Source organism: Alligator mississippiensis, chromosome 5 (assembly GCF_030867095.1).
Source record: "Alligator mississippiensis isolate rAllMis1 chromosome 5, rAllMis1, whole genome shotgun sequence".
NCBI lineage: Eukaryota > Metazoa > Chordata > Crocodylia > Alligatoridae > Alligator > Alligator mississippiensis.
This window is the reverse complement of record NC_081828.1, coordinates 8428442-8538718: the sequence shown is the minus strand read 5'-3', so window position 1 is coordinate 8538718 and position 110277 is coordinate 8428442. Positions and strand designations below refer to the sequence as shown.

Below are 110277 nucleotides of genomic sequence, written 5' to 3'. Positions count from 1 at the left end.
TGCAGTGTCATACCAAGGGTCTCCGGCATCCGGGGTCCAATGCTTACATTTGTACCCCCTCCCCCATCACAGAGCAAGGGGGGGGAATCCCTCAGTGGCCGATCATTGACAAGAAGGGGGTGAGGGGGGTCAGGTGGAACCAGAAACCAGAAGCGTTTCTCTGCGCTGGTGCAGCTGCTTCCAGTTTTGCGGCCAGTCAGCACCTCCCCATAGCCCTGTGCCCAGGGGCCGTGGCCCCCTACCACCCTCCCCCCCGTTGGTACACCACTGGTCATGTGCCCCAGCCCCCCAAACCATTGTGGCTGCTCTCCACTGAACTCTCTCCAATTTGTCCACATCCTTTCTATAGTGGAGGGCCCAAAACGGGACACAGTACTCCAGATGTGGCCTCAGTGCAGAATAGAGCGGAAGAATCACTTCCCTTGATCGCTGGCAACACTCCTACCAATGCAGCCCCGTATGCTGTCAGCCTTCTTGGAAACAAGGGCACACTGCTGACTCATATCCATCTTATTGTCCTCTGTAACCCCCAGGGTCCTTTTTTCTGCAGAGCTGCTGCTTAGCCACTCAGCCCCCAGGCTGTAGCGCTGCATGGGATTGCTCCATCCTAACTGCAGGACTTTGCACTTGTCCTTGTTGAACCTCATGAGGTTTCTTTTGGCCCAATCCCAATTTGCCTAGGTCACTCTGAAACCTAGCCCTACCCTTCAGTGTATCTACTACACCCCCCAGCTTGGTGTCATCCGCGAACTTGCTGAGGCTGCACTCCATCCCACCTTCCAGATTGTCAATGAAGATATTGAACAAAACCGGCCCCAGGACTGACTCCACTCGATACCGGCTGCCAGTTTGACATCAAGCCATTGATTGCTACCCATTGAGCCTGACAATCCAGCCAGCTTCCTATCCACCTTACAGTCTATCCATCCAACCCATACTTCCTCAGCTTGCTTACAAGTTTGCTGTGGGCGACAGTATCAAAATCCTTGCTAAAGTCAAGGTATATCACATCCACTGCTTTCCCTGCATCCACAGAGCCAGTTATCTCATCACAGAATCTATAAGATTCAGAATCTATCAGATCTATGAATCTATAAGAAGGCAATCAGACTGGTCAGGTATGACTTGCCCTTGGTGAATCCATGCTGACTGCTCCTAATCACCTCCTTCTCTTCCAAGTGCTTAGAAATGGATTCTTATAGGACCTGCTCCAGGATTTTTCTGCAGACTGAAGTGAGGCTGACTAGTCTGTACTTTCCTGGATCCTCCTTCTTCCCTTTCTTGAAGATGGGCACTATATTTGCCCTTTTCCAATTGTCCAGGACTCTCCCCGCTCAGCACGAGTTTTCAAAGATGATGGCCGGCAGCTCTGCAATCACATCAGCCAACTCCCTCAGCACCCTCGATGCATTGCATCTGGCCCCATGGACCTGTATACATCCAGCTTTTCTAGATACAGTAGTCCCTAACTTGTTCTTTCACCACTGAGGGCTGCTCACCTCCTCCCTGAACTGTGCAGCCCGGCGCAATAGTCTGGGATCTGACCCTGCCTGTGAAGACTGAGGTAAAAATGGTATTGAGCACTTCAGCCTTTTCCTCATCACCTGTCACTAGGTTGCCTCCCCCATTCAGTAAGAGACCCACGCTTTCCCTGACCTTCCCCTTGTTGCTAACATACTTGTAGAAACCCTTCCTGTTACCTTTCACGTCCCTTGCTTGCTGCAACTCCAGTTGCGTTTTGGCCTTCCTGATTTCATCCCTCCATATAGGAGCAATATTTTTACGCTTCTCCCAAGTTGTTTGTCCAAGCTTCCACCTCTTGTAAGCTTCCTTTTTGTGTTTAAACTCACCAAAGAGGTCTCTGCTAAGCCAAGCTGGTCCCTTGCCACATTTGCTAATCTTCTTACACATCAGGATGGTTTGTTCCCACGCCCTCAGTAAGGTTTCTTTAAACTACAACCAGCTGTCCTGGACTCCTTTCCCTTCAGACTGGCCTCCCAGGGGATCCTGCCCATCAGTTCCCTGAGGGAGTCAGAGCCTGTTTTTCTGAAGTCCAGGGTCCATACACTGCTGCTCTGCTTTCTTCCTTTTGTTCGGATCCTGAATTCAATCATCTCGTGGTCCCTGCTGCCCAACTTGCCAGCCACTTCTACATCCCCCACCAATGCTTCCCTATTTGTGAGCAGTAGGTGAAGAAGACCACGGCCCCTAGTTGGTCTCTCCAGCATTTGCACCAGGAAGCGGTCTCCCACACTTTCCAAAAACTTCCTAGATTGCCTGTGCACTGCTGTATGATATTACAGATATTTTAATTGTGAATGGGTATATATAGTTCAGTTGTTAAGAAAACAAAACCAAGCTTGTGGGCAAAATTCTTCAGTTTTATGCATGCACACTCCCAGAGACATCAATGAGGTTCTCTCTTTATGCCCCTGAGCACCATTTTTACAACGCAGTTGTGCAATGATAGACGCTCATAGTGTAAGGTCCCAGTTCAGGATATTATTTAAGCACATGCTTTAAGTCAAGTAAAAGTCAAGTAAGAGTGTATGTCCTGGCTTTTTGTGATTTTGGAGGGATAATTTATCATATAACCCGCAATAGCGGCACTGTTTTATCTTTACCATTTCAAAGTTGTTTTGAAATTCCTATTCTAATAACTAAGAAGCAGAAAAGAGAGTAAAAGAAAAAGAGAAAGGAGCAAAAGAAAATAACTGAAGAGGAAGACAAACAGGAAGAGGAGGCAGGAAAAAAGAAGCTTAAGAAGAAAAATACATTGGACTGTAATGGTACAAAATTACTGACACACGACTGTCTTAAATGTGGAAAGAAAACCACTTAACCTCAAGAATGTTCTATTAACTAAATATCTCCTGTATGTTGCAATTCTGAAATTAAGTGGCTGATGTAATGTAATGTAATCCACTGATTACATTAAGAATTAGTTTTAAATGAAGGCTGTTCTAGGAATTCAGCCTCTAGCCTTTTTTTGTTGTCAATACTCTCTAGTAACTAAAAACATGACAACTATGAAACTATAATTGAGCTGTTGGTGTTTTCAACAGGTGAATAATGCACTTCCTAGATTGATAACATAAACAGCATGCATAGGAAAAGGGAAGTACAAGAAAATCCTGATAAAAGCCTTTCAGCCTAGTTCTTTTGTAAACATGTAAGTTCTTAACGTATTTTGGTTCAATTTTCAGTACACATTACAATATGCGTTTGATTTATTCTGAAGGCTGCTGCTGTTCTGGCAGTGGTATAATTAATTTCTGTTTCTGTCAGAGTCACTAGGTAGTGCAAGTGGTGCCTAAACCTCTGACAGTTATTTTAGTTGAAGGTCATATTGAATAAATGTTTGTAGAGATTTTTCTGGTTCTGAATTGTTACTCTTGTTAAATGGGTTTCATTATGAAGGACTGCACTCCTGCATATTTTCAGATAAGTGTACACAATAAGTAATTGTTTTAATTTATGTCTGTATTTTTGTATACTACTTCCACAGTGCAAGGCTCACACAAAATATCTGATTAAAATGTACTTTCAGTCTTAAAGAAAAGGATGCATCCTGCTTTGCAGTGTTTGGGGTGTTATAGACTAGGGGTGGGCAAAATGTGGCCCAGGGGCCAGATGCGGCCCGCAAGGCCATTCTATCCAGCCTGCAGGGCCCCTAAAAAGTTTAGAAAATTAATATTTACCTGCTCCTGGCTGCCTGTCATGCGGCCCTTGATGGCTTGCCAAAACTGAGTAAGCGGCTCTCTGCCCAAAATAATTGCCCACCCGTGTTATAGACTGTAGTTTGCTGTGCTACTGGGTTTAAAAAGTGTCAGGACTTCCAAGAAAAGCTTTAGGCAGGCTTTAAAAATAAAAGAAGTTTTCTGTTAACTGTAGTCTTCCTAGTCCTGGTCTAGCATCCCACTTTGACCAGCCTCTTAGCAAAATTTCAGGCTCATATTTTTAATGATCAAAGTGCAAAACCAACTCTATTAACTCATTTTGTTTTGTAATGTTTGATACGTACGTCTTCAGAATGTTATAGAAACCTAGCCAGTGAAGACATTCAACTTCTGAAATATTCAGCCATGTCCTGGGGTACAACTGAGCTTTGGAGAGTGCTGATTGGAGGCATGTGCAAAGAGAGCTTAAAACCCACCTTTGTGCTTCCCTAATCCCACTATTGCTTTGTGCAAGTCTGGTCCCCAGGAGACATTTGAAAGCAGCTGCAGGGTTTTGATAGGGTGCAAATGGGCACAAGAAACCCAAAACACAACAAGGACTGGCAGAGCAGGAAGGCTGTGGACAAAATCCTTTCCTTTGGGCCTCTTCCCCTTTTTCTTGCTAAGCCAGCAGTATGAAAAGAGTGGCATCAGAATTTAGTGATACCAGGGAATAGATTTTATGCTGGGTAATCTTTCCTGGATTGGTTCAAACCAGTTTCAGGCTGCACTAAATGTCCTAGCCAGCTGCAAAGGAACAGTTCAATGCAGATGAATCACATCCGCTGTATCTAACTCTGAAAAATGTTGCCCTTGCATTAACCCAGTATACTCAGTAATGCTCTTTCACACAAGAGCAATGATGCAGCAGGTTGTTTCCTCAGATTTCACTGGCAGAATCCATGGAGGAGAATATTTCAGAACATTCAACATCTTTAGTAGGGTTAGATGAGGCGGTCAGTAGAACTGAGGACAAAAAACATTTAGCACATTGCAGAATTAGGCCATAATGCCAGAAAACTATGAGAAGGAGTCTCTTTCTTTCACATCTTTTGATGGTCATAATAATTTAGCTCTTGTGAAAGAGAGCCAAATTAGCAAAGTGCTATTCATACATCTTCTGTCATAGTGGTCATCTTATACAATTTCCTACCCAGATGCCTTTCTAAAATACATGCTGTAGTTCAGATGGCCATTATGAGTGGGAATGCCAAAATTAACATGTATTTCTGTAGCTTGTGTTATGTAAGAGGTCACACTAGCTGATCCTAATTGTTTCTTGTGGCCTTAAAATGTTAATGTTCACTTATAAAGCCTCCAGCTGCATAAAATATAGGCAGTTCATAAACCATTTCTCAAGATGTTTTATTAATGGGCAAAGATTGCTCATCAGCATTCATGACTGTTGATTTTGCCATCTAAAAGATGTATTATGATTCTCCTCCTCAGTTCCCAGGAAGGATTTCAGCATCTCAGCTATGTAAAATGTCATTGCCTCCCAGAAACAGAGTTGGTTCTTGGCTTTGTGAAGTTGTATGCGAAGATAACATCCTTCTCACCTGGAAGCATGTCTCCTAGCATCTCATCTCCACACACCTACAGTATACCCCTCACCCATCTTCTACCACTTTTTAGCTGTTATGGTTACCCCATTTGAGAACGGCCCTGATACCCACTCGCTATCTGGAAGGTTCAGAGATTGAGTCATAATACATCTTTCTAAGCAAAGGAAGACTAAGGCACACAGAATAGTTATTTTGCTGGTGAGAGGGGCTGTACATATATTACTTAGTTTTTTGAATGTTGTAATTGGGGCAGGTTTATGAAAACAGAAATTCTGACACTGATTTGGACTAGGTTCCCATCACCCTTATACTGAGTAGTTCTACTGATGTTAGATGCTTCTTAAGGGACACATGACTCAGTGTGATAAAATGCATGGTAATATTGCGTGGGAAAGAGTAATAAAGTTGCTGAAGAGCAATGATTACAGAATACTTGATCTTAACTATAATGTCATGAGTTAATTAATTAAACTGATTCTCTTTTACTCAAGTTCCTAATTTTGTCATTCATCTGTACTTAAGTATTTATAATAGTGTGTCTGTTGAGATGCTTTGTATTGGAGCAGAGCACGAAGGGGCTCACTTCCATAAAGCTGGTAAAGCTCATCACAAACAGGTAGGCAGGAGTCATGAGGAGTCAATACTTTTAAACGTGGCCTCTTGAATACTATGTAGTTTTAACAATGCTTTTCCTACAACCAGCAGGACCAGTCATACTAAACTACTAGGTGTAGCCTTGGAAAAAATAATGGGCTTCCTTTGTCTTCCTCCAAAATATAAACAAAGCTATCATAAAGTAAATTGAGCCTTGGTCTTTGCATAAACAAAACAATCAAGCTAAAGCTTAGCCATATGTAGTAATACTTGCTCGAAGACCCTTGACTATACTATTAAAGCCATTCCATAAATATGAGAGGTGTCTGAAAGAGGTTGGGGGTTTGGAAGCTAAATTCACGTTTGCATTAAGTCCCCTTTACCCTGTGTGTACATATGAAGTCAGGACAACTGTGCACTATCCACTAATAGCAGTAGAACAACGGGCATTTATTACACTAGCTGTACAACAAAGGAAATCTATTTATTATACAGAGAATTAATCTTGAATGAGAAAAGATACAGAATCAAACCATGATTAGATCTGCCTTCATGTAGTTTGTTGGCATTCTGACTCTGGCCACCTGCAGAGCCTGTAGTCTTTGGATCATCAATCAAGTCTCATGCTTCCCTTCCTGCAGCTTACTTCATAGCACACTGAAAAGATTACCGTGTTACTTGAACCTGAGGCTGCGCTGCCTTAGACTTTGTGTACACCTGAGCTGAGTCAGAAGAGGTAGAAAATGTTGCCAAACCAGAATGGTAGCATGTTTTTCCTACTTTGCACAGGTATAGATGACAGACTCTGCGCTGGGCTAAACACTGAGTAGAGATGAATTACTGGTTGGTGCTGCTAAGGAGGGAGAGACAGCAGGTAGTTCTAAATGACCTTTCAATCTCAGAAATTATTTTTGCTTTCATGCATGGGCGACTGGTGCCTCCTGAGTCAGGGGGGGCACTTGCCCCCCCCCCCCCCGACTGAACAGTCAGTGACTGGGGGGGAGGTGTCTCCCCATGGCCAATCCCACAGGCCAGGATCCTACTGTGGCCAATCCTGCTGACCGGGGGGAGGGTCCCCTCGTGTTGGCTGATCCTGCTGATCCGCAACTAGCAGCGATGCACCACTGGCATTTCTGGGGATGCTGCTGGCACTTCCGGGTCAGTGGGATCAGCCACAGGGGTACCATTTCTCCTGGCACACTTCCTGGCTGGTGCTCTCAGCGGGGGGCACCAGTGCTTTTGCCTGCTCCCCCCACCCAGGAACGCTGGCTGACAAGGGGTCAGCGCTGTCAGGGGGTTCATGTGCACTCCCATGCATCTTTTATGCGTTGCGTAAATTAGACCTGCTTCAGGATTGTTGAAGTTACGCCAGTGGCAGTGATCCCGTTGTGCTAGCAAAGCATTGGACAAAATCATGTGTTCCAGCCTCGCCCAAGCCATGCCTCAGGCTCTCTCTTTCCATCTGAGATACTCTGTGCCAGTTTTCTATCACTCAACGATTCCCTTTTGTTGGATGGAATTTATGGCTGTCCATTCAGGGCTGTTTTGGGCTGCTTTTTGCTGCACAAGTGAAAGAGCTGGACCAAGGACCAAGAATTAAAACCGAAGTGTAAATCATTAAAAAAATCAGGCCTCCCAACTCTTCCTTGAGGGGCTTCCAGACAAACACAAAACAGGCTCGGTATTGCAAGGTACAGCAGATGTGGATGTGTGTGGACTCTCTTGGTTCACTCTTCAGATGCTGATTTTTTAATAGCATTATTTTTTTAATCAAGGAAGGATAGAGAAATGACTTAGGGGGCTAGTAATTTATACTGTACTGTTAAGACTTTGTTCAAGTGGAATGGAGTACAAAAAGGTCAAGTATGAGGAAATATATTACAGGTAACCCTTGTCATTTGCTGGGGATATATTCTCGTATCCCCGTGAATGGCGAAATCTGTGAATAAGGCACCACGTTCATGAACGCTGTGGCCTCGGCAGCTGGGGAGGAGGGCCACGGCTCCGGCGGGAGCGCAGTGCCAGGAGCTTGGCGGCAGCAAGCATGGAGCTCCTGAAAGTGTATTTAAAACGCAGGTTTGGCATTCGTGAATATTTGAAGCGGTGAATGCCGAAGCCGTGAATATTGAGGGTTTCCTGTACTAGCTGACAGCGTTCAAAATTGTGAATAGTTGGTTACAACTACCCTGTTCACGTTCTGTATTCTTCCCTCTCTCAATAATGTCTTCTTTCTGCAGCTGTTCTGGCTGAAAGGCAAGTCAATAAAACCGACTTATCCTAGTCACAAGCTCTTAAAAAAAATACTTCAATTGCTACATTGCCACTTGTCCTGAAAGTGCATTTCAGATCTGTCATGCCGCTCAAGTACAGGATAATTAACCTGAAGCGATCCCATACAAACACCAGACTGGAAACCAGTAGTGTTCAAAAATACCATTAAATGACTCTGCGCTCTTTTAATTTCTGTTGCAAAAGTATTGCGGACGTGGGGCAAGCAGTCCGCGAAACACGAGCGAGGCAGAAGTGTCAGGGCCCAGTTCCTCTCTTTTAGACTAGGGGCAGACGTGACACATAAGTGAACTGAAACCGGTTTAAACCCGCAACAGAACAGACGTGCAGCACGCACAAACTGGTTTGAGATAAACCTGTTTGACCGTAGTATCAGACTTCACTGATTTAGGTCCAACCAGTTATGGGGTTCAGCAACCAATCCCCCATTGATACCGCTGTTCCCTACGGGAAAGTCGGTTCTGAGGTATGATGTTTGGACTTAAAACGCGGTTTCCAGGAACTGATGAGGGCGGCGGGTAAGGCAAGAGCACTCTGCCCAGGGGAAGGCGGTGCAAGCCCGGGGTGCGAGCAGCCCAATGAGGCCCCTGGAAGGAGGGCGCTAGAAACCAGCCCCGCGGCTCCGGGCGCGGCACGAGGACGGCGCAGCGCGAGCAGGGCCAGGAACGCGCGGGAACGGGACACGTGATGGAACGCGGGCGAGGCCGAGGACATCCGGGGGCGGGGCCAGGAAGCCGCCGAGGGCGGGGCTTGGGGCCGGGCCGGGAAGTCGTCGCGGGGCGGGATTTGGGGCGGGGCGGCCCGGCCGGGCGTGATGGAAACAGCATGGCCGCCCGCTTCTCCCTGACGCAGGTACCGGCCCCGCGCCCCTCTTGCCGCAGGCCCGGCCAGGCTCCCGCGCTCCCACAGCCCCGGGAAACACGCCTCGCTCGGGGCAGAGGTGGTCCCGGGCGCCAGCACCCTTCAGCCTCGGCCCCCGGGCTCGGGAAACGCCGCCATTCCCGCCCCCTGCCAAACTGCCGACCCCCAAGGGGCTCCTGCCCGCTCCCCTCATCTCCTTCAGCCCCGCTTCCCTCGCCGCAGGGCGGGTGAAGCCCCGGCCCCTCAGGGGGGCAAGGCTGAGCACCTTTGAAGCCTGGTCTGAAAAAGGATTGGTAAAGTAGATATCGCAGGAGAGAAACGCAAGGGGAGCGTTAGTTGTTGTCGAGAAGGGGGTTGCAAACGACATAAAAAGGGTCGTGACGCCCCGTTTCGAAATCCACGGTGCCTCCCCCCAGCCCCGACGCTCGAGGAGCCCTGGAGAAGGGCGGCGAGGATGCTCAGCAGCCATGGAGGGGCTTCCCTAGGAGGAGAAGCTAAAAAGGTCTGGCTTGTTCCCTTTAGAAAGGAGGCGTGTGGTCAGGGTTTAACGGCGAAAAAAAAGGACGTAGGGATTTTATTATTTGACCCCGTTTCTCTCTGGGTAGGAGAAAGAGGGGTCACAAAACTGAGACGAGTAGGCAGGAAACTTAAAACTAGCAAAAATCAGTTGTCTTTCACGCGGTGGATGGAAGTGTGTCGCTCCTTGGCTCCGGGTGTTGTGGAGGCTGACGGTGAAGCTGGGTCCAGAGAGGGATCCCACGCGTTCTTGGAGAAAAAGGGCATCGGTAGCTGTTGGGCTCGGGAGCGAGGCGCTCGGCCACTAAACTAGAGCGTCCTGGACTTTAAATGCTGGCGGCTGCAAGTGAGAGAGGAGCGGTGGGGGGGGGAAAACCCAGTCAGACCCTGTTCACTCTGCCTTTCAGCATCTGCTGCCTGTCTCTCTGACCCGTGAGACTTGGCAAGACGGACCTATAGGCTGACCAAGTAAAAGACAGCTCTTAAGTTCGAGGAACAAGCCTGTCTAGGTTTTTCTTTGCTCGTACGTGCCGTTGTGGGAGAGCTGCTCAGCTCAGTGCGGTCGCCCAGTGCGTGTCTCTTATAGAACAGCTTGTTTTTCTTTCCTAAAAGCAAAAGATAATGACAGCGGAGTTTGGATACTTGCAATTTATGTCCATTGAGAAGCTAAGAGACAGTGGCTTTAGGCTCTGGAGGTGTGCCGATACCAAGTAGAATTGCTCTCTCTCAATGATATTATAAGTGATAATTTGTGATATTTTTATGAATTCTTAAAATTTTTGTTATGTTTCAGTTGGTACAAATTGAGACAGAAGAGTTGTTGACAAAGTGAATTAAATATCTCAGATGTTAAAGAGGGGCTAATAAAAGAATAACCTGGTTTCTGGCATAGCTGAACTAAAAGGCCTTGTGCCTTCAGAGGAAAAAGGAGGAGAGTGTGTGCGCTGCATTATGAGATGCTGATTTTATACTGAGGAATTATGAGCACCTGTCCCTCAGTGCTGTTTCCCCCTTATGTCCCTCACCATTTTTGAATACTTACAGTCCCACATGTTTTTTTCCCTGCCATCAGCCTGGATGCCAAAGAGGTGATGGAGTGTTTCCTGCTAATTAGGCCTGGAAAGGCTCTCATATTTGCTCTGCCTGACCTGGAACTGGTCTGGCAAGGAGGCAGATGGGTCAGATGAAGGGAATGAATGGTCTTTTCAATAAATGGATAGCAAGTGCAGGCTGATTGGCCATCTGGACATCACTAAATGCTGTTTCTGGGCTTGGGAAACTAGCATGGGCTTCCTATATTGCTGTTCTGGGATGGTCAACAGTGGCAGCTGAACGTGCATATGGAAGCCAGCATTTCTCAAGCCATGTGCTGAGCTTGCTCTTGTCTTCCAGCGCTGACCCAACAGCTCTGCTGGTCCAAAAGTAGGTGGCAGTTGCACTGTGGCAGCTGATGACCCTACATTGTTACTGTTCTATGGGAAATCTGTTTGGCCCAGTCCAGATGTGCAGGCAGGTATGGTTTGTGGTGCTACAAATCTTTTTGCAGCACCACAAACTGCGTACCCAGCCCACTAAAACATGTTCCATGCTGCAAATTGGCACCGTGGGGGCAAAATTTGCTACTGGGAAATCCCAGTATCAAAAAAAAAAAAATTGCAAAAAAAGCAGCACGGTGGCTGCCACCGGAGTGTACTCTGGCAGATATGGAGCCTCGGTCCTCCCGGGAGACGCTCTGGCTGATTGTTAGAGTGTCGTCTCCTCTAGTTCCACCCTGGCTCCTCCAGGACACGGAGCCGGGAGGAGGCGTTTCCCTGAAGTGGGGCATTTTGCCCCGTACCAACATGAAATGACAAAAAGTAGTGGCACGTATTTGTGCTGCTACTTTTTTTTGCTGCTGCAAGAGCGTACCCCTGCATGTGGGGATGTGCCCCTTGAGGTGGGAGTCCATGGTTAGGGCTGTTATCATCCAAATGTGCAGAAGTATCATATGCATCCTCCTTGATGATGTGGAGGAAAAATACAGATCCTCACTTTGTGAGAGCCCTCTGATTGCAGCAAAGGGATAAGACACAGGACTCATTTGTATACACCCAGCCTCCAGGTAGGACCATAGAAAGTGGTGCTTTTCCATTGTGATGCAAGTCCTGTTAGATTACAGGGAATGGTTAACTGATATTAAAAACTGTGGGTCAGGAATGATGCCTGATGCACTCATTTGAACACATGGGTCTGTCCTAAAAGTTACGTCCAGGACTTTCCCTGACCACCACATCCAGGAAGCTTTGCCTATAGTCATAGGTGGATCTAGGATTTTAGAAAAGAGGGGTGCAGATGGTGTGGTGCATGGTAACATGTAACACAATACACACATTTATTTCTCCAGGTAAAAAGAAATTAGAAGCTTTACTAATATGCTAGGAGTCTAGGGCCATATTTCATAGATTTCATAGTCATTCGGGCTGGAAGGGACTCCAGAGGATCATTGAGTTCATCCCCTTGCCCCATGGGCAGGAAGTCAGCAGGGATCCTATGATCCCAGCAAGATAAGCATCCAAACGTGTCTTGAAGGTGTTCACAGTGGGCGCTCGAACTGCCTCTGGTGGCAGTCTATTCCAAACCTTGGGGGCTTGGACAGTAAAGAAGTTCTTCCTTATGTGTAGCTTGAATCGGTTGTGGCAGAGTTTGTGACCATTTGATCTTGTCATCCCTTGGGGTGCTCTGGTGAAGAGACGTTCCCCCAGATACTGGTGGTCACCCCTGATAAACTTATAGGTGGCCACCAGATCACCCCTGAGCCTGCACTTTTCTAGGTTGAAGAGTCCCATGGCTCTCAGCCTCCCATTGTAAGGTCTGTTTTCCTGACCTCTGATCATGCGCATGGCTCTCCTCTGGACTCCCTCAAGCTTCTCCACATCCTTTTTGAATTGCGGAGCCCAAAACTGGACGCAGTATTCCAGCTGCAGCCTCACCAAGGTCGAGTACAACGGGAGAATGACGTCCCGGGATTTGCTTGAGAAATATTTTTCAGTTTAAGATGGACGCAAAAGTCAATCTAACTTTATTGAAATGGGCATTATTTACTATGTGTAATTTGCCATGTTGTGTATTAAAAACTCAACAAACTAGGCAAAATGTACTCAAATTCTGTAGTCATTAGAGTTAAGCATGCATCTTTTTCCGATTTCATAAACCAAACATAAGCCTTCCAGAGCATCTTGATGGTGCGTCCAATGCTTCATTGCAAATTATTTCCACACCTGAGTTAATGTTTTTGGCTAGAGTTGAAAAAAGCCTGCAGGGCTGTGGACTAGGTGCTACATTACCAGGAGCAGACAACAGAATTGCAGAAGAAATAATTGCTTAACCTAGTGGAATTTTAAGACCTTTAAACAAGGAGAGATGGTTGTTAACACTTGTGGAATGAAGAGTTGAGAAGGAATCAGGCAGATTATAATGAGCCGTGAAATTAGTGGACTCCATCTCTGCTGCCTGAATAGAAATGCACTGCCACTGCCAGGAAACTTTTTTTAAACTTTGGGTGGAATAGGAGTCGAAAGGAGCACTACTGCACGCCCCTGGATTTGCCGCTGCCTATATTTTGGGAGATGCCTCTTACCCTTTGTTTCCCTGACTTGGGTAGCCATACACTGGAAGTCTGGACGGTAGCAAACAAACTCAATACCCAAGTGAGCAGGTGCTGAATGGCTATTGAATCTGCCTTTAGGAATCTGGAGGGGTATTGGGAATGTCTCACAACAAGGCTCGACCTTAGCAAGTCCAGCATCAGCACTATAGTTGCAGTCTGCTTTGTTCTGTATGGTGTTTGTGAGGGAGAATCCAGTATGGCAGCAGGTGGAGCGACTGCTGGCTGACAGCTGGGAGTAAAGGAGATAAGTAAAGCTCATAGAGTCCTCTCTCAGCCAGACAGTGCCATAAGAGAGTTGTTCTCTGTTGCATCATGACTCATGCCGGTATCTAGTTTTAAAGAGGCTTGGCAGGTAGGAAGTAGTGTGGCTGCGCATAGAAATGGCCATCAATTTTTTTGTCACTTGCAATGTATTTTTGTTTTCAGTAATCAAGATATCAGAAGCAACAACAACAGGTGCTTAAAATTGGTGACGGAGCAAACAAACCTGTAGGCAACCCACCAGAGAGAAAAATCCTTACAAACCACACCCAAAATCATTAACTTTGCGATAGGAAAGAGTGTCAAGTGTCACTTATCACACTGTCAAAGGCTAGTGTGACTGCCAGCCCTCTCCATGCTTGCTTTTCATTTGCTGCCATATGGTGGCATGATGGTGTTAATGTTGCTGGAGGAGGAAATGTAACTCCATTACAAATCTGAGGTTTTATCAGGTTGTGGTCCCTCTGTGTCTGGATGTTGACAAAACTCTAACATAAACCAGGCCTCTGCAAAAGGGTAACAAGACAAAATATATAACCCACCTGCTAGCTACATGAGCAAGGAATAGGGATCGGGGAGGATGAGAGAGACAGAGTTATTCAAGTATAGTCTAAAGTGTCGGTGTGTTATGATTTCCCCTCCAGTTGGATTAGATCATACTCCGACGTAACTAGGAAGTTGGGTGTTCCCAAATTGAGACTAGGGTACTCTCTAGTGGTTTGACAGCTGTAGTTTTTGGAAATATTTGTCATCCTTGGCATTAATAAACTGAAGCTACAGTATTCAAATAACATTTTCCAGGAGTAAAGTAATGGTTGCACGTTGGGGTTTTATTGTTTTGTAGAACAGAACATATTTCAGTTTGTATGTGTAACAGGCCTTGCAGAATTAAGGTAATTCAAAATAACAATAACATTCCTGCAAAGCGTATTCATGCCTTTCTATTGAAAATACTCTGAGTTTGGAGTGAAATGAAACTTTGGAATTAATTTTGGTTCTGTGTAAGTAGCTTATATGCACACTGGTGGCCTACCTATTTGTCATGCCTTTTAACCTTTGTTTTGGAGGAGCATGATCCAAAGTGCATTTCCTCGCTGTTCCTAGTATGTTTGTGGACTTGCACTAATGCTTTAGACAGCATTATAAACGCATCTATTGGGTGATTGGGATTCATGAGGGAATATCAGTTTTTTAAAGGTTATGCTTAGTTTTTGTTCTTTGTTACTAGATATATAAATAACGAGCTTAACAAAATGATCTTACCACTTTGTGATAAGACAGACTGTGTCTGAGAGTGAGGCCTGCCCTGATCTAGGTTTTCTTTATCTTAATTGTCCAAGTATGTAGAAGTGCAGCAATCTGTGGGGAGAGAGACCTTGTTCTTATTATATTACTCCATGTGCTGTTCAGTGGTGTACAAGATAAAATTGACTCATTCACAAACTCAGGTGTGCGTGTTTGCGTGCAAGATAGAGGTTTTTTTGACACGTAATTAAGCACTCTAGTTGCGCATTAGGACCACCCTGGGGTAGTGGCAGTGCTTGAACACTGGGCTGAATGGGTTCTGTGCCCTTTTCTATTGGCCTCTGCTGAAATGCGCGGGACTGAGCGGAGTGGGAAGAGCTGAGGCAACACTTCTGTTTAATACAAGACATCAGTTAGCACTAGTGACTTGGTTGGTTCCTGAACTACTGCTTTGGAGCTGAAGAACTCTATGCTGTTTCAAATGCCTAAATCTATTTTTCCTTCCATCCTCTTCTCTGATGCAACACTAACATCTTCCCTTTGTCACACACCCTCTCCTTCCTGCACCTGTCTCAAAACACCTCATTGTGACTTCCCTTTTGTTTGCTAGTTGTGTGTGTAGAGTGTAACTGTTGCATTCGGTGTAGAGCAGTGGTTTTCGATCTGTGGTCTGCAAGACACCTGGGGATCGCAGACTATGTCTAAGGGGTCCATGAAAGATGATTATGATCAGTCAAAAGTATGTGAATACTTACACTTACGATTCAAGGGGGTCTGTACCTCCATTCAAAGTTTGCAAAGGGGTCTGCACTTCCATTCAAATTTTTTTAGGGAGCCACAAATGAAAAAAACGTTGAAAACCACTGGTATAGAGGATGTTAGTTTCTGATTTTGCATATGTCTTCTTCTGTTGCTTTCAGGTAGGGAACCAAAATAAAGACATTAAAATATTAACTGTTCTTTTTTCATCCTGTCTAAGCACAAGTTGGGTTATATCAAATATGAAGATTAACTCTTTGGCATAAACTTTCCAAACTTGGTCATCATAAGGCTCATAAGGAAAGTAGGGGTGGAAGGGACCTCACAAGGTCATCTAACTAGTCCAGCTCTGCTGCTCAAGGCAGGATCATCCCTGACTAAACCACCCAGACCACGGTCACTGTGTCTGAATTTTGGAGTGAGAAACGTTAATGATCTTTGTAAACTGCTGAGTACACACTTGTTTAGATATAGGCCTCTTTTGTGTGTCTTGATATGGGCACTTTTAAACCACTAGGTGCTTCACTTAGACCAGATATAGGGCACTTAAAAGTGCTGCTCTGTGTATGTGAGAGTGAGAGCAAAGCTGACCATTTGTGGCAGCTGATTATTTGACCAGTAAAGTGCAAAAACATGAGAAAACTTGAAAATGTTACTTCTCAGAAAAATTCCAAAAGTTGTTAAATAGTCTTCATAACATGGAAGACTTGCTTGTCTTTTGGAAGGGTTTTGTGCTAAATATGAGAACTAGAAGAAAATGTGTAATGAATTTTTATATTCCATTTTAATCGCAAATTTCAGTGCTCATTTAAATATCATATTACTGCACCTGTAATTGTGTGCATACTTTGTCTGAGGATGAAGTTGAACATTCATGCTGATTTCTAACCTGGATAGCATTCTCACAATATTCCCTATACTGTTGGAAAAGATAATTTGAATATATATCAATGCCACTCATTGCTTAACTGTACAGTAACATTCGCCCATTATAAAAACTGACCAGTCTCTCTTTTTCTGCATGAATCCCAGACGGGTTTTTCACATCCTCAGTAAATCGGCACAATGACAAAATTTAGTTTTCTGTAAGACATTATGATTCTTGTGAATAAGGAGAATTGTGGGGGGTGTTTGTTCTTTTGTCAGTAAAACTGCTTTCCTTTCTGACATGGAAAAATGTAGGAAATATTTAAGTGTGTGTGGTGTGTTAATTCTGGTGGGTAGAATAATCACTGCCAGTAGATAGGAGCATGAGAACAAATGCTAAAGTAAGTTATTTAATCAGCCAAGGTAGAGTGGTATCTCCTTCAGCATTTAGCAAGGTGGAGGAACACTGCTCTTTAGTCCCTGAAAATAAAAATACAAAAAAATAGGGGTGCACCGATAAAGATTTTTTGGCTGATACTGATGGCCGATTATTTACCAGCCGCATTGGCCAGTACTGATCCAATAGCCGATATGCAGCCTGACAGCATGGCGAGCAGCGTCCAGCCAGTAAGTCTGTGGTGGGGGGAAAAAGGGTGTGGAGGAAGGAAGGGATGTGGGGGAGGCAGATTGAGGCCCCCCCCCATGGTGAGGGAGGGAGTAAGGTGGGGCAGGCACTTCCCAGCCAGGGCAGTGCATGGGACCCTGGGAGTGGGGCAGAGGTGTGGACAGCTCGTCTAGGAGGCGTGGCAAGCTTGGCTCCCTGCCACTGCGTGCACCCCGGGGGAGGCACGGGGGGCATGTGCCCCCTGGATTTGTGCACAGGGTGGAGGTGGGCTGCCCACTGCAGGCTCAGGGCTGGGGCCTTTTCCTGGCAGGAGGGCTGGGATGGGGCTGCACTCAGGGTGTTGGCAGCAGTGCTGGGAGGGGGGGCTACAGGGTGGGCTGCAGCCACCCCAAAATTTGCTGGGGCCCCTCCAGGGCCCCTCTCCAGGCGCTGCTGCCCGCCTGCCCTGAGCACAGCCTGGCGCAGTCCCCAGCCCTGAGTCATCAGTGGGCAGCCCACCCTTGCCCTGGTGCACAAATCGGGGGAGGGGGGCACATGCCCCCCAAACCTCCCTTGGGTGTGCATGCTGTGGTGGGGAGCCACCTCCACATGCCCCCGGGCAAGCCACCTGTGGCTCTGTCCCACTGCCAGTGGGGTCAAATTCACCACCCTGGCTGGGCAGTACCTGTCCCACTCCTTTCCTCACATGGAGGCCTCAATCTCCCCCTGCCCCCAACCTTCCTTCTCCTCCCCCCACCCTGCAACTTACCAGCCACATGCTGTTCTCCAAACTGGCAGGCTCCATTCCTGGCCCCATACATGCTGTGGCTGCACACATAGATTCATAGATGCTAGGGTCAGAAGGGACCTCAATAGATCATCAAGTCCGACCCCCTGCATAGGCAGGAAAGAGTGCTGGGTTGAGATGACCCCAGCTAGATGCTTATCTAACCTCCTCCTGAAGACGCCCAGGGTAGGGGAGAGCACCACCTCCCTTGGGAGCCCATTCCAGACCTTGGCCACTCGAACTGTGAAGAAGTTCTTCCTAATGTCCAATCTAAATCTGCTCTCTGCTAGCTTGTGGCCATTATTTCTTGTAACCCCTGGGGGCGCCTTGGTGAATAAAGCCTCACCAATTCCCTTCTGTGCCCCCGTGATGAACTTATAGGCAGCCACAAGGTCGCCTCTCCTCCTTCTCTTGCGGAGGCTGAAGAGGTCCACGTGCCCCAGTCTCTCCTCGTAGGGCTTGGCCTGCAAGCCCTTAACCATATGACTGGCCCTTCTCTGGACCCTCTCCAGATTATCCACATCCCTCTTGAAGTGTGGCGCCCAAAATTGAACGCAGTACTCCAACTGCAGTCTGACCAGCGCCCTATAGAGGGGAAGTATCACCTCCTTGGACCTATTCGTCATGCATCTGCTGATGCATGATAAAGTGCCATTGGGTTTTCTGATGGCTTCGTCACACTGCCGGCTCATGTTCATCTTGGAGTCCACTAGGACTCCAAGATCCCTTTCCGCTTCCGTGCCACCCAGCAGGTCATTCCTTAGGCAGTAAGTGTGCTGGACATTTTTCCTCCCTAGGTGCAGCACTTTGCATTTCTCCTTGTTGAATTGCATTCTGTTGTTTTCTGCCCATATGTCCAACCTGTCCAGGTCTGCTTGTAGTTGTTCCCTGCCCTCTGGCGTGTCTACTTCTCCCCACAGTTTTGTGTCATCCGCAAACTTGGACAGAGTACACTTCACTCCCTCGTCCAAGTCGCTGATGAAGACATTGAAGAGTATCAGTCCAAGGACTGAGCCCTGCGGGACCCCACTGCCCACACCCTTCCAGGTTGAAGCCGACCCATCCACTACGACTCTCTGGGTGCGACCCTCTAGCCAGTTCGCCACCCGCCGGACTGCTTAGTCATCCAAGTCACAGCCTCTTAACTTGTTCACCAGTATGGGGTGGGATACCATATCGAAGGCCTTCCTGAAGTCTAAGTAAACGACATCAACCCCTACTCCTGCGTCCAGGCGTTTTGTAACCTGGTCATAAAAAGAGACTAGATTAGTCAGGCATGATCTACCTGGTATGAACCTGTGCTGGTTTCCCCTCAGCATAATTTGCCCTGCCGGGCTCTCGCAAATGTGAGCCTTGATAATTTTTTCGAAGACTTTGCCTAGGATGGAGGTGAGACTGACTGGCCTATAGTTACCTGGGTCCTCCTTTCTCTCCTTGAAAATGGGGACCACATTGGCCCTTTTCCAGTCCTCCGGGACTTGGCCCGTGTGCCACGAGTGTTCAAATATTCCCGCCAGTGGCTGTGCAATGATGTCGGCCAGTGCCTTCAGTACCCTCGGATGGAGCTCATCCGGGCCTGCTGACTTAAAGGCATCCAGTTCTTCCAAGTGACTCTGCACCATCTCAGGGTTTACGCATGGCAGTCTGGTGCCTTGCTGCTGCCTCTCTACAACCCCAGTGAGAGACTTGTCGTGCCCCTCGCTTAGGAACACTGAGGCAAAGAACTCGTTGAGGAGCTCAGCCTTGTCCCCTCTATCTGTCACCAATTGCTTCTGCCCATTTAGTAGGGGTCCTATTCCACCGTGGGCCTTCCTTTTACTCCCTATATATCTAAAAAACAATTTTTTGTTATCCTTAACTTGGGATGCCATCCTCGGCTCCGTGGTAGCTTTGGCCCGTCTAACTGCCTCCCTACAAGTGCGAACAGAGGAGGTATACTCCTCTTCGGTAATCTCTCCCCGTTTCCACTTTTTATATGCTCCCCTTTTAGTCCACAGGCTACCCTGGATTTCTCTGGTCAGCCATGGAAGCCTCCTGGCCCCTTTCCCTCTTTTTCCTCGCTTCGGGATCATCTCCCTCTGCGCCCGAAGGATCGTTTCCTTAAGGCACAGCCACCCTTCCTGGGCTCCCATCTCTTCAAAACTCCTACTCTGCAGTGCGTCCTTGACTAATCACAGAGTGATTACGCGGTGTATTTTGATGACATTATCAATTACACTGGCCTTTGTTAACTTTCAGATGATGAAGAATGTCCATGCACAGCATAAAAAATCTTAACTATTTCAGTGAGTATACAGTTGAGCTGTTAGTGAAGTACAATAAAAGGGCGCGTGTTAAATGTGTGCATGTTCGCTCGGTGTTCTAGGGTATAGGACGTTTTGTTCAGAAGGAAGTTTTTATTTTGCTGTTGGGAAAACTCTCTGGCCTACAAGAGGAGTCCACTGGAAAACTTTATTTTAGAGTTTTGTAGATAGCATAATTATGGGAGAGATGAAAAGACCCCAACGAAAATGAGATCTTGGAAAATTTCAGTGAAACTCTGAGATGGATATTAGATTGGAGAGGAAAAAGTTCTGGAAAACAAATACTTTGTGCAGGGTTAAACACTTCAGGGGACGGGAGAGAAGAAAATGCCTTCCCCTGCTTATAGTTTATGATCCCTTGTTATTGCTATAGGGGTTAATTGGTGCAAAAAATCCATACAAATTTTTCTAATGTAGACAAAGCAGCAACTAGATAGGAGTTAATGAGACATCAGTGATAACCAGTCAGATTTTTTGTTGCGTGTGTTGGGTCATGGAGTAACTTGCGGTGCTTGCGTACTTTTAAATATTGCGGTTTTGCACTCAAGTGCTGAACCCGAACAATTATGACAAATTGAAAGAATTTATAGTGAAGAACTATAAGAGAAATTCAAATATTTAAAAAGTATGATCTTGGTAAAGGACCAGAGAACACTGTAAAAATATGTGAAGGACATAGAGGAATAAAAGGGGGCCCTGTTAGTTTTAACTGGATGATATTTGCCAGGGGAAACTAGGCTGAACATCAAGAACAACTTCCTGAAACTGAGATGTACTTGGCTGTGGAATAATGTAGGGGAAGCTGGGGGAAATATTTCCCTCAACTCTTTAACCAAGCAGCAAAACAATAAAAAAGAGAGAGAGAAGTTGCCTCAGTAGTCTCCCTGCCTCCCCATATTAGCTGTTTCGTTCTGGTTCTGTAAACCTGTGCAACGTTTGAAAAGAGACTGCCGCTAGAAATGTTGAAGCTTTGAAATACATTTTTGTAATTTTTGGCTAGTTATGGGTGATTTTCCTCCCCCGCCCCCGTTTATCTCTGTATTTAATTATATCAGTGAGCCCATCTTGATATACTGCTGTGCTTAAATGGTTCACTAGTGTATTGTGAACCAGAGTGGGCCAGAAGAAGGCAGACACTGAAAGGTTTAACAAAATAATAATAATAATGCATCTAGTCCCTTCCTTATATGTAATTATAGTGCACAGAAGAGCTTGGGTGGGGAAAGGATGGAGATGGTTTTACTATGAAGACTTGGGTCATTTCTGGAATATGCACTTTAAGAATGACATGGGCCTGACCACAATAGTATTTTATCTGTCACAGCTTCACACACACTGTCTATGATCTATCCTTCCATTCAGATGGATGGAAGAAACTAAAATATTAATGTTCTTGGATTGCTTTCTTCTCCCTTTCTAGGTGGATGATAGTCTTGCTCATTTACTTTGTTAACTAGGAGAAGCAGGAGCGGAGAAGACTGTTTGAAACAGCAGACAAAGTTCCTCGGGTGAATCTGATATCTTTTATTAGACCAACCCAAATAGTTGGAGAATAGTTATTAAGCAAGCTTTCGGGTTCAAAAACCCTTCGTCAGGCTAAGGAAGTTTCAGCAGTTGGTATGTGCTCTTCCTGGATGGAATGAGAAGTAAAGAAGCCAGCGGCTGGGCTGGTATGCATACAAGACAGGTAGTCAGTGAAAATGTAGATTGAGGAGTCAATGGGTAAGAGACAGGCGGGGCGGGGGGAGAGAGAGAGAAGGGGGATGAAAGTGGAGAGATACCTGGGGAGTCAGATGTCAGGCAGGTTATAATGTGTCATAAATCCAATGTCTATATTTAGTCCATGATTTTTTGTATCCAGGAGGTTGATGAAGTGGAGTTCATAGGCTCGTCTCTGGGAAGTGTTGTGTAAGTTTCCTTTTGTAATTTTGAAATAGCATAAATTTATGCCAGGACATAACAGTGGGAGTGAATGGAAGGGACAAAAACTTGCAAGGGATAACTGCAATCAAAAGGGGAGAAAGGAAGAGGCAGACATAAAGCTGATTTCTGTGTCTTGTGTTAGAATTGAAGAGCCCACACATTCTCCACTCAGTACTCGCTCTGGAGCAGGGGTGTCAAACTCGCCTTGCCCTGTGCTGGATCCAGACTCTGGGGCTCTCTGCAGTCAGATCTGGATGTGGTGGCAGGATGGGGTGAGCATTAGCACAGTGGGTAACATAGCCATCATTCAGCCCCTCTGCAGCGGGGTTCTGTGCCCCAGATTTCAGGAGTGAGCCCTGTCCCTGAATTCTCCATCCCTCTACGAGCCCCCAGGGCAAAATTACATGGCTGCCAGCTCATGGGCTGTGCATTTGACACCTCTGCTTTACAGGATAAATACTAGAACAGATTTTAATCTCCTGACATAATCTGTTTCTTTAAATGGAACTTGTAATTCTCTGTCTTAGTTTGTTGAACGCAGTGGAATGTAACCTCTGCGCACTTCCTCTTGCGCTGCAAACAACTCCACCGTTCCTATTTAGCAGCTGTGGTTGTTCTAGTAATGTGGAGACACACCGTGTTACCTGATGAAATTCCTAAGTGTCACTACGGAATTCATCGTATTCTTGTTACGCTGATGCAAGTCAAAACCTTGTCAGGTTATTTCCCCCGTGCTAATCTTCTTGCTCAGTGTTCTTTTTGTGGCAAAAACCATGAAGTTTCAATCTAGTAAATTAATTTAAATCTTCCAAACTACCAAGTTTCAGAGGAAATTCCATTTATTGCAGTGATACTAAAGTTACAATGAATATGAGTCCTCAAAATTGGATGTTTTTCTATTTTTATTTTTTAAAGAGTTTTTTTAAATTGGCTTATATAATGGGTGTTGAATGAAAAGATTGTTTTGCATTTGTAAAATGCTGTAGCTCCGGGATCTGAGTGTTGTGCATGTGTTTCCTGTCCAAGAGTTGCAATGATAAATTTGGCTGGAATAGAGGTTGGCTGAACAACTGGATGACATTAATCTGCCATTTAGATGATCTACAAAACAATGGTCCCTGTCTTGGGGGATGGGAGAGAACAGGGGTGACAAATTAAGATGAAGCCTCCAAGCACTTGCAATTTTATTATTTTGTTCTTCACGCTTGCCAGCCAGTTTTGTTCAGTTTTTTGTTTGCAACTTCAGTGTGGCTGCTTGACTGTCTGGGTTAGCGTATTTGTGGATTTGACACAAATGAGATGGTTGAGGGATATGTTTAGATTATTGTCAAACATTGAGTTGACTTGACACAAATACAGCACCTAGGCTTACATTTAGTCATTCTGACAGTCATGTGTTAAGTCTTAAAGCAGGCATCATTTCAAGTAGTTGCTGTATCAAACTAAAGATCCTTTGTCTGGGAAATGTTTTAATATGAACTACAGCTATTTAATATTCACTTACGTTTAACAGTAACCAGTCATTAGATATTTCTGTAAACATTTCTGAATCCCCTACTAGTGAGGGGTTGACCATTAGCGTCTGAACATTACTGCACAAATAGGCAAGTTCTCAGCAGGCCTGTGGAAATTAATAAAACGGTGTATAAAGTCTTTTGACATGGTGCCACTTTTTAGCAGATTAAGGAATAAAGAAAATTCCTAATAAATTAACATTTTAAAAACATTAAGTTTTAAAGAAAATTTACTGTAATACCCACCAATGTGCAATGTGTTTAATTCCTTCAGTCAGTTTAAATCTAATGAGGTAGCTGGGGAGAAACTTGGGGTGGTGTTTGAGTAAAAACTTGCTTTAATAAGCAACTGTTAAATTCAGTCCCAAAAGAATGGTCTGAATTCCAACCTTACTTCCCCTCCGCCCCTGAAATAGTGGGGCCCAGAACACAAAAATAATTCCCTCTTCATATTTTAAAGTTTGTCATTAAATAAGCATATTTTATAGGTGTTTTTCATAGTACTGATGTAATCATTACCTTCAGGGATGATCCTGCCTTGAGCAGGGGGCTGGACTAGAAGGCCTCCTGAGTTTCTTTCCAGCCCTGTTTTTCTACATTTCAGGGCAAAACCTTGTATTTATACAGAATTTTCATCAATCACTTATTTGTGTTGGTTTTGATTCCTGTTGTCACTCTTTGCAGTCTTATCTGTTGCAACTCTCTTTCCAAGAGTTGGGTCCACAACGTTTAAAGCTTCTAGCCTCAAATGTACAATCTGACTTTTACTAGGGGGAGCAAATAGTAAGGCTAGAACTCTTCAGGGCGATGAAATTAGTTTGTTTAACTTCAGTAGAGTCTAATTTGTATAGCATCTAACCATTAGGGGTGTGCAAAGCTTTGGGTGCTGATTTGATTTGGAGGAGATTCGGCCCGATTCAGCAGCCAAATCTCTGAATCCAAATCAAATCGTGAAACCAATAAAAAAGTCTGAATTAATTTGAAGCTCTCCAAATCATAGTTTCATAGTTTCAAATCAGTTTGGAGAGCTTCAGAGATTCAGTCAGGCCCTGCTCGCCGCTGCAGGGAGGTGGACCTGCACTCTGTGCCAGTAAGTAGGGGGTGAAGGAGGGCTAGAGGAGTGGGGAGGGGACCATGGGGGGTTCCCTGCCAGGCCCCATCCCCTGCCTATGCCCCCAGCCCTCCCGAGCACCCCTGACTCCCACCCGTTCTCCCAGCCCTGTCAATGGCTGCCCCGCCTGGCCCCAGTGTCCCTGCTCTTAAAAAAAAAAAAAAAAAAAAGCCCCCACACTCACCGGCTGCAGCTGTCGGGGGTCCTGGGGGTTTGTGGCAGAGCCCCCCACACAGCACAGGGTAGTGGGGGGCAGCAGGGACTGCCCCCCCACCTGGCAGCAGCTGGTGAGTGCGGAGCTTTTTTTAAAAAGAGCTGAGATGATGGGGCTGGGCGGGGCTGCCATTGACAGAGCTGGGAGAGCAGGGGTTGGGGATGGGGCCTGTTTGATTCGGAGGCCGATTCGTTATCGGCCAAATCTCTGAATCAGATTCAGCCGAATTGATTCGGGACAGCGATTCAAATCACTGCATCAAATCACTTGCCCATGAATCGGCCAAATCCAAAGCGAATACTAGCTGCTTCGCACAAGCTTACTAACCACGCAACCATCGTATGCTCTTTGGAGCATAGAGGGACGTTTAATCTCCTGGAAAATCTTCCAGTGAAAATACTGACAAATAAGATTAGTGTTAGTCCAATTAAAATGTCAAATGTGTTTAAGTGAAGATTACTTTAGTAACAGGACAGGAAGGGGACACCTGTATCATCTACTCCAGTCCCTTGCTCTAGTCAGTAGATGTGTCACGTTGCCTCTTTCAGAAACTCATCAAGCTCCATCTTAGGAATAGGGGTTTTTTTGCCTGCGTACTATTGTTTGAAGAGTGTCCTGGATCATCATTCCTCTGATCATTAGAAATATTTTTTATTGTCAGCCTCAGTGTGCTCATGGTCAATTTATACCTATCTGTTTTTCTTCCAACGTTGTCCTTTAGCTTAAAAAGTTCTTTATCTCCAACCTTAATATACTTGACACAGAGCAGTCATCCTCTGTCAGCCTTCATTATGCTAGGTAAAAACAAGTCGACTCTTCAAAAAATCTTCTCATAATACAAGGGTTTTTTGGTGCTGTTTAGCAGCCTGCTTTACTTCCTGAATGCCTAGATATTCTTGTTATCAATAAAGAGTTTTCAACATGAGTATATATGCTTCTTAATGCCTGCAACATGGGTGGAAGAAGGGGGTAGGATACAGTATTGGTAGAACAAGTTACGGTAAGGCAACCAGTTCTCTGAGACTGACCTTTAGCTGTTCAGTATTTTGCAAAGCTAGGTTGCTGAATCCCAGTTCTTATCTCTTACCTTTATTTGCCATATATTTTAAACTGTCATTAAATCAGCTTGGGGGTCCTCTTATAATAGTGAAAATTTTTTCCTTGCAGGCTTAATTTCTTATTCTCTGGAATGTACTCTTCTTTTCAAATTATTTTAGGGTTTTAAAAGGGATCTGTTTGCTGCACAAGTGCATATATTTTAGGGCCCTGGGACCCTGGAGGCAGGGGGCTCAAGCCTCCAGCTGCAGGAGGAGTTTGGGGGGGGGGAGGGGGGAACGGGACAGGAAGCTGCTGCAAGAAAAATGTCACTGCTATGAACTGAGTTAACCCTTTCTTGGTCCTGAAACCACTGCAGTTTTATATGCCAAGCAAGGATCCAACGCCCTGAATTCTGTGATGGCTGTGGGGCTGCGTAGGGGTTAACCTGGCTCTTGGTGGTCTTTACTGCCAGCTGTGCTTGTTATCTGGTAGCTGATTTTATTTGTGAAGGCTGAAGTAAAAAAGGAATGAAATATTTTGGTCTTTTCTGAATTATCTGTAACTAGGTTGCTTTCTGAGTTCTGCAAGGGGCTTATGGGTTCTGTGGTCTTCCTCTTACTTTTGACATACTTTTGACATACTTTGTTGCTCTTTAGGTCGCTTGCCTTTTGCATCTTCAGTTATACCTTGGCCTTAATTTTCTCCCTGTACACCTGTGTGATAAGCTTAAACTTCCCTTGTAATATGATCGAGTTTCCACTATTTGTAGTATTGCTTTTTGAGTTTCGGTGCATTGAAGAGATGCTTGTCAAGCCAGGCTGGACTCCTGCTGCACCTCCCATTCTACTCTTGCATTGGGATAGCTTGCTTCTACCCACTGGAGAGGGCGTCCTTAAAGTACAGCCAGCTCTCCTGGACTCCTTTTCCCTTCAGACTCGCCTTCCAGAGGATCCTGCCTCCCAGTTCCCTGAGTTTGTTAAAGTTTGCTTTTTTGAAATCCATTGTCTTTATTCTGATGCTTTTCTTCCTTCCCCCCCTTAGGGTCTTGAACGCTGTCATTTCATGGTTGCTGTCACACTAGTTACCTTCCACCTTCATGTTCTCAACCCATTGCTCCTTGTTTGTGAGCACTACATTGAGAAGAGCTTTCCCCTTTTCCCCTGTCCCCAGTTGGCCTCTCCATCACCTGCACCAAAAAGTTATCTCCATCACACTCCCAGAATTTGCAGGACTGCATGTTCACTACTGTGTTTCCTTCTCAGCAGATGTCCTGATAATTAAAGTGCCCCATGAGAGCCAAGTCCTGTGATTTGGAAACATCCGTCAGTTGTTTAAAGGAGACCTCCACCTCCCCCTGGTTTGGTGGCCTGACAATCCCCCCTGTGCTGCTCTCCTTCTCTGACCTTCACCCAAAGGTTTTCAACAGACCTACCTATTTTTTGAAAGACACTGGGTTTTTTTTACTGTGGTCAGGAAAAAAACTGTGGATTTTCTTTGTAAACAAGTAGGTTTGCAGTACAGGAATTCTTGACTCTCCCAGTCAGCAGTGATTTTTTTTTTTTTGTTTTGTTTTTTTTAAAGATTTTGCTGTCATACCCCAGGACATTTTTTGGTTTATTTGTTGGAGGTAGTTGGGATAAAACCTGGAATATTGCCAATATCCATCTTTGCATGCAAATTATAAGTTTCCTAAATCAGAAATTAGAAATCAATGTTATACTTTTACATAGTTTTTTGGATTCATATCCTTATTCATGTGTGTTTAGAGGCTTTCATGATTAGTCATATTTCTGTATCAAAGGGAATGGAAAGTGTTTTTGGCTTGTATTCAAAGGAAGTGGTGGTGGTTTTTTTCCCCTTCTTATCAGTGTGTTGAAGTGCTAGATTTAATTGTGGTCAGCACTCCCTGTTAGATGTAGCAAAGGTAGCCCAATATATTCTATTGATAATGCTTGAATTCCACCTTATCATGGTGTTCCCAAGTTGTATGGTTTAGGAAACAAACCCATCATCCAAAAAAAAGAAATCTACAATTTTACCTCTTTGATTAGGGTAGAAAGAAGGCAGTTCCCTAAAACCTGCAGCCCACGCCTTCCTGATTAGTCCCTCAGGCAAACATGTTTTGAACGAGTATTTGAATAAGTGAATTGAGGGCCTTCTATGAGAAGCTTTGTTATCTCTCGAAGTTTAAATGTGGCTTGAGTGCCTAAGCTCACCACTTTCATAAAGCTTTTGTTGCATATGGAAGCAAAGCTTTCTCAGGTATTAGGGACCCATGCTGAAAGAACCTAATCTTAATTGCACTTTGTCTGTAATGACACCAATTTAGTTAAATCTGAGTGTAGTAATTGCTTTTGATTTCTGGCAATTTCACAGATGAGGTTGCAAATTGAAAACAAGTCTTTGGAATGCTGGAACAGATGACAGGCTCAAATTTTGTAGTTAATTTTATTCTTGAATACTTTTTTTTTTTTCTTGGCAGAAGTGACTTTTAATGTTTTGTTATGTTTCATATCAAGCATTTAATTCTGGAAGAATAATTGAATTCAAATTGTGTTCATACTTTGGGCTTTTTATTACTCTAATTAATTTTAAGAGTCGTCTATCTTGACTTGTACCATGTAGTCAGCTAGCCTGTTGCTCATTGTGGCCACTACCAATTACTTCAGAGCAGGAAGCTAGAAGTCTCGTAAAGAACAGTTATGAAATATGGAAATTAATAATTCTGATCAGTTGGAGTCAATTTTATAGTTCTTATTATGTTGTCCCATCTAATATCATTATGAATGTTCTATAATATTACAGAATTGTGTAATCCTCATAGTCTTTTGCAAAAAAAATTTATAAAAAACTGCTATTATATTGCCTTACTATTTAAATTAATGCAACTTGATCATATGAGAAGTAAACTAGATGGATAATTATGCATTTTAGACATACTTTTTTTACCTTTCTTTCTTCACAGCTATCAAGTGCAAACCCTGTGTATGAGAAGTACTATCGACAGGTATGTATTTTCTGGCTTACCCATTTGCTTTACAATATCTAGAGCTCTGTTTAAAAAAAAACAAAACAATGAAAACCTTGTGCTCATGTGCGACTGCTGTTGGATGGTCACATTAAATGTGAAAGTAGAATATCCTTTTGTCACAGATGATAGAGTAGGGCCAGCAGTATATAACTTTATAGAATTGGCAGGACAGTTGCTTGTGCTTTTAAAATGCATTGTTAACAATGGTAAAGGCTTTGGACCAGGTTCACTCTCTCAAAAATTTAGAATCTGGCTGTTGGATGATTTCGTACTTATTTTGCCAGGGATCGAGATCACGCTAGGCCATGTAAGCATGATGCAGACATGGAAGACTATTACAAGGAACCTACATGATCTGCAGTTTCTGGGCTGGCTTTAAGGGTTGGGAGTAAACAGGAGAACACGTAGCAGTAAAGCTGTACCATTTTTTTCCCTTGATCTGGGCATTTCCTTGCCTATTGGCCTGAAATGAAGTGAATTACTAATTCTCTATCTCTGCTATTGGTTTAAAAAAATCAGGCTATTTTGTTGTGTTTTGATATATGGGTATATTGGATGCAAAGGAATGGATATAATTAACTTGGAGAATTCATAATTTCTTCTTTAATTATCCCAGCCGTTTCTTACTATACTTACCCCATAAGCATAGAAAGAGAGTGAATAAAAGTGCTGTACCTCACTGGAAAAACTGCTGGAGAGAGTGAAATCTTGATGCAGATCCATTGACAACCACTGAGTAGCTCATCTAGTGTATTCAGAATTTAACTTGATCTTTGACTTGGTGTCACTTCTTTATTATAACATGCACTGGAAATCATATTACCTTTTCTGGATTGGGCGGAGTCAAGTAGCAGCTGTTTTAGATCATACTTTACTTAGAGGGGTGCTGGGGCCAGTCTGCAGGCTGGATAGTACAGTGTTGCATGCAGTTTGCAGGCCCAGCTTGTGGACCAAATCCAGATGAGCCTCAGATCTAGCATGTGGGGCTGTTCTGGTGTGGGTGCCACATAGAGCCTCTGCTCCAGGTCTGGCCCTGCATGCTGTGTGAGGTACTCGCCAAGCAGGCTCTGTGTGCTGGGCCAGGGCTGGCACATCCTGCATGCAGTGCAAAAGGCCAGTTGGAGAAATGCAGGTAGCACCATGGTCTGGATGACAGAGCTATGTTGGATGGATGTAGCCTGCAAGCTGATTGTAACTTTTTAATTATTTTTTAAATTGATTTAATCTGTTCTGTTCGATGAATAATAGTGCATATTAGAGAGTGTTGTGACTATTGTCATGAAATAATATAAAAATATATGAAAATGAGAAGCCTTAAAATAAAATTCAAAATTAAAATTTTAAATTATGAAATAAGAATGTTTTTGTTTGGACACACTTTTGCAGGAATCTAATTTAATCTATATGATTTAAAAAAAATGGTTTTAATGAAATAGCTTTCTCTGATAAATAGCTTCCAGAGAAATGTTCTGATTAGCTTTAGTCTCGAGGTGACACGGGTAGAATGATTGTGACAAGGTATGTCACAGGGGGAGAAAAACAGCAATTTCAAGCTAGCTAAAGGTGGGAATAGATTAGGTTTAAAATATTTACCAGTTGTATAGCTGGAGTACTCCACGTGCTAGTGAATTAGTATGGGATTCTACATGGGATTCTAGTATGGGATGTCTGAGGGATGCTCCCTATTAAGAAGTTCAGTCTCCCATATATCTCCACTGCTGGGAGGTGGGAGAAGACTGATTTCTATAAAGCTGCCGTCTTTGGACCTTACTCAGGGTCTTAGAAACTCATTTTCGTATGTCCCCTGTTGTCTGATAGGTGTTTGATACATCTCCTATTTTTAATTCTTGATATTATTTGGAAGGGGAGAGGTGTGTCTCTCTTTGCTCCTCTCCTTACTCCCAAAAGGATGGATCTTCATTACTTACCTCTTTTTCTCCTTGCTCTATATCTTTGATCCAGTAAATTGGAGGGTAGGCCATTAAAGGAGAGAGATGGTTCACCTTAACTGCATTAGGATTGGCTCAGAAATGAACTTGAAAGAGATAAACTGACCAAAGTTTAGTTGGGATTGTAATACTTGCTCAGTTAAACTCCATTGAAAAACAAATACAGGGTGTGTCCACTTCAGTGTATGTACAGTAGTCGGTTAATTGGGAGACTCCCATATTATAGAGTTCACGAGGACAGAAGAGATTATGTGCACACTTGTGTTTACCAGATCAATACATCCTGATAATTTTACTGCCAAGCCCAAACAATAGTTCAGATAAAAAAAATCCCAGTATTGTTGGCTTCCTACTTTTTTACCCACTGATTTGAGACTTCACCTGCTTTCTGATTGAATCTTACTTTTGAAGTAGGACAAGTCTGTACTTCAGAAGAGACATGAACATCATAATTATTCTCTGTTCCCCATTCTTAAACTAGCGGTGTTTTGAATATCCTTTCACACAACTCTAATTTGGAGTCAGTGAATTATACAGAAGACGGGTGTAATAGGATCACTTCTCTTTTAGAGTAATTTGAACTTGAACTCTTAAAAATGACTATATAAAACTACTGCATGAAAAATGAAAGTACTATGTATGTTTTAGCTTTTTTTCTGGGCCTTTTTCTTTTTGATTGGTAATTGATTAGTAGTTGATTTTGACTTGTATAATTTTGATGGATAATTGTTCAGTTGTCTGTAGATTAACTGAAAGGAAAAGCCAAGGTATTTTTTCTGTTTGTTTATTTTTTTAATCCATTAAATCAGTGGAACGTGAAGTTAGTAGTATTTGAATTTGCTCCACTAATAACAGATGCCTGTTTATGATGGTGACTGAGGAGTTGCAGAGGGTGAAGTTGAAATTGTTAAAAATAGTCTCTGCTGACTCTGGATATTCCTGAAAGAATGAAAAACCTGATCCAACAAGCTTTTTCTGAATGGATGCTAAGCTCGCTAGTTGTAAATTAAAAACAGAGTCTATTGCATGTGTAACTGAGCTTAATTGAAGAGCCTTGACAGCATTGTTGCATCTAGCATAGGCACCTCTTTCATCAGGCCAACCCAATTTATTTAGAAATGTTGGGGGAAAGGCAGCCATAAACTCGCAAAAAGGCCATTCAGTAAAAGGTATAAGTGAAACTGCAGTTAAAGGAAGGCAATTAATTGTTGAGATTTGTTTGCTGCTTTATTTTTAAAGAATTGGTAAAAGAAGTAAATAAAGAAGTTATCTATATACCTTTACTACAATCAAAATGTACCTCCAGAAGTGGAACTACAACCTGATAGAGAGTACCTTCCAAATGTTGAATCTTGAGGGCACTTTATGCAAGCTTTTATCAAATGTATACAAATGTATACACTGAATATTTCAAATGGTCTATCATGTTGAACAGTGAAGGTTGTCCAGTTCCTTTTGGAAGCTAATCATATATTCTTGGCTTAAAAAATCTGGAAGATTATAGATGATGCTCCCCGTTGAAGGCAAAATACTTGGAGAAGTTATAGCATGCTAGCAATGGTTCCTAGCAAACTATCCTAGCATAGATTCATACTAGCCATTCTCAATCTATTCCAGAGAACGTCACAAATAATAATAATCTGCAACTACATAATAGTAAACCTCAAGTCATTTTAAATAACTGAATAAAAGAAGCCTTTGGGGGTTACTCAATGTGTTCTTGGCTCTAGAGTCTGGAGCTATCTTTTTATAACACTGGAGAAGCTTTGATTTGAAACATCAAGGTATGAATGCCACATGTGTTTCTGATTTCCCTTCAAGTTCATTTATTTGAATGTTGTTTGATTAGGCTGTTTCTCTTTGAAGAGTAGTAGAAGGGAAAAGGGTCCTGTCACTACATCTGTTTCCTCTGTTTAAATTCATAGGCATTAGGGCTGGAAGGGACCTCGGAAGATCATCGAGTCCAGCCCCCTGAATGAATTCTATCATAGCTGTCACATTCTGTAGGGTTTTTCAGGGCATTGCAGTCCATGGCAGGGAAAATAGTTGTGTTTTTAAATAAATAGTGACATGCTACTTTATCTATACAACACAACTTGTTTTTTTACAGAAGTGTCTATACTACCTGGTATACATCCAAATTTGAAGTCACACATCTGGAGGTTTCTAAATTTCTTCCAAACTAATGATCCCCTGAGGGATTTTGTTGCCTTGCAAAAGTGTGTGCACAGGAGAGCATTGTTTGTTCAATTGAGCCAACTTGATAATGCTTCCCTGAAAGTTACACTTCTTTCAATTCTCCCAGTACTTTTACCTATTCGAAGTACATTTTAGTTAGGTTTCAGATGAACAGTTGATCATTAATTTGGGGTTTTGAGGGTCCAAAGTTTGAGAACAAAAAAAGATGTTGATATTCTCAATTTGAATTTCTGTAGTCGCACATCTATAATTTGATTTGTCAGCCTTTGTTGCCCTTCACAGAAATTAAAGTAATTTCATCTGGAAGAATAAAAGCAACATACCATTTTGAGTTTATTCTTTCCAATATGAGAAATGGCTAAAATACTTTGCTGCTTCAGTCCTTCAGATGACATCCTGTCATAGGGACTTAAGATTTTGTTGTAGTGCTCACATAGTATTGTAATAGGGACCCTTTAGGTACCTTGGATGTGGTTTACAATCATCTACACATGTACATTGTTTAGAGCTGCTGTTATTAGTGTGCTGTTGAATATAGGTTTCTTTCTTTTTTTTTTTTTAATTTGACAGTTGCTCAACAGCCTTTATTTTTGGTTGTTGAGCATGTAATTACAGTGGGATTGGGCATGCTCAGTACCAGTTACTTTCATATTATAGATCAGGGGTTGTCAACCGGGCGGTATGCACACGCCCGGGGGTACGTGCGTGCAAGCAGGGATGGAGCGCACCATGCTCCATTCTGTGCTGCCATGCAGATGCTACCCGCTCAACTAGATGGAGGGGGCAGGGAAAGCTTGCATGCGGTGGCTGCTGCTGCTCCACATTCAGCTGTGCACCACCCTTCTTTCCACCCCCCTCCCCTCGGCTCCACATCCGGCTGCTGGGGGTACACCAATCCAAAAAGGTTGAAAACCCCTTTAGATAATTAATTTGATGTGGGAGTTGTTACTTCCTATCACATTTAAGATTGCAAGGGAGTGTCTGTAGTTGTGGATAAGCATTTTGCCTGTCTTACCACACATGTGGCAAGTTCAGTTACTAACTTGTAAACAGCCTTTGAAATATCACTAAATGCTTCTATAAATGATGAGATAAATGATTATCTTGGGACTTCAGAAAAGAGATACCAGCTGACCGGTATTTCAGACTCTAGAGCTACCCTAGTTGACTTCCAGTCAATAAGTGTGTTGCTTAGAATATTATTTGGAATCATCTTTTTAATAAAGGTCTGGTAGATGTGATAGAAAGCTAATTCAGAATTTTTTAATAATTATACATAAATGTTACTTGTACTGAGATAAGGCTGAAGATGTATGCTGAATATCTTAAATGTAGCTAAGATTTTATTTTAATTGGTTGACAATGTTTAATATGAATATAATACAGCTAAATGCATGTGTAAACAACTGGAATGGATGTGTTTTCACCATGGGGGAATATACTATTAAGGTATATGGTTTCTTGTACATCTTTGATAGCATTCAAGTAATAAAAAATTGGCATGAACAAATTATATGTTAGGCCCCTTGTTTTAACTTGGTTTGTTGTACACACACAGACGTAGTCCAATAAAAATATTAATGTTTAAATATTGTGGCATTCTACTGCGCGGTTTCTTCTAGTGTAAAATACTAGAGAAATATGTTAAAAAATGTAATCATCATTAATATAAGAATATAATCTTCTCTGGTAGCTTCTTACAGAGATGTATAGGAGCAATGCAGATAGCTAATCAGTGGTGAATCCTTTTCTACAGGTTGATACGGCTAACACTGGAAGAGTGTTGGCTTCTGATGCTGCGGTTTTCCTAAAAAAGTCTGGACTGACTGACTTGATACTTGGAAAGGTATTATTTACTTAATGGCAAATTTTGCTCCTTTTATTCTGCTGTCTTTCTTTTGTCATTGTCCTCTAAGAATTAAATTACTAGATAACAACCTGAGCGTATGACTTTCTGTTGCACCTTTCCTCGGAAGTGCTTTTAAAAATTCCTTTTTAATAGGGAGTGCACAAGATGTTGTGGGGAGAATAGATGTAACCTGAAACTCTTCAGAGTTATTCCTGTGTCAATTAGAGTAATTTCTTAAATGGTTTGAGGCAGATTTGTAGTTGTTGTGCCCTGGCATTGTCAGTCCATTCCCTTTTTATAGTGCTTTTAACTACTTAGGCTAGGGACAGAAATTATACATAAACTGGTATAAGCGATTGGAAACTGGTTCAAATCTGTAACACAATAGGGCTAAATACAGATAATCAAAAAGCATGAGGCTGAATTGATTCAGTCTTTGCAGGTTAGTCTAAACTGCCTAGATTGAAACAATAAGCAAATGAACACACATTCACTTTTGATTCAGGAAATGCAGCCACATGCCTGCATTGGTTCAAGCCAGGGGGCACTAGAGGACGCCTGCCAGCCACTGCCGAAGGGAAGGGAAGGGAGAAAGCCCTGCTAGAGCAGAGGGGTTGTGGCCAGGCCCCAGCCCCTGCTTGCGTGGGGGTGGGGTGCGCAGGAGAAGGTAGTGACATTGAATTTATAAAAGCTTGAACAAGAATAGTATTTTCTCTGAAAAACTATAAACTGAAGAGCTATAAATGCAGCCTGGGCTGTGCGTTTGCTTACTCTCCCTGCTGCCCCTGAGATCTCTGGGATTTGCAATCCACAGTGAGAGCAGCGGGACCGCTCTGAGCGACTCTGAGGGTTCTTCCTGCTTCCAGGCACCTCTGGGATTTGTAGTCCACAACCCCAGCCAACAGTAAGTTTTCAGCAGCGCAGGGAGCTCTGTCCTTGGGGGAAGCTGAGTTTAACCCCCCCTCCCTGGCTCCACACCCCAGCTGGGGTTTACCTGGGTGGGGCAGTGAGCCAGGCTTACTGCTTAAGCTAGGGAGCAGAGGGGCAGGGCCAGCCCTTCTCTCTGGAGCAGGCAGCCCAGCTCACCCAGGGATGAGAAGCATGCTGGGATGCCGGGGGACTCTGATTTAACTTAAACCAGGAAGGGGGCTGGGACAAAAATTTCATAAACCAGTTTGACCTAAATCAGTTAAGTCTGATACTGTGTTCAACCAGATTTATCTTAAATCAGTTTCAGCCATTTTGAAACTGGCTTATATGCACTGAACTTCTGTTCTGTTACACGTTTAAACCAGTTTTTCTGATCACTTAAACCAATTTTTGTGTAACCTCTATCCCTAGCCCAGAAGTTCAGTGCACATAAGCCACTTTCAAAATGGCTGAAATTGGTTTAAGATAAACCTGGATGGGCATGGTATCAGATGTAACTGATTTAGGTTAAATCAGTTTATTGAACTTCTGTTGCAGATGTGCCCCATGCTCAAGTTCACGCAGAGTCCCCCATCATCCCACGATGCTTGGCACCCCCCGTGAACCCTGCTTTGCGGGGTGGGCAGGCTAGCCATGGCCCAAGCAGTCTGCTCCAGCCAAGAGGGGAGGCGTGCTCTGTCTTCTCCCGGCTTCTGGCCTGGGCCACTTCAAGCATGGGGCTTTGTTTCCGGAATCAAAAGTGAATATCTGGTCACTTCCTTATCGGTTCAATCTATGCAGTTTAGACTAATCTGTGAAGATGGGATTGATTCAGTCTCAGGCTTTTTGAGTGTGTTTAGCCTTAAAGTGCAACACTGCCTGTTCATGGCCTAAGCCTCGTAATATTTTTTTGCATCTGATGAAGTGAGGTCTGGCTCGCAAAAACTTAGGCTTCTCTGATTCAGTTAATCTGTAAACGGCATCTCTACCCTGCCTAACTCCTTTTGCAGATATACAGCATTGCGTCGTCTGCTCTAGTAATAGCAGGACTGAGACTTGAGCCAGCAAGATTCTAAGCACTCCTGTAGGTCATTGAGAAGCGCAGAGTAATCTTGACCTCAAATATCCCATAGACATGTAGCCAATAAGTAACCAAGCCCATTGCTATAAATGGTAGGAAACTTTATTAATATGATGAGCAGATACTAAACATTTGCACACCTACCCTGTTTTTATATTTTTGGTAATAAATGTATGTGCTTTGTTTTGATTTTCTAGATAATTTTTGTGTAGCTACTTCAATTATAACATTACTCTGTATAAAATAACCCTAGTCTAATAAAAATTCAGTATAGTGTGTTTAGTGCCATAGTACATGAAGGAGATTAAGCAGTGCCCTTAAATCTAGTTTCTGTAGTATTGACAAACAAACTTATAATTAGCTTAACATACTATCATATGATACACTACATTAATTAAGCCATATTTGAATGACAGTATTTTTCTTATAATATACTGAATTTATAATACTAAATCCTGTTATGTATTTCTTTGTTTTTCTGATGGGATTCCTAACTTTGATTTTCTGCCTTGATCTTTCATGTTTGACAGCAGCAAAAGCAACTTAAGAATGAGTTCAGGTCTGGAGAAATATCTGGAGAAATAAGTAACAAAGTTCCTGGATCCCAAGCTAAATTTTAATTGTTAGAGTCTATAATAGCTGGCTTTAGGAGAACTTTCTATGACAATATCGTCATAGAAAGTTCTCCTAAAGCCAGCTTTTATAGACTCTAACAATTAAAATATTGTGAACTCTGTTCCTGTATTACTGAGATACCCAAAGGGCTCTTTAAACCTGCAACACTCATCTTGTGCACTGTTAAAATCAAAATGTAATGATATATTATTGGAATCTGTTTTCTCTGTGTCAGAGGATCAGAGATCATTGGGCCTGATTGACAGATTTTATAGAAAGTGCAAGTTGCTGAATGAGTATGAGTTAAAATATAAAGACCTGGGCCAGTTTCATCTGAACAGAAAAGAGAATTTGGCCCACTATCTGTCTTGCTTGCTTGGTGCTTGTTGGCAATTTGACAAATTATGTTACCTAATGGATTCAAATTGCATTGCCCGTCACATTTGTTTTTCAGTTTATGTAATGCTTAGTTATATAAAATAGTATTTAAATAATGGCAACAAAAATTATAATTGCTGGCATAAAAGGTTTGGGATTAAAATTCATACGAGGATTCCATTCCCTACACAAGTGGGACAAGGATTTGGAAAGTCACAGATTTTCAGACAATGTTATCTGATTCTTACTTTGAAATGCTTTCTGTCATTTTAATCTTAGATTTGGGATTTAGCTGATCAAGATGGCAAAGGTATCCTGAACAAACAGGTAAGAGCCTTAATTGTAAGGGAATTTATTTGATAGGTTAAAAAATGTATATATATGAAGCATAAGCAAGATTAACAAACAAATGAGGAAAAAAAATAAGAGTGGAATATTCTGTAGTTGTTTTTTTTCAATAAAAAACTGTTTCCAGTTTAAATGTCATCCACAATAAAAATAAAAAAAACCCCAAAACCCCCACAGGCAAATCAAAATTTGCCTATATTTTGTAAAATCCTGGTTTCTTCAGTTCCTTCCTAGACTGAATGCAACTTTACAGTATAATAAACTGAAAATTGTTGCTATATTTGGATTAATTTAAGAACCTTTTATGAGGCCCATTGACTTATTTCTGATCCATCTTGAAAAAAATATTTGCAGAACTATACATTTCAGTGGCTTTATTTTTCTATTTAAATTCCTGTCAGCTAATTTTTTCAAATTCCAGATCAGTAAGGTGTTCAGTGTTTGAAAAAGAGTCTTAATCATTGGATGTCATTATGTAGCCATTGCTAAGATTAGTCAGTCAGATGTGCAGTTTATCTTGCATTCCACCAAAATAGCCAAAACTCTGCTTTAAACCATTAAAAAAGGAAGCTGCCTAATCCCATGATGATGGCAATTCTTCCTTTTTCTAGCTACGAAATAATTCTAAAAATAACAAAGGGTATATTTAAATGCTTCCCAGTTTTTTTCCCCAAATAGGTGCTTGCTTATTTCTGATGCAGTCATATTTAGTTGTCTGCCATGAGAAGACAGTAAAGCTTTATGGTGACTTGAGAATGGGAAAACAAACATATACCCCTTTTTTCCCCTTCTTATGATATAAAATGATCTTAAATGTCCCAAAAATGATGGTGGGTTTTTTGTATTTTACAGTGGAAATAATTATTGATTTCCCCATCTTATCTGGAGAGCTCTAGCTTGAGAAGATGCAAAGCCCATTCCCTTTCATTTAAAGTGCAGAGACCACGTATGTGGGAGATCAAGAAATATCTGGAAAGATGACATTTGATTCAATGATAAGTCAAAGGCAAGCAGAAGAGAATTCTTCCTGTTTTACATGCCTGCAATACAGAGAAGCCAAAAAGTGGCATGCCATGTTTTTTTCCTTTGCAAGCCCTCTTTTTCTGAAGACTGCCTCCAAAATGCCCTTTTGTCATTTCACTGGATAAAAACAGAACTTTTTACTTGCTAGTCTGGTAAATATTTTGCTAGACATTTCAGTTTTTTAAGATTTACTAGAATTGCTGCTGCATAGTGCCTTAAATTATCAACTGGTGGTCATTACTTCTAATTTGCTGCTGTAAGTCATTTGAACATTGCTATGGCTTAATAAAGTGTATTAACATAACATATACTTTTAAAAAATAAATCTTTTGCATTAAAATAATAGCAGGTGTGTCAAGGCTAGAAGAACTGAAAGCTAATTTCAAGCTTTTTTCTGAACTTAAATTACTTTAGTATAATAAATCCTTTAAATGTTTTATTTTCCTCCATAGGAATTTTTTGTGGCTTTGCGACTTGTGGCCTGTGCACAGAATGGATTGGATGTTTCCCTGAGTAGTCTTAAATTGCCTGTTCCTCCACCTAGATTTGTAAGATTCTTTAAACAACATCAACTCATTAACTTAAGTAGTTTTACAAATGGGTAGTTTTAGTGTTTGCTATGAGCATCTTTACGGAGTAAATCTTAAAGTGATATTTAAAATAAATGAGAAGAAATGAAGGTGATGTGAAACTGAGTACGTTTTGTCTCATTCCACTAGAGGCTTGGGCTAAAATACTGGTTGGGTCACAAAAATATTTAGTCCTAATAATGTCTTTTGCATAGTTGATTTCCTTCTTAAACACAAAAAAAGCATACCCAAATTTTGGAATAGCTGTGAAGTTGTAGGCAAGGGTTAAATTTTGCTTAGAGGACTTCATGGGGAAGCTTCCATAGTACTCCTTTAAGCTGCATACAGCTGTGGTGCTATTTTTCCTTGATTTCCATTAGCATTCAATATCCCCCAGGTTACAGAGTGGCGTTCACACAACTTAAAACGCGCAGCGTGACAACCAGATTTTACTGTTTGTTGGTTTGCTTTCTTGGGGTTGTTGGAAATGAAAGTGACTGTAACAGTGTGTGTCCTTTGCTGGTAATTAAGCTGTAGCTATATTTAAGGTTTACTGAGAGTAGAACGAATATGCCGCTTTAAATTTCTTGCCCTCCATTATTGGATCTTTTATCGAGGCATAATTAACTAAATTGTGACTGTAGATATGGGCAACAAAATTGCTCAGATGAAAGGAAAGCTATCTTGCTGAGAAGTTTTTTACATCTAAGTTGGACGTATTTTTGTTCTGTTTTCCATTAGAGCGATACCAGCAGTCCATTGCTGATCAGTGGAACAGCATCAGCTGATGTCCCTTGGGCTGTCAAGGTAAGCTAAAAGGTGTCAAAGATTGGTATATGGTCTGGACACCATTTTATTTATTTATTAATTCTGTAAAAATAAATAGAAAATCTAAATTTGAACATATGTAATGGCTAGTATAGCTTATTTCAAATCCTCAAGTATGATATTACAGATACTGGATTGCCTTCTAAATATGATAATAGCCTTTTGTGTTAGTTGTATTGAGCCATTAAAATTATTCGAAACAAAGTTTTATTTGTGGACTTCATGAACCTCATGCGTCTTGGAATCTGGTTATATATTGCAAATGGGAAAGTTCTTGGTGGAAAACCTATTAGCAAGCTTTTCAATTTAATTGAAAATTGATACACCAAACAATTTTCAGTCTCTTCTGAGTTTTGTTTGGTTAACCTTTGCTGGGCTGTTGCATTTAATCTAGAAGTCACTGAGTGAATAAATATCTATTTTTAGTTACTATACAGGTTTATAAGAGACTATAACATTTTATAAAGAAGTCTAAGGTTACAAAATTAAATACTCCGAGCAGGAAATGGTGATACAATCTCTGTTAGTCCCTTTGGGGCCTATGCTTTACAATAGGGTGGAATAATATGATCAAGTAAGACTTCTGACTTGCATCCACTGATGCCATGTTTTTAAAAGCCTTGCTTAAAGCCAGTTTAAGTTATTTGAAAGCCTAGTTGATTCCCATAGATTTTGGATCAATCCTTATTTGAATTACTTGAGAGGAAATATTTAAAAACATATGAGATGGTAAATTCCTTGTGACAGGAGCTGTCATATAGCTTTTGAATATTCATTTTTAAAACACCGAGTCTGAAATATCTGCCATTTCTTAGGTTCTGTGCTTTAAGTATTTCCATTAGCAATATTTCTCTCTTTTCTATTCTCAGTTGGAAGACAAGGCCAAGTATGATGCTATTTTTGACAGTCTGAATCCTGTGAATGGATTGTTATCGGGTGAGAAGGTGAAACCTGTACTGCTAAACTCCAAACTACCAGTGGACATACTAGGAAGAGTAAGCCTATCTCTAACTAAATTTAGTAGGCTATTGGTGTGATTTATGCATTATTACTAACAATAATAGTACTAATTACAACTATGTTAATTTATTCAGAGTTAAGATTTTTTTGTTAACAGAAATGGCTTCTTAATAATACAGTTCAAAATGGCCACATTTTAGTTTTACTGAATAACATATATGTAAAATATAAGTTTGGTATCATGATCTTATTATTGTCAGTGTTGACTAGTTTTACTAAGAGGTTAGATTATAGATTTGTTTCGAATGGTTTGGATAGGGATGATCCTGCCTCAGGCAGGGAGTTAGACTTGATGACCCTAGAGGTCCCATCCAGCCCTACTTCTCTGGTTCTAGTGAATAAGCCAAAACTGGCAGTAATACATTTTGTTTCAAAGGTTATGTTTAAAGGTAATCTGTGAAATTAGCATATTCATCTCGCTTTTTAATATGTTGAATCTTTGTTTTTTTTATCTAATTTAACATTGACTTAGGTACTTTTCTGAAGAGAAAAGAGCAAGATAAATGTTCTATCTTGATGAAAACACATGTTGCTAATGAAAATAAAAATAGTTCCTTGAATGCATAGAGTCCAAGAAATAATAGAGCAGTGCGGGGAGGGGAGTGTTTTTTTGTTTTGTTTTGTTTTTTTAAATCCAAAACCAGAGGAGATTTTTGTTTTGTTTGTTTGATAGAGTGCATATGAAGGCAGAAGAATAACAATTTATGCAAATATCTATTTATTTTGGTTTTCTTGTAAGGTTTGGGAGCTAAGTGATATTGACCACGATGGAATGCTGGATCGAGATGAGTTTGCAGTTGTAAGTACATCGTTCCACTGAGTTTCAGAGTTCTGGCAAGCTGATAAAAGAAAAAAAATCTAAAAATGTGAAGCTCTGAACGTTGCTTTTGAACATAAATCTGTTTTGCTATCTTTACTGCTACTCAGTATCTTAGCACAGACTGTGGTATTCATATAAATTCCCTATTAGATTTCATAGCCTGTACTGTTTATTGTCTTTCATTGTTCCACCTGCGATAGGTAGTGTCTCCCAATTAAAAAAAAGTGGTTTTTTTTGTTGTTGCCAAAATGTGTTGTTAAAGTTTTTAATTATTTTGAGGCACTGAGTTATAGCCATGAATCTAAAGTACTTACAAATGAATTGAAATTTCTTTTTTCAGAAACAAGATCTTTCTTTTTATTATAGCATAACATAGCATCTGACAAACTACGTTGTTGTCTACAAAAGCTTGTGCCTCTGAACCAATTAGGCTATAAGGTGCCACCCAACCCTAAGCTGTACTTTATCATGTGAGACTGTTTTTTTAAGGGTTCTTCAAATATTCTTTTTTTGAAGGCCATCTTGTGCCTGTGGGGGTTTCAGCTAAGCTTCCCTTCTGGTAGAGACATTTTGAGCAAAATTTTTGTTGCCTCTTGTGGAAGGTGTTTTGTCTTGTAACAAATGGTTTTTCTTGTTTGCTTTCTTCTAGTTTTGTTGGCAAAAGTAATTTTATATACATCTTTATATGTATTATACCTGTCATCAAACACTCTTTAGAAGCTCTCATTAAACATTAGTGTTCTAACTTCTGTCACTGTAGGCTTTTACTTTTTGTAAAGAATGAAGTAACAAATTACTTGAAATAACAAAGTATGGTAGGATCCAGGAGCTTTTAATTTGCTAGTAACTGCAGAATAGGATAAAAAGCGAAGTATAAAAAAGCACCAAACCTTGACTCTGTGTTATTTGTTAGACATCTTTCCCTGTTATAGTGTCCATCTTTGGTTCAGTTCAAGATTTGAGTCTACCATATATAATGCATCATCTTAAGTTTGCATAGATCAAAAATGAGGTATAAAATGGAGCAGGCATTCAGTGGCTTTAATTTGAGGGTGAAAAAGAAACCAAACATATATGCATTTTTTCACTGATACTGTCAAGGGTTGTGTTCAGCAGTTTAGGAGAAAGGAATTATATAAGTAGGGTGGAGAGAAAATTACTTTTCAGTTAAAGCATATAGTTTTAGTGGTGTAAGTTAAAAATGTTGGTATGGTAAAACTCATCCCACCGTATAAAATAAGGTCAGTTTTCAGCAAAGAAAATTTAAATATCTAACTGGCCTTTAATTTGGGTGTCCAGAAGTTGTTTAAACTATTATTTCTGTTCAAATATGAGAGCTTTTTCCCACCTCATCAAATTAAAAAGGTTACTAGAAGAACTCTGCCTTTCCATCTCATTCAGTAGGTGCTGTTCAAACTCTCATGTACACTTTTAAGTATCAGTACTGAATCTTAAGGGGATAGATATAGGAGTACTTTTCTGGAAGGTAGAGGGGTACACAAAATACTGCTTTTTTTTATTGTTCCAGTGAATGCATCTGCGCTGTTGTATGCTTTAAATTAATCTAATGCCAGCACTTCAAATATTTAGTAATTCATGTTAATTTATAGACTTGGTTTTCCTTTTTAAGATGCCAAGATTTAAACCACAGTGATTAAATTACTTGAATAATAGAGTGAAAAGTACAACAACTAGGTGGAATTTTTCCTGGGGGACCAATAAATATGAAAAATTGTCAAAATATGTAGACTTGTCCTGAACTTTAAATGTTTGAACCGTTTCCTTTTATATGCACAGGTGCAAGTGGCAGTTGTGAGTCAGAAATCTCCAGAGAGGTTGTCCACCAACCAAACAAAACACAAACTAAAATTTAATTTTAAGAGGCATTAAGTGGAATTCAAAGGAGGATAGATGGTTAAATATGGCAGGTCAAAGAAAAGAAGATAAGCTGCATTTTGAGAGATCTTGGAGAAAATTACCTTTAAAGGGTGTTACCAAATCAGGGTTTCTTATCTGTTCTCAAATGCTTGTTTTCAGGAACAGAGGACAATTTAGGGCTTGAGATTTTTAGGAGAGAAGTGTGCTGTTTTGTCTTTGTGATACTGTCCCTGTACAGTTAAGTGGCAGAAGAAATCACGGCTGCACCCTCCTCCTCGATTAACGTTCTGAAGGAGTTTTGACTTGTGTTTTTAAATACACGTCCAGTAGAAATATTGAAAAAGAAGGTTATGCTTGATTATTTTTGTTGAGGTACTCATCTAGTAATGTCTAAGCCTAGGTACAGACATTAATGTGATAAGCGCACAGAAAACGCTCTACACTCATAATCAAATAGACATTTGTGGCACATAGAGCTTTAAAAATGGCGGACCCCACTGTTAGTTAACCCTGGATGGATATGGTATCAGACTGAAGTGCTTTAGGTTAGAGTGCTTTATCAAACATCTGTACCAGATCCCAGTGCTATACCAGATTGCACCGTGGCTGGTGCTCATCTCCGAGCAAGCACCAGCCCAGCCCTGCCATCAAGCTATCAAAGAGATGAAACAAAAAAGGCTCTGTCTCCTCTCTGCATGGCCGGAAGCTCCCCCGCGCCCCCCCCGCCCCGCCACTTGCTGTCTTAGGTCTTGGGGGAGGCTGGGCCTGCACAACAGAGGGGCTTCATTTTCCCCTGTCTGCCCTCTCCCAGTTCCTGGTGCAGCAAAAAGCCATGAGCAGCTCTGAGCTGCAGCCTTCAAAAAGCTGGAGTGGGCTGGCAGCTGGGGGAATGGAGACTCCTGTTGAGTGATCCTCCCGCCCCCTCCCAGACCCCAGCTTGCAAACTACAGGGGGTCTGTGTGGCAGGGGGCTCTGTTCCTCCACCTGCCTCAGTTCGCACTATGGTGAAAAGCTGGGCAGTTCTGAGTTGCAAGCCGAAGCCTAAGAGCTTTATTTATTAATGAATGTATCCTTGCAACATCACTGTGATGTAGAAGTGTGTGATTATTTCTGTTTCAGATATGAAAGCACAGGGATGGTGACTTGTCTCACAGATCACATGGGAAAACTGGGTTTAGCTGGAGTCTGGAGTCTTTGACCCAAACCAATATTTTAATCTTAAAACCACCTTTCCTCTCTTTTAAGTAAGTTGTTGCTACCTTGCATCACTTCTAAAACTGAGGAAAGAAATTAGCTGCTGAATAGCTTATCTGTCTGTGAAGTGATATAGGGACTATAAACATCTGCACAAGTTGTCAAGAGAGGAGAGACATAAAAGGCAAGGTCAAGAAGGCAGGAAAAACTGACAGAATTTTTTTGTGAAACACTAGCTACCTTAAACCTACACAGGTCATACACTTCTACTGCCTTTTGAAAAAATTATGACTTGTTATAAATGCCTTTAGGACTATATTAGGCCACTTATTGAGTCCATGCTGACAGCTATGCTTTGTTTTCACATTTAGGCCATGTTCTTGGTGTACTGCGCTTTGGAGAAGGAACCAGTGCCAATGTCCTTGCCCGCAGCTTTGGTGCCACCTTCTAAGAGAAAAATTGTCAGTATTCCAGGATCAATGCCATTCATTCCTCCTTCAGTATCTGCTAAAGAGTCTCATCAGTCCTTGCCATCTGTAGGCATGTTACCTGCCAAGGCACCCCTCACACAGGTATGGTTTTGGAAATGAATAAAGGAGAGAGAGAGATTTCATGCAGCTGGGTCTGACAGTTCAGACTACCTGGATCCAGTTGGTTTTCTTCCTGTCAGAGTGTTTGTAAAATTGGAGAGGCTGGTAGAGAGCAAGGTTGGGGTTAAGAAAAAATATTCCTTAATTCCAATATATGTACCTGAAGACTTAAACCAAGTAAGAATGATTAAAAATGTATGCTAAGACTATAGCTTTAAGATGCTTGTAGTAAAATTCCTTTCTTTGTAGCATCAGCCATACAAAAAGTCAAAATATTAACACTAAACGTTAAGAGAATGATATGTATTTTAAAAAAATAAACAACAAAATGATAGCCCAAGTATTCATCTATATAAAATTGAACTGCTTCACATTTGTGCAAGTATTGTGTATAAGTTTGGTTTGCAGATGAGTGAAAATGAAGTAGTCAGCAGAGACAACCACTAGAGATGAAGGTCAAGCATGTCCATTACAATGAGGAGCTGGGTCATGTCTTAAAATCCACCATTGAGAAACCACGGGAGGAAAACCACTGGGAAAAAGCCTTGTCAAGATTGTTAATTGCAGTTGCTTTTTGCAAAAAGTATCACAATCTGTAGAGGGTTTTTTGGATCGTATTTTCTTAAGATATTAAACACTTTCATATATAGAGATTTATATAGTGTATTTTGTTTTCCTTAGTGGGTTGTATCACCTGCAGACAAAATCAAATACGATGAGATTTTCCTGAAAACTGACAACGACATGGATGGCTTTGTCTCCGGTGTGGAAGCTAGAGAGATATTCTTAAAGACAGGACTGCCTTCTGCCTTACTTGCACATATCTGGTAAGGGGTTTTCCCCCTCTAACACCAGTTTTTTGTGGTTTTTTTTAAGTCTCTAAAATAGCGTTTGTGACAGGTGCAGTAATGACGTTCTTTGAAGTCTTTTGCTCGACCACAACCTTTTTCGTGAGTAGCAGCATTGTACTGCATTTACGCTTCCTTTGACCAACAGCTTGCCTGTATTTAGTGGTGAGAGTGGTCACTTCTGTGACAATTCACTCTTTGCCTGGGACCTACTTAAATCGCAGTTTTGTGATTTTTGGAGAAACTGCAAAGAATGATGACCTCCATAATGACCACGAAAAATGGCATCAGCTGCAAGTTTCCAGGAAATGGACCAAAAAACCAAATTACCTTAATAAAAATAAAATGCTGACTCCCCAGTGGGAGCCAGTGGTCCTTGGTGTTGCTGTGGCTTGGCCTCGTAGTCTGCCTGGAAGGGGAAAGCTCCAGCTGGCAGGGTGGCATGAAGGGCAGCCAGCAGTCAAGATAGTAACCACCCCCTTGTCCTTCCTTCTGCGGCCTCTCCACCAGTTGGTGCTGAGGGGTGAGGCTGCCATGAAATACCCACAGAATCAGCTCTGTGCACTGTAAATGAGCCATGAAAATTGCTTTCTCATGCCATGAGTTGGGTAGGTCTCTACTCTTTGACTTTGTTTCTTAGATGCTTTCAAAGCATCAGTTACAGAAGTAATGCATAGGAATTCCCACTGGATCAGATCTAAGGTCCGTTGAATCTGGAATTTAGTCTTCCACAATAGCTAGTATTACTAGATTCTTCAGAGGATGGTATAAGGACCGTGCAAGTAGGCAGCTGTAGAATAATCTGCTCCCAGTATTTGGTCTCTTCCTGGTCTCTGCTGGTCAGAGACTAGCTTAAGCTCTGAGGCATGAAGTTGAAAATGCTTTCCTGGTAAAACTTTTGTTACACTAGTTTATTATGATTCTGTGTATATATATATATATATATATATATATATATATATATATATATATATATATATATATTTTTTATCCCTATATAAAAGTCTTATTCCTTTCTTCTTTGTGCAAAGGTCCACAGAATGATTCTGCTGCCTGTTTGCAGCTTGGAGGCAGAGCCAGATGCCAGTCACTGACAGCCAGAGAACAACCTCTCTGTTAAGTTCTGTTCAATTTTCTCCTCTTGCACAGGGGCAGACAGATGCATCCGGCCAGCCTTTCTGCAGAACTTTTCTGAGGGGGAATTCCGTTCTCTTGCAAATGTTTAAGCTAACAGTTTGGCCCTCATCGTGTTTCAAGAGTTAACTTTGTCTTGGGGTCAGGGGAGAGGAGAGGAATTGTCTGCTCGTTTTTGCTGCCCTATGAAACGTGTGTACTGGCTGGCGGCCTTGCAGACTTCAGAGTGCAGCCTAGCAGATTACTATGGAAAAGATCTGGCTAAAGAGAAGACAGGCTGATCTGTCTAAGCACTCCCCAGGGAATTGCCTCCTTAGAAGAGGGAGGCCAGCAGGGCAGACTGATGTTAGCAAATGGAGCAGAAAAATGAATTTGAAAGATAAACATAAGATGGATGTTACTTCAGGCATGAGTGAGCTGACCACTTTGAGACTATGCTTAGGAGTCTGTAGCTGCCTGAAACAAATTACTTTGCTCACATGCCCTAGGCTGCAACTGTGGATCACTATGCCCTTATGTCCAGGTTTGATTACAGATTGTTGCATCTTGCATTTGTCTTTTCTTCCTAGCAGACGGCTATGGAATGAGGGACAGCAGCCTAGAAGGGGAACTACTGGCAGCCAGTAAGAGCATGTACATACAATACAAAGCAACACTGTACTTGCTCTGTCTGGAACCAGCAATTATATAATCCTGTTAGTGAAGGACTCTGCTAATCAACTTTGCTGCCAGGGTGGCTTGTTTCAGCTTAGCCATATAAACACGCCTTGAGAAGCCTCCTTCTCCACCACTTCTTTCTTTATATTCCAGCCTCCAGTTTTTCAGGCCTGCAGGTTCCCCAGGGTGTATCAGTTAAAACTTAACCAGGTATCACTGTTGAATATAGAAGTGGCTGCATCTAGGTTGTCAGAGATTTTGCATATTTAGCTGGGGCAGCTGAATAGTTTGCTGAAAAAAAGGACTTTCTGTTTATCTAGGCTCGTGGCAGGGAAGCACTTCATTTTGGCTCCATCCTTTGGGCATGAAAACTCTTTAGATAGCATCACACGATTAAAAACAAAATCTGAACCATCATCCAATGCTTGAAGTGCCTCTGCATGTGTTTGCAAATAAAAGTAAATGCTGGTGTTGCAAGTTTGGTCTCTTTCAACTTGGAAGTCATATGACATTTCTGTGGAAAGGGAAGGCAGAAAATCGTATTAAAGTGAGGATATGGGATTTTTGTCCAGTTAGAGTATCCAGTCAGTTCTATCTTAATGATGCAATGGGAAACTATGGAAGCTTGAAGCTATTCAAAGGTTTTAGTAGTCAGCTTGCATCCTGTCAGATAGAAAAAAATTCAGTATGCTTGGCAGGTTGAAGCACTTTGACAAATGCCAGAAGAAAATGACTCTACCAGTACTAAAAGAATACGTGCAGTGTCACAGTTTTCTTCTTGTCATAATTGTCCTCTTGTCTCAGAGCTGTCTGAGAGTTTCCATCTAGCTGCTATGGAGATAAATTCCTTTTTGTTGCCCTGTACTTTTAATTTGAGAGCAAAAGGGCTAGCTTTGATCAAGTGAAAACATTTAGATGTTATGTAGGGGGATTACCCTGAGGGTGTGCACAAGAGTTTGGGGAAAAAATTATCTCATTTCCCCATTTTGGCAACCCACAGAAAGACCACAATATGAAAGGCCTCTACTTCACTTTGCATGGCAAGCTAGTTATAACACTTCTATTTCTAGCCTCAAATTGGGGACAAGTAGAGCAGCTCCCTACCTGATACATCTAAATAAGTTCTTATTGGAAGTTTGTCTTCAAAGGGATTCTACTAAACAATCCTGATTATGTCTTTTTGATGTTGTAGATGGGTGACAGTAGTTTTCTTATCTGCTATTCGATTCTCACATGTCCTTACAGGATATCTTTAATGCAATGGTAACAATACTGACAGTCTTGAGAGGAAGAAATTTCCCAGGTAGCTCCCTGAGCAGTTTTTCTGATGAGGGATTTATGGAGACACAATTGAAACAAATATGTAGCATAGGAATGCCCTTGGAGTATTTTAAATTAAGGGCAAAAGTGGACACATGGTGCTGAAGAAGTCACCCTGAGTTCAGGTTGTGCATTACTGGGTTCAAGGTCTCCTCTCAGAACATGTTGCCAAATACAGAATTCCAGACTTCATATGTCTGATAGTTAGAAGTCTTCTGAGGTTGATCTAATCTAAATTTATCCAGTTCGATAAACTGTAGCCTGTTTGTAGCCATTTGATCTTGTGTTGTTTTTCAGTCTAAAGCTCTTCTTCTTCCCTAATATTCACACCACATAGGTGTTTTTTTTCAAGAGCATTCATATTGTTTTTCAGTCTCTATGTCAAGAGACAGAACAAGGTGCACTCCTTTAATCTTCTTTCATAAGAAAAGTTTTCTCCTGGTCATACAGCACAACACAGGAACCGTGAGTTGGTATTTACGGATTGAACTGATGGAGGGAGATGCTGTCATACTTCTTACACATCTAAAGTACTTTATCTCAGTAACTTCTGTCTTAACTCAGTGAGGTTTTGAAATTGGAAGCACTTACTGAGAGCTAGTATTGTACCTCTCCTTAAGACAAAATGGCCCTTTGCAAATTGTACGGAATTAATTTCCAAAGTAAACCCTGTAGACAAGAAGTCGTTTCCTGTCCTGGATGAAAAGATCCCAGGTTCAACATAAGAGAATGATTACAGAAGCTGGAAAGTTTTCAGAGTACGTTTTCTTGATAGAGTGTTTGAGATCCTGCTTTTGCTAAACAGAAACCATCCTTTAAAACATAGTGAGTACTTGATTTGCTCCCCACCTCCTTTTTATGTTCACCATTAAACTACGATCCTACTCTGAAGCCACACTGCAAGTAAGAGTCTCCTGGGGATGTCAGGATGAGAGAGAATAGGAAAATGATTCTGGCAGCTTACCTGAAAACCCCTTTTCTTCAGTAGCTGTAGTCCATGGATCTGGCTTATCCTGAAGCTAAATGATAACTTGAAGTCAAAATAGAAGTTAACCCCCAAAGTTGTGTGGTGTTATTTTCCATAATGGGGGATAAATGTATTCCAAAGCCCTCCGTCCTCTTCCCCAAGGACTGGTTGATACAGTTTTCGAATTGGGAAAGTTGGATGAAATTTTCTAGCCCTAAAGTTTTCTTAATTGGCCAGAACTTCAGGCACAGGGTATTCTATTGCTGTCAGTGACTGATACACCTCATTCTTTCCCAGAACAGACTGAAGACCCATTGGAAAAATCTGTGGATCTTTTCTATATAAAGAGAAAAGGTTTGGATGGAATTTCCTGTTGTTTTCTGAGCCTTAGGGTTTTCTTTTATGTGTGTTTCCTATCCTTGTTAAAAAAGATGATGTGCTCTGCGGTGCTGAGGATTCAGGAGTGGTTCTAATACATTTGAAGATAAACAGTAGTATATGAGTACCAGCAGTTGCCCTACTTTTCCATAATCTGCACATACAATCTTAGAACTAGATAGTTCTAAGAGAGATTGACTGAGATGTTACATTTAACATGCATATTATCTTTCTCTCTGTGTTTGTGTATAGGGCCCTTTGTGACACACATGACTGTGGAAAGCTTTCAAAGGAACAGTTTGCTTTGGCTTTCCATTTAATCAATCAGAAGTTAACAAAGGGCATTGATCCTCCTCAGGTTTTGACTCCAGAGATGATTCCTCCATCAGACAGGGTCAGCTTACAGAAGGTAAGAACCTCTTTGACGTTTGAACAGAAACCTCAAACATACTAAACTCATGAATTCAAATTGTGGGAGCAGGGGAGGGAACCTTTTAATGGTATACTAAAACATAGGTGTAGTACAAGGAAGAAAATGAGCTTAATTGCCAGGACAGGTGTATTAGTTGTCCTCTCCTCCCCCGAACTTTTACATGTGTAGAGAGAGAGGAGGAACTTGGTACATGCATTTTTAGTTATCATTTGTTACACAGCCAACCAAGCAGAGAGAGCTTACTATAGGGAAAGCATAATACCAGCTTTTTGAATGAATACACTTATTGCCGAGTGTCCAAGGGATTCCAGTACTAAATTTGCTTTCTTTTTCCCTTGGTGGGTAGACATTTTTTTTAGTGTCACTTCCACATTTCCCTCTTTCAAGAAGTTAAGATTGTTTTCTATTAAAATGAGACCTTTTCAACTCTGTAGTTACTTTTTAAAATTGGAGCGTTTTGATATTTTAAATATATTTTTTTTTATTCATAGCAATATTTAGTTGTCTAAAGTAGTTAGTAGAGCAGCAATCAAGTCTCAGCCAGATGGTCTCTGTTTAATACTTTTTATAGCTGTCTTGGACTATTACTAAACACCTTTTCTTGGTTGTGCTAAGCACTGACATAGCTGCACTATCTTCATAATAATAGAATGAGAAATTCTCACCTGAAAAATAAGAAACTCAAAATTTTGCATTACTTTTGAGTTTCTCTGATTGGCACCTAATTTACTTTTACATTTTGTTTTTAAAAGAAACTGTTTCGTTTGCAACTTTACTAATCTTTTTTGTATGTTTGCTTTCCTTTCTATGTCTCTTCTAGTTTCGACTGTTTTTTCCATTCTGCACCACTCTGCTTTACATCTTTATTATTCTGTCAGTTTCTTAACTCTGCTTTCTCAAGGTCAGAGATTCTTTGCTTTTCTAATATTTACTATCTGTTGATTTAATAATGAACATCTTTTAAATGTCTTTTAAGTAGTCTTTGAAATAGCACAGCACTTTGATATATTGCACTATGTTGCCATCTGAAACTACTGCTGTGCTTATTGCCTTTCATCTGGAAGAGTCCCAAGGCGCTTTTCAAGCATGAACTGACAAACTATATTTAGTTAACTCTGTGTAAAATGATTGTGTTCCATCCATCACAGAAATACGGGCATCTCTGGGGTGAACCTTGTTGGCTGTTAAACAGTACGCATTGACACTAGATAAGTTTAGCAGTTCACACATTGTAAATTATTGAAACTGCTAGAAAAATTGGGGTAGACAGGTTAATTACCCAAACTGACAGCTGATGATGTCACTGGTGCTCATATTGTGTGCTCTTATAGAAACATGGACCATGTACAAATCTATTGGTCATTACTGCAGTTGAAATCAGCATTATTTTGGCTGCTTTAGTTGTTAGTGCACCACACAGGGCATTTTCCCAGTATTCCTAAAATACTGAGATCAGTTGAATCTTCCAGGGACTATGTACGAAAGCAGAAAAAAGAGACTGAGATTGTTTGGAAGAGGGAAAGATAGAAGTTCCGAGTGTTTTGAACTTTATAAAATTCCACTTACTAGATTGCACTGAATTCTCAATGAGTTGAGGTCCTCCAAAGAGATGCCTTGTCAAAAAGAATATTTGGTGTAGACAATTCCTTTACCACCCTTTGGGCATCAGTAGGTGAAGGCTAAGGGTCAAGGACACTAATGGCATTGCCAACAGCTAATGAAAAGGGTTGGACATTGTCACTATTGTCACTTATGCAGTGAGAACCATTTGAATGCATTTTTTTTTTCTTTTGATCAACTTGGTCCTCATGATGACATTCTGTAGTAAAAAAGATTAGGCATAATAATATACCATGACTTGCTGGAGAAAGGAGCACGTTTGCCAATAATCATTCCTGTGATGCTGTTCTACCTTTTACTGACCTGCCTCACAGTTAAATTTATTGAATAATATTTTGTTCATTAGGGGAAGAGTGTAGGTGATATAAGAGATGAATAAATAGTCTTTCATATCAGAAGACTCATGTGAATCCCATCGTAAATGCAAACTGGTAGTATAATCTAAGACGCTGCAAATCTTAATCCATGGAAAACCAACACTGAATGAGTTTTTTTTCCATTGCAAGTCTACACTCAAGTCATGAGTTGCAGGGACCTTGTATGAAAGGATTGAGATGAATATCCACGTTTGGGCGAATGGACTTGGACAATGCCACCAGACGTATTTTGTATGGCTACTCTTACTAGCTTTGTATCTGTTCTTGATCAAAGCATCTTATTAATAGTTTAAGGGAAATGATTATCAAAGTTGTAGAAGGAGGCAACAGAGCTTACAGGGAACTTCTGTTCAAGACATACTAAAATTAACTCAAGGTTTACTAGACCGTGATTGTGTTCCTTTTGCTAGTCATCTACCTCAGGACTTCTGCAAAAACTAAAAGCACTCATTGGATGTAAAATTCTGCTTTACATAAGAGCAAGGAAATACAAAGTTCATGTTCCTGTTCCATCTGTGACTTGTCCAAAATTTGATCTGTTGTTCTCTGGCATTTCTCTTTGGTTTAACTGCATGCAACTGAAAGCATGGCTTAAAGCATCAATAATACGTCATGATACAAGCTTATCTGACCTTTAAAGGTGAGCAGAAATAACTTTTTAAAAAAAGTAATAGTGAAGCTAATAATTTTTTAAATCATTAATAGAAAATTAGCTTAATGTTATTAATGAAATAATGTTTCAAGTAAAGATGAGGTTCTTTGCATGACCAGGCCTCATGTTAGGGTGCTATAATTCCTTTGAAAGAGCTCGTGTTTCTCCTAGAAATTTGTCACAAACTCAGTTTTTGTTCTGGCAGACGATGGAGTTTAACTGTAATATTTATCTAGAATTTTACCTTTTTTATATTTAATTTTCTTCTTGTTTTTCAAACCTTTTCAAAAAATTGCTGTCTGCTTTTTTAGAGACATCAGTCAAAGTTTTAACTTCATTATCATGACAGCTTTTAACCAGACTTTCTATTCTGTTGCCCAGTAGGACAGGACACGGGTTTTTAGTTCATTGCTGATGCTCAAAATCTATTCATAGTTACTTAAAACTGAAGTGTTTTCTTGACAGTGCTCTTCTGTGATCAATCATGACACCATGATGGTAATATTCCTTGGCTTTCAGATGATTTAAAACATTTATACCATTTTAGAAGTGTTAAATCATAACTTTGTCACAACAAAATCCAAGTTCTGATAGATTCATAAATGTCGCTGTAGTAGACGAGGGGCTAAACTCTATAAAAACAAACTTGGAGTCAAGCATACTTTATTTTGATCTAGAACCCCATATTTAATCAGTTATCTTTTAATAATGTATAACATAAAATATAAGCTAAAGATTTATTTATTTTTTTTATCTTGCAGAGCACTCCGGGACCGAGTCCTGTGGCAGATTTTTCTGCAATTAAAGAGCTTGATACTTTAAACAATGAAATAGTTGACCTGCAGAGGTAGGTAAAGGAGAATTACCACAATTTTAATTACAGCCAAATGTTGTATTTAGTACTGCTTGAATACAATTTCATAGTTTTAAACCTTAAATATAATACAGTAAACTATTGATATGTGCTGTTGCACTTCTGTGAATTATGACTTTGATAACTATATTGATTTAGTTTTCTGTTGGTTTTGAACAATATTAGGTTCATTTAATATCAATAAAATCCCAAACACCATCCACTGCTCTGTAGAAGAGAGAAAGTAATCTTCCTTTTTCTTTGTGCTGTGTAGTAGAGAGCATAGTTTTCCCTGATAAAATCTGCTTAAATTACCCTCATATCAGTAGTACAGGTAAATTAGTACAATACCAGGGCACGGTAGTGCAAATGTTATTTAAGATGCTTATTAAAAAACAAAATCTTGCTCTTCACAAAAGGCTTGTGTACAGTTCTCTGTCTTTCTCTAAATCATTTTAATGAAGTTTAGAACAGAGGTTCCCAACCCCCGGGCTGCAAAAGGTTGGCTGCTGGGCCAGAAGTCCAGAAGTGACCGGCATGCTGCGGACCAGCAGCCAACCCTTTTTTATACTCAGTACTGAGTATAGAAAAGGGTTGGCCGCCGGTCTGGAGTATACTGGTCACTTCCAGCGTGCAGTATGCAGACCCGCTTAAATGGCAAATGAATTGTGGATTTTGCCAAGTAACTGCTTCCATTTCCATATGTAACAATGGATTCAAGAGGTTCCCAGTAACTCACAAAAGATGCTTTGAAGATGACACCAGTGAAGTAAATACTGCTACATTTCCCATCCCCTCCACACACACATCTTTTTATTAAAGAAGATATTAACTTCCATACACAGTCTTAGAGGCTGTTGAAGGTAAATGGGCCAGAGTAATAACTGAAAACTTGTTCTGGGGCTCAACTCTCTAGGCTAAATGGAGCAATAAAAGAAGGGATGTAAAGTGAGCCACTACTTAGGAGCACTGGGAATATATCAGCACAAGATGAGTACTAGCTCAGGAAAGGCTTTTTATTTGAACTTCTTAAGAAGATGAAAGGCTTCCATTTTTTTTATAGCACAGCTGTATAAAGCTTTTTAATGTAACTGAGTAAATATTAACCTTGTGCTGAAAAATTCTAGCTGCTAAATACATGGAGTCAAGATGGATACATGATTGTGAAATGTATAATCAAAGCAGAATAGATAAGCAATAGGATTTTAAAATGTTCCTTAAAATGTTTACTACCTGCATTTTACAATGTGTTTTTATCCTTTACTTAATGAGAAGTATATTGTACAACAGCTGAAAAGGTATAAATATTGCATGTTTCCATTTATTTGGCTGGATTTGCGTGGTGTTGTCTTGCCTCTTGAAAGATCTTTTTTTTTAAACTTATTGAGAACAGTGTAAAAGCTACTTGGCTTTCTTTGACTAGAAGAAAATAGTTTACAGGATGCCTACAGTTGATGATCTGAGTGAAGCTGGATCCTCTTTACCCATGAGCACCAGCACTTTGGCAGTGATTCTCAACCTCCTCACTTCTTTGAACGTGGCAGCATCCTTTGCTGAGAAGGCCACATCTTACCTTAATACAAGAAAGAACGTTGCTGTTCAGCCACACCATAGAGCAGTGGTTCTCAAGCAGAGTGCCATGAGACCCCCCACCTTCAGAAGTGCTGTGACAGGTGCTGTGTCACTGCAGCAGCTGGGTAAAAAGCTCCAGGGTACAGCACACATGTGCTCTCCTGCCACATTAGCATATTCTGATAACCCTACAGCAGGTAAGAGAGTTGGTTCATGCTGCAGCCTGTCCTAGTCTGCCTCTCCTTCCCTCCACACTCTTCCCAGATACAGAAATGTGCGGGACAGTTGGAACTGTCCCACAGTCCTCTTTCTGGCAGATGCCATGCAGGGTCAGACCAGGAAGGGCTGCAGCATTAGCTGGCCCTTCTGCCTGCTTTAAAGTCATCGAGATAGTCAAGTGCGCATGTATGCATAAGGCGCACGGGGCACTTTTATCTGACAGTGGCAGCACCTGCTTGAGAACCACGGAGGTAAGATGAGGCAGAACAACAGTGCTTCTCACCACTGGTTTTGTAGGATCAGTGCTTGGGAATGCCGCACCGATGTTCTGACAGCAAAAATCTTGTTCTCTGTGGCAAAGTGAACAAGCTGTCATTTAGTACAAGTCTATCATATTCTTTTTAAAGCACGCTTAGTGCTATTACACTTTTAAAACTCTATAAAACTTGTGTGAACCTTAATTAAACCTCCCCATTATGTTTTGGGGCTGAGAGAAGAAGCCAAAAGGGCTTAACACGCTGTTTCTTTTATATGAAAGCTGGGGGCAGAAAAATGAATGTGGGGGTAAGCATGAACGACGGATGCCCCTGGAGGCTGGGGGGGCACAGCAACTGCCTGCAGGCATCAGCAGTGGTGATGGTGGCGTGGCAGCAGCAGCAAGGGGGGAGCTTCCACAGGCAGCTGTGGTGGGGGCAGGCCAAGTGGGGAGCTCCCACAGGTGGCTGCAGCAGTGTCAGCAGTGGGGGGGCTGGGGTGGAGTGGTGAGTACTGAGTGGTGGTTGGCAGTGGCCAGTGACAATTGGCAACTGCCCGCGGGCACCGCCGGCAGTGTTGATGGCACTTCTCTCAGGGGGTGCATGTGTACCCACATGCACCTGTTACGCGTTGCCAGTGGGGGCAAGGATTTGTACAACAGCAGAGCTGTAGCAACTGTTAAGGTCAAAATATCTCAGTGAAACACAGCTGTGTATCCTGCAGACATTTGTATTCTTACTCTCCGTTCTCTATCATTAATAGTAAAACATTACAGGGAGCTCATCTTCCATTTCTACTGGTAGTATTTTATTAGTAGTAGTCTTGAAAATGGGGGTCTGTGAAAATCAAATTCACTGTGACCTCTGTAAGTACAGTACCTTTCCCGGCATTTGAACACTAGAGTTTCTAGAGCCTGACTCTCTGCTCAAGATATAACCATGATGCATGAAAGATAGAAGTATATACTGGCAACCCCCGCTTAGTACTCTTAATTGGTTCCCAAAAAACCGAGCGTCAAGCAAAGCAAGTGTTAAGCAAAACTGAAAGTATTTGACAACGCAGGATGGCGACCGCAATTGTTTTTAATGACCCAAGATGGCGTCCACGATTGTTATAGCAAAACTCTCCGAGTGCTATGTGAAATCAGGTATCAATTTAAAATGAGTGTTGTAGTGAAATAGCGCAAAGTGAAGCAGCGTTAAGTGGGGGTTGCCTGTATTTCTTCATTCTGTAGTTGGAAAGGAGCAGAATTACACAACCTTATATTATGGTAATGAATGCAATACTTTTTGTTCTCTCTGGAAGTAGGGAGAATACTAAATAGCTTTTGCACTGTTGTATCTGTAGAACTGGATGATTTGCAACCAAGAATATGAAGTAAATGGGTGCTCTAATCTTTCTGATGTTCTAGAAGACTGGAACAAAAAATAATTTTGCCAATATTTAGGGAGGTTCTGATAGTGAACAGTAGGGTGGGTCTACATTAATTCCCAGGAAAAATTGTGGGACTACTTATAAGTGACATAGTCATTAAAGAATTAGAAGAATTGGTGCCAGACAACATGGTTCTGTAGAAACAGATCGTGATACAGCTCTTTTTTTTAATGAGATTACAAGTTTGATAAAGATAATTGATGTTGTTTCCTATCTTGTGAGTTGTTCAGTCATTTATTGTAAGTTGTCCTGAACGTTGTTGGGGAGGATGCATGTAAAAACCTAATGCATAAATAAATAATTGTGTTAATATATTGTACTTGGAATTATCAGGCGTTTCAGTTAATCAGCATGTTATGCTGGTTTGAAAAGACCAAGTCTATACATCTAGGAGTATAGGACATATGTTAAAGATCAGATCCATGTATGTGTACCCTGACTTTGGATTACCAGTTGCATGTGAGCTTCTAACGTAATGCTATTGGTAAATTGATACATATGGGGATAGCAAAAGAAGTAGGAAGCTATTATTACCCTTGTATACTTCAGTGATGACTGTGTTTAATGGAATACCACTCCAATTTTGCTATCCATGCATCCAGTTGACGAAAAACTGGAAAAGGTTCATAAAAGAACTACAAGAATGAATTTAATGTCTTGAAAATATTCCTTCCTTGGGAGACTAAGGAGTTTCAGTCTAGATTATTGAAGAGAGCAGCTTGCTTGTGGTCTGCAAGTAGGTACATGGGGAAGAGATTTTTGGAAGTAGGTAGTTGTCTAATCTATCCAAAAAGACATGACAAGATCCTTTAGTTGAAGATAAAACCACACCCAGTCACATTAGAAACAGATGCTGATTTTTAGCAGTGAGAGTAATTCACTGTTGGAATAATGTGCATTGGAAAAAGATGGAATCTGATGTTTGTGCACTTGAAATGCATTTCATTTAGTTTAGTATGGTGATCTCATGATATGATTTTTGTAAATATGTTCAAGTAAACAAGATTTTCTTTATAACTAATTTTAAGAATTGGTAAAAAAAATTCTTATGTATACAAGGACAGAGTATTTCACATAGTACAGAGGTTTGAACTCCTGTTATTTTGTCCTATAAATCAGTTCTTTACTTGTGTTGAAATTTTTTTTTCTAAAACAGCTGAGTATATCTGAAAATTTCCAACCAAGAATTGTAAAAGCAATGGAGACATTCCTAATATCTAACAAGGAGGTCTCAAAATCTTCCTCCTCTTTGTTCTCCTCTTCTTCCTCACCCCTCCTTGGAGAATGAATCTCCGTACAACTTACCCTTCTGAGAGAAGCCAGCCCCTGCCCCTCTGGACCCAGAAACTATGTGTTGCTTGGGCTGGCCAGCCAAGTAGGGAGCAGAACACTCCCCTTTCTTAATCCCACATAGACTGTGTCCCCCTGCAGCACAGACTGAGCGGTCTATATCAGCCAATCAGGGCAGCCCTGTGCACTGTTGCTCTCTATCTCCAGGCAGACCGAGGGTATCTGCAGAGCACGTTTTAATGTGTGCAGAGGGACTCAGCATTCAAATGTCTGTTCAGGCACTTCCAGGTAAGTTTTTTTCTTTACCAGGAGAATAAACCCAAGAGAATTCTCCAAGTTATTTCAAGGTGTGTACACAGTCTTAGACAACTTAAGCTATGGTTGGCTGTTGCCGCCTTGTAGTCAGCACAGCGTTATGGTTGGCTGTGTTTATAGTCAGCTATGTACCTGAGCCAAGGTCACTAAAGAGATTCATGTGCCTAACTTCCATTTGAAATCAAGGGGTGTTTATACTTGTGTTCCCAGGGCTGGATGGGGTAGGGAAGTGTTTTAATTAGAGCGGCCCCTAATTAAAGCACCAGGAACATCACATGTATCAGCATCCCCAAGCTGAAAAACGGCAGCGGGGATACTTTAACTAAAGCTCATCAAATGAGCTTTAGTTAAAGTGCTCCCGCTGCCATTTTACAGCGTGGGGATGCTGATACACATGATGCTGGAGTCTGCTGGAGCACAGTAATTAACACGCTCCAGCAGGCGTGATTAATTACAGTACGTTGGAGCAGTCTTTCTGCATGTGTATAGATGCCTAATGAGTAGGGACCTGCCAAATACACAATTTCTGTGAAATCCATGAAATCATGCAATTGGCAGTCTGCTGTGAAAAATAGCTGGTTCCATGTGAAAAAGAACTGGCTATGTTCAAAAAGCTGGCAAAGAGCTGGCAAAAAGCTGTCTCCTAGAAGGGCAGGGGGAGCGGGGAAGGGAGCAAAGGGTGGGGGGGGGAAAGGCAGACTGCCTGTCTCCTGAAGCGGGGAGTGTGGGGGGAGGAAGAGAGAGACAGAGTCGGGGAAAAGTTCCTGTCTCTCTGTCTCCAGAAGCGGGAAGGAGGGGGGAGCAGGGAAAAGCCTGCCAAAAGTCCCCTTCTCCTGAGTTCGTTTACTCAGTAATCATTGCCCTCTGCTCCTTTAAGAGAGTGATAATTACTGAATTAACAAGCTAGGCAGCTCCAGCTGGGGCTGTTGATCAATGCCTGGGAGGGGTGGGACTTGCTGTGCCCCTCAGCCAATTAGAGGTACGGGGAAGGGGTCACTTCGCTCTAACTTCAGAATGGAGGGCCCGGCTGTATCACGGCCATGAAATTGGGGGCCCCAGCCATGTTATAGCCATGTAATTGGCTTCTGGGGTCCGCAAATTTGGTAGGTCCCTACTAACGAGATTTAAGCACCTATTTCAAGATATGCGAATAAGCCTCTCAAGATTCACAAGTGACAGTAGTATAGAGAGGATCTGTATGAAAGCCTACAGTTTCTTCTAGTCTTTCATATCTTAGCAGGTGGGGGTAAAGCAGACACTAGTTGACTAGTGTTACATTATTTTATTCTTTACTGTCCAAATAATAATGAAATGATCTAAGTATTTACTGTATTTGATGGGCTTCTGAAGGCTTGGGGTATTTTTTAGTCTGGCTTACTTCATAATACCAGTGAATATGTAATATGAAGAGTCCACAACTTAATTTAAGAACAATTAAGGTAGAAAAGGGTGATTCAGTAGAATTTGTGGGCTCTTCCATAAATTCCATTTACATTTTATGAAATATAAATAATGTCCTGAAATTATGAGTAGGCAACAAATATAAATTCCCTGAGTTATGGGAGAAAATGTGCCTTAACAGTGATGAGATTGATTTAAAGCTCCATGATGTCACTCTTCATTTAATTAATTATTAGCAAGCAGCCTCTAAGGTGCTCACTCAGCAGAATATAATAGGTTTTATTAATATTTAATTTTTCTCTTAGCTAAATCTTCAGTTCAGACATAACAGCAAATAGCATGTTAATTAAATGTTGTGAGAATTAACAATGCAAAATTTTAATATGCAGTCATCTTTAAAAAGTAAAAGGCTCACTTAGAAATGTTGACTTTTGTTTTCCTGATACACGACCTACGGTGAAACCAGTAGCATTAGTGATTCAACAGTATTGTTCAACTGGGATAATTGAAAAATGTTAGGCCAGAGCAGCTTTACTGAAGGAGCAGGAGCATTTTATACAGGCAACCCCTGCTTAACACAGTTTTGCTTAGCGCAATTTTGCTATAGTGCTTATTTTAAATACGTACCTCATTCCACTTAGCGCTCAGCGAGTTTTGCTATAGTGCTGAGAGGGTGGGCGGGCAGGGAGAAGCAGTGACGAGAAGCAGCGAGTGGGCACGTGGATGTGAGTATGGGGCCCATGCTGGTGCCCTGGGGCCAGGGCTGGCAGGGCCCCAGGGCAGGGCGGCATGAGTGTGGGGCCAGGGCTGGCACATAGTGCTGGAGCAGGTAGCCGGCCAGCGCACAGGCGGTGGCCGGGGGGGGATGACTGGCAGTGGTGGCCGTGACGATGAGAAGCATCGAGTGGGTATGAGCACAGGGTCCACATCAGGGCCAGGGCTGGCAGGGGCCAGGGCGGGATAGCAGGAGCATGGGGCCCAGGCTGGCACGTGGCTGAAGTGGAGGCAACGGCAGTGAGAAGCAGCGGTTACCAGTTATTTGTATGTACATTCAGTCCTATGGGGAAATGGGTTTTGCTTAGTGCCTTTCCACTTAACACTTGATTTTTCCAGAAGCAATTAACAACGCTAAGCAGGAGTTACCTGTATTTTTTTTATTATATAAGGATAAATAATAAAGAACTCTATTGATTATATCTCTGATATGAAAATGTTAAATTTCTATTAAAACACAGTCTTTGGGAAAATGTGATACCTTTTATTAGACTAACCAAATAGTTGGAAAAATTGTTCTTTGCAAGCTTTCGGGCACAAAAGCCCAAAAGCTTGCAAAGAACATTTTTTCCAACTATTTGGTTGGTCAAATAAAACATACCACATTTACCCAAAGAACATTGTGTGCCTATGTTCTTGGACCAACACGACTATAACCAACACCCCTGAAACTACTGTTAAGACTTTATTTTAAAAAGTCTGAAATACCACTTTTGAGTTCCAACTTGGGGGTGGGGAAGAACATTAGATCTATCAACACAACTTTTGTTTTAGCCTTGAAAGAATTGCATGTGTTCTGAATGTAACAGTGGTAAAAAAACACTAATTTATCTTTCTAGGAAATACTTTCACTTGTTCAGATTTAACAATAATAGCTTTGTTAAGCTTGGGATGTTTTCAAGCAGTCACAAAGACTGGGAGAATTGTTCTTTTAAAAATACTTGCATATACGTTTAAAAAGGAAACCTTTTGTTTTGCTTATTTTAACTACTAATACCAATAATAGCTAAGATTTCTTGGTGATAAAATGCTCAGTTGTCTGTAATTGCTATTTTTTTAAATTGGAATATATTTCTCTAACAGACTTGATCTGACGCAACAAAACTGTTAAGGGAATTGCTGCAAACATGCTGCTTAATGTATTTTGCTTTGACTCTAAATTTACCAGTAAATGTCCCTAAAATCTGTTTAATACGGATAAACCTGTCATCTGTAACTGTTTCCTCGTACAAGGAAATGTGTTCTGGTGCTAGCAACTTGTTCATGTTTGCAAGGGTTAAAGAATGGAAGCTGATGCAATCCCTCCCCCTTTTCCCAGCAGTTTTCATTAGACAATTGCTCCATAGCAACAGTGAGATCACTGAAGACAGTATTTCATTGATTTTTTTTTTTCCTCCTCTTCCATTTTTGAGCTATTCTTTTCACCTAAGCACACTTCAGTGAGAAGGCATTTTTTACACTGGGCATATATGTAGATTCCTTCTTTGGAAATAATTTAAGAGACGGAGTTGCCCTACAGTTTTTTTTCTAAATTTAATGTTTTGCTATGTATCTAAAAAGAGATACAGGATTAGGGGGCTGGATAACTGTACCTGCTGTAGCCGATGTTCTTAAGTATTCTTGCATTGTTTGCTGGTCTTCTAGGGAAAAGAATAACGTGGAACAGGACCTCAAGGAGAAAGAAGATGCCATCAAACAGAGGACAAATGAGGTCCAGGTAAATAGGCAATAAAATTACTGATTTTTTTTTTTTAATTTTTTTTATTACTTATTTTCATTTATGTGACATTGTAATTACACTTTTAAACAAAATCGCAGTTTAACACAAAAGAAGCAAAGGCATAAGTTACCTTTGAAAAATGTGCATATTTTTTGTGTGTGTGTATGGGACAAGGAAGCATCTGTATATGCATATATACATTTCTTGGCTATCTGCTGTTGGCTTGTATGGAGTACTGAGTGTACTGTGATGAAGCCAGTAAAAAAAAAAAAACAAAACAAATTAACTAGCTGTTTAACATTTGCATATAATTAGTGAATTTTTAAAATTCTGTGCAAATTACGACTTTAAAATTGCCAAAATAAATGGATTTGTAGTAGCCTGGTACCACTTCTCACCAAAGTAAATCGGCCCTCATGGGTAACGTAGTTTTACTTGAAATGTGTCACAATAGTGAATTTTAAAAATTGAAGTACACTTTTGAAAAGATTTAATTTATAAGGGCTCTTACAAACAGCCTATTAAATCAATCAATTCAAATTTTCTTCCTGTTTCATATGAATAAAAAAACCCCAAATCTGAATAGTTAAACATTCATGTTTAAGGTATTTATAGTCCAGGCAAGCCTTGTGTTAAATGCTGCAAAGCAATCTTTCAAATAAGTGGTAAGATACAAAGACAGCTTGAGTTGCTGCATTTAGAAATTAAAATCTTACTTCAGCATGACTCCTGATTGTCTAAATGGGATTAAGTATAAGTAATAGCTTACATTTATTTGGCAGAGTATGTAAAATGCATCAGTGTCCTGCTTGCAATTATGCTGAGAATTTTGTTCTTGGCTATTTTATGTCCCTCATTGCTGGATTGTAATTAATAGTACAACCTAGGTGAAAATAAGATGCTGGCATGTTGATGATAATGGGCATCCATCAATAGAAGTAAAACAATCGGAAAGAAGTTAGAGAGATCAAATATGTCCAAGCTGATAAATGTGGATATATTGGTGAATTGAGTCCTTTTTAATAATCTACTATAAACTTCCGTATGTGAAAGAAAAACTATCATGAATCATACCTGCCAAAGGATAATTTTATAATGTAGTCTGAAAGCCTATGGCTTATGCACATTTCTTTGAAGACAATTTTCTGCGGATCTATGCATGGAGGTAAATACAGCTAATTTTTTTTAATTGAATTCGTTTACAGCAAAAATAAAGTCTCAAAGTGCAGTCTTGGTATATGTGTATACAATGTTTGAGGGCAAGAGATGTAGCAAAACCAGGGAAGTCGTGCAAAACAGTCATGTTGGAAGCTGCTGTTCTAAGTCCTTAATCTTTTAAAGATCATTTAAACCGTCTGTCCCTTCAAGTTGAATGTAGATCTGTCAGTGTGACTGTGCTGGTCTGTATGATGGCTTATTCCTTGTTGCTTCTCTGGTCAGAATCAAAAATCATAGGTTACAAATGAAATGCAGTGAACATGTGATTTGTTTTATTTTATTTTATTTTTTGCTATAGATCTTCTTTTCATGCATCAGTAGTTTAAAGGTTTCTTTTTTTTTTGGTGACTTTCTTTTTTTGGTGACACTGGTTCTAGAGCTACGTGCGATAAAGTTGACATTCAGAATGTCACCAAATTCTCGTATTTTCTCTTTTTCATTCCCATGTTTGTACGCCTGAAGATACCTGTCTGTGACCATATCTTACCATTTTTGTGTACTGTTTTCTCATGGTCTCATGTAGTGACGTCACTGTCCAGAGTGTGAGACATCAGAATTATTCCCATGGCAACACATCATATGGTGAATAGGCTTAGTTTGATGTTGCTGAATGAATTTTTCAGAAGTTAGCAGAAATACTAGAATTTTGTATACATGTTTAAATAGTAAACAGCAATGATGAGATGGCATTTCAGAGAAAGTATGCAACTTCCTAATATTTCTAATTTAACAAAAAATGAAAAAAACACCCCTTTGCTATTGCAAAGAACTGCAGTCTCTAATAAATTGGAATATTTGATTGTTCTACACATAAGTCAGGAAATGTCTAAGGTGACCCTGCTGTTTAATTCTGAGGTTAGAGCAACATATCTACAAGTTCAGAATATCAGCCTCAAATGTGACATTTTTTCCTTGGAGGTAGAGAGTCTTAGACCTTAAACTCAGTGTTACTTAAAGTATTTTCTAAAATCAGTCCATTTTGAAGGCTGTGAAGTGGACCTGTTAGACGTAGCTGTAGCTGAGCTCCCTTCGTGGATGTTCACCAAGTTGTTGAGATCCAAACCTTGGATCTCGCTGGTCTTTGGCTCTCTGCCTCTAGACAATCCAGTGACCTTCTCATTCTGGGCTTCTAGGCAGGTTCATCTAATTTGTGCTGCACCTGTGTTGAAATAAGAAATTCTCTATATCAGCCCAGGTGCCTAGAGTCTAAGAGTAGTGCTGGCCCTCCCATGCCTTCCCACACCAAATTGCATGCTCTATTCTGAAGCTTTTTACCTCTGGGTTAACATTTTCCCCTTTTAGATTCTGATAGAGAAAGCAAGTGGTGCACAGACCTTACCAAGGAATCTCTGAAACAATCACACTTTTATCATGGACAAAGCATGACCGATGTACAGATCTGTGGGAAAATGCATGTATGTAAGAACCCCTTCCCCCCGTTCCCTTTCCAAAGAGAGGTAAGAGGGGTTTTGCTTCTGTCCTTCCAGCAGTCTAAAAGTATTCTGCCCCTTTTCTTCTGGCAAGTCTCACCTTATGAATCCAGTCTCCTGCCTTACTGGACAGTGCATCTCTTAACAAGAAATTAGGTTCTGAGTATTGCTTGATATTGCTGTCTCTCCCTTTCCTCCTGTTCCTTTCCATTCTGCAGCTGTCTGTGGTTTATTGTTAATATGACACTGATCCATACCTCAAGGCAATAGACTTTGGCTTGGTTGTGCCCCCCCTTGGACATGGTAGTTCTTGACACTGGTGAAATTTTGTTTGGTGTCATGATTGGGCTGTCAACCACCCTTGTCATCTGCAGAGGTGTAGACCCTCCAGGATCGAGTTGGCACTGGCCTCACATAGAGGAGATATGATGATAGTAAAGCGGACAGACTTATCAAAAATCTCCTACCTTCTTTACATTACCCAAATGTTTGAACTTTTGTCAAGATAGTTCTCATTGCATGTTTAAATAGAGTTAAAGTTTGCAAACAGCCTCTCCTCAGTAGTAGTTACTGCTTCTTTGCGGGTGTTGCTTTTTGAAGCTTGGATTTGAACGTATTGTATCAAAGCAGAGGCTTGGCAGAGACATTATGCATTGCATCCACCTTGACTTTTAGGAGTGATCAAGCCTTTGAAGACCATCAGGTTGGTCAGTTTGAATCTACTGAGCTCACCACTGTCCAGGGCATGCCTTTGTCATTCTGATTTGTATGGATTTTGACAGGCTTTTTCTGTCTTCCTACAGCTATTTAACTATAGAATCCAACATAGTCAGAGCCATAGGTGGGTCAAATAACTGCCCCTTATACTCCGGTTAGTACAATAGAAGAGCAAAAAGAGCAGCACATGCTTTTTTACTCTACTCTTGACATGGTTTTTTTATTCTTCCTTAAACTCCTTCCATCTGTCTCATTTTGCTTCTCCATCACCTTTTGGTTGAAAAGCATCACAACTTTCACCTATTTTCTCTTTTCACATTACTACCTTTGATCTTCCCCTTGCTTTTCTGCTGTTCTCCTTTACTTCCTGCTGTCATATCTGTATCTTGGTCTCCTCTGTTACCTCTCTGTAGTTTGCTTTGCTTGAAAACTGGTACTTTTAAGGACGAGTTAATCGTCACAGCACACTGTAGAACAGATAAATAGCAGTGTTGCCTTTTTTAACGTATGAGAGAACTTTATTTTGCCAAGAAGCTCCAATCTCTGTCAGGGGCCCTTTGCGCTTAATACCATGTAATCACACAGTAAGAGCTGGGTGCTGTCACCAAGTTTACTGTGTCGAGTCCTGCACTTGTATACACTTATGCATGTGTTTCATTATACTCACGAGATAAATACCTAAGTATTATAGAAAATTACTGGTTGAATGCAAGTCAACAGTGTGCTGCTGCTGCTGCAAAAACCAATATTATTGCTAGATGTAGTAATGTAAGTGGTGTGCCCAAAATAGGTAATTTACTCTTTGCTGGTGGTGGTAGTGGTTCTCCGTGGTAGTGGCATGCCTCAGTTGGAGTATGGCATCTAGTTTTAGGCACCACACTCCACATGGCAAAAGTTTAGAGGGAAGTTACACGAGTGATAAGTTTAAAAAACATGACCTATGAAGAAAGCTTGAACTGCATGAACTTGACAAGGAAACTAGGTAAGGTTGGAAATGCAGTAAGTCTTCCAGTGCATGAAGGGTTGTACAGGAAGGAGTACAGTGATCAATTATTCAAGTGGTCCATTGGGTGGAAGTAAAAAAGAAACAAACTTCATTCTCAATAAGGAAGATTTTAGGATAGATTTAAAAGAAAAAAGAAACCAAATGTTTGAAGGATGAAACATTATAAAAGGCCATCAAGGAATGTCCGCATGAAAATTAAATCAACCACACATCCAGGCCGGGGGTCTTACCACCATCTCTAAAATTTGCATATATATTATATACATTTAAAGGGGACTTTACAGAGAGTTAAAACAAATTCCCTGCCCTGTTTGGGTTGTTTTTTTTTGTTAAGATCACAGCTCACAATAAAGAGCTTGTCATCTTGCTAGTTAGAAAGGAAAGGGGGAATGGTGATTGCTTGAAGAGAGGCTGATGTGTGAATGAGGAGAAAGTATGTTGGGGGTGTAAAGCCTTGCATAGGAGAAAGCAATGAAAGCAGAAGATTGGAGCAAGCAGAGGGAGTGACCAGCATTGGTGAATAATGGCTCAGAGTTGAAGGCAGAGGTAAGACTATATGGCCCCATAAGAGAGGCTAATGATTTAGGAAGATGTAAGATTTAGGAAGCCAATTCAGAAAACTGGGGCAGGAAGGAATATGACTATGTATGGAAGAGATATCTTAAGTGATAGCTTCAAGAAACTTAAAAGGTAATTAGGCCAGGTAATGGTAGAAGACTCCAGTAATCAAGGTAAGAATTAGGACCAGTTTTAAACTAGATTAGAAGACAAAAAAATCTAGTCCACTCTTAAAATAATGTATTTAAAGAAATAGTCAGTGATGGAAAGAACACCTGTCTCGCCTTTTAAACAGACCATCTAATACAGACCTGGATGTTGAGAACCCATACAATATTTAATACAATATGAACTTGATGGTCCCCTTGATCTGAATCAGGTCACGAAAGCAGTCAACAATGATGGGCTCCATGGTATCCCTACAGAAACTTGCTAAAAAGGAAGTAATTGTCTCAAGCAGCAGATGTGTCCGGTCCTTCACATGTAGAAAGAAGGGACTGTTCCTCAAGACTGGAAAGATGCTTTGTTTCTCTGTCTGCAGGAAGAAAGGAAAGGGTTCTTATTGCAGCAATTTTTGTGGAATATCTCTTCTGTCCATTGGCAAAGTCTTGTCTAGTGTCGTCCTTACCCATCTAGCACTAGCTGATGATATCTTGCCTGAATCCCAGTCCAGAATTTGTTTAGGATATGATGCCACAAACATCTGTCTCATAGCAGGTCTAGAAAATGTACAGGGAGCAGCATTATGATCCCTTGAGAGTATTTATAGGTCTGAGTAATGTGTTTTGAGAGTGTAATGAGCAAGTCTTCATTGCATTTGGTACTTGAATGATTCAGGTATCCCCTTTCTGCCCCTTCCCAACTTTTTAATATAGCCAGATAGCATCAACAGGATGTATGACAGTGTAACACACCATGTCCTCAGTGCAGATCTTCATAATTCAAGCCAGGGTTAATCAGGGATGTGTTATTGCTCTTGCCCCGTTGCTGTTGCTGGCTTCTGCTGTATACCGTGCAGATAAAAAGTTCAAAAGTGGTTTCCCTGTTGACTACTGCCCAGGTGCTTTAACTCATACAGGCTCATGGCCAGAAACAAAGTGTTTTGTACAACCATTTGAGAACTCCAGAAAGAAAACTTAGATGCTTTCCCAACCACTTAACACAGTGGGGGAAACAAGGCTAGAGACTTTTGAGCATTTTGCCTATCATGTATGTGTTCTTTGCTGTTGCCAAAAAAACCCAATTCTACATGTTAGTAAACCGTTGTGAGCTTCTGGGCATCTGTGCAGTCATGTTGAATCTTGGTCTTCGCTTTGATCTCATGACATTTAAGTAAATCAAGAGATAATGCTCCTAACACTGCTTTACAAGTCTGAGGCCTGGACTATCTGCTGAAGGCACATTGAAGAACCTGAGTACTTCCCTCGGCATGAATTACGTACCATCTTGTGCGTCAACGGGAAACCATGGGTCAGCAAAGTAACAGTGCTTCAGAAAGCCAAGACAACTTGCATATATGCCATAATGGTTAAAGCCCAGATTTGCTGGGTAGGACAAGTGGCCTTCTCTGAACAAGACTGTCCAAGTGCTTTTTACATGGTCAGCCACTGAATGGCCTCCATGAGCAAAGTCACCAATACAAAGATAGTTTGAAAATTGCCTGGAAAAATTGCAGAATTTCTCTGGACAACTGCCAGGACACTTCTCCAAACAGACAACATGGCAGGCTGCAGTAAAATCTGGTGAGCTGACTTCTGAAAACATTACTATTAGAAAATGAAGCAATAGATGAGGAAGGCTAGAACAACTCGGCTGCAGATTTTCCTCCTAATCTTTCCTCATGTTATTACCAGTTTAGCCTGTTGTCATGTTTCTCAGGAATTGGACTACCCCATCTCCAGCAGACTTGGAGATAATAGCTGAGACAGCTTCATGCTTGTCCTGAGGGAGTGTCATGCCTGCTGTATTTGCTTTTCTTGTGTTTTCCTTTAAATTTTCCCCCCTACATTTTTTTTTCCCTGTTTTCTCTTTCATTTCTTCCCTTCCATGTATCTCTTCCAGTTGACTGCTCCTTTATTTTGCTTGCTTTCTTCTTTATGCTCTTAATGTTTGCAGCGTGGGGAAGCTGATATGCTTTCTGTCCTGATATATGCTTCCTGAGAGCTGGTTAACTTCCTGGTAAAGACCCAGGCCTTGATGGGATTTGAAAATAACGTTTTTACTCTGAGGAGACGGGGGCCTGACATACATGTGCATTATACACTTGAGAGAGAGAACATGCGATCTGTCAAGGGTTTTCAATAACCAGTGGCAGAAAGCTTGTCCATCTTGATGCTGAAGTCGCAAGGCAGTAGACATCTGTTGCTAGGAATACTTAGCACTGCGCTACTGTTCCAGAAAATATATCTGTTCCCTTTAGTAGAGGGCAAACTGTTACCAAAATAAAAGGTGTTTCAAATAGTGTCAAAATACACCATTTAATTTTCAATGCCTGCACCATACCCGTGTGAATCTGAGCACCATATGTGTAAGTCAGTAAACTAATGTTATATTCAGACCTGCAAATTGTCCATATGGAAGAGTTAATTTTTTTAAATATATTTTTTTTCCTTGATGTGACTTGCATAGGACTGGCAATATTAAGATGATTAAAAAGGAAAAAATGATATATGAATCAGTCTGTCCTCACTTTAGGAAAGAGGAGGGGAATTTTCTATTTTTAAATATCTTTCTTTGTCACATCGATTTAAGATATTTCAGTGCTTATTCTATTCAAAGCATCACTCATGCGTAACTGTTGACAGCAGCTAAGGGGAGAGATGGATACAAACTGTTAACAAGGCAGCTGTTGTGTCGGTATGATCCTGAAGCAATGCAAGTGTAGGGTGGCCATTCCAACTTTAACCCTGCTTCATTGAGAAAGCCAAGACAACTTACATGTATGCCATAATAGTTAAAGCCCAAATGTGCTGGGTAGGATGAGTGCTAGGCCTTCTCTGAACAAGACTAATCCAGGTGCTTATTACATGGTCAGCCATGGGATGGTCTCCATAAGCAAAGTAAGGATGGAGCTAGACTATTCTCAGTGGTGGCAGAACAAGGAGGAATGGTCTCAAGTTGCAGCAAGGGAAGTTTAGGCTAGATATTAGGAAGCATTTTCTCACTAGGAGGGTAGTAAAACACTGCAACAGGCTAGGGAGGTGGTGGAAGCTCCATCCTTGGAGGCATTCAAAACCCAGCTAGACAAAGCCTTGGATGGGATGATCTAGTTGGGGCTGATCCTGCTTTGAGGAGAAAGTTGGACTATATGTGACCTCCTGAGGTCCCTTCCAGCCCTACCTTTCTATGATTCAGGGCAGTTCTAACTCGGTTAGATCACCATGGTATCACATGAGCATAACAGGGAGATTGTAACAGATGATGTATGCTCTTTAGCAGCAGTAACTCCATTTCTTCTTTTTAGAATAGGTAAGTTGTGTGTGTGTGTGTGTGTGTGTGTGTGTGCGCGCGCGCGCTCTGGCTACTAGGCTTGTGTGAATAGGGAAATATTCGATTTGGATTCGGCTGATTTGGAGGATAGTGATTCGATTTGGATCACTATCCCAAACTGATTTGGCCGAATTGGCTTCGGAAGATTCAGCACTGATTCAGAGAGATGTGGTGATTTGGCCATAGACTATAATGGGGAATCACTGAAATACCTATAACTTTGTCATTTTTTGGCAGATTTGAATGAAAAAAGCAGGCATGGTAGCCCCTTCTGAGGGCATGAAGCCTGCCAAGTTTCAAGGAGAATAGGTGCCGGGGTTTCTGGGAAACGGCACCTCAAGCTTTTGAAAGCAAAACTCGTGACGTGACTGTGTGTGTCTGTTAAGGCAGAGTGGGATGAAAACAGCAGGGATGGTAGCCTGTAACGGGGCCTTCGAGGTGCTGATTAGATCTCTGCCCGCCCACCTGTTTCTGGGCCAGCCGCCCCTCTTTTGCTCAAGCAGAAACAGTTCATAAATGGGACAGAAAGACTGCAGACAGAGGTTTATATGCTGTTTCTATGTCCCTCCCCCAGAGCACTGTGATTGGAAGGGGACTCAGGGAAAGATCACAGTCACTGGCCAGCTATAGATGTCAGTCTCCGCCCCCCCCCCAAGCTCTCCCTCCAACTCTTCCCAGTTTCTGTTCCCCTGCAAGACTGCTATGCCATCTGAATCTCCAAATCTTTTTCCGAATTTTTTCTGAATTGATTTGGAGGTTTGTTTGTTTTGTCTTCTGATTCGATTCTGATTCGGCGATTCGGCCTCCAAATCGGGTCAAATCTTCTCTGAATTAAATCAGCGACCAAAGCTTCGCACGCCCCTACTGGCTACCTCTTCATTGATATTTAGGATTGTTTAAGTGTGTATGTCTTTGAGTATGACTTTCATGGTCAGTCTTAATGTATCAGTGTAGACTGTGTTTAAATGCTAACATTTATCATCAAATGCCTAATCAAAGGCATTTTTCCAGAGACATGTGACTAATTAAAACATTGGTTAGTGACCTGCCCATATCCACAATGAATTTCCTGAAAGGGAAGGACTACCATAGGAGAGGTCCAGCTCTGCGCTGGGATCAGGATTGTGCTGTTTGTGTTTTAAGAAGCCAGCTGGTTCTGAGGTCTTGCCATTGCAAAGTCGTCCCATTTCTAGCAGTTTGAATCTCTAAAGAGCACTGGCCAGAGAAAGCGGGAGGGGTGGAGAAGAGGAGCCTGGAAGGGCCCCGGAAGGAGCAGCTAATAATCCGAGAGGCTTCCTTCAGTCTGTATTATATGGCTGGGTTTCACCATTTCATAGATTCATAGATTTCTAGGGTCAGAAGGGACCTGGTAGATCATCGGGTCCGACCCCCTGCTCCAGGCAGGAAAAAGCGCTGGGGTTAAGTAACCCCAGCCAGATGCCTGTCTAATCTGTTCTTGAGGTAGGGGAAGGTACCAAGGTAGGGGAAGCACCACCTCCCTTGGAAGCCCATTCCATATTTTGGCAACCCTTACCATAAAGAATTTCTTTCTTATGTCCAATCTAAATCTATTCTCCTTCAGTTTGTGGCCGTTATTTCTGGTAACCCTGAGGGGCACCCTGGAAAACAGAGTATCCCCTATTCCCTGCTGAAACCCCCCCCTGATGAGTTTGTAAGCAGCCACAAGATTTCTTCTCAGCCTTCTTCTGCAGAGGCTGAAGAGATTCAGGTCCCTCAGTCTGTCTTCATAGGGTCTTACCTGCAGGCCCTCAACTATATGAGTAGCCCTCCTCTGAACCCTCTCAAGGTTATCCATATCCCTCTTGAAGGGTGGCACCCAGAACTGGACGCAGTACTCCATCTGCGGGCTCACCAATGCCACGTGGAGGGGAATTATCACTTCCCTAGACCTGCTTGTGATGCACCTGCTGATGCAAGAAAGAGTGCGGTAGCCTTGCTTATTACCTCGTCACACTGGCGACTCGTGGTTGTTCTTGCGTCAACCAGGACTCCGAGATCTCTTTCCACTGTTGTGGTGCTCAGAACGGTACCCCCCCAGTCTATAGGTGTATTGGAGAGTCTTTCTCCCCAGGTGCAGCACCTTGCATTTATCCTTGTTAAATTGAATCCTATTCTGATCCGCCCACTTTCCCAGTCTATCCAAATCCGCCTGAATTCGCACCCTGCCCTCCAGTATGTTTACTGTACCCCATAATTTAGTGTCATCAGTGAATTTGGACAAGGTGTTTTCAACACCTTCATCCAAATCACTGGTGAAAATATTAAACAGTACTGGTCCCAGGACAAAGCTTTGGGAGACACCACTGCCCACATCCCTCCACGGAGAAACGCCCCCCTTCCACCACTACTCTCTGGGTGCATCCCATAAGCCAGTTTTTCACCCACCTTACTGTGAGAAATCCATATCACAGCTACTCAGTTTGCTCTTAAGAATTGGGTGCAATGCCGTGTCAAAAGCCTTTTTAAAATCCAGATAAATAATGTCTACTTCCACTCCTGCATCTAAGCACTTCGTGACCTTGTCATAAAAAGAGACCAAGCTGGTTGCCCCTTACCATTGTGTTACCCGCTGGCCTCCTGCAAATGTGATCCTTTATGATTTTTTCTAAGGTCTTGCCGAGAATAGAGGTGAGGCTAACTGGCCTGTAATTACCCAGGTCCTCTTTTCTCCCCTTCTTGAAACTAGGGACCACGTTGGCCCTTCTCCAGTCTTCTGGGACTTGTCCCAACTGCCACAAGCACTCAGACAGCTGCAGTGTTTCATCAGTGCAAGGAGTGGAGGAAAGCTTTCAGCAGAGTCTGCGGCAAACAAAAGATTTGGCATTTGATGCTCTTTACTTATTGTTAGGGATCTACCTAAACCTTGATTTCCCTGAAACCCCAAAACTTAGGGTTGCCTCCAACATCCAGGGTTACCTGCAAAACCTGCAAAAAAGAAAAATAGTTAATAAAAATAAGTTTTTATTAAGTCTTCCGCTCCTGAGCGGGCCTTACAGCCCACCTGGGAGGGGAAGGTGCTGGCTGGCAGGACAGCAGGAAGTGGGCAGCAGGCAAAATGGTAGCTGCCCCTCCTTCCTCCCCTCTGGGGCCTCTCCGCCAATCAGCAGTGAGGGGCAGGGCCACATGAAGGGCAGCCAGCATCAAAATGGTGGCTACCCCGCTGTCCTTCTTCCCCCTGGGGCCTCTCCACCAATCAGTGTTGAGGGGTGGGGCTGCTACACAATGCCTGCAGAATGGGCTCTTTGTGCCAGGACAAAGCCATGAAAATGGCTTTGTTTTCCTGTGAGTTAAGTAGGTCGCTACTTACTGCTGATAAGGATAAGTCTCCCATGGAAATGAGGTCTTTATGATCATAAGTTGCGAAAAAGAGAAGCTACTTGTCTGCTCAAATAAAATGTGATCATCTGTCAACACTGTTGAGACCGATCTCTGCTCTGGTGCCTGATTTGCTGCCGTCTGACGAGAACAGCTGGGTAATGAACTGAGATTTGTCACTGGTCTTTCTTTGTGAAACAAAAGAGCAATCTGATTTTAAACACTTTGATTTTAATACTCAGTGGTAACAGCTGACTGAGTAGCTGCATATTTGTATGGTGCCTGGTGAAGGAGGCCCCTAAATCCCTCGTTTACATGTTTCCGGTCTTAGTTCACGGGAGACGCTGATCACAACTAGTACTTCAAGGAGGAATTTAAATTATGCTGATTGTCCTAGCAAGGGAGGGGACTATCTGAAGTGGTGAATAAAAACCCAAGCATTTAGTTCCGGGCTTTGTCACGCTTTTTGTCACGCTAAATGAGTCAATTATCTTGTGCATCTATAAAATGGAGAAAACTCATTCCCAGGGTAACTTTATTAATATTTGAGGTGCACAGATGCTGAGTACCACAGATTTGTCTAAGGCAGTATGCTTAAATCCATAAATATAACACAGAAAAAGTGGAAGCAATATACTGTACATGATTTGTTGGAGGCGGATGGCTACTCTCTTTAGTGCCAATGGCTTTTTTTAAGAAGAAAAAATCCTGAAGACATAATTGCGCATTACTCAATAAGGTAATACCCTCTAAAAGCCAAACAAACGTACATATTTATCAGTATCTAATATTTATGGGATTAAAGTAAGCGTATAAATACAGCAATAAAATGGTATGATCTTTGTTTAAAGACTGGTCTAAGAATGTGATCTATAGCGTAACTATTGAATTACATTCTTCTTTGAATTTCTGTTTTAATGGCTGTGTCTGAGAGCATTTACAAGTAGACATTCTCGTTTGTTCGCTCACTGCACGTTCCATCGATTTCTTGTCTGCTGAGCTGAGTTGATGTGACTGAGATTTATCACTTAAATGGCAATGTATCCTCCAGTGAATCATTTTAGTTTCTTTTCTTTATCATTCATGGCATGGTACACAATCTATGTAATCTGGAAATGAGATTTACAATTTATAGCATCAGAGACCTTATTTGACTGAATGTTTCTCCTCTGTTTTGGGAAACGAAAGTGTTAGCTAAAGAGTTCAGGATGACTTGTGGTGTTTGGGGTTTTAAAAATATATTACAATATATTTAACTGTTTGGCCAGAGTTACTCACCCTGGGAGCCACATCCGATCCTCCACCAAAGCCAGAGAGCCGGGGGGGGGCGAGGGTGTGCTGAGCAGCCTGCAGTGAAGGTGACCACCCTGCACCGCCGAGCTGCTCCAGCCTTCCCCATGGGGAGTATGTCCCGAGGTAAGTGGCATGGCCGCAGCCCCTGCCCCCAGCAACCCGGTTTGCCCCGCCGCCGCCTGAGGGAAGTGGCCAGGGCTTTGGTGGAGACGCCCCGGAGAGCTGCAAGTACCGTGCCAATGAGCCTCGTGCAGCTTGCAAGCCATGCTTTGGCCACTGTGGGTCTAGAGGCACTGTCCTGCTAGTAGTAATTTTGGCAAGGGATGACATCATACTAAGATAAGCAGCTCACACGCTGTGGAGAGCAGTGATTTTGTTGGGTCTCTGGGGCCGCTTGTACACATGATGGGAGTTTAGTTCTCCCTAAGTTGAAACAGTTGGTTTTTAATTGGTGGGCTTTTTAATTGTGTTGATTTTAAAAACCCACCATTTCAATTTAGGGCCTTCTGACACTGTTACAGAGCACTGACGGCCCCCCCCGTCAGCTTTCCACCCCCCCTGGGCTGTCATAGGCAGGCTCCACCAGGGGAAGAAAAACAAAACGGTGAGGAGCCCCTATTCTTTATTTTCCCTCGGAGCCTACCTGCCTCCTGCGTGGCCAAGGGCGAGCTGCTGGCAGGCCCTGAACTATGGCGGGACTTGGTCCTTTCCTCCGTGGTGGCAGCATCCCCTGGGCAGCACCTACCTGCTAGTGCCCTGCCCAGGCAGTCCTGGGGGGTGCCACCACTGCAGAGGGACACCCCCCACCCGCCCGCCCCCAGCTCAGGGGCTGCATGACCCAATGGCAGCTTGCGCAGGCAGGCTCTGCTGAGGGGGGCAAAAAAAGCACCGAGGGGTCTGATCTTTGTTTTTTTCTCTTGGAGCTTGCCTGCATCTCCCATGGCTGGGGGGGCGAGCTGCCAGTCGGCTCCTAAACTGAAGGGGACCCCAGTCCTTCCCTCTGCCATGGTGGTGCCCCCTGGGACTGCCCAGGCAGATGCTAGTGGGTAGGTGCCACCACCACGAAGGAAAGGAACAGGCCCACCTCCACCCCCTGCAGCGCGGGGCCCGCTGACAGGTTGGCCCCCAGCTGCAGGAGACGTAGGCAGGCTTTGGGAGGGAAAAAAAAAGATCAGGCCCTTTGCTGCTTTTTTCTTTCTCTCAGTGGAGCCTGCCCTGAGCTGCAGGGGACCCGGCGCTTTCCTTCATGGGGCAGCATCCCCAGGGCCGCAGGTCACAGGCAGCACCCGGCCCGACCCAACAGTGCACGGGGCACTGGAAGGCCAGGTGTGTTTGTGGAAGCTCAGGCTTGGTGGGCTTCCAGCGCCGTCCCCGCCACCTTCCTGCCACCTAGCGCCGTCTGGGAACAGGCTGACTTGCCCCTGGGGCAGTGCAGGAAGGGGGGCGGCTGAGTGTCCTGGCAGCCAGGGAAGGCGGCAGGAATGGTGCACAAGGCGCTGGAAGCCCGCCAAGCCCGAGCTTCCCCCAGCACGCCCAGGCACCCAGTGCCCTGTGCACAGTTGCAATTTGTTACGTAGCAAACTAAAAAACTAAAAGATGTGTTTTACTTTGCTATGTAACAGAGTCATTTAAAGTGAAATACACTGCTGCACGTGTACAATGCGATGCAGTTAAAACGGAATACGTTGCCGCAGGTGTAAACAGCGATGCCATTAAAGCAGTCCAGAAAGGCAGTTAAGCTGCTTGAAAGACCTATTTTGTCATGTGTACCGATGCCCTGGGTGGAGCGGTTTTCTCACATTCCTCCCCTCCCCCCTCTCCTCCCCCCCCACCCGGAGCTGCCTCTTCTGCTGCCAAGGGGTGAGCTGCTGGTGGGCTGAGTGGCCCCTGAGCTGCGGGGGGTCCCAGACTTGTGGGCTGGATTAAGTTGATTTTCTATGTTTCTGCCAACTTGGCTGTGAAATCGATCTTAGGCAGCTTGTAGTAATTTTGAGGAAATTCTCAGAGCACTAAAAAGGACAATTTTCCAGCCTGTCCTCATTTAAAATGTACAATTTTTCTTTCTCCCTTTTTCAGCTTGTACAGTCTTTAAGACAGGCTGATTTCAGGCGGACTTGATGTTTCCTTTCCTTGTACCGGTCTTGTCCCACTGCTAGCACATACTTGCGTATTGGCTAGGAACACTTGTGCAGGTAGTCAGTCTGAGGTTGGTCTGGCCACTGATGAAGAGGAGATGGGAGGAAGCAAATAGCCCCGAGTGGTGTTGGGAGTGTAGTAGAAGTGTATTGAGAGAGCAAGGGTTGGATCTCACCAGTTTGACTCAGTCAAGAGCTGGAGACAGCACTTTTGCTGAGCCAACCCAGTGGAAGAGACAGTCGGCTCAGCTGCATGGGTTCTGCATTAGCAAACAGGCAAGGGGCAAATATAGGACCTGCAGCACTCTTAAACTGCACAGCATCCTGAAAAAGTCCTTAGTTTCATAGTCTCATAGTTGGTAGGGTCGGAAGGGACCTGAGCAGATCATCAAGTCCGACCCCCTGCCATGGGCAGGACAGGATGCTGGGGTCAAATGACCCCGGCTAGGTGTCTATCTAGCCTCCTTTTGAAGACCCCCAGGGTAGGAGCGAGCACCACTTCCCTTGGAAGTTGGTTCTAGATCCTAGCCACCCTCACTGTGAAGTAGTGCCTCCTGATGTCTAGCCTGAACCTATTCTACATCAACTTATGGCCGCTGTTCCTTGTTACCCCGGTAATGCTCGGGGGAACACAGACTCTCCCATTGCCTGATGGTCCACCTTGGCCAGTTTATAGATGGCCACCAGATCCCCTCTCAGCCTTCTTTTGTGGAGGCTGAACAGGTTCAGGTCCCATAGCCTCCCCTCATAGGGCCTGCCCTGATGCCCCCCCTCATCATGTGAGTCACCCTCCTCTGGACCCTCTCGATGCTGGCTACGTCCCTCCTGAAACGCGGCACCCAGAACTGTACACAGTACTCCAACTGCAGCCTGACCAATGTCATAGAGAGGGGAGGATCACCTCCTTGGACCTGCTTGTGATGCATCTGTGGATGCATGACAAGGTGCGGTTGGCCTTCCTGATCATGTCCCCACACTGTCAGCCCATAGATTCATAGATGTTAGGGTCGGAAGGGACCTCAATAGATCATTGAGTCCGACCCCCTGCATGGGCAGGAAAGAGTGCTGGGTCTAGATGACCCCAGCTAGATGCTTATCTAACCTCCTCTTGAAGACCCCCAGGGTAGGGGAGAGCACCACCTCCCTTGAGAGCCCATTCCAGACCTTGGCCACTCGAACTGTGAAGAAGTTCTTCCTAATGTCCAGGCTAAATCTGCTCTCTGCTAGCTTGTGGCCATTGTTTCTTGTAACCCCCGGGGGCGCCTTGGTGAATAAAACCTCACCAATTCCCTTCTGTGCCCCCGTGATGAACTTATAGGCAGCCACAAGGTCGCCTCTCAGCCTTCTCTTGCGGAGGCTGAAAAGGTCCAGGTTCTCTAGTCTCTCCTTGTAGGGCTTGGTCTGCAGGCCCTTAACCATACGAGTGGCCCTTCTCTGGACTCTCTCCAGGTTATCCGCATCCCTCTTGAATTGCGGCGCCCAGAATTGCACGCAGTACTCCATCTGCGGTCTGACCAGCGCCCGATAGAGGGGAAGTATCACCTCCTTGGATCTGTTCGTCATGCATCTGCTGATGCACGATAAAGTACCATTAGCTTTTCTGATGGCTTCGTCACACTGCCGACTCATGTTCATCTTGGAGTCCACTAGGACTCCGAGATCCCTTTCCACTTCCATGCCACCCAGCAGGTCATTCCCTAGGCTGTAGGTGTGCTGGACATTTTTCCTCCCTAGGTGCAGCACTTTGCATTTCTCCTTGTTGAACTGCATCCTTTTGTTTTCTGCCCATGTGTCCAACCAGGACAAGGTATGCTGCTCTAGGATATAATTATTAAATAAGTTAATTTATCACTCTGGCATGCCATAATAAGACTTACGGTCAAGAAACCAAATATATGGGTGTATAAGCGTAGGAGAGATGTGATATAATAATCTAAACCAGGACAAGGTTCTAGATTTTAAATTGTTCTCCCAACTCTGTTCTTGGGTAAATTGGTTAATGTTTGTTTAAGCATCCTGAAAATACCTCACAAGAATGTTTTAAAAGTAGCTTGAAGATGCATATCTATTTAAAATGCTGATGCCTGAATAAATTCATATTTAAAAAATAACTATTTCACTTGCAGTTATTATTCTACAATCATTTTTGGATGTTTATTTTGGGTTTTTTTATGTTAGTTTTCAAAAGTCGGTGACATTTTTGGATTCCTATAATCTCAGCTGTTCTGTACCTTCAAAGGTCAATGAAAAGAAGTTTACAATGTGTGTCATTGTAGGATCTTCAGGATGAAGTGAAGAGGGAGAGTAGTAATCTGCAGAAGCTGCAAGCTCAGAAACAGGAAGCACAGGAAATCCTTAACGATCTCGATGAGCAAAAAGCCAAGTTGGAGGAGCAACTTAATGACATACGACAGAAGTGCACTGAGGAGGCTCATTTGGTAAGATCTGGTAGTTTGCATTTGAGAGTGGTTCCTTTCTTTGAGATGAAGGGTGTTTTTTGTGGAAGTCCTGCTATACAGTCCTCCAGACAAGAGTAGTACTTGGGCAAGGTGCAAAGCTTGCGTAGGAGGAAGTGTGTCCCTTTGGACTTTGAGGAACAAGGTATAGGGAACAAATTATTTGTTCAGTGGCCTTTTGATTCATATAGGTTCGGCCAGGTGCAGATTTCATGGACATTTGGGCTGGAAGGGAACCCGGAGGATCATTGAGTCCAGCCCCAGGTTGGAAACTGTTAGCTACCGTCCTGTAAACTGCAGGTACACCTAGCAGCATCCTGACATGAGCTCTCTGAGCAATGTACACCATTTAGACCAGTGGTATTCAGCCTTTTGGCCCCACAGGCCAAATCAGTGGCGCAGGCCCCTGGACTGAGCCCTGTGCTGCCCAGATTGGGCCCTGCACCATGCCATTTAGCCCTATGCACCCAATCTAGCATGCAGAGCCACAGTAATCCAGCCCATGGGGCTCCTCACAGGTCCAGATATTTGGCAACAGGGGAGTGGCAAATTAACTGCCACTGCTTTCCTGCCACCAAATTTTTGGATCTATGAGGATTCCCTGTGGGCTGGATGACATGGCTTTACATGCTGGATGTGGCCTGTAGCCTATGAGCTGGGGGCTGAGCACCCCTAGTTTAGACTATAGGTTTCACAAAATGCATTGATCAATTCTTGATGATATGAACGATTCCTTCTTTGTTATAGCATAACCCTAAACAAAAGGTTTTAAATATAAAAACACGGCCTACATTGGTCAGAGAAACAATGCTAAAACCCTGCTGACCATTGTGATATTGCAACCCAGCTGAAACCAGTACTGACTTAACCTTTATGATCAAACGATTTTAAATCTCCATTGGGAAAGATCATAATTGTAGATGAGGTTTTATGCTTTCCTGGTACTTGAAAGGTAGGTTTTGCCAAACACACGTTATCTTCGGTTTTGGCTTTAATGAAGTGTTCTTTTACTTCTCAGATTGCCTCGTTGAAGGGTGAAATAACTAGTCAAGAATCTAAGATCTCAGCATATGAAGAGGAACTGTGCAAAGCTCAGGAGGAACTGAGTCGCCTGCAGCAAGAAACTGCAGAGCTTGAGCAGTGTGTTGAGTCAGGGAAGGCGCAGCTGCGACCCCTTCAGCAGCATCTGCAGGATTCACAACAGGAAATCCACGCAGTAAGTCGCTGTGCCAGAGATCTGCAGATGGCAACCTAGCATCTTAATTGACATCCTTGTCCAGTTTGGCCTGGTCATTGCTGTCTTTGGCACGTTTGTTTCTTCGATTTACCCAGACTTGTTTTCTACCAATTCCTGTTAAGATTCTTGAGTTTAGATATTGAAATACAGGAGGATGCTATATTATATAGGTATTATGATGATGATAAGGTATTTACTGTTTTGCAAGGTCAGTAAACTTACAGATTGGATGAAAAGAAGGAGACCCTTTATTCCTTGTAATTAGAAAAGTGCTCACCTCATTAAAATACTTTTATGTAAAGAAAAAATAAAATTGGGAAGTGTAGGTACTAGTAGCACATGCTTGAGATGAGCATGGACAGCTGGCTGCTTGTCTAACTTTGTACTCCTTTGCTCTTCTGTTCCTCAGCTGATTTGATGTGAGTAGAAACTTTCTGATGGTAACATAAAGCTTTGATTTGGAGCACCGTCTAAACAGGATTAAGACAAAATTATCAGATTTGTTCCTGTTTGTGTTTAGGACAGATTAATTAGATTGGCATTTTCAGAACTGTCAGGGGTATTTACAAAAACACTTTTGTAATTTTCCTTCTAGCGCTTCTGTTGCTGGCGCTCAGTTTCATTTCGTGTGAATCGATTTCTTTGGAAGAATAATTGTAATATATTTACACAACTTACTTTCAACCATGGGCATATAATTTAGTTAAGAAACAGCCTTGGCATTGTTGCATTCAAGGGCACGCAGCAAGGTTGAGAGACTCTAGCGTCTAGGTTTTTTTTCCCTTTTTTGTGTTAGTGAGAGATGTTTTCAATGATAGCTGGTCCTTCAGTTTATTTTTAATGGTTGTTAGTTAATTGTTCTCTTATCAAAATTAGTGGTATTTGGATTTTGAACAGATTTTCATATTCATGTCAGTCTTCTTTTGTAGTCCCATTGAAGTGGTGTTGTAGCCGTGATGGTCCAGAAAATGTGCAAGGGGCAAAGATATTTTTGTTTTTTTTTTTTTTTGGTAATACTTTTATTGGATCAACTGTATATTGCCGGATCAATAAGATGTCACTAACTTTGCCCCTACAGTGTTTTTCTGGTCTTTTAAATTTTATTCCTCCTGGCTTACAAGTAGTAAACAGCAGGTATATTAGTTGCAGGATGATCCATTGATTAGTTCACTATGTGGGCCTTAAATGATGCTTGGGTCATTTCCTCTGATCTCTGCGGGATTCCTGTATGACTTAGCACATCACTTAAATCCAGAACCTGAAAGGTTTTTAGAAGCAACCTTTTATTTAGTTGCCAATACAATCTCAGATTTTGAAACCAGTGAGAATTAAGCACCTGAAGACCTGGACTTCATTCCTTATACCTCATCTAGAAAATCAGTTAATGTTTCCCTACATAGTAGGGTGGTGTTGAGTTATCTAATAAATGCATTACCTGTGTGTAGATCAATATAGATGTATATCTAGTTAGGGAGATGCACTTTTTTTTTCTTTTAGACTCCAAAAAAATGTGGTTCTCTTTGCCCCTCTTTGGAGAAGATTACTAATCTGTAGTTGTTCCCTGAGGATGGGAATTCTGATAAATCTTTATTTCTCCATGTTGGGATTATGATTTAGTTTTAACTTTCCTTATTAAAAAAATAAACCTGGCAGCTGGGGACTAACACATCTTCCCTGCACTCTCAGATGGGTCTGTGACTCTTTTGCTACTACTGCTACTTGTCTTCCCGTCTCATTGGGTGTTGTAACAAACCAAAATGCGCTGAAGACATTTGACAGAGGAAGAGACAATGCAATAGAGGTTGTGACTTGTCTAGCTCTGCCCTTTAAATTCTTGCCAGAACTGCAACTAAAAACCTCAGTTCTCAGCATGAGTTATTTACTTAGACCACAATATCTCTCCATTTTTAAATATGAATCATTCTAATGCATGTCCTGAATCACATACCTAAGATTGAAACCAAAGAGTAGGGCTCTGTTTCATCACTTTCAGGAAATGGTGCTATTACTTTTGCATGTATGCAAGCATAGCTTGTACTATTTTGCCCTGCTGCAATACTAATGCAAGTTTTCATTCCATTTACAGGTGCAGACAAAACTGTTTGAGCTTAAAGATTTGGAAAATAATCAATTTAACTGGCATAGTCGCCCACACAACACACTTGTTAATGGGACAGCAGATCATTCTAGTCTTAGCAACAGCAGCAGTGAAACTGCTAACCTTAATGAGAGTGCTGAAAGGGAGAGTTCAGCAGAAGATGAACAAATAAGTCATGAGTCTCCTGTGAGTAAAGTGCTCTGATTTATATTCTCTGGTACAATACAGCAGATCAGTGAAGTCTGATGAAATGCTTGTAAGTTGACCCTGTGTATAAAAAGCACAAAAAGAATGTCATGGTGTTATTTTGGAGAGCTGCATTTCATTTAGCTGAGAGGAGAGTACAGCAGGAGAGTAGGCAATCTCTACTTGCCTGACAAGTGGCAGCTTAATAGTTGATTTTTGTATAATATACAGCTGTTCGTAAAACAAGGTTTTTGTAAAGTTAATGCTAGAAATTGATACAGAAGTAGAGCAGTCAAGTAAGGTAACATGGAGTGAAAAATAATGCGGAAGTTGCAGTGCCTTTTATCTTGGAGTCTTCGTTCTTACAGCATCTGCAGGATTCACTAAAAATATTATATAGTACTCTGCAGCATATGCAGAGCCTGTTGGCCAGTAATAAGATAGTTCCCTTTTAGATATTTAAATGTATTGCAGTGCATTTTAATATTTTATTTGGCATATGGAAACTTCATATTCAGCAGCTCAATCCTTTTTTTTTTTAAATTGGCATGTCTGAATTTAAAACATATTTGGCATATTTTTTTTTTTAAACATCCCACTTCCCACCATGAAATCTTGCTGTTTTCTAAAAGATAGAATCTCTCCGTCTCTGGATTTTATTATCCTTCTTGTTCGTATAGGTAACGAATAGTCCTGAAACAACACAAGCTGTCATGGAAGAAGAGAAAGAGACCCCGACTGAAAACATTACCAAAAAAGTGAGTTTGAATAAACTTTGCAAAGAAATACACTTTTGAGACGATGCATTAGATTTGCATCCAAACACAGCTTATACAGTGACCATTTAGGGAGACTTTCTGTTGACTGACCTCTCAGATGTCTGTTGATATGTTCAGCAGAATGCAAGTTGTTTGCCTTTTAACATTTTAGGACCCTTATTTTCTCTAAATTTCAAAAGAAGGTGTTATATCTTTCCTATCTTTTTTTCTTTCTAAAGAATGTCATGCTTTCCCCCCCCCCCCCTCCCCCAGGAGGAGCCATTTGATGAAGAGTCTCCTCCACTACCTGATCCGGTTACAGAAGCCAATTTAGATTTCTTCCAGTCTGACCCTTTTGTTGGCAGTAAGTAGAAATTCAGTATGAATTTACTGAAGAGGATTGCTTAAACTGGTGGGTGTGAAATCGTAGTTTTGTTGGGACTAGAACTTTGTTTTATTCTTGGTCCTTTCACTGACTTTGGCAGTGTCAAACTTACTGGAATCAAATGCAAGTGTGCTGGTCCAAGGGCCAGGAGAAGGTAACAAACAGCTTTTCCAAGTCCTGATTATGAGGAAAGAGGTTTGAAACTTTCCTCATTTATCCACACCTTCCCTGCCTCCTTCCAGCAAAGGCAGGGGAACGGGAGGGTGTTTATACTGAAACCTGTTATGTTGAGAAGCCCTCTTGTATGAAAGGTGAAGGAGGGCAGTTTCAGTCTGTTCCATATTGTATAAACTTTGAGCCCATTGAAATCTAACCTGAGGGGAATAAAAATGATGTGTGATTTGCTGTCGTTTCACTGAACACTTATCAGCAATGTTATTGGTGTAGTTTTGTATTCTAAGGGCTTGCCTATAGAGGAAAATTAAGTAAAATTTAAACCAATGTAATTCAACTTAATTTATTATTAAAAAAGCTCTTGTATCAGCAGTCTTTTTCAGAATTAAAGTTCTCTGAAATCAGTTTAGCATGAATCACTTTTGTATAAATTGAATTCTGACTTCAGTTCTTAATGGAAGTGTTGACACAGGAGTCCAATGCTGTTTAATTTATCCACTTTAACAAGTGAATTTGCATTTATTTTGAGTGCCCCCATGGGGACAAGCCCTGTGTGTGTGTACATATATGTATGGCTAAATGTTGTGCTATTTGTTTGTTTGTCAGCAGGTACCACACAAATACATCTTTGAGCTTTATCATCCCTTTTGAATGTGCTCTGTGCTAGGAAATAGTAGTGGCAGTGAATGTTGGCTTTTTAATACCATCCATTCTAGTCCTACTAACATGAATTAAACTTCCCCTGAGTAATGGTGGCAAGGGTTGTTAGCCTGTTTTGAATCTGTACCTAAGTAGCACTCAGTTCAGTGAATATTTAGCTAATAGATTTGTGACCATTTCTCTTTTTCTTAAACAGGTGATCCTTTCAAAGATGACCCCTTTGGGAAAATTGGTAAGTAGTCTAACAGTAGCTCTTTTTTTCCCTACAAGGAGTTATATTTTATATATCTAATATGGGGGGAACCCAAGTGATTTATTTAGAATATGGAAAAACTTTAAGTTTTGGTCATTAGTTTCAATCTAAGCAAAGCAGTAATGACCTGAAATAATTACTATTTGATAGGTGAACCATGTCTTACAGAGCATCTTAAGTAAGTTTAGGCTCCATAGCTTTAATTATTGTCCATATAAAATTTCCTACTTCAATTGGCAATGCTCAGCCACTTGTATCAAGTCAGAGTTGAGTTCGAGGTACCCCAATAGTGGTGTCAAGCTTATTTCACTGCCAGTTTAGTATCTGTCCTGTAGTTAAAAGGGGCTGGTTCGTGAAGGTTATTGATCTAGCACCTTTTACTAGCATTATATTGCTTAAAGTTGAAGCCACTGCTTAATTAGAATGGTGATCTAGACAGTGTCACTGCATTACTAGGTCCTGAGCAGGGTGACTTTCTCTGTTACAGCTAGAAAAGTCTGCTCTTTTTGTATTGACCAATGTTTCCTGAAGCCAAATACAATGGTTGATGTAGCTACAAATGGTATATGGAATACAAAATAAGGAAAACGAAAGACAGTTGGAGGACAGTAGCAAAACAGCATCGTATGCCAAGCTCTATATGCTGGTACAAGAAATGCATTGGAATTCCTAGATGAAACGGTATTTTAGCAGAAATGGAAAACAGACCTAGTTGGAGCATTATCTTAAGGAGTGATATAAGGATTTTAATCAGTTGCCATTTGTCTGCCACTTCTTGAGATGCTGTTGTTGTAGATCTTTTCAGTTCAGTAACCTGTCTTACGTATTAGTATGCAGTCACATGGAGAGCGTTATAATTCCCATGAGCTTGCTGATCCTGTTTGCACTCTAGACTGAGAATTCTTCCTCTGTGCAGTTGTTTGCCAAACGTGACCCATCAAACAGTCTGCCTATTAAGAGAGGAAAGGTGGGGAACAGCTATGATATGCTGGAGTTATGAGAAACTGGTTTCAAGGAAGTGAGGATCCTTATTAGCAGCAGATAAGACTTCTGGAGGAAGATGCTGAGAAATGTAGAATCAACGGAAGTTGGAGACACTTGGTAGAATCAGAAGTGATCTCCCCCGCCCCAGGTAATGATCAGGGAAGTTCCAGGGTGGTTCAGTTCAGCTAGGCAGTGATTTTAAAAGTAGTTCAAAGTACTGGAGCAAGCTACCTTTAGTCATGCATCTCCCCAAATATTTACCCAAGCCCTTCCTCTGTAAGGCATTATCCTTCATTCCGTGCTTCCCTAGGCAGTGTTCAGCTGTGAAATGTTCAATTAGACATTGGGCATGGACAGAAGTGCAGCCACCACTGCCAAGTTACCAAAGCACGTTCACGTCCAAGCCCTTCTGATGACTCCACTGCAGTCGGGCTTTATTTAGCAGCTGTGCTGTCAGATCATGAAGTATGCTCTGGAAAGGCACCAGCTCCTGACTGAACAGTGGTGGCCAACTGGAGGGGCCAAGTGTCTTTGTGTTTTCAGCTGGCTGCTGAGCAGCGACAGAAATCTTATGCCACTTGGCAGGTGTTGGAGCAGCTCTGCTGTCAGCGTGGCAAGTTCTGCTGCCACAGAGGGTTTTCTAGGCTTCGGCTTCTCACTCCAATCTTGGCTTCCCTCCATGGGGACTGGGGCCCCGCATCCCACCTTGCATGAGGAGTCAGGGAAACAATTTTTCAAGCAAGTTCAAAGTCCTTCAGAATTCATTGCGCTCCTCATGGCATATTTTCCAAAAGTTTAAAACCCTTTAGTAGAAGCCAGTGGTAGCAATGTGTCTGCAGGTCACTGCCTATTTTGAATTTGAGAGTGCAAAGGTGTGGTTCTGGTTCTTTCCCATGGCTGTGAGTGAAAAAAGTTAGGAGAATTTTAGATTGTGCAAAATGCTACATTTTGTGGGAGGCTGCTTTGCTGCTCTAGATGTTTCCAAAATTGGATCAACTGCATAGTTGGGAAAGCAGTTAGACAAACTTTCAGGCATCAGCTGTCCTTCCTCAAGTCTGAAGTGGAAGCAGACTCAGGCTGAGCTAAATTACAAAGACCAGACTGAACAAATTTGTATATTCTTTTTTGGAGGACGGAGGAGGGCTGATGATGGCTCTACACCAGACACCCATAAGGCACATTTCCGAGCAGTCCAAACAAGCATGCTGATTCTTGAGCATTTCATTGAACTTTAAGAGGGAAGCAGTGATCCACTTGAATTGTAACAGATCAATCACTCCAGTGTTAATAGGAAGGAACCAATACAAAATCATGTGTTTGTTTTTTTTAAGACATTCATCTAAATGAAACAAAGCATCTTAATGACAAATGTTTCTTAAATAAGTGTCCTTTATTGTATGCAGATCCTTTTGGTGGTGATCCCTTCAAAGGTTCAGATCCTTTTGCAGCTGACTGTTTTTTCAAGCAATCCTCTACTGATCCTTTTGCAGCAGCATATACTGATCCTTTCAACACAACAGGCAATAATCTCACAGTAAGTTTGGAAGAAAACAGAAGGTGTTTGGTCAAATGCGTTGACTAATAGTTGGTCCATATGGAACCATTCTGTGCATAGGGACATGCTTTGAAATGCAGATGTTTGTTCCTTGAGATGAAATGGATATTCTGTTCCATGAGTTGTCTTCAAAGATCTTTGTTCTAATTCCTAGAATTATATTTTGGGACAGTATCTCAAGAAATAGTGTAGGGCAGGGGTTGGCAGCCTACAGCCTGTGGGCCAGATCCAGCCCATTCAGTCATGGCCATGGCAGCAGAGGGCTCCAGTAGCGGGGAACTTCTACTGCACTATGCTGCAGTCAGGCACCTGGTGCTCTGGCAGAGGGATAGCACTCTCTGCCCGTCTGCACTGCAGTCCAGCATCACAGGGCTCTGTCAGGTGCCACAGCTGAGTAGTGGATGAAACAGCGGTGGCAGTGGGTCCCAATGCCTGCCTGTCTCAGACCCAAGCTGAGTCATTCTGCCTTCTTTCCCCACCCCACCCTACCCCTGATGTAGGGCACGGTAGATGTCTCATTCTTCTAGACCAGTGCTTCTCAAAGTGGTGGTCCACGGACTGATGTCGGTCCGTGAGCCACAGGTCACCGGTCCGCAGTGAGTTGCCAGGAAAGAAAGAAATATATTTTCAGAAGCATGACATTGATATGTCGTAGCGCCATAGTTCGTATGTTCCAACACTCCAGGTGACATCACGTCATGCGAGGTGAGGAAAGAGAAAGAAACAGCCCGTCGCGCATTTGCATAGCGCTGTTGCATGCAGTTGCTGCCACCGGCTGAACCGGGCACCGGTCCCTGGCCCACTGGAAAAAAAATTGCTGGTCCGCCACATCAGATAGTTTGAGAAGCAGTGCTCTAGACTCTGATAGCGCTAGCTAAACTTTTCGTGTCTGATTTCAACCATTTTCACCCTAAAGAATTGAATTACTGAGAAAGTGAGTGAGGACCAGTTGCTATTTCTGGCACGATTAACACCTTAATTGTACCAGAAACGTAACGTATGCCAGGGGCCTGTGTGTAGTCCATCATGGTAATAAGATGTGTGCTTATGGATGGAGAAGTAAAGGCTCTAATCTTTTAGGTGGCTTAACATTTTCCTTGCTTCTGTGATGAGGAAGTGGGGATGCACGTGGCAGTTTGACCCTTCTATGACAATTGTGTGCGTTAATACATTTTAATTAGAAATTGATGAAGAAGAGAGCTAATTTTAGAAATCTGAGCTAAAAGCAAATATGTGAATTCCCACACTCCGGGAAAGTGATTATGAAGCATGTTACACAGATGTTGATCTCCGTTTCCACTCTGGAAAAGTGCCAGTTGTGCTCTCAAAGAGCAGCGCTTTTAAGGCGACTCATGCTTTAGTTTTAACAGAAAAGTCCTCAAAAATCAAGAGCCTCCAAAAGAATTACGGTGTTCTTTCTAAATATACTTTAGAACCAAAATGACCCATATACGTATTTGAGAACCAAGTTGGGTACGGTGAGGACATTAAAAAAACTTGGTGGCAAGTTTAACTGGAGAATAGATTAGTACGTCTCTGAATACTGCACTTCCAGTCACGTGTTAAAAGTTGCTTCTTTTCAAATTTCTCCTAGAATATAGTAACTACTACTGAATTGCCCATCAAGAATGATGGGGGAAAGGGAAAGGCGGGTGGGGCGAGGCCAACAGGGATGAAGTACAGCCACCCACCACCCCCGCTGCGTCCCAGGAGCAGTGTGGAGGGGGGAAGCTTGCCCCTCTGTCCCCACACCAGCACCCCGGACCGCTGTCCTTGCCTCCCCCCTCTCTGTCTCCTCTGCCTCCAAGGATCAGGGCTGGATGGGGTGGGGCAAAGACAGCAGTGCTGGAGATGGCAGCAGTGCAGGGAACTGGCGGAGGGGGCAGAGACGATGGCAGGGCAAGCTTTCACTTCCCCCCCCACTCCTGAGAGGCGGCACGAGGTGGTGGATAGCTGCACGCCGTCCCCGCTGGCCTCACCCCCTTGCTCCGTCCCTGCCATCATGGCAGCGCTCCGCACTCTGGTTGTTTCACTAACCAGTCAGAGTGCTCCAAGAGCGTTATGGACAGACGGACTAAGCCTTTTATTATACAAGAAGATTAGGACAAACATAAAACACCATTTTCAAGGTTAACTTGCTGGTTTGTTGGGAGTTTTTTTTGGAAAACCAAAAAATTGTAAGTTGAACTCTGCTAAAAATTCTGAATTACATCCTCCATTTTGTTAGCTTCAGTTAGCTGAAACACCTGGGAAACTAACTGCCACATGTTTCCTTGAGGTTATGCAGACCAGAACCCATTCCTGTGGTACGTAGGCCTGAAGAAGCAATCTTAAACTTTGCAAGGATGTAGCTTGCTTTTCTGTGGAGCTTTGTTGGTCCGTGGGATGGAAATGTCCTATTCATTCAGGGCTCTGATTTTACAAGTTCTAAACTTTCTCGTTCCATCCTCAACACAGTCAGTAAATAACACAGAAAATATGATCTAGTAGCTAGAACTGGGAACTGGAAATCAAAACTGAAAGGCCAGTTACAGAGGAAGCATTGATCAGATGCTTAACAGACAAGGGGAATTAGTCGTTCTCATCTAGGTTCTACTTCCACCTTTGTCACAAACTTGCTGTATGCTCTTGTTGGTCACCAGTCCTCTCTGCCTCAGTTTGCTCATCCGTGAAGTAAGTCATTAATACTTGAAGGGGTTCCCATACTTTGAAAGATTAAAATGATAATGTTGCAGTGATCAGCAGGCATGAGAATTTGTGCTGAGGTAAAGCTCTGTTATTTTTTTAGGGTGGTATAGATGTAAAGAATCCAAGTCTCCCTTAAATGCATTTTCTGTTGTAGGCAGAAACACCGAAGAACAATGATCCTTTTGCTCCTGGTGGAACAGCCATTACTGCGCAAAATGATCCTGGTAAAGCAAGATTATATGTATTAAACCTCTTACAGTATGAAGAAGAAAGCTTTACAACATATCCAGGAAAAATAATAATCAATATGTTTAATTATGTGAACACCTTAATGAGAAAATAGGGCCATTGCCTAGAAATGTATGTAAATGTGGACTGCCTTAGTGAAGACGATAGTCAGTCTGACCTCAGGGAGCTCAGATATCATGATCTGAGTTGTGGCACTTGATGTACTATATCAGCCAGGAAAAGAAAAAAGGGATTGGATCTAGAGCTGTCTTTTTAAATAAGGTAGTCCATTTTAATTGCAGCAAATGTATACTTTTTTCTGGGAAGCATGTATGTAGGTATGTGCAAAGATATTACATCTTGTGCTGCCTTGAAAAAAAACACTTGGATAGTTTGAACCCACCTAGTTGTGAAAAGGAAAGTCGGTCCAAAGGGATCAAGAGATTCAGGGTGAATGATAATGAGGATGAGTTTGATTTCCCCATGATTTAAAACAATCATTGAAAGCTTCCTTTTTTTTAAAAAACCCCTCTATTTATCCCAGTTTTTTATCTTAAAATATTTTGTAGCAAACTTATCTGCTTAGGTTACTGATGCTTGTGAAGAAAAGTACAGCATCTCAGTGCTATTATCTAAAAACCTACCTGTTCAGAGGAACAATTATTCTGAATTAATAAAGAGCATTTGCTATTTTTAGTAAAGTAAAAATATTTCCCATGACAATGAAACCAATACAATCACTTTTTTTTCTATTCATTTGGACTAGTCAATATATAATTTGGATTATGTTGTACCTTCTAATCTTTTTATATGATTATACAACTAAAACATTCTGATTTAGGCTGACTATGTTAGTTTAGTCTCTGAAACGCAATGCACTGTTTGATTCTGTCCTGTTCTGTTTGTTCATTTTCTTATTTTAGCTGCAGATCCCTTTGCCTCTCTGTTTGGAAATGAATCATTTGGTAGCGGTTTTGCTGACTTTAGCACACTGTCAAAGGTAATGGGAAATGATTGAAATATGTGAACAATGCTGAAATCCTTAGATACAATAGGAAGACTTAATGATTTTGGTTATTATACAACTTTTGTATTAGCATTCTAGTTTCACACCCTTAAAGTGACAAAGTTTAACTTCTGAAAGGGGTTCTTATGGGAAAGTGCCTCAAGTCCTGCTATGAAGGATATGATGTAAATATTTTGATACAGTTTAAAAAAATATTTAGATATAGCTAAGCTTGCTTGAACCATGTCTGTCTTGATCTCATCTTGCAGTTAAACTGCTCTTAGCTTCTTTGGGTCTGTAGCCATAATGAACTGCTTGTTGCTGTGTATGCTGGTTTCCTGGTCTCTTTTTGTTGATTCCTGCACAAATGCTCCTTTTTGGGTATATCCAGAAGTTAGGGGAAAGGTGTGGTAGGAGTTTTGGTTTCTGTCTTCCACTGTGGCAGTAAGATATATACTCATTTCTTTGCCCTCTAGGGGTGAAATCCTGGCCCACTGAAGTCAATGGGAATTTTGGCATTGATCTCAGTAAGGTCAAAATTTCACCAAACAGGTTTTAAAAATGTGCTGTTTAGCTCATTTTTAAAAAATATATTTGTCCTACAGTAGGCAGGGCCTTAGTGTCTTAATAGCTGGTCTTAGGAGAAGACTCGTAATAGCAGTGCTCCACACTGTATATTCATTAATCCCCAAAGCAGAAAGGACTTCTTTGTTGGCTAATACAGGGGTTCTTTGAAAAATTTCACTGTAAAACATCTGTCATGACTTCTGTCAAGAAAGTCACTGGTATATAAGTTGGAGAGTTTGAGACGATGAGAAAAAGTTGTTCCTGGGTTATTCCTATAGTTTTTTTGTAGTCCTGAGTCAATGAAGCCCCCTTTTACTCTAGTTCCCAAAGTGCTGGCTTCCTACTTACTGCAAAGTATAGCATCAGTACCAGTCTCAGGTTTCTTTTTGCTTTAACTGTCACTGTTCTATCTGAATGCTCCAAGGGTTACTCCTGTCTGTTGTCCTTGTGATTTTTAATTTGATTATTTTTCATCTGAAATTATCTGTTGATCTCTGCATCACGTTTGCCTCAAAAACAATATGGAATGGACAGAGCTTTTCTGTTTTCTGCTTGTACAGCACCCAGCACAATATAACCTGATTAGGCCTTTTCAACTGCTATCGTTACATACATTTGTAACTTCGTATTATGCACAACAGTGGCACGATAAACGATTTCTAATTTTTCTCCAATTTTCATTGCGTTTTTCTAATCAAGGTATGGATCTTTGAGCAGAGGTCAGGAAAACAGATCTTATGACGACAGGCTGAGAGCCCTGGGGCTCTTTAGCCTGGAAAAGCGGAGGCCAGGGGTGATCTGATGGCCACCTACAAGTTCATCAGGGGTGACCACCAGTATCTGGGGGAACGTCTGTTCACCAGAGCGCCCCAAGGGATGACGAGGTCGAACGGTTATAAACTACTGCAAGACCGTTTCCGGCTGGACATAAAGAAGAATTTCTTCACTGTCCGAGCCCCCAAGGTCTGGAACAGCCTGCCACCGCAGGTTGTTCAAGCACCTACATTGAATACCTTCAAGAGAAATTTGAATGCTTATCTTGCTGGGATCCTATGACCTCAGCAGACTTCCTGCCCCTCGGGCAGGGGGCCGAACTCGATGATCTTCCAAGGTCCCTTCCAGTCCTAATGTCTATGAAATTTATGGAAGAAAAAAGATGGAATTAATGCTGTGATGTGTATTTGTTTTTTTAAAGGCCAACAATGAAGATCCCTTTAGTTCTTCCACATCAGGGTCTGTCAACAATGTAGTCATAACTAAAAACTTATTTGAGGAACCACCAGCCAAAAATGAGGATATTCCTCCTGCTTTACCACCCAAGACTGGAACTCCTACAAGACCCTGTCCCCCACCGCCAGGTAGGAGCTGATGTTTGAAGTTTCAGTAAAGATCATCATACTTGCTTCTATATTGATAGCAGTTTAATGGCTCCTTTTCTTCTGACTAGTACAGTAGAGTTAAATTCCCTGTGGATTTTATTGAGGTTGGGGTATTGTTATACCCATGATGGTCCAGGGAATATATGAGCCTCGAGGATTTTTTAGTGATACCTTCTATTGAATCAACTTCATAGTTGGGAGAGATTTCAAACCAGTTTTCAGATGTAAAGTGCTCTTCCTCAAGTCTGGAAAAAGAATCAGATGCAGCTTGAGCTAAATAACAAATCAAACAATGGTTTGTATATAGCTCCATATGTAAATCTAAAACAGTCACTTCAAGGAATGGAGTGGTGCTATAAAGTAGAAACAGACACATTATCAAGAGTTACTTCAAAATGTAATACTCCTGTTCTCTGCCAGTCCAGTTGTAGCATCTGTCAAAGTAAGCTGTAGCCTATGGAAGTTCATACTGTTCTGAACAAGTTAGTCTATAAGAGCAGCTATACACATGCCTCATGCCTGCTCCAACGTGTGCTAAGAAGCACACGTTGGGGCAGACTCGACGAATTAAGTCTGCTGGAGCATGCTAATTAGCACGCTCCAGCAGCCTTGGCTTCACATGTATTCAACATCCCTGCTCTTCAAAATGGCTCATTGACCAAGCTTTAGTTAGTGCCCCTGCCGCCATTTTGAAACATGGGATACTGCATGCACGAGACCCTGAAGGCTCTTTAATTAGAGAGGTTCCAGAAAGCCACTCTAATTAAAGTACCTCCCACCCCAGAGTATATGTGAAGACGCCCTTAGATGCTGCCTTGCCTTTCTTTCTGCCTAACTCCAGACCAACATGGTATATCTCTCTCTGCATTAGGATTGATAACCTAATTATGTGGAAGAGCAGAACGATTCAAAAGGGAAAGGGGGCATTGTGTTAAGTCAGCAGTATGCTTATAGGGATCAAGGAGCTGGAAAAGATGAGAAAATGTAGTAACTTTAAATTTCTACAAGGGAAACTTTCTACAGAGAACTCTGTTCAGTGGTGCTTGCTGTGCTTTGGTGCAAATTTTAAGGAAAAGATATGGATAAATTTAATTTTGTGTCCAAGTACTGTTGGAAACCCCTAATTTCCAATACCTTCTCTTACTTGAAGAAATCTTAGTGCTTGTATTCATAGAACTCAAAGTGAATTGTACAAGTCTAAGTGTCATGATTCTCATTTCTCAAATGGAAAACCTTGACTTCTTTCCATCCAGGTGACTCCTCCAAGGTCTTGTAGTATAGTCAGTGGAAGTTAGTAATAGGCCCAAGTTTCCTGACTCCCAGTCCTGTGCTGTATCCACTGAACCCTGCTTACCTCCAGAAAAGAGCTTGATGAATGAAGATAACATTCATGTTCCAGTGTCTTATAAGTAATAAATAGTTTAAAAAATAACAGGATTGCTTGTTAAATTTCACAGTATTAAAAGAATTATATGTGGTGAACAACTTTATTCAATTATTAAATGCATAAAAAGCCACAGTTTGTTCAAGTTGTCATATTTTTTATCTAATTAGTGTTTAAAGTAGGACTGTCAATTAATTGTGGTTAATGTGTGTGGTTAACATGCTAATCATTGTTTGCGCTAACTTTTTTAACACATTAATCACACGCGTGGTTTGGGAGCCCTCACCTGGGCTCTGCTTTGCTGCCATCACCACTGCTTCTGGGCTGCCCCATGGGGCAGCGGTGGCAATGCAGAGGACTGCAGGGCAGCCCAGGCATGGGCTCTGGGCAGCTGCAGCAGAGGTGTGGGGAGGGGCGCACACAGACACAGATGAGAAGCCACAGCCTGCAGGTGGCCAGGAAAGCAGCCCGGCAGTGTGTGGAGCAGCATCCAGCAGGCAAGTCTGTGAAGGGGAAGAGGCATGGGGGAGGGAAGGGGCGTGCACAGATCAAGGCCTCCATGGTGAAGGAGGGAGGAGGGCAGAGGCCAGGGCCAGGGGCTGGGGTGAATGGGGCCCTGGGGTAGTTCATGAGACGGAGCTGCAGGCGGCTTCTCCCCAGGCATGGGGGGGGAGGGGAAGGGCTGCTCCTGCTGCTGTGTGTACCCCAGGAGAGGCATGAGCCCCGCAGACTTGTGCATGGGGTGGAGATGGTCTGCTGCTGCAGGCTGGGGCCTTGCACCCTGCTACCTTTGCCCCAGGAGCTACACACTGGCTGCACCGCATCCCCTTCCCGCTTGGCAGCGGGATACGCAACATGGCGTCGCATGGCTGTGGGGTAATGGCAGTGGGGCACAGAGCCCAATGCACAGTGGCAGGCCACCTGTGCCCCATGCACAAATCCAGGAGGCACATGTCCTCCATGCCTCCCATGGGGTGCACGCAATGGGAGCAGCCCCCGACCCATGTCCCTGGACAATGTGCCTGAAGCTCCATCCCACGACCTGCCCCTGTCTGCCCCACTCCCTCCCTCACCATGGGGGCCTTGATCTGTCCCCCCCTGTCCCTTTCCTCCCTACACACTTACCTGCTGGGCAGTGTCTTTGTGCATGCATGCGTGCATGTGTGTGTGTGTGCATGTGTGTGTGTCTGTCTGTCTATGTGTGTCTGCCCCTCACTCCCAAGCCACAGACACCCCCAGCCCTGCTACTGCCCCTCACTCCTGACCCATAGTACCCCACATCCACAGACACCCCCCGTCCCCAGGCTCTGGACCCCGCCATACCTTCACAAATTCCCCCCCACACCCACCCCCTAACTATACAAAGTACCTGCATAATTTTGCATAACTTTGAGATATTTCGACACATAATTTTCAGTTAGTTGTGCAATTAACATAGCGATTAATTGCGACTAATTTTTTTACTCATGCAACTAATTGCAATCAAATTTTTTAATCATTTGACAGCCCTAATTTAAAGCTGTTCTTTCAGTTGTATATAGTGGTGTTTGTCTTATCTTTCATATGCATGTGTCGTTGTAGTAATGTATAAGCTTAAATATATCTGCTGTTTTCTTACTGTGTACTTGTATCTTTTTTAAAGAGATTGGTCCTAAATAAGGAAGTTGTTGTAGCAGGTGTTCAGGACTTCAGAGTCAAAATTCCTTAATGACCTGCAAAGGGAATAATAGGCCAGTTTTCATGCCTGTGAATCTGATGCTGCATCCCTACCAGAGAAGCTCTCTGAGGTTCAGAACACTTCAGAAAAGGAATTTTTTGCTTTTTGGACTGCATCAGATTGAAGGATGTTCGGTACTCAAGGGTCTTTCAAGAATGAATTTGTCTCTGGCATGAAGAAAATTAGAGGCTGTGTTGTCCTGTTAATTTTAGAAAATGAAAGGCATGCAGTAGTAGTTTTTGTACCAGCACACATTATCTGTGGGGTATAGTCTAAATATCTCAAGTAATAAAAATTATTTTATATTTCCCAATGAATATACATAAAAGAGAGAAAAAGTGTTACTAAGTTGGAGTCTCCTAGGGACTTACGGAAATATTTCAGACTAAATGAGGCCAAAATAAATTTGAAGTGAATCAATTAGTTATTGTGAACATCAAAAACTATTTTGAAGAAAAGAGATTTTCCAGCGGAAACAATTGAAGATGTTGGAAGCCTCACTTTTGAAACTACCTTGAATGATTACATATGCAGAAAAAGAAGTTGAGAGGCAGGAAGAATATTAAACAGACTCAGTTTTGGAAGAATTGGGGTCGTGTCCTCCACAAAGTATTGAGAGCTGACTTTGAGTAAGCTGAAGATAGAAGAGTGCGGATCTCAATTTTTGATGGATAAATAGCTATCTACTGTCATTTAGACGAGGCTGGCGCAGAGTAGGTGAACACTTGTTGTTAGGTTACTTCATCTTCCCTGAAAACCAGAGAAGCCACAAATGGCAGCAAAGTTAGAAGTTCACCAGAGATCTTCAAAGCATTAGTAAAACGTTTGTTTTTCTTTCTAAGGGTTCGTTGTTGTTAGGGTTTTTTGGGTTTTTTTTTACTTTGCTATGCATGTAACTAGCTCAGTTGGTAAATGACTAGATACAGTATTTAATAACTTATCTTATTACAGTTACATAGATACCTGGAGAACAAAGAAAATATTGTTCTGGAATGACGGTCTTTAAGAGACTGTGACATTTAATTCACATGCTTAAGTCCTTTAGTCTGTAACTGAATGCCTAATTAGATAGGGAAGAAATAGGAAATGAGGGGGCTGTTCGTCAGAGAGCCTCCACACCACTGAAGTCAGCCGGGCTCTGCCCCTTTATGCCAGGATGCAGTCCAAATAGCTCTTGTGTTATGGATTTTTTTAAAGGCAGTACCACACAGCAATGTCAGTCATCTGTGTCATTTGAGTTGATATCAATTATTTTAATCCAGGGAAAAGACCTATCAATAAGCTGGATTCTTCAGATTCCTTTAAATTGAATGATCCGTTTCAGCCTTTCCCTGGCTGTGAGACTCCCAAAGAGCAAGAAGCAGATTTGTTTTGTGACCCATTTGCTCCCACCAATATCAGTAAAGAGACAGACGCCAACAATTTTGCAAACTTTGGTAATGTAAGTAAAGTTTTTTGCGGGTTTTTTTCTTTTTCTTCATGGAGTGGGGGGCAATGGAGGAATTTATTTTTCAAGATTAAAAAATAAACCAAACAAGTGATTCAATTGCAATAAAATCTTGAGGCTTAATTAAAAGTAACCAAAACTTATCTTCTGAACTGTGTCATCCTTTTCCATTAAGGATCTAATTTAAATGTTTAAAGTCTAAATATTAATTTTAGAGCAAACACCCACATAAGAGATTTTATACTCAAAGCTTGTATTGTAGATTGTCATCCATTCCTTTAAAATAAAATTTTTTAAAAATTCAGAATAGTTTTGATAACATTTACATTATAATTATTGTATTGAGGTTTTTCTGTAAAGGGTCCCTGGCTCTTATTAAGCAACCAGCCTTTGTTTTCTAGGGAACATCTGTTAACTTAAATTTTGCAATAGATTTTAAAAACTGCACTGATTCAAATCATGTGATATAATGCTGTAGTTACATAATAAAACCAAACAAACCAAAACAGGGCCCTAATTTTATTTTTTTTAAATTTTACTCTTAAGTATTATCTAAAATATTTGGTCAAAATTTCATGTTACGTGATAAATTCTAGAAGATCCATGTTTATTATTAATAAAATATGGTTTTATTTGAGTTATGAATGGTTGCTAAAATAAAGGTTCAAGCACAATACAGTAAAAAGTAGCAAGTAGTTGTTTATACTTGACCTTCAATCTTCATCTTTTAAATGGATGCATATACTGATAGCAAACTGTATTGATTGCAGCCATTAGCAAGCCATAATAAATAGCATGCTTAACTTAAGTAAACCCTGTTTAGATCTTAAAATGGATAATGTTCAATTGGGTTGTGCTGCTTACTGTATTTTGTAGCGTGGCTATCCCTGGAAAGCTCTTGCTGCTGACATTTCTTACCCAGAAAGCCTGGGGTGCTAAAAGAGAAAGTGAAGCAAGAGAGAGATGAGCTGTCTGTCATCTGAGAATGAGCATTTGGACGGTTTCCTCTGGTTTCAGCTGCTTGGATCCTTGTGGGTGGACTACAGGGAGGAATCAGAAATTTCTCAATTTCTGTTCACTTGAAAAGTTTCAGAAACTATCAAGACAGAAATTAGCTTGAGGATATTAAAACACCTAGTATTTGCACGCTCAATAGGAGCCTATTTGACCGTGATGTGCCTACTCTTTAAGATAATGCCTCACTTCTGACTACTATACAGGATCACAAAACCAAGTTACTGCAATATTATAGTAGCACATTTTACACTCTGGGCTTATACATACACGCACCTTTTCTTTCATTCATTTTTTTTCTTCATTTTAATGGCAGGCTTCTGGTTGCAGAAGTACATGGCTAGTGTGGTATTCCTCTGCAGAAGCATTCTTCCAGTGGCACCTCCTGTACATCTAAATTGACTATGATTGCACGCTTTATTGTGCAGGATTTTCCATTTGGAAAAATCCACTGTAGCGGAGCATCACATAGTGAAGTGAGGACAAAGCTGGTTTTCCCACCGTTCTAGATTCAGTCAGATTCAGGTGGCTGCTCAAAAGCTTTAAAGGGTGGTATTTTTTTTTATGGACTGAAGTATTCATCATCTGACTGGGTTGTACTTTTAAATTCCTATGTTTATTGGACAGATGGTATTTTTCAGTATAATCGCTTGTCAGGATTGCTTTATTGCAGCTCTTAAATCACAAATGAAACTTGTACCATGCTAATAGGGGTGAAGGTTGTAGCTGTGTTGGTCTAAGGACAAGGTTCTTAGATACTCCACTGTCTTTTATTAGACCAACTCAAATAGTTGGAAAAATCCTTCTTAGCAAGCTTTCGGCCACAAACACCCTTTGTCAGGCTGAGGAAATGTCTGCGGTTGGTCTGTGCTCTTCCTGGATGGCGTGGCAAAGCAGCCAGAGGTGAGCACCTATGCAAGAAAGGCAGTCAGTGAAAATGTAAAATAAGGTGGTCAGTAGGTGAGAGACAGATGAGTGGGGAAGGGGGAATGAATGTAGCTATAGCCAAAGGATGGCAGACAGGAGGGTGGAGGGGAAGGGAATGAAAATAGCTGGTAAAAAGTGGAGGGTTTACCTGGTGAGTCAGACTCCACACGTAACCCCTCCACTTTTTACCAGCTATTCTCATTCCCTTCTTTCTCAAACCCTCCACTTTTTTTTTACCAGCCATTCTCATTCCCTCCCCACCCCTTACCCATCTGTGTGTCATCCTTTGGCTACAACTACATTCATTCTCCCTTTCCTCCCACCTGTCTCACCTACTGACCACCTCAATTTACATTTCCACTGACTGGCCTTCTTGCATTGGTGCTGGCCTCTGGCTGCTTTACCACTCCATCCAGGAAGAGCACAGACCATCTGCAAATGCTTCCTCAGCCTGACAAAGGGTATTTGTGCCTCAAAGCTTGCTAAGAAGGATTTTTTCCAACTGTTTGAGTTGGTCTAATAAAAGATTTTAGATTTATCCAAAGAACCTTGCCTACCATGCTACTACATATTTTTTTTTCAACACAGGAGACTATTTACGCTATTTTAAAACTAATGTGTCAATATTTTGGAACAGTTTAAGTGACTTCAGAACCTAGTGTGAGATGTGAACAGGGTGGTTACTTTTTCATTAATAAATCCAGATATTTTGTCTCTTGAAACTGCAGTATCCTACTGAAGAAGACATGATTGAATGGGCTAAGAGAGAAAGTGAGAGAGAAGAGAAAGAGAGACTTGCAAGATTAAAACAGCAAGAGCAAGAAGATTTGGAACTGGCGATTGCACTCAGTAAATCTGAAATTTCAGAAGCATGAAGTTAGAATGACAGTGTGTCTTATGTCAACTGTTTTGTCCCATTTCTCCCATTTCCTGAGTATTTAATCTATTTAAAATGTTAATCAGAAGCTACCTATGGATAGGAAAGTATGAAAGGTTTTAAATTCCTGCAAATGTGATCAATTATTTATCTTTTTTTTTAAATCCCATTCTGATTTATCATTTTTCCTGAATTTGATTAACGTTATCAGCCAACTTATAGCAGAGCACTGCTCCATCGTGGATGCTTTCGAGATTTTTGCCTGTGCTATTTTTTTTGGTGTATACCCAGGACAATAAAGTCTCTTTCTATAATACAGAGGGAGAGAACACTGCATGTCATCTTTAAAATCATTGTCATTCTTGTCTTGTATGAAGATATCTTCATGAACATTTGTGATTCTTCAAGTTCAGAAGTTCAGAAACAAGAAAATATTGTCCCAATCAAGTTCCTTAGAAAGCAAGTTGGTGAGAGTGGCACAGGACATAAAAGTATATGCCCAAACTTCCATATTCTTAGTGCACATGATGGCTTTTCTTTCCAGGTGGAAGGGCTGGTTTATTTAAAGAGATTGTAACCCAGGCAAAAGCTAAAATATTCTTTTCTGCTGTTTCACAAAGAATGTAGGTGGAGTTTCAATACTTATTTTTATATGGTATGTGGACATTACTGGTACATTTCACTTTTTGGTTATTTGACATTTGGATAATGGATTGTTTTTGCATTCACACTCCCCCAAGTTTAAGGAAAGCAAAATAAAATTCGTACCTGAAAACAAATCTGTTTACAACACAGTCGGTGAGACTACAGCTTGAGTATAAAGTGGCAGGAGTTGGCAGGTGAGCAGATGGTGAGTATGGCAATTGTGCTCTTGCGTATGGCTTCTCATCAGGCTGTTCTCATCAGTTGCTTGAAACCTTTTGTACTTTTTCAGAAGAGATTATAGTAATGCTGGAACAGAGTGCTTTATTTTTTATCTATACATATGTCTTTTCTCTTCTTCAATGAAGGTTCTACTGCTGGACTTGAAATTTAATTGATAATCTTTTTAGAGTGCAAGTGGGGAAAACTATTCTACTGAAACATTTACTTGCTTTCTTGCATGTCTCTGAGATTTGAAGGCAGTTGGATCAGTTGTGTTGTTACGTAGTACTAGAGAACTAAATAGATAATTTGCATTAAATTGCTCTTGGCCAAGATGACTGACAAATTATGAAGACCCATTGCTAATTGAGCCAAATTCTGTGAAATATGCAACTAAACCGGCAAGTTGACAAGTGAAATATGAGATTCGATAGAGTAGGATGCATAAAGGCGTAGTTTAATTTTTTACAAGTCTTTTTCTGTACATGTAATTTATTGAATGCCAACTGATAGTTGCACCTTAAAAAAACTGATTTATAATTCTTTATGGTCACTGAGTTAAAGTAGGATTAAAAGAGTGTTAATAAAAGTAACTTATTGCTTATTGTTAAGTGTACTCCATTCTACAGTAATCGGGTTCTTTTACTTCACTCTAAACAGTGGTGCTTTTGCCCAGTATATACATAAAACTGGACTGCAGCAGCATAAACTCTGTTTTCTCTCTTGCACTTTTCACTTGGATTTCCTGTTGGAAATAGAACTGTTCTGCTACAGAAACTTACGTGGGGCAAGGGACGCCTCATAGCCACCACTAGTTTAACTATTCCACTTACCTGGCAATGTTGCTGCAAGACTCTTTAAAGAGGGTAGTTTTTGATCTTTCAGGAAAATGGGTGACTTGACTTGGACAACATTTTCTTTTGCACTGGGAAATTAGCGTTTCCGACACCTGCTCAAAAAAGTAACTTAAAAACATCTTTTGCAAGTATTAAATAGTTATAATTTATCTATACAATCTTTGTAATAAGTGTACACTAATCTTGCATATTGGATGCTTAACTGGACTACATAGTTCTTATTTTTTGTTAAAAACATATACTCAGTGGACCAATACAATATTACATGTATATATTATATATATTCATGCTTTCCTGTATGGAATTTAAAGTTTTGAGTCATTTGATGTTACATTTCATGTTACTGACTCTGACTACAGTATCTTTACCCAATGACTACCAATAAACCACTGCTGTGAGCTAAATGGCATTACTTATGGAGTTTTAACTGTTTTTTAAAAACTTATTCAGGTGGGGTTAGCCTCTATTTATAGACTTCCCTTTTGTTTAAAAATTCTAACAATAGCCTGTAATTATGAAGAAATAAACTTTAAGTACATAAGTAAACGGTCTGTGTGTCTGTTTGCTTCAAATGGCAATATGAATAGTAGAGTGTCTTGTAATCAGAATGCAAGCTGTGTGTACCCAAAGGCAAGGAAAGCTGGAGCCTATTAGCCGAAGTATTCAAACCGAGGCATCTTAAATTTGGTCTCTCCATGTCTAAGTAGAAAGAACTAAACTCCCCCTCCCTCTTTCCAAGTCCTCAGCATCCAAAAGTTGTTAAGCACTTGAAGCCTTTTGACGTGAGTGGTGAATGGGAGCAATAAGCACTCCAAAGTTTAGACCACCTGTCTATTTTTTTTTAGGTGTTTACCAGTCCCATTCACCAGTGAGCCTCTGTAGGACTGAGTAGCAGCTTTGAAAAAATGTTACGTCTACGTGAACATTTTCACTACTCTCTGATCTCAGAGCTTGTCTATTTTTTTGTTTTGTTCTTTTTAAAGGCGGGAATGATTTAAGAGCACAGGTCTAGCTAGGCACGGTGAATTACAAGTGGCTTAATGGATAGCTTTGTTAGATCAAACCGTAAATCAGTAGTTGATGGAACACTGCAGTAAACGTAAGTACACTAAGTATTTCATTATGCAAGTAGAAAAATATCTGTAAGTAAGGTCATATGGCTCTGTTAAAGATGTAGTATTGACGTGACATCCTTTTCCATTTGGCCTAAATGTTTTCCAGGAAATTTTGAATCTTACAAATTATGATAAATTTGAGAGAGAGAAATTAGCATAACCCGAAATTTGCAGCTAAAGTAGGGGTCGAAAATGCTTCTGGGCAGAGTGCCAAAAACATCCGCAGCCTCAACTTGTAAGGGTGGATGATGGGGGAGCTGCAAGGGGCATGACCCTCGTTGTGGCAGTGCACCTCTTCCCCAAGACATGAGTGCCGAGTAAAATGCTTTCATGTACCACGCTGGCATGTGTGCCAGGGGGTTGCCTACCACTGAGCTAAAGGGTTTCTTACTAATGTCTAAGAATATTGATTAAAAATTTCAACCACTGGTGAAATGCTTAACTGATGGGATTAAAGCTTCATAATGAAGGTATGCGTCAATGAGATTCGGTTCATACATCAAAAATGAGAAATATTTTTAGGCAATAATCTGTTATGTGTTATAGAGAACGAAGAATGCACAAGGAAAATGTGAGGTGAGTGATTGTGTGTTCTGTTGGTTCTACTTGCTAAAGTAGGAAAATTAGATTTGACTCATTCAGTCTATACAGTCCACATTGCCAAACTGCGTCCTCAACTAGTGCTAATTGGCAACCTTACTGGTACTTCCAACTGCAAAATAGGTACCGGTGGGAGAAATGTTTTACACAATGACTACTTGCAGACATTAATAAAAAAAACAAACCCTGCGCTTTACTAGAAGAAGCTGCATGTTATTTTGACCCAGCTCCGCAGCATCTGTATAGATTGGGTGCTTCAGTGAGGATTTTTGGAGCTTTTATCTAATAGCTGATTCAATATAGACATTGAGTGAGCTGGGTCCAACTAATGTGCTGCCCTTCTGGGCATGTGCTGGGCTCAGCATGGGACCGCACTGAGTTTAAAGTAAAGTGTCACTTGTTTTGGTGGGGGTTTTTTTCAAGCAACCAATGTGACATGATCTCCATTTTTGCTAGAGGGTATTATAAATCTTTGTATAAAACAGTATGAAAATGCGCTAGTTGTTTTCCCCTGGATACTCGCATTTGATTCTATCCTATTTATCAACTGTTTTTCCCTATATCTCTAATATAGATCTGAACATTTATTATAATGAGTAGTTGTTGCTTGAGAAGCCTGGGTGTTTCCTAATCAGGAGTCAGGTGGCCTCCTCCAAAGCTTCTTTCCAGTTCTGTTCATCCATTTCTTTTGGTGGGGGCTGTTTCTGGCTCTGACCTGTGGCCAAGCCTCACTGAAATATGCAGAATTGGAAATGCACTTCCGTGTTTGACTAAGATATTTTATTTTTTCTTCTGCAGCAGGTGGTTTTTCAATGACTCACGGGTCTGTTAAGAGCATATATTACTCCTTGGGTCAGCATCACTGAATATCTTTTGGTTGCTAGCAAAACGTTCTGAAAATAAAAAATGCAGTTGGCATCCCTGAACTCCTATGGACATTTATAAAATAATATATAGAAAGTGTTTCTTGGAATTAGATGTAAAAAGAGGATCTTGCTTTTATCTGCAAGAACAAAACTTGCAATTAGTACCCTCATGGAAGAAAGCTAAAGTACCAGAGAATGAGTCAGGCTCCCTTAGTATTCCTGTGAAAGAACTTACAAAAATGCATCGTTTCGACACCACCTGTTTCTTTCTTATACTTGGGATCAAAAACCAGATTCAGAACTGAGTGCCCTCTGAGATTTAACAGGCGATGTAGCAACAGGGTCTGCTGGAAACAAGTATGCCAAGATGTGTGTAGCTCCTAAAGTAAATGCTTGGACACCTGCCTGGACGGAGGAAATGTATTATGTTTATGAGAGCAATACTTCTAATGATTCAGCAGATAAGCAGATGGTCAGTCATGTGGGTGAATTAAGATGTTCAAGTGGAGAAAGAGAAAAGAGGAAGAACACTTCCCACCTAATCTTCAAGAGTCTGCCAAACTGTGACTATCAAAGTATTACATGTGCCTTGCAGAGCCTTTGCTTAATGTTTTTAACTTGATATTGGTTGATGCTTAGTTCTTAGCTATTTTTTTTAACTGTACTGCAAAGCAAAAATGAAAATCAGATGGATTCTAATGCGACAGCTCAACTAACTCATGCCCCTCCATCCACCTGCGGAAAGAAACTCTCAGCACGCTGATCAGGAACACGGGTCTCCACAGTTGCCAGCTTTTAGGCTGTCCATTCAGAGGCGTAAGAAGTTCCACAGGTTCAAACGTGCTCCAAATATTTTCAGTGCCACAGATAGTTAGGATTTTTTTAAACCAGAGATCTAGAACTGAGGCTGCATCAATTGGTTGGGAGCATAAAAAAAACGTGTGATTGTTAGTACTAGCAGCCCTAATGATCAAAGGGTAGTGGAGATTCTCTGTCACGCTTTTCTAACTTCACGTAGGTCCTGTGGACTTTGGCCCCTGGCTCTCTTCCTTTATTTTTTCCCTGCACTGCTGAGCTTTACCCTGTATCATTTCATTTTTGCCATCTGATTAGCAGGCAGTAATGCTATGTAGTGATGTTTTTCAGACTTGGGCAGTCCAAATGATTATTTTCTGAATGAGGACATGGATCCATCAACCTGTGGCAAGTTAGGTTGTCCCAATTTTTATTTTTATTTTTTTTAAAGAATCTGTGAACATGTGATTCTGAAATGGCTTAGTCTGTCCTAACAGTGGCAAAAACTTACTCCTGAATAAATTGAGTAAATTGAATACATTTTCTAATGCCTATGTTTCAGTGTTGAGCCTGTGTTTCCGGGCTTTAAAATGCCCACCCAGCTTATTTATGTGCAGCTCCAACCCTGCAGTTTGCTTCAGGTTTTTGCTTTGAGCCTCCCCTTTCCATCCATGTGGTCCATAGCCTGTTTTGTCCCACTGTTTACCTCTCTTTCTCTAACCAGCTTGTCAAGAAAGCTGGGTTCAAGATGCAGACTGTAAGTTACTGGTGTTACCTTCCTATCCCTGTTGATTTAGATAATAGTTTCATATATAGTTGTATTCAGACCAATGAGTTGCTGGTTACCTTCCCCGATTGACGTGTTCAGTGCCAGGTTTAACCTTCAGCAATCCCTGAAACTATTTAGCAGCCACTGCATTGCTCTGACCTTCAGGGTCAGACATGCTTATCTTTGGCAACCAGCCAGTTAAGTTTTGGATGCACGATGCTTATCTTTGGAGAATTTGCGTCAGCATCAAGGAAATAGTGCTGGCAGTAATCCACTGTTGTGGGACATGTTTTAAATTTGGTACGTGGGATCCCAGAATTACTGTAATGAATTTTCACACTTCGGTGATTCCTGTCACATTGGCAATGTAAGGAATAATTAAAAAAAAAAAAAAGAAAAAGTCCCTAAAAGTGTCTTGTAAATTAATTAAATCGTATGTAGATTCTTAGTTATGCAGGGTGTAGAACTTTTGTTGAAGCTGACATTTAATTTGCAGTCTTACCATCTTGGTGTACAGTCTTTGCAGACCAAGAAAAATTGGGCCTTGTAACAGCATGTAGTATTTATGACGCTTGTCTCTGTTCAAGTCTAGCCTTGTGCTGTTGGAGTTACTTTTTTGTGGATAAAGGATAAAACTAATGCCCTAACCACTTGTGGTCATGAAAAACTCCATTACACTGTTTCACAAGAGGTTAGGGGGCTGGCCCCCAATGCAACCAAATTCCAGTTTGCATCATGGCATATCCCAGGACATAGTTGCTGGAACAGATTGTATTCTTAGAGGGTCTGACTCAAGTCCAGAGACTCGATGTCATACAGCAATGTTTCTCCCTCCAGGACACCCACCAGACTGCCGTGTTCATGTCTTACCATGCAGGATGTGTTGCATAGGGTTAAGCTTCCCATGGTTTTCATAGGTTCAGGCACTCCTAT

The 110277-nt window shown here is 41.7% G+C and overlaps 1 protein-coding gene across 3 annotated transcripts; it reads left to right on the top strand.

Moving 5' to 3' along the window:
• Positions 1 to 8935: 8935 nt before the first annotated feature.
• On the top strand, positions 8936 to 105745 carry EPS15 (epidermal growth factor receptor pathway substrate 15). 3 transcript variants are annotated; one of them, XM_014598698.3, is made up of 25 exons: positions 8936 to 9019; positions 28782 to 28823; positions 34752 to 34841; positions 38107 to 38154; positions 39651 to 39746; positions 40509 to 40574; positions 41465 to 41590; positions 42355 to 42414; positions 45879 to 46079; positions 46779 to 46924; positions 51654 to 51810; positions 55245 to 55330; positions 64241 to 64313; positions 81775 to 81936; positions 82973 to 83170; positions 85278 to 85475; positions 86156 to 86233; positions 86507 to 86597; positions 87649 to 87684; positions 90093 to 90223; positions 93087 to 93156; positions 94084 to 94160; positions 95929 to 96091; positions 100476 to 100654; positions 103330 to 105745. In XM_014598698.3, exons 1-25 carry the CDS (start codon positions 8993 to 8995, stop codon positions 103474 to 103476), a joined length of 2748 nt encoding a protein of 915 aa, XP_014454184.1. In that variant the 5' UTR covers positions 8936 to 8992; the 3' UTR covers positions 103477 to 105745. The 3 variants fall into 3 exon arrangements, with proteins under 3 accessions (XP_014454184.1, XP_059583808.1, XP_059583809.1); XM_059727825.1 differs by lacking the exon at positions 8936 to 9019 and adding an exon at positions 9468 to 9530; XM_059727826.1 differs by lacking the exons at positions 8936 to 9019; positions 100476 to 100654; positions 103330 to 105745 and adding exons at positions 9468 to 9530; positions 97366 to 97629.
• Positions 105746 to 110277: the final 4532 nt, after the last annotated feature.

Coding starts and splice junctions, on each gene's coding strand:
- EPS15 (XM_059727825.1), top strand. CDS start 9,483: ATGCTCAGCAGCCATGGAGGGGCTTCCCTAGGAGGAGAAGCTAAAAAG. Junction 39,747..40,508: donor CTGTTCCTCCACCTAGATTT/GTAAGATTCTTT, acceptor GTTTTCCATTAG/AGCGATACCAGCAGTCCATT. Junction 90,224..93,086: donor CAACAGGCAATAATCTCACA/GTAAGTTTGGAA, acceptor TTTCTGTTGTAG/GCAGAAACACCGAAGAACAA.